The sequence below is a fragment of the Kogia breviceps genome, chromosome 9 (assembly GCF_026419965.1).
Source record: "Kogia breviceps isolate mKogBre1 chromosome 9, mKogBre1 haplotype 1, whole genome shotgun sequence".
Lineage (NCBI taxonomy): Eukaryota > Metazoa > Chordata > Mammalia > Artiodactyla > Physeteridae > Kogia > Kogia breviceps.
Genome location: NC_081318.1, coordinates 17,566,314 through 17,683,481, shown reverse-complemented (window position 1 = coordinate 17,683,481; position 117,168 = coordinate 17,566,314). Strand labels below are relative to the sequence as shown.

Genomic DNA, 117,168 nt, shown 5'->3' with positions numbered 1-117,168 from the left:
GTCCATTCATGTGCCACTTCCTTCATGTAATTTTCCCTAATTTTTATTTCCTGGACTCCAGATAACTGTCCTGGAAAGATATCTACATCCCCATGTTCACTGCAATCTTATTTACAATAGCCAAGGTATGGAGACAACGGCCAAAAAAAAAAAAGAAAAAGAATGAAATCTTGTCATTTGTGACAACACGGATGGACCTTGAGGGCATTATGCTAAGTGAAATAAGTCAGACAGACAAAGATAAGTACTATATGATCTCACTTATATGTGGAGTCTTAACAAAAACCAGCAAACAGGGAATTCATTCCCTAGCGGTCCGGTAGTTAAGACTCAGCTCTTTCATTGCCGGGAGCCCGGGGTTCAATCCCCAGTCTGGGAACTAAGATCCCGCAAGCCATGTGGTGCAGCCAAAAAATACACAATGAAAACAACCAAACGTCATAGATACAAAGAACAGATTGGTGGTTACCAGAGGCGGAAGTTGGGGGATAAGTGAAATGGGTGAAGGGAGTCAAAATATACAAACTTCCCAGTTATAAAATCAATAAGCCACTGGGATGGAATTACAGCATGGTGACTATAGTTAATAATACTGTATTGCACATTTAAAAGTTAAGACAGTAAATCTTAAGAGCTCTCATCACAAGAAAAAGGATTCTGTAACTGTGTATGGTGACCATGTTAACTAGACTTATATTGTGATCATTTTGCAGTACATACAAGTGTGGAGCCATTATGTTGTACACCTGAAACTAATATAATGTATGTAATTATACATCATTTTTTTTCAAAAAAGAAAAAAGAATTAACTGTTCTTATTTTAAGATTTCAAAGAATTTTGTGTATACAGTTAAAACAATTAATTGGAGCAATGAAGGAAGTTACAAACAATGGATCAATTAGACTAGGGCACAGTTCTACCCCTTACCCCAGATAAATCACAAATTGGTTAATTGCTATTACTTCCATGTTTGCAGTACACTCTTACAACTTGGTTAAACTCCTCCTAAGTAATTGACTGTACCTCCACTTAGCACTTATTTTGCCTTAGAAAAAGTTTATTTTTGTTTAAACAGCACTCACAGAGCACTAAATGTCAGGCACAGTCTAAGCACTTTATGAATAAGCCTCTTAACGACTCTACAGTGTAGGTACTAATATTATCACCTGCATTTCCAGATGAGAAAACTGAGCCACTAAGGAGGGTTTCACAGCTAATAAGTAAGGGACACAGAATTTGAATCCAGGAAGCCTAGCTTTAGGGTCTGTGCTCTTAGCCACAATTGCATACATATGGCCTTTCTCTCCACCAGTAGATCTTGGAAGCACCAAGGTCCGCAAATTGTTTTTTCCTGAATTGTGACTGTAAGCCAGGGATGTGGCAGCAGCAGAGAATACAAATGTAAAAAGACATAGCTGTTGCTCTCTGGGAGTAAATCAGTTGTTTATTGAACATAACAAACCACAAAACTGTGGTCTAAAACAGCAGCCTTTTACTTGCTCACAATTCCGAATTCTGGGCTGGACTCACCCATTTGCAGTCAAGTGATGGCTCAACTAGGACTAGAGCATCCGAGATGGCCTTACTCATGTCTAGCATCTCAGCTGGTTTAGCTGGAACAGCTGGATGCTGGCTAGGCTTCTCTCCTCCTGGTCTGTCATTCTCAAGGAGGCTGGCTGGGGTTTCCTTTCATGATATCTCAGGGCAGTAAAAAGAAAAAGTGGAAGCAGCAAGCCCTCTCAAATGCTAGGCTTGTAACTCACCCAACGTCACTTCCACGGTACTGTTTTGGCCCCAGCAAGTCAGAAAGCCCACCCAGATTCAGTGTGGCAGATGATTACATAATGGCTTGAATTCAGGGACGTGGGTGGTGGTAACTTGGTGGGTGGTTGACAGAGGGACATAGAAAGAAAGATAGGTATTCCAGGCGGATAGGAAAGCAGATGTACAAGTACACGTACCAGAAAGCATGTCATACCTGGGGAATAACAAATAGTTTAGAGTGATTAGAGTAAAGGGCACTTGAGGGAGAATAAGCATGAGGAGGTTGAAGGAGGAGGAGGAACCAGATCAGGAAGTGGCATGAGTGCCTTCCTAAGAAGTTTCAAATGTTACTCATAGGAACTAGGTAACTGAGAAATTTTTATTAGGGCACATACATGATATGATTTGTGTATTTGAATATCACTTTGGGAGACCATGAGAAGGGGTGAGATGGAAATCAGGAAGACCCTTGAGAAAGCTATTGCAAAATACCAGGTATAAGAAGATGAGACCTCTGGGCTTCCCTGGTGGCGCAGTGGTTGAGAGTCAGCCTGCCGATGCAGGGGACGCGGGTTCGTGCCCCGGTCCGGGAAGATCCCACATGCCGCGGAGCGGCTGGGCCCGTGAGCCATGGCCACTGAGCCTGCGCGTCCGGAGACCTGTGCTCTGCAACGGGAGAGGCCGCAACAGTGAGAGGCCTGCGTACCAAAAAAAAAAAAAAGATGAGACCTCAATGGAACAATGGCATAGGGAGCAGAGAAAAAGGACTCCAGAAATATTTATGAGGCAAGATGAATAAATATGGCAATTGAAGGAAGAATATGGAGTGAATCCCAAGTTCCCAACTTTGGCAACCGAGTAGATACAGGGGACTGAGTTTTATGAGAAAAGTGCTCATTTAAGCTTTGGATCAACGGATCTTGAGATGCCTATATGACAGTCAAAAGAAGTGTGGGGTAGACAAGTTGGATATACAAATCTGAATCCTAGGAGAGAGGACGGGGTTAAAGATACAAATACAAAATGCATTAACAAACAGGTGGTGGTAAGAAGCCATAGATCCCAGAAGCATGTAGAATGGTAGAATAGAGGCTGGGAATGACCAAAAGGGAAGAACAACATTAAATGATGAGAAGAGAAAGAGAAGGTGCTTCCCTGGTGCCACAGTGGTTAAGAATCCGCTTACCAATGCAGGGGACATGGGTTCGAGCCCTGGTCTGGGAAGATCCCACATGCTGCAGAGCAACTAAGCCCGCACACCACAACTAGTGAGCCTGTGCTCTAGAGCCCGTGAGCCACAACTACATGAGCCTGCATACCGCAACTACTGAAGCCCACGCGCCTAGAGCCGGTGCTCCACAACAAAAGAAGCCACTGCAATGAGAAGCCCGCGCACCGCAATGAAGAGTAGCCCCACTAGAGAAAGCCCGCACGCAGCAACGAAGACCCAAAACAGCCAAAAATAAATAGATAAAATAAATAAATTTATTTTAAAAAAAGAGAGAGAGAAAGAGGCCATATAGGAAACTTAAAAAGGAGAACTATAAAGACAGGAGGAAAACTAGGAGGTGTGGTGCCCCGTAAGTCAAGGGAGAAAAGAATTTCTAAGGTATTTGGAAAAGTGCTTGTGGGATTTGACAATCGATCACTGGTGACCATGCTGAGAGCAGTTTTAGAGGAGCTAATAACCCAATTGCTATGGATTGAGTAAACCTCAATCAAGTGAGAGCATGCCTGTACGTGAGATGATGGGTGAGGGGGAGTTGCAGGAAGTTAGATTTCCTTCATCGAAAGTGATCTACCAAGAGGGAAATGTGTGGGCTTAAAGAGTGTGTGAGGGGAAGGCTCATAATAGTTGTGCTGAGAAAGAAAATCTTCTTTGAATGCCACTTCCTGCCAAGTTTCTGCTCAGTATTTTTCTCACTTTCATGCTAAACTTCGGAAAAAATCCCTTTACCTTTTCATTCGCTCTTCCCCTTCACTCCTTAAGACCACTTTCACTGTAATCTGGCATTTGTCTCTATATAACAATGACTTTCAAAAAAATTACCTGTGACTTTTGTGTTCCACCTAATGTACATTGTGTCATTCAATATTATTTGTTCAGAAGAATGAATATGCTTGCTATTCTTAACAATGTACTCTGTGATTTTGTTTAAATTACTTAATTCTGATTTCCAGTAGTGAAATGAGACTATAAACTCTATTTTTTCCCAATCTCAGTGGAATGTTGCAGGAGTTCATAAAGTGAGGTTGTGAGGTACATAGAACATCTATGAAGTAAGCAGCTATAATTATATTTCCCTGGTAGAATTGTTTCAGGGATTAAATGAGATAATGTAACAACGACAACATTCTTAATAAATATCTGGTATATGATAGCAAATTCATTTTAAATTTATTTTTTATTGAAGTATAGTTGAGTTACAATGTTGTGTTAATTACTGCTGTACAACAAAGTGGCTCAGTTATACACATATATACATACATTCTTTTTCCTATTTTTTTCCATTATGGTTATCACAGGATATTGAATATAGTACCTTGTGCTATACCGTAGGGCCTTGTTGTTTGATAGCAAATTCTTAATAATTATCTGGCATATGATAGCAAATGGTAATGACTGTATTTTAGTTTGAAAATTAGCAAACTAAAATTTAGCAAGTGAAAAAAGAAGGTCCAGTTATTTGGGGGTGCTTAGGTAGAAAAATATTTGGTGTTTATGAAATGATATGTCTGCAAATTGCTTCAAAATAATCTCCTGTGTTGGGAGTAAGGAACAGGAACTGACCAGCTATTGAAGCTGGTCATTCATTATTCTAATTTTGTATACATCTGAAATTTTCATAATAAAAAGTTATAATTGTTTAACTGCATGCAACTATATTGACGCAATACACTGGTATATACAGTAGATGAAATGTAATGAACTTAGTTTGCAACCCATCAAATGGATTTTTGAGGTTTAGACACCTTACACCCCACTCCACTCCCCAAAGTAAGGGAGTAACGCAAGGAAGATTTAATTTGAAATGGAGATAATTATTTGGATTTACGGCTTTCATAATATCATAAGTGGGCGTCATTTCAATAAACAGTCTTTTTCTGTTCCAGCTAACCAACTTTAATCACTAGAAACAAACTACGAGTCCCAGGATGCACTGCACGATTAACGTCCACTCGAGGACCTTGGGTCTTGGACCTGGTTACGCTCGCCTGACTTGAATGGGAATTTTCGTCAATCCCGGCGAAAATTGACGTCTGTGAATTAGAGCAGATTTTGGAGTATTTGTATGCCTGTGTCGGTCGAGCGTGCATTTCGGAAGGGACAGCGTGGTACCTTTCTGATTAGGCGCGGCCCCGGGCAGCCTCACCCGCTTCTGGGGCTTCCATGCGGCGGGAGGGCTCCGTTAGTTCGCCTCCAAGATGGCGACTCTGTTGGCGGTAAATTCGGGTAAGTGCGGCCGGGCCAGAAAGCAAGCTGTGGGGCAGGGTGCTGGTCCGTTCTTCAGGCAGAGACGCGGGCAGTGAGGTTCCTCGGAGTCCAGGTCCGCACTTGTGCGTAGTTCCCTCTTCTCCCTAGCTCTGGGCCTAGAGTTCCGCCCCTCCCCAGTTTGAATGGCGCGCGTCGGCGCTGCGGCTCTAGCCCTAGAGTTGGGGCTTAAGGATCGAGGCACGGAGGCTTGGTCGCCTGGAACCGGGCGTGCAGTTCTCGCAGCCCAGGGCCGAGTCTGGTCCCTTCCATTCCCCACCCCATTATGTCTCTGCGGTCCGAATTCCTGCAGGATTTGCAGTTCTCCGGCAATGAGGCCGGGAGACCTGAGATATTTTTCAGCCACGAGCGTAGGCTGAAAACTCGCACCTCAAAATGGACACTGGGGCCCTTCTTGGAGGTTGGGTGGGTGGGGGGGTCCTACAGGAAGAGAGGTCCCTTGATTATGAAGCCTGCAATCCGGAAGGTGGCTCAGGAGGGCCGTGACTCCCAGCTTTGCGTGTGTGGCCCGCCCCTGGATGCTCCTGTACCTTTGGAGCAGTAGATCTTCGGGGAGGGGCAGAATCTAGAAGGGAGTAAAGAAACTCTGGAAGATTTGGATTGGGTTCTCTGGGCAATTCTCAATCAGGGGCGGAACCCCCCACTCCCATCGGGGCGTTTGAAAGAGTGGGTGCATTTTGACTGTCACAATTCTTGGGATGCACCGCTGGCTCCTAGTGGGCGGGCCAAGGATGCCAAAAGTGCTGCAGCGGCCGGAGCGGGCCTGAAAATGAAGAATTTCCTGCTCAGAATGGCTTGATTGAGCCGTACTAAACTTCATGGGCGGTTAAGAGCACGTCTGTTTGGTAAATGCTTGTAGAGGATCTCACTCAAGAGGAGTCTTTTCTGGGCGCCTTTTCTTTCCGTCCCTATCTATACAGTCTTTTTGTTACTGGTTTGTTCTTTTCACACGACTGATATTCTCGAAAACTTGTCTAAACCTGACTTTTGCAAATCAAACCATTTCGGAAACACTACGATAAATTGTTTTATAATAATGTATGATTATGTTTATCGAGTACCTCCTTTTTCGCAGGCACTGGACTAAGCGTTGTACTTTCGTCTTATTTAGTCCCTTTTATGCACCTCTGGGGTAGCTGCTATTAAACACCCCATTTTACAGGTTTGGAAATAGGAGTCTTAGAGTGGTTAAGTAACTTCTCCAAGGTTATACAACTAATGATTCGAAGCCAGTCTTTGATACTTAAACGTCTACATGCTCCTACTTGAGCAAAACCTAATTCATTTCATTACATAATATTTCCATATATCTGAATGTTAGTAGTGAAATTACTTCCTTAGTACTGCTGTCCTGCCCTTCCACACAGATGTAAACTTAAAACAAGGCTTGTGTGTTATATGTATGGTTATATACTTTTCTTTAGTATGGACTCGTCTTAAGTTACTATCATTAAACGTAAATCATTGAAGGAAAAGGAGTTGCCAACAGCTGCAAAGAGTATGCATTGTATAACAAGGCCTTGTGGCAGGAGTGTTTAATTGGCAACATAGAAAGGAAACATTTTTAAGAGCCCAGTCAGGAGAATATTTTTTTTTTAAAAAGTAAATGTCCAGCGAAGCAACCCAAATGCCCATTGACGAATGAATGGGTAAACAATGTGGTCTACAGATATATAATGGAACGTTATTTAGCTTTAAAAAGGAAATCCTGTCCTATGCTCAGCATGAATGAACCTTGAAGACATTCTGGTAAGTGAAGTAAGCTAGTAACAAAAAGACGAATACTGTATGATTCTACTTGTATGAGGGATTGAAAGTAATAGAAACAAAGAATGTTGGTTGCCAGAGGTTGGTGGGAGGGGGAAATGGGAGTTGTTTAAGGGTACAAAATTTCAATTTTGCAAGATGAAAGAGTTCTGGAGATCTGTTGTACAACAATGTGAAAGCCCTTAACGCTGCTGAACTGTACACTTCAAAATGTTTTTAAGATGGCAAATTCTATGTTATGTGCTTTTTACCGTAATTCAAAAAAAAAAAATTAAACATCTCAGAGTTGTAGAAGGGGAAAAAAGTAGAGGTAGAGTTTGAAGGCCTATGCCTGAGTTTCAGCGGCATGATTTACTAGTATTGTGACCTGTATCAGCCCGGCTGAGCAGACCTGCAGGCTTGTGAGTAAGCAACCATTAACACTGGCAGTCCTTGGATGGCTGTCTGGTCACCCCTGTCCTGTTCATAGCATTGTCTATTTCAGACCTTTTCCACACTCCTCAAATCTTTAAGCTCCAACTGATCCCTCAGTCTCCTAGTCACAGAGAAAATAGAAGCCAACAGGCATGAACTCTTTTTTTCACCCTTGAACCTACAAACCTAGATATATCTGCACTCTTTCGAGTCAGTTTCCCCGTGTATTCCTGTCTGAGGTAAATCCTGCCCTTTACACTCTTCTCCCCATTATTCCCTCCTTTCTCTTTTGTTCCTTTTCTTAACACTAATTGCCCCAGTCTTTATCTTGATCTCATGCCTCATTCCAGTTACTGTCCTCTTGCTCCTCTTCACAGTCAAACCTTTCAAAGATTCATCAGTGTTCAGACTCTGTTGCCATACCTTCTCCTCTACCCACTCTAGTCCGTTCCCATCCTCCTGAAGAGCTCTCAACATTTACATGCTTTTCTTTCTTTTTTTTTTTTTTATGCGGTACGCGGACTTCTCACTGCTGTGGCCTCTCCCGTTGCGGAGCACAGGCGCCGGACGCGCAGGCTCAGCGGCCACGGCTCACGGGCCCAGCCGCTCCGCGGCATGTGGGATCCTCCCGGACCGGGGCACGAACCCGTGTCCCCTGCATCGGCAGGCGGACTCTCAACCACCGCGCCACCAGGGAAGCCCTACATGCTTTTCTGTTTCACTAAGTCCACCAGACATTTGAAATCTATCTCACTTGATCGTTTAGGGTAACGACCCAAATCCTTAACATGGGCAGGTAAGCCCTGCATGGTATGGCAGTTGCCTCCCTTGCTGATCCCTTCTTGGTACTCTCACTTTCTTGGCATTTTCAGGGGTTTGAGAGTGCAGCATTTCCTCTTGCCTCGGGAACTCACAGGCTGCCCTCTTTTGCTGGAGTGTATGTCCACCACCTCCCACTCCTACTTTTATCCTTCACATTTCAGCCTAATTATCACTTTCTCAGTGAATCCTTCCCTTCCCTGATCTCCCTGGCTAGGTTACATTCGCCTATTATGTGATCATTGTCCTGGGTACTTCCCCTTCATAGCACATACCATAATGGATATTGTCCTTATGTATGACTATATGGTAAATGTGCTTCCTCACTACACTCTGAGCTTACCCATACCTAGTACATGATGAATGAGTGAATAAATGTGACTTGCTGGAGGTATTCCTAAAATTTAGGAAAATAAATATATTCCTCAAACAAGCAAATGACTTATGTTAAAAATACATATTTAGTAATTTGGAAAAATTATAGCCTCCTTTCATCTGTAATCAATAACAGGGAGACATTTACCAAAATTAGTCAAACCAAAGACAAAATGAATATAAATCTTTGTTGCAACTACCTTCTGTGATGTGTTGATGTTAATGATGGGCTCAGGAGGCTGGTATCTGTGGAGTTTTTTAGTGTAGATTTTTGATCTGTTATTGGATGCCTTCCCACAAATGGGGGGAAGTGGAATTCTCTAGAAATCACCGAGCTTATTCAAACTAAGTATGTATAGTGCAAAGAAGGTTATTCTTCAGGGGTTCTATTGAGTATTACTTTTATAGACAGTTTATTTTTGTTAGCTTTTTGTCAGGTTTTAAAAATACCTGTGGTAAGGCAAGTTTCACATTTGCCTACAAGTCATTTTTGATAACTTTCCTTTATCCCCTGTACCAATCAGTTACCAGTTCTGACTCTCCCAACAGACCTTGCCTTTCTATGTTACTGCCCTCATCCTGGTTAAGGTTCCATCACCTCATGAGTAGCTTACCTACCCAACATCCTTGGGTCCTGACACTTCATATTCTAGTTAGTCCATTGGTCACACCATTGTCCAATTGCATTTTGTCATCTACTACTTGAAACATTCCCATTTACTAACAGGAAAAATTCCATCTTGGCCAGGAATACAAGGCTCAAACCTGCTCTGTCCTTTGCAGCTGGAAAGAGCCAAGAAAATGATCTCTAGGGAAGTCAGTCACCATCCAACTAGCACCTCACAGGCAATCACCAGGATCCAGGGTCAGGTCGTCATTTTGGCAGGCCTGGAACTGTGATGTTTGTTAGTGTATCCAGAGGTGAGTAGATTCCAGTAATTGATGTTCTCTGATCACATTGGGAAAAGGCAGATATTTAAACCAGTATGTCAACTAATTGATCTTTAGTGGGAAGTACATCTGCATGGGTACTCATTTCATCAGCACATTTTTAATTCTAGAAATTTATATGATGAACTATATTTTTCATTAGAAGATTGGCAAGTTTAGGCTCAAAACAGGAGAAGCAAAGCAGGGAGTTGGATGGTTGCTCTCTATGTAAGGTCTAGACATGGTGATTCCCATTCCTCCACATCCCCACACCAAAGACCTGATACATAACTTCCTGCTCTACCCTTCAGATTAGGTTAGAGTCTTTTTTTTTTTTTTTTTTTTGGTATGTGGGCCTCTCACTGCTGTGGCCTCTCCCGTTGTGGAGCACAGGCTCCGGACGCGCAGGCCTAGCGGCCATGGCTCACAGGCCCAGTCGCTCCGCGGCATGTGGGATCTTCCCGGACCAGGGCACGAACCCGTGTCCCCTGCATCGGCAGGCGGATTCTCAACCACTGCGCCACCAGGGAAGCCCTAGAGTCTTCTTTTTATATGTTCTCATAGCACTCTGTACTTCTCCGTCAGACTGGTAGTTCGTTTTTTTTTTTTTTTTTTTTTTTTAATTTTTATTTTTGGCTGTGTTGGGTCTTCGTTGCTGTGCGTGGGGTTTCTCTAGTTGCGGCGAGTGGGGGCTACTCTTCGTTGCAGAGTGCAGACTTCTCATTGTGGTGGCTTCTCGTGCTGCGGAGCACGGGCTCTAGGCACGCGGGCTTCAGTAGTTGTGGCGCACGGGCTTCAGTAGTTGTGGCTTGTGGGGTCTAGAGTGCAGGTTCAGCAGTTGTGGCGCACAGGCTTAGTTGCTCCGTGGCATGTGGGATCTTCCTGGACCAGGGCTCGGACTCTTGTCCCCTGCATTGGCAGGTGGATTCTTAACCACTATGCCACCAGGGAAGCCCCGGTAGTTGTGTTTTGAATCCTGCATTTAATGCCTGTCTTTCTTGTCAATCTATAAGTTCTCTGAGGCCAGGGATCCTGTCTGTCTTGCTTGCTCTGTAGTCCCTGGCACATGCATGGGCCTCAGTAAATGTTTGTTGAGTGAATGGATGATCCAGCTTGACTGGTTTAGTCTGTCCTCTCCCTGCATATCCTTTTTTAAAAAAGTTTTTGCCCAGTAAATTGGCTTCTTCTGACAACATTGTTTATAAGATTGTAATGCATTTAGTTAGGTTATCTTGCATGTCATTCTGACTGTTCTGGTGACTTTAGTGGGATTTGTGTTTTCTCAGATGGCAGTTCAACATGTTTGCAGACCACCCTTTATGGTTTAAGCTGTAGTTAGTTCATCTGTTGAGTGAGTGAGTGGTTTTGATTAGTTTCTCTTTCAGAGTCTTTAAAAACACAGGGGTGCCATATCTGATTGCAAACAGAAACTTTGGGCTTCCAGGTCGTGTTTTTCAAACATGCTTAGTAGCAAAAGCTCTCTAAGTATTACTTATTATTATTACCTTTACAAAGCAAAATGTGATCCTTTTTATATGAGTTTACAAAAGAATTCCATATATCTGTGCTGTTTTTTAATAGCTAGTGTCCCAGCCAAAATAAAATACTTATTTTTTCAGCTTCCAAGTTTTACAGAATCTGATTTTTCCCCCCTATTCTTGCTTTTCCTCTGGATGATAGGGAGAGAAGGAACGGCAGTTACATTTATTGAGTGACTATGATATGCCAGACACTATATTATATATTTTACCTAGTTTATCTCATTTAATTCATTCAACCCTATGAAGCAGGTGATGTCTCTATTTTATATAAAAGGAAACTGAAGTTCAAAGAGGTTATTTTCTCACTCTATGTCACGTAACTAATATTAAGTGACAAAACCAGGTTCAGCTGATATTCCAATTTAAAGTCAGGATTTACTTTGTATTAAGTTAGGTAAAGTGACGTTTATATTATTGCTTGTAAATTCTAATATTCTTTTATATTAATGTTTGGTTTGTATATATAACTCCTTTTATTTATTTATTTTTAACATCTTTATTGGAGTATAATTGCTTTACAATGGTGTGTTACTTTCTGTTTTATAACAAAGTGAATCAGCTATACATACACCTATGTTCCCATATCTCTTCCCTCTTGCGTCTCCCTCCCTCCCACCCTCCCTGTCCCACCCCTCTAGGTGGTCTCCCTGTGCTATGCGGCTGCTTCCCACTAGCTATCTATTTCACGTTTGGTAGTGTATATATGTCCATGCCACTCTCTCACTTTGTCACAGCTTACCCTTCCCCCTCCCCATATCCTCAAGTCCATTGTCTAGTAGGTCTGTGTCTTTATTCCTGTCTTACACCTAGGTTCTTCATGACATTTTTTTTTCTTAGGTTCCATATATATGTGTTAGCATACAGTATTTGTCTTTCTCTTTCTGACTTACTTCACTCTTTATGACAGACTCTAGGTCCATCCACCTCACTACAAATAACTCAATTTCGTTTCTTTTTATGGCTGAGTAATATTCCATTGTATATATGTGCCACATCTTCATTATCCATTCATCCGATGATGGACCCTTAGGTTGCTTCCATCTCCTGGCTATTGTAAATAGAGCTGCAATGAACATTTTGGTACGTGACTCTTTTTGAATTATGGTTTTCTCAGGGTATATGCCCAGTAGTGGGATTGCTGGGTCATATGGTAGTTCTGTTTTTAGTTTTTTAAGGAACCTACATACTGTTCTCCATAGTGGCTGTACCAATTCACATTCCCACCAGCAGTGCAAGAGTGTTTGCTTTTCTCCACACCCTCTACAGCATTTATTGTTTCTAGAATTTTTGATGATGGCCATTCGGACCATTGTGAGATGATATCTCATTGTAGTTCTGATTTGCATTTCTCTAATGATTAATGATGTTGAGCATTCTTTCATGTGTTTGTTGGCAATCTGTATATCTTCTTTGGAGAAATGTCTATTTAGGTCTTCTGCCCATTTTTGGATTGGCTTTTTTGTTTTTTTGTTATTGAGCTGCATGTGCTGCTTGTAAATTTTGGAGATCAATCCTTTGTCAGTTGCTTCATTTGCAAATATTTTCTCCCATTCTGAGGGTTTTCTTTTGGTCTTGTTTATGGTATCCTTTGCTGTGCAAAAGCTTTTAAGTTTCATTAGGTCCCATTTGTTTATTTTTGTTTTTATTTCCATTTCTCTAGGAGGTGGGACAAAAAGGATCTTGCTGTGATGTATGTCATAGAGTGTTCTGCCTATGTTTTCCTCTAAGAGTTTAATAGTGTCTGGTCTTATTTTAGGTCTTTAATCCATTTGGAGTTTATTTTTGTGTATGGTGTTAGGGAGTGTTCTAATCTCATACTTTTACATGTAGCTGTCCAGTTTTCCCAGCACCACTTATTGAAGAGGCTGTCCTTTCTCCACTGTACATTCCTGCCTCCTTTATCAAAGATAAGGTGACCATATGTGAGTGGGTTTATCTCTGTATTTTCTTTCCTGTTCCATTGATCTATATTTCTGTTTTTGTGCCAGTACCATACTGTCTTGATTACTGTAGCTTTGTAGTATAGTCTGAAGTCAGGGAGCCTGATTCCTCCAGCTCCGTTTTTCGTTCTCAAGATTGCCTCGGCTATTCGAGGTCTTTTGTGTTTCCATACAAATTGTTAAATTTTTTTGTTCTGGTTCTGTGAAAAATGCCAGTGGTAGTTTGATAGGTATTGCATTGAATCTGTAGATTGCTTTGGGTAGTAGAGTCATTTTCACAATGTTGATTCTTCCAATCCAAGAACATGGTATATCTCTCCATCTCTTTGTATCATCTTTAATTTCTTTCATCAGTGTCTTATAATTTCCTGCATCCAGGTCTTTTGTCTCCTTAGGTAGGTTTATTCCTAGATATTTTATTCTTTTTGTTGCAATGGTAAATGGGAGTGTTTTCTTAATTTCACTTTCAGATTTTTCATCATTAGTATATAGGAATGCCAGAGATTTCTGTGCATTAATTTTGTAGCCTGCTACTTTACCAAATTCATTGATTAGCTTTAGTAGTTTTCTGGTAGCATCTTTAGGATTCTCTATGTATAGTATCATGTCATCTGCAAACAGTGACAGCTTTACTTCTTCTTTTCCGATTTGGATTCCTTTTATTTCCTTTTCTTCTCTGAAAACTAAAACTTCCAAAACTATGTTGAATAATAGTGGTGAGAGTGGGCAACCTTGTCTTGTTCCTGATCTTAGTGGAAATGGTTTCAGTTTTTCACCATTGAGGACGATGTTGACTGTGGGTTTGTCATATATGGCCTTTATTATGTCAAGGAAAGTTCCCTCTATGCCTGCTTTCTGCAGGGTTTTTATCATAAATGAATGTTGAGTTTTGTCGAAAGCTTTCTCTGCATCTATTGAGATGATCATATGGTTTTTCTCCTTCAGTTTGTTAATATGGTGTATCACGTTGATTTATTTGTGTATATTGAAGAATCCTTGCATTCCTGGAATAAACCCCACTTGATCATGGTGTATGATCCTTCTAAAGTGCTGTTGGATTCTGTTTGTTAGTATTTTGTTGAGCATTTTTGCATCTATGTTCATCAGTGATATTGGCCTGTAGTTTTCTTTCTTTGTGATGTCTTTGTCTGGTTTTGGTATCAGGGTGATGGTGGCCTCATAGAATGAGTTTGGGAGTGTTCCTCCCTCTGCTATATTTTGGAAGAGTTTGAGAAGGATTGGTGTTAGCTCTTCTCTAAATGTTTGATAGAATTCACCTGTGAAGCCATCTGGTCCTGGGCTTTTGTTTGTTGGAAGATTGTTAATCACAGTTTCAATTTCAGTGCTTGTGATTGGTCTGTTCATATTTTCTATTTCTTCCTGATTCAATGTTGGCATGTTGTGCATTTCTAAGAATTTGTCCATTTCTTCCAGGTTGTCCATTTTATTGGCATAGAGTTGCTGTAGTAATCTCTCATGATGTTTTGTATTTCTGCAGTGTCAGTTGTTACTTCTCCTTTTTCATTTCTAATTCTATTGATTTGAGTCTTCTCCCTTTTTCTCTTGATGAGTCTGGCTAATGGTTTATCAATTTTGTTTATCTTCTCAAAGAACCAGCTTTTAGTTTTATTGATTGTTGCTATCATTTCCTTCCTTTCTTTTTCATTTATTTCTGATCTGATCTTTATGATTTCTTTCCTTCTGCTAAATTTGGGTTTTTTTGTGTGTTCTTCTTTCTCTAATTGCTTTAGATGCAAGGTTAGGTTGTTTATTCAAGATGTTTCCTGTTTCTTAAGGTAGGATTGTATTGCTATAAAATTCCCTCTTAGAACTGCGTTTGCTGCATCCCACAGGTTTGGGGTCGTCGTGTCTCCATTGTCATTTGTTTCTAGGTATTTTTTGATTTCCTCTTTGATTTCTTCAGTGATCACGTCGTTATTAACTAGTGTATTTTTTTTTTTTTTTTTTTTTTTTTTTGCGGTACGCGGGCCTCTCACTGTTGTGGCCTCTCCTGTTGCAGAGGACGCGCAGGCCTAGCGGCCATGGCTCACGGGCATAGTTGCTCCGCGGCATGTGGGATCTTCCCGGACCAGGGCACGAACCCATGTCTCCTGCATTGGCAGGCGGATTCTCAACCACTGCGCCACCAGGGAAGCCCTAAGTAGTGTATTGTTGAGCCTCCATGTGTTTGTATTTTTTACAGAGCTTTTTCTGTAATTGATATCTAGTCTCATAGCATTGTGGTCGGAAAAGATACTTGATACAATTTCAGTTTTCTTAAGTTTACCAAGGCTTGATTTGTGACCCAAGCTATGATCTATCTTGGAGAATGTTCCATGAGCACTTGAGAAAAATATGTATTCTGTTGTTTTTGGATGGAATGTCCTATAAATATCAATTAAGTCCATCTTTTTTAATGTATCATTTAAAGCTTGTGTTTCCTTATTTTCATTTTGGATGATATGTCCATTGGTGAAAGTGGGGTGTTAAAGTCCCCTACTGTGATTGTGTTACTGTCGATTTCCCCTTTTATGGCTGTTAGTATTTGCCTTATGTATTGAGGTGCTCCTATTTTGGGTGCATAAATATTTATAATTGTTATATCTTCTTCTTGGATTGATCCCTTGATCATTGTGTAGTGTCCTTCTTTGTCTCTTGTAATAGTCTTTATTTTAAAGTCTATTTTGTCTGATATGAGAATTGCTACTCCAGCTTTCTTTTGATTTCCATTTGCATGGATTATCTTTTTCCATCCCCTCACTTTCAGTCTGTGTGTGTCCCTAGGTCTGAAGTGGGTCTCTTGTAGACAGCATATATATGGGTCTTGTTTTTGTATCCATTCAGCCAGTCTGTGTCTTTTGGTGGGAGCATTTAATTCATTTACATTTAAGGTAATTATCAATATGTATGTTCTTATTCCCATTTTCTTAATTGTTTTGGGTTTGTTATTGTAGGTCTTTTCCTTCTCGTGTGTTTCTTGCCTAGAGAAGTTCCTTTAGCATTTGTTGTAAAGCTGGTTTGGTGGTGCTGAACTCTCTCAGCTTTTCCTTGTCTGTAAAGGTTTTAATTTCTCCATCAAATCTGAATGAGATCCTTGCTGGGTAGAGTAATCTTGGTTGTAGGTTTTTTTCCTTCATCACTTTAAATATGTCCTGCCACTCCCTTCTGGCTTGCAGAGTTTCTGCTGAAAGATCAGCTGTTAACCTTATGGGGATTCCCTTGTGTGTTATTTGTTATTTTTCCTTTGCTGCTTTTACTATGTTTTCCTTGTATTTAATTTTTGATAGTTTGATTAATGTGTGTCTTGGCGTGTTTCCCCTTGGATTTATCCTGTATGGGACTCTCTGTGCTTCCTGGACTTGATTAACTATTTCCTTTCCCATATTAGGGAAGTTTTCAACTATAATCTCTTCAAATATTTTCTCAGTCCCTCTCTTTCTCTTCTTCTTCTGGGACCCCTATGATTCGAATGTTGGTGCATTTAATGTTGTCCCAGAGGTCTCTGAGACTGTCCTCAGTCCTTTTCATTCTTTCTTCTTTATTCTGCTCTGCAGTAGTTATTTCCACTATTTTATCTTCCAGGTCACTTATCCATTCTTCTGCATCAGTTATTCTGCTATTGATCCTTTCTAGAGTATTTTTAATTTCGTTTAAATTTTATTTATTTATTTATTTATTGGCCGCATTGGGTCTTTGTTGCTGTGTGCAGGCTTTCTCTAGTTGGGGTGAGCAGGGGCTACTCTTTTGCTGTGGCGCGCGGGCTTCTCATTGCTGTGGCTTCTCTTGCTGCGGAGCACGGGCTCTAGGAGCGTAGGCTTCAGTAGTTGTGGCACGCGGGCTCAGTAGTTGTGGCTTGCGGGCTCTAGAGCTCAGGCTCAGTAGTTGTGGCGCACGGGCTTAGTTGCTCTGCAGCATGTGGGATCTTCCCGGACCAGGGCTTGAACCTGTGTCCCTTGCATTGGCAGGCAGATTCTTAACCACTGTGCCACCAGGGAAGCCCTAATTTCATTTATTGTGTTGTTCATCATTGCTTGTTTCCTCTTTAGTTCTTTTAGGTCCTTGTTAAATGTTTCTTGCATTTATTCTATTTCCAAGATTTTGGATCATCTTTACTGTCATTATTCTGAATTCTTTTTCAGGTAGACTGCCTATTTCCTCTTCATTTGTTAGGTCTGGTGGGTTTTTATCTTGCTCTTTCATGTGCTGTGTGTTTTTATGTCTTCTCATTTTGCTTATCTTACTGTGTTTGGGGTCTCCTTTTTGCAGGCTGCAGGTTCATAGTTCCCATTGTTTTTGGTGTCTGTCCCTAGTGGCTAAAGTTGGTTCAGTGGGTTGTGTAGGCTTCCTGGTGGAGAGGACTAGTGCCTGTGTTCTGGTGGATGAGGCTGGATCTTGTCTTTCTGGTGGGCAGGTCCACGTCTGGTGGTGTGTTTTGGGGTGTTTATGGCCTTGTTATGATTTTAGGCAGCCTCTCTGCTAATGGGTGGGGTTGTGTTTCTGTCTTGTTAGTTGTTTGGTATAGGGTGTCCAACACTGTAGCTTGCTGGTCCTTGAGTGAAGCTGGGTGTTGGTATTGAGATGGAGATATCTGGGAGATTTTCGCTGTTTGATATTACGTGGAGCTGGGAGGTCTCTTGTGGACCAGTGTCCTGAAGTTGGCTCTCCCACGTCAGAGGCACAGCACTGAGCACAGCACTGACTCTTGGCTGCAGCACTAAGAGCCTTTCATCCACATGGCTCAGAATAAAAGGGAGAAAAAGTAGAAAGAAAGAAAGAGGAGAAAATAAAATAAAATAAAGTAAGATAAAATAAAAGTTATTAACATAAATAATTATTAAGAAAAAAAATTTAAAAAAATAAACCAAAAAATGGACGGACAGAACCCTAGGACAAATGGTGAAAGCAAAGCCATACAGACAAAATCTCACACAGAAGCATACACGTACACACTCACAAAAAGAGGAAAAGGGGAAAAAATAATATATCTTGCTCTCAAAGTCCACCTCCTCCATTTGGGATGATTCGTTGTCTATTCAGGCATTTCACATATGCTGGGTACATCAAGTTGATTGTGGAGCTTTAATCCGCTGCTCCTGAGGTTGCTGGGAGAGATTTCCTTTTCTCTTCTTTGTTCAAACAGCTCCCGGTGTTCAGCTTTGGATTTGGCCCCGCCTCTGCGCAGAGGGCATCTGTTCTTTGCCGAGACAGGACGGGGTTAAAGGAGCAGCTGATTCTGGAGCTCTGGCTCACTCAGGCCGTGGGGAAGGAGGGACACGGAGTGCGGGGGCTCGGTGGCAGAGGCCAGCATGACGTTGCACCAGCCTGAGGCGCTCCCTGCGTTCTCCCAGGGAAGTTGTCCCTGGGTCATGGGGCCCTGGCAGTGGCAGGCTGCACAGGCTTCCGAGAGGGGAGGTGTGGTAGTGACCTGTGCTCGCACACAGGCTTCTTGGTGGCGGCAGCAGCGGCCTTAGCATCTCATGCCCGTCTCTGGGGTCCGCGCTGGTAGCTGCGGCTCGCGCCCGTCTCTGGAGCTCCTTTAAGCGGCCCTCTTAATCCCCACTCCTGTCGTACCAGGAAACAAAGAGGCGAGAAAAAGTCTCTTGTCTCTTCGGCAGCTCCAGACTTTTTCACGGGGCTCCCTCCAGGCTAGGCTAGCCTTGGCGCACTAACCCCTTCAGGCTGTGTTCACGCCGCCAACCCCAGTCCTCTCCCTGCAATCTGACCTCCGAAGCCCGAGCCTCAGCTCTCAGCCCTCACCCACCCCAGCGGGTGAGCAGACAAGCCTCTCGGGCTGGGGAGTGCCAGTCGGCACCGATCCTCTGTGGCGGAATCTCTCCGCTTTGCCCTCCGCATCCCTGTCACTGCACTCTCCTCCGCGGCACTGGAGCTCCCCCCTCTGCCACCCGCAGTCTCCACCAGTGAAGGGGCTTCCTAGTGTGTGGAAACCTTTCCTCCTTTGCAGCTCCCTCCCACTGGTGCAGGTCCCGTCCCTATTCTTTTGTCTCTGTTTATTCTTTTTTCTTTTGCCCTACCCAGGTACATGGGGAGTTTCTTGCCTTTTGGGAGGTCTGAGGTCTTCTGCCCAGCGTTCGGTGGGTGTTCTGTAGGAGTTGTTCCGCGTGTAGATGTATTTCTGATGTATCTGTGGGGAGGAAGGTGATCTCCGTGTCTTACTCTTCTGCCATCTTCCCAGAAGACCTAACTCCTTATATTTAAAAGTAGCTGTGAGCATGACTGAAATGTATAGCTGATAGATAACCTTACCTTATTTTCCAAATATATGTTTTATTTGATGCTGATTTTAATTTTTTTTTCTTTAAGCTGCTAGTCTGTGGGGTCCTTACAAAGACATTTGGCAGACTGTGGGAAATGCTCTTTGGAGAAGACAACCTGAAGCTGTCCACCTTCTTGACATGAGTTTGAAGAAACACAAGCCTGACTTCATCTCATTGTTCAGAAACCCAGTAGGAAATTTTCTTTTTTTGCTTCTTGGATTTGCTTTTTCCTTTAAAGATTGAAGGAGCAAGTAAATTCTTAATGCATGTAAATGAAATGTTACTTGTTCTAGTCCATTGATTCAAGTTTTTTCTAAAAATGGAAGTTTCCTGGGAGCAGTTGTTATCTTTTTTATCTTCTCCATAGAAGTTAATATTGTATTTATCTCTAGCTAGGAGATATCTTAATAGTATTTGAATACAATTTAGAAAGTTCCGTATATTTCAGAAATATGAGCCTCCTTGGAATTTCTGACTTATAGTTAATCTGTCTAAGCTTAGTAAGATTGATTTATTTATTCCCAGGTACACTTCAACATTTTAACTCTTCATAATGTTATGTAAGTTGTGTTAGCAGTTAATTCTTACATATTGTTAATCACTGCATCTTGACGTACTTTTCAACCAGGGGTAGAGTACTTCAGTGGCAGGGATTCATATTTGGAAGCTCCTTTCCCTGCTGCTTGACAATTTTTTTTTATAGACCAGCAAGACCATCTAAGAACTATTTAAGAGCCCTAGCCTGGGAGCCAGTTGAGCTGAGTTCCAGTCTTGGCTCTACCACTAAAGAGTTGTATGACCACAGGCAAGTCACTTGACTTATCTGGGCATCAGTTTTTCCATTCTGTTAATAGAGAAGTTGAATTAAATGACTGTATGGCCTTTTTCAAGGTGTAAATACCGAAGATTTTATGATCTATCAAGGAATTCTATACCATATGTTATTTGTTAAATATTTGCACCAAGTAAGCCTTTTTGCAAGCAGACTACATTTTAAAATAACATACTAATAAGCTATCATTAGCCCTACTAATTAATTCTATAATTCTTTTCGATTTGCTATTTCCCACTTGAAGATTTATTGTTTTTATATTTATTAAAGATATAATTGGAAAGTTTCTTAGACGTTTGAAAAATAGTATGCTATTTTGTGTGATTTCTCAACATTTTGTAGTTCAGAGTTTAGCAGAAGCAGTTATTGAGAAGGTAATAACAGTATAAAAAGTTGAAAGTGATGTAAAATGTTACCTCATAAAGGTCTAACTATATCTGATAGTTAGACCTTTATCTGATAAGAAATGCTCCTGTTTGTCACTTTACCAGACGGCCTTGTGAATAAACTTCTCTAGGTAACAATTTACCTTGTCTCCATGTGCTATTGACATTACATGATCCTATTTATTTATTTTTATTGTTGTAGCCAAAAAATGTTCAACAACATGAGAAGGTTCAGAAAGCCAGTACAGAGGGAGTTGCTATCCAGGGTCAACAGGGAACCCGACTTCTTCCTGAACAGCTCATTAAAGAAGCCTTTATCCTTAGTGACCTTTTTGATATTGGAGAATTGGCAGCTGTTGAGCTTCTCCTTGCTGGTAGGTTGACATTTAACCGAACCTATGGTAAGGTAGTACATAAATGTAAAATTATTCACTTGTAATTTAAAATATTATATCATTTAGATTCCAAAATAGTTTCTAAAGATGTAGTTTATTTGATATTCACAGTGTTTCCTTTTGTTTATCTTTGACTAATGGGAAGGCTTTAGTTTAGTGATCAGAGCTGTTAAAGGAAATTTAACAGTTTTAAGATAGACTTTTTCATGGTAATTGACTAGCAAAGAATGACTGCATCTCAGAAGTTTTGAAGCACAAAGCATTTATTGTCATATAATGAGTAAGAAGGTAAGGTCCACTGCTTTGTTGGAGTTTCTTTGTGAGGGGGTGATTCAGATAATGAATAAAGAATAAGATAATTTTGATAATACTGAGTTCTAGGAAGAAAATAAAACAAGGCAGCAGGATATAAAGACATGGGGGGTGATAGGGGGTACCTGTAAGTAGGGTACTTAGGGAAGGCCTCTCTGAGATTGGGACATTTGATCTGCGACCTGCATGATGACAAGATACCAGAGTTGTTGGGGAAGGGTGTTCCAGGGAGAGTAGAAAGCTCAAGGTGCGAACAAAGGCCTGCTGAAGGATACAAAGACCACTGTGGCTGGAACATCAGGACCTAGGGAGAGTGAAGGAAGACGAGGACAGAGCAGGAGTCGGATCATAGTCTTGCAGGCCGTGAAGATTATTTGGATTTTATTCTAATTACAGTGGGAGGTTGTTGGCAGGGGCTTTAAGCAGGAATTGCAGAATCCAGAATAACTGAAATTATTTCTCTGGCTGCTGTAGAGAGAAAAGATTGAAATTTCCATAAAATAATCAGTTCATTTTAATTACAGCAAGGGAACCATGTGAAGAAGCCAGGTGGCCATTTTAATTGAAAGAAAGTCTAATATGTCTGAAGATAGTATGTGGCTGCCAGAATCCTTTTTGACCTAAGGCTGCATTAAAATAAATATGATATTGAGAATGACTAAGGTCATTTACCCATTCTGTGATGCAGATGTTAACTGGACATGCTTGAATTTTGAGTTTAACTCAAAACTTCATTTAACAATTATTTTTCCTGTGCATATTATGGGCTAGGCACTGTGTTAAGACTCCAGGGATATAAAGATGAATAAAACTTCAACTAGTGTAAAAGAGTTCATGGTCTAGTAATTGAGAAAGACATGGAAACCAATAACTATGCCACCGTTAAGTGCATTAATGCATGGTTTAGGGATGGTACAGAGGGGAGGCATTTAAATTGACCTCAGTTGTACAGGGAAGTCCACAAAGATAATGAGGCTTACGGTAGTTGTTGAAAAATGAGTAGTCATGTCAGGTGGAGTAGGTGTGCACTCAGGAAGACGGGGCATCTAGACAGAAGAAATCGCCTGTAAGAGGTGTGAGGCAGTGAGATGAATTTGGGGAACAGAAGGGAGTAGAGTGTAAGAGCGATTGGACCAAGGAGTGAAAAAAAACATAGGAAATGAAGCTGAAACTGTAGGCAAAGTAGTTCAGAAAAGACAAAGTAGAACTTACTCAAAGGAGAGCAGTTAAAAAGGGCGAGTAAAAGCTGAAACATAAGAAAATGTTATTTAATTTACTAGGGGAAGAAACATACAAATATTTGAAAGACTTTTTGTGAAAGAGATAAAACAATGGGTAGATGTTTGAAGTAGAGGACTCCTAAGACCCTTTAAACCCTATGGTTCTGTGATTTCTTTGAACTGAACATTGGTATAGTGATTTTTGTCTTAGCCTGAACACATATGTGTTTATTTACTAAATTATTTCTCAACTTCCTTTCCTAGGAGAGCACCAGCAGCCACATTTTCCTGGCCTCACCAGAGGCTTAGTAGCTGTTCTTTTATACTGGGATGGAAAGCGGTGCATTGCAAATTCCCTGAAAGCCTTGATACAGTCTCGACGAGGAAAGACATGGACCCTCGAACTCAGGTCTCTTTGCATGCTAGGATTTCAAGGGTTAATTAGAAATTGCTTGAAGAATTATAATTTTAGAAACAAAAATTCTCTTTATGTATAATTTAAGTGTATAACCTAAGTTGAGTAATAAATAACTCCCTTGTTCTGCCAAGAATGACACAACAGTTTAAACCTGCTTTATTTTGTTTACAGATGAAATGTAATGCAGTTATTTATGGTTAGAAGTTTATTGAAACACAGTGATCTAAAAAGAATGGCAAGAGCTAGGTTATAACTCATCCTGGTTGTTTCCAGTAAGCCAACATTATCATCAAAAGGGTGTTTCCTATATCCATGTGATGAGAAAGTATAAACATTACTGTTCATTATAACTTTATTGATTATTTTCATTACAGTCCAGAGCTGGTTTCCATGACAACACGGTTTACTGATGAGCTGATGGAGCAAGGATTGACTTACAAAGTTCTTACTCTTGTGTCACAGATTGATGTTAACAATGAGTTTGAGAAACTACAGCGTGAGAGAGGTTTGGGCAGTGAAAAACATCGAAAAGAGGCAAGGGTTCAATGGCATCAATTCATGGGTTGTCTGTGTCACATCTTGGAGGCAGAAAAGTCATGTCACTTTAGAACATTCTTCTAATACAGGCACAGGAAAATTAACAATGCCTAGGAAAGTGTGTAGGCAGTTGTGTCCATGAAATTGACTTGCACTTGTTTCAGCCTCTTTCTAGTCACTGTGTGCCATGCTAGCACTTTTTCTGGAATGAGCCCTTTAAGAAATTTTTTTTTTTTAATTTATTTTTGGCTGCATTGGGTCTTTATTGCTGCACGTGGGCTTCCTCTAGTTGCGGTGAGCAGGGGCTACTCTTTGTTGTGATGTGTGGGCTTCTCATTGCGGTGGCTTCTCTTGTTGCAGAGCATGGGCTCTAGGTGCATGGGCTTCAGTAGTTGTGGCATGTGGGCTCAGTAGTTATGGCTCGTGGGCTCTAGAGCACAGGCTCAATAGTTGTGACGCATGGGCTTAGTTGTGCCACGGCATGTGGGATCTTCCCGGACCAGGGCTTGAACCCGTGTCCCCTGCATTGGCAGGCTGATTCTTAACCACTGCACCACCAGGGAAGCTCCGAGGCTTTTAAGAAATTGATTGTCCTATAGAGGAAGTTGGGACTTAAGAATGAGGAATTAACAGTAGGGTTTGTTCAGAATTGCAGAGGTGAGATTTTAGGGTCACTTACGGATTCAAATACATTTATGTAGTTTGCCTTTATGATAGATAGTTTACATTTTGGAATAAGATCAGGCTTCAGTGTAATTTATTTATACCGATAATCATTCATCTTTATTTCTAGGTTTCTGATCTCATCAAGGAGTGCAGGCAGTCTCTGGCAGAAAGCCTTTTTGCCTGGGCTTGCCAATCACCTTTAGGCAAAGATGACACTCTGCTCCTTATTGGACATTTGGAAAGAGTGACTGTTGAGGCTAATGGCTCGTTGGATGCAGTGAATCTGGCTCTTCTTATGGCACTTCTGTACTGCTTTGATATCAGTTTTATAGAACAAAGCACAGAAGAACGTGATGGTATTGGATTTAGTACCTATTAATACATTTATTTCAAAAATCAGATTTAATTATGGAGATAACGTTTAAGAAGGGTGATTTTTTAACAACTAAGATAAAAATAGTATATTTTATTCCTTTGTGTATAATTCATCCATATTTGAATATTTAGATACAAGATCACATTTTTAAAGTAATTGCAGCCCCATTAGATATTTCTATTATCTTTTGAGGTTTTGGAATGGGAAAGTGCTAAAGGATTTGCAATATATGTTTGTTGAGTTAGGCATGCCTAATTTACTTGCTTTTTAAAAAAAAATTAATTAATTTATTTGATTGTGCCAGGTCTTAGTTGCGGCAGGTGGGCTCCTTAGTTGCGGCACGTGGACTCCTTAGTTGTGGCAGGTGGGCTGCTTAGTTGTGGCTCTCCCGTTCCTTAGTCGCGGCACGCAAACTCTTAGTTGCGGCATGCAGGTGGGATCTAGTTCTCTGGCCAAGGATCGAACCTGGGCCCCCCGCATTGGGAGTGCAGAGTCTTAACCATTGCGCAACGAGGGAGGTCCCCCTACTTGCTTGTTTCTTTACTATTCACATTTTAAACCTTTCATTCTAAGGGAGGATAACTATAATTTTTAGTAATATATTATCTTTGACTTTTTTTCTGTGAAGTAGATAAAATTTCTCTTGGTAACCTTGTAAACAGTTACTGCTTAGAACCGAGGATCTCAAAAATGATTCCCACAAAGGAAGCTTATTGCCATTTAATGTCATAAATATTTATAATTATTCCACCAGTTGTCCACTGTCCGCTTTTGATTGTATTATCCCCGTCTCCTTTTGTTAGGTATGTGAGGAGACCAGACATTTCCCACTCCTCTTTGTTGATCATCCTTAGCCATTACAAAAGGCTTATTTAAACTACAACTACCCCTTACCTCCAATCAAATTGTCACATAGTACATTGTGCGTCACATAACAAGCAGTACCTGTGCTTCTCATATAGGAATGCTGCCAGTTAATGCATTGGTCAGATTTCCTGTATTGAATGAAATGAATCACAGAATTAAGTAGATGTAGTCTGTTTTTGTGATAGTATACTTATTATTTCAAACATTAATTATAATTAGTCATAATTTTTTGATGGGTATACTCTGACTTTCTGATTCTTAGACATTATTCCTGTATATCAAAAGTGAAAATTTCTCTACTTTGGTATAGTTGTCTATTTTTGTTTCAGATATGATTCATCAACTTCCACTGTTGACAGAGAGACAGTACATTGCAACAATTCACTCTCGTCTTCAAGACTCACAGCCTTGGAAACTGCCAGGGCTGCAAGCCACTGTGAGACTTGCCTGGGCACTGGCATTGAGGGGGATATCTCAGCTCCCTGATGTGACAGGTAAACTGATTGTAGGTCATTTTGTTATGAGGAAATGACATATCAACATTTAACGGCATTTTGGAAAAGGTGTTATCTTTTTCTCTTTTATTTAGGCCGTGCCGTGTAAGGAAAAGGTGTTATCTTTGACATGTATAGGCATGAGCCTAGGAAGATACCTAGAGTTGTAGCAAATGGAATTTTGTATTGTGAAATATGGACCTTTTCCTTTTTTCTTGTCTCCCAAAAGAAATTATTTGAAACACTTTTTCCCTTTCTTGCAGCCAGTTGACAATTCTCTTTTAGCTTCTTTTTTTCCTTAAGAGTTTTAAATTTGAAATGACAGTATAACAATATTTTTTTTTACATTTTTCTTTTTGGTTTTGTTCACAGACAGACTAATTTTTCTCACATTGTGTCAGATTAAAAACTATTATTTTAAAATACAGTATATTAGGTGATATTTGGTTCAATCAATAATGGATGTGGAATCTGACTTCTAACAATCTGTTACCCACTATAGCATATCCTCTTCTGCTGTTTATGTTCATGTAATTATCATACTAATAGTGGTGTACTCTAACAGGATGAGAACTATGCTTTTGTTGTAAGTTGAAGCCCCCAATATTGTCACTTCTATAGGTTTTTACAGTAAATCTGGAAAGGTTTTATTAAAGTTTACAGTCCATGTCAATGTTTCCTAGTATTAGAGTGTCAGCAGATTCCAGTATCTTATCAATTGTATGATTCTAGAATATTTTGTTCTCGAGTCTCATGCTCTTCAAAAGTGGGCTGTGGAAAGTTTTTTTAATTTTTGAAATTTATTTTATTTATTTTTTCTGCAGCAGGTTCTTATTAGTTATCTATTTTATACATATTAGTGTATATATGTCAATCGATATCTCCCAATTCATCCCCCCTTCCCCCGCCACCAGTTTCCCCCTTTGGTGTCCATACGTTTGTTCTCTACATCTGTCTCTGTTTCTGCCCTGTAAACCGGTTCATCTGTACCATTTTTCTAGGTTCCACATATATGCGTTAATATACGATATTTGTTTTTCTCTTTCTGTCTTACCTCCCTTGTATGACAGTCTCTAGATCCATCCACATCTCTACAAATGACCCAGTTTTGTTCCTTTTTATGGCTGAGTAATATTCCATTGTATATATGTACCACACCTTCTTTATCCATTCGTCTGTCGATGGGCATTTAGGTTGCTTCCATGACCTGGCTATTGTAAAAAGTGCTGCAGTGAACATTGGGGTACATGTGTCTTTTTGAATTAGGGTTTTCTCTGAGTATATGCCCAGTAGTGGGATTGCTGGGTCATATGGTAATTCTATTCTTAGTTTTTTAAGGAACCTCCATACTGTTCTCCATAGTGGCTGTGTCAATTTACATTCCCACCAACAGTGCAAGAGGTTCCCTTTTCTCCACACCCTCTCCAGCATTTGTTGTTTGTAGATTTTCTGATAAGCCAATTCTAAATGGTGTGAGGTGGTACCTCATTGTAGCTTTGATTTGCATTTCTCTAATAATTAGTGATGTTGAGCAGCTTTTCATGTGCTTCTTGGCCATCTGTCTGTCTTTGGAGAAATGTCTGTTTAGGTCTTCTGCCCATTTTTGGATTGGGTTTGTTTTTTTTAATATTGAGCTGCTTGAGCTGTTTATATATTTTGGAGATGAATCCTTTGTCCGTTGATTCATTTGCAAATATTTTCTCCCATTCTGAGGGTTGTCTTTTCGTCTTGTTTGTAGCCTCCTTTGCTGTGCAAAAGCTTTTAAGTTTCATTAGGTCCCATTTATTTATTTATGTTTTTATTTCCATTTCTCTAGGAGGTGGGTCAAAAAGGATTTTGGTATGATTTATGTCATAGAGTGTTCTGCCTGTGTTTTCCTCTAAGAGTTTGATAATGTCTGGTCTTACATTTAGGTCTCTAATCCATTTTGAGTTTACTTTTGTGTATGGTATTAGGGAGTGTTCTAATTTCATTCTTTTACGTGTAGCTGTTTAGTTTTCCCAGCACCACTTATCGAAGAGACTGTTTTCTCCATTGTATATCTTTGTCTCCTTTGTCATAGATTAGTTGATCATAGGTGCATGGGTTTCTCTCTGGGCTTTCTATCCTATTCCATTGATTTATATTTCTGTTTTTGTTGCTGTACCATAGTGTCTTGATTACTGTAGCTTTGTAGTATAGTCTTTAAGTCAGGGAGTCTGATTCCTCCAGCTCTGTTTTTTTCCCTCAAGACTGCTTGTCGAAAGCTTTTTTTGTGTTACAAGTTTTTCTTTGGCCAAGTATTTTTTTCTTTTTTAATAAATAAATTTATTTCTTTATTTATTTTTGGCTGCATTGGGTTTTCGTTGCTGTGCATGGGCTTTCTGTAGTTTTGGCGAGTGGGAGCTACTCTTTGCTGTGGTGTGCAGGCCTCTCATTGCAGTGGCTTCTCTTGTGGAGCATGGGCTCTAGGTGCATGGGCTTCAGTAATTGTGGCATGTGGGCTCAGTAGTTGTGGTGCACAGGCTTAGTTGCTCTGCAGCATGTGGGATCTTCCTGGACCAGGGCTCAAACCCATGTCTTCTGCATTGGCAGGTGGATTCTTAACCACTGAGCCACCAGGGAAGTCCCTGGCCAAGTATTTTTTATATTAAAGCTGCTAGATGGCGAATTAGACATTTACAGTCATGTACAAATTCTGTTTCTCAACTACACCTCTTATTCATTTACAAGTCTTATTTCAGTACTTTTCTGGCATAAAATTACTGTATACTTTTTTTTTTTTTTTTACTGTATACTTTTAAGTAGCTATGTGATACTTAATCAAATTCACATTCTATAAATTACTGTACCATTGGCCTAATCTTGAGAGACACAGTAGAAAATACTATATACTTCACTAGAGAAGAATAGGAATCCAGACCTAGTTTCAAGTCCTAGATCTTTGGCTACTTAATCTCTTTAGTTTTACATGCTCATGCCCTTTTATAATCTTTAAAATTAGGGGTATTATAATGAATGTTTTTCTTTTTTTTTTTTTTTTTTTTTGGCTGTGCTGCATGGCTTGCGGTATATTAGTTCCCTGACCAGGGATTGAACCCAGGCCGTAGGCAGTGAAAGCTCATTCCTAACTACTGAACCACCAGAGAATTTGCTATAATGAACATTTTAAAGTATACATTTTTATCTGTTAATTTATATTTTAAAAATTACTAGAAAAGATGAATAGCTTATATTGCAGAAATGATCATTTCTTGAAATAATCCCAACGAGTTTTAACAAAGATGTGAATTTTGAAAAATTAGTTCCTACTGTTTTTGTAGACTCGGGACATTTTATAAAATATGTTTATTACATTATTTTATAAAAGTGTGTTTTGAATTTTACTAAACTGATTAAAATTTTTATATACTGTTTTGAGACAATAAAACTCAATTTACATTAAGATATTAGTGTGCTTTATTACCTAAGTAGTCTTCAAGAAATAGTTCTTAATTCTAGTATTTCTGAATTCAAGTGAAGGCTTGGAACTAGTTATTGTTATTAATATTTAATTAATATTAATAGTTAATAATGTTAGTAATCATTACTGTTAGTAGTAATAAAGAATTAAGAAACTATTTTGTTCTCAAGGAGTTTGTACGATATGGGTAGATATACAGGCTTGATTTCAAAACAAGACATAAATAAAAAAAGGAAAAAACCAACCAATCTCTTCTCCTCTGGTTGAGACTATCCTGGTTTATATCTATTCCTGACCCTTTTCAAGGCATTGAAAGTATACTTTAACAGAATGTATTTGGTTTCTATGACAGTGAAGCAGAAAAAGCTATTTAACATTTCTTTTTCATAGACAGATTATCACAAAATTACCTAGTAATTTTTTAAAAAAAATAAATTTATTTATTTATTCACTTTTGGCTGCGTTGGGCCTTCGTTGCTGTGCGCAGGCTTTCTTTAATTGTGGCGAGCAGGGGCTAGTCTTCATTGTGGTGCAGGGGCTTCTCATTGCGGTGGCTTCTCTTATTGTGGAGCATGGGCTTTAGGCACACAGGCTTCAGTAGCTGTGGCACACGGGCTCAGTAGTTGTGGCTTGCGGGCTCTAGGGCACAGGCTCAGTAGTTGTGGTGCACGGGCTTAGTCCATCCGCGGCATGTGGGATCTTCCCCGTCCAGGGTTCAAACCTGTGTTCCCTGCATTGGCAGGCAGATTCTTAACCACTGCGCCACCAGGAAAGTCCCTTAAGTAATTTTTTTATCACTGTTGATGTTATTGTGAAGAGTAGATGATTTTCTAATGTACTTCTTCTGTAGTTCTTTGGGGTTTGTGAGTCAATTACAGTTACACACTGTCTTATTTTGTGTACAGAACGTGTTAGAAGGTTGAGAAGAGATCTGAAATTTGAACCATCAGCAGAATATTTTGAGATATTATAATCTAGTTTAGTAATTTTTCCTCCATGTGCTGTTTTTCTAAATATGTTCCTAGCTCTGGCTGAATTCACAGAAGCAGATGAAGCAATGGCAGAGCTTGCAATTGCAGACAGTGTTTTCCTGTTCCTCACTGAATCCGTAGTGGTGTCAGAAAACTTCTATCAGGAGGAATTTTATATTCGTAGAATCCATAATCTCATTACAGATTTCCTGGCACTTATGCCAATGAAGGTAAGTGTAATAATGTAGGATGAGTAAAAAGTAGTAGAAGAATTTTATAAAATAATTTAAAATTGACTAATTAACCAACTTTGTTTTGGAAACTAATATAATCTTTTACTGTAGACTAATATTTGGCAGTAGTTGTTATGTTACAGCTTGTGAATTAGTTTGTGATTCATGAAAATGAAATAATGTAAGACCCATTAACTGAGAACAAGCTAAAAGGAAGAAATATTTGACATTGAGAATTGCTTGTAATGAGAAAGTAATAGGCAAATGAAAATGCTTCTGTGGGGAGAAAATTATTAACTTCATGCTACCCTGGAGAATCAGTGCTAAGGTTGTCTTATTTAATGCCATTATACATGATATGGAAGAAGTATAGTGGAGAATCTCCAGTTTTATAGTTTCATAGATAATTGTTTAGACTCTTAATTATAGTGTGTAAGTAGACCTCCACATAGATACGGGTAAAGTAATGGGTTTAAGACAGTAATGCAAAGGTTGCTTTTTTCTTTCTTTTTTTTCCCTTAATAACAGGGCCCAGGGGCCCTGCCCACCTTTAGTGAGGTTACATTTGAATAAAGTGCTCGAGCTGTAACTTTGATCCAAAAAGGAATTCTTAGAGCCATTTCAGACAGTTCCTACATAGCATATGTTCTGTGTACCATTTTGTGTCAAGGAAGGCATCAGAGTGGTGGCAGGAAGTAAAGGAGGGGGTAAAGTCCTATAAAACTGCCTTTTGTGTGCGTGTGCATAAAAAAAGCACCCAAAGGGTCTACACTTATAATACCGATGTGCAGTTCTGATATCATACCTACTGAAAAAAATAAGGCAAATGGAAACACTGCCCAGAATGGTAGCAAACAAGGAATGAAGTGCTTACTCATGATATAATGAATCAAGTGTTCATTGAGTTTCTCCTGTATTCCAGGTAACCATGCTAGGAATTGTGAAGAAAACAAATAAGTAGGAGACTGATTCCCTGCCAGCAAAGAATATATAGTCTAGTTCAGCGGTCCCCAACCTTTTTGGCACCAGGGACTGGTTTCATGGAATGTAATTTTTCCACGGAAGCGGGGGGAGGGGGTTGTGGGGGATGGTTCAGGCGGTAATGCGAGCGATGGGGAGCGATGGGGAGCGGCAGATGAAGCTTCTCTGATTGCCCACTGCTCATCTCCTGCTGTGCAGCCCGGTTCCTAACAGGCCACGGACCGCTACTGGTCCATGGCCAGGGGGTTGGGGACCCCTGGTATCTAGTTGGAGGAATGAGATATACACAGAAGAATACAGGTAGTAACAGTAAGTAAATGACAGATATAGACAGTAAATTACAGTGGATTTCTTAGGCTGAGGATAGCTCACTCAGGACTGGAATAGTCAAGGAGTGTTTAACAGGTATCTTGAGACCTCATCAGCCTTGAAGGATGTGATAGACGAACATCATAGAATTTTGGAATAGGAAGAAATCCTTTCATTTTACATTTGTGGAAATGAAGCCTTAGAAAAGGTTAAACTTTAACTTTTTCCTAGTTATTAGTCCAGAAAGGACTTTTACTATGGAAAGATAGTGGTCATCTGGAAAGATAAAAGGCTGAGAGGAGTTTGAATAAACAAAGTCATATATGGCTTGGATAGGGTAAACAATGAACTTATTCACACAATTTTGGGACACTAGAATTTTTTTTTTTTTTTTTTTTTTCTGAAGTACGCGGGCCTCTCACTGTTGTGGCCTCTCCCGTTGCGGAGCACAGGCTCCGGACACACAGGCTCAGCGGCCACGGCCCACGGGCCCAGCCGCTCCGAGGCACGTGGGATCTTCCCGGACCGGGGCACGAACCCGCGTCCCCTGCATCGGCAGGCGGACTCCCAACCACTGCGCCACCAGGGAAGCCCGACACTAGAATTTTGTTAATAGATATAGTACTATTTAGGTTATCTATATCTTCCTAAATGAGCTTTGAAGGTTTGTGTCTGTCAGTGAATTTGTTTCCTTCCAGTTATCAAATCGATTGGCATAAAGTTATTCCTAATATTCCTAATATCATACTTTTTATGTCTGTATGATCTGTAGTGATGTTTCTTCTTTCATCCCTAATATTGGTTAATTTGTGTCTTCTCCCTTTTTTCTTAACCCGGCTAGAGATTTATCAATCTCATTGATCTCCCCAATGAGCCAGCCTTTGGCTTTGTTGATTTTCTTATATTTTCTTTCACTATTATTGATTTCTGCTTTTATTATTTTTTTCCTCTCTGCTTGGGTTTTAATTTGCCCTAATCATTTCAGTTTTTTACCACAGAAGCTTAGATTATTGATTTGAAACCTTTATTTTTTTCTACTATGGGCATTTAATGTTATAAATTTATCTGTGATTTCTGACTGGATCACACAAAGTTTGATATGTTGTGTTTTCATTTTTATTCTATTTAATGTATTTTGTAATTTCCCTTGAGACTTCTTTGATTGCTGAGTTATTTATAAGTACTTTGTTTAATTAGCAAATGTTTGGGGAGCTAGTTTTGCTCATTACATGACTATAGTGGTGGTATTAGTAGTTAGCAGGTAGTACAAGGGATATTAACTGTCCTGTAATGTTTAGAATCATCCAACCTAGTGAAGAAGTATCTTACCCAAAATGTCAGTAATTAAGAAACACGTTAGTTAAAATTAACTTATCTGTAGTGGAAAATGCATTGAAGTTTTAAGATATTATAAATTATGGTTAATAATATTGCAGTAAAATTCCTAGCATATTTCTTCACATTATTAAAGTGGAATAGATATTTAAACAATATTTTTCTTTTATGTAATCACTTTTAGACAGTTGCCTGATTTTCTGATTTCATTATTATTAACACATATAATAAATTTACATATAAACTATAATAAATTTAATAGGTGAAGCAATTGAGGAATCGGGCAGATGAAGATGCTCGAATGATTCACATGAGTATGCAGATGGGCAATGAACCCCCCATTTCACTTAGAAGGGATCTGGAACAATTAATGCTCTTGGTAAGTTGTTATATTGGATGGACTATCATCTCCCTCTCCATTATTTTTTCCCTACCTTTGGAAAATTTCAGATCTAATATCTTAAATATACAAGTGAATTCAATAAAAATGTAAATTTTTATTTAAAAGTAATTTTTGAGTTACAGGCATTTTCCCACAGTCTTTGTTTACTGTTTGCAGATTGGTGAGCTATATAAAAAGAATCCTTTTAATTTGGAGCTTGCACTAGAATACTGGTGTCCCTCAGAGCCTCTTCAGACTTCCACTATCCTGGGTTCTTACCTTGGGGTGGCTCATCAGCGACCCCCTCAGCGCCAGGTGAACTCCTAGTTTTTCTACTTTTGTACTCTGGGATGGTAACTGGAAATCTTAAAAACATGAAAAATGGTATTTCCTGCTGTTATTGCTGTTCGTGCAAATGAACACTATTGTAAACTTTAGACATTTATACTTTTTCCTTTTATTTAAGGAAATTGAAACTCTTAAATTGGTCATTTTGGAGTTTATATAGTCAGCCTTTTATTAGATACTAGCTATGCAACGAAGCATTAGACACAGAAAAGTGTCTAGTTTCTTTATGAGTCACTTACTTGAATTAATTAGTATTTATTAACTTACTCTGTCCTCTATAGGCATGACAAAGAATATACATCATTCTTAGCAAGTTGAGGAAGATAGGCGAGGTAAAAATACTACAGGAAAAAGGCTTAGAAGTTATAATTAATGACAGAATGCCCATGAGTCAGTAGATAATGTAGGAAAAAGTCCATTTTCTATCCTATAGTAACTAAAGGATGCTGTGCAGCAGCAAATCAGATGGATTGCTATATCTGTCTTCATCTCTGGGATTTTCTGTTCTAGATGTTTTCATGCCATTTTCATTGATGCTAGAGTCTAAGATCAGGACCCCCTCTTTTTTTACCTGTATTTCTTACATTTATTGTTTCACTTTTTTCCATTTAAAAAGTTTTGGAGAGGGTTTATTAAAACTTTTTAAATATTAAAAAAATTTCCATTATGAAAATTTTCAAACATATGGAAGAGAATAATTATAATAAACACCCAACATCTTAATTTATTTTTATTATTTTTTACAGCAAATGCCCCTTTCCATTTAATCATTTATTTATTGACTGCATTGCGGTATGTGGGATCTTAGTTCCCAGGGATAGAACCTGTGCCCCCTGCAGTAGAAGGGTGGAGTCCTAACCACTGGACTGCCAGGGAGTTTCCCCAGAAGAATTACTATATATATATATATATATATATATATTTTTTTTTTTTTTTTTTTTTTGCCTTGTGACTTGTGGTCCCTTAGTTCCCCAACCAGGGATTGAACCTGGGCCCTCAGCAGTGAGAGCATGGAGTCTTAACCACTGGACCACCAGGGAATTCCCCAACATCTTAATTTAATAGCTGTTAACATCTTGCCATGTTCACTTCCACTCTTGTTGTTTCTACTGCTTTTATTTTGCTGGGTTATTTTAAAGTAAATTATAGGCAGCATGACCTTTCACCTCTCATTGGTTAAGTTAGTATCTCTTAAAAATAAGGATATTTTTCTGTATAATCATAAAATTGTTTTACCTAACAGATTTAACAATAATTTCCAGAGATCTGTAACATATTTGGTTCTGAGTTCCAACTAATTAGTCTGAATAATATGTTTAGTTGTTGATAATAGATTTAAGGCATAAGCAAGAGAAAAGAGAAATCTAAGAAGTGGACTTAGAGAACAGGAGTGTAGGAACATGTATTGGCCAGAACACAGAACAGAATATGTTTAGGTTATTATAAAAAGTTCTTTTAGGTTCCTAGATCTTCATACTAAATTTGACTGGGATTTAGGAACTCTGGGTTCTAAGTGTACCTTTGAATTTGCTAGTTAATTTTAAATGGGTAAATTTCTTCAATTGTTTTACATATTTAGAATGTGAGTAGTCTTATGTTTTGTGACATTAAGATTTTTTTAAAATGTACTTTATGTTCACAGAGATATTCTATAATTGCATTAAATTGCTAATGACAAACTTGAAAATGCAATTTTTCATAAATAAAATACCAGATTATTTTGTCTTGTGTGGGGAGTTAAGTGAGAGTACTTAATTGATTTTAGTTCATATGTAGTCTTTATTAGCTAGTCCATCTTGGCTTAAAGTTAAGATATGCTTTATGTAAACTGTTGGTTTTTCCCTATTTCAGGTTGTCTTGTCAAAGTTTGTTAGGCAAATGGGTGACCTGTTGCCTCCAACTATTTATATTCCTTATTTGAAAATGCTCCAGGGATTGGCCAGTGGGCCCCAGTGTGCCCACTACTGTTTTAGTCTACTCAAAGTCAATGGTAGCAGTCACGGTAAGAAAAATCTAGTTGTTGTCTAAGTTTGTTGTGACATTCAGTATCCTTCTACCTATTAAAGCATATTGGTTTTATGTGCTAGGTTCTACTGGGCATATACGTTATTTTTATAACAGAGAGAAGCCCACTGCTGGCTTTATGTATGGCGATGCTTTGATTATGGTCTCACAGGCTGGAGAGTTACCATTTGCTTTATAAATTATAGTTCAGTTTAAGAAATGAGAATTAATATACATTTTTAAGAACACATCTGGTGCTCAAAGCAAAATATACACCTTTGCTACATAAGTTTGATTTCTTCATCTTCATAAGTCCTTATTTTCTAAATTTCTATTCTTACAGTTTTTCTCTCAACCCTCTCCCAATTCCCTCACTTAATTTTCAGACTTGAGTCTGGTTACACCAAAAATAGTGCAAAAGGGAAGAGAAAGAAATATTTATTAAACACCTCTGTCAGGTAGATATTATTACTTTCGTTTTTACATGTGAGGAAACTGAGGTTTAGCAAAGTTAAGTAATTTACTGAAGGTCACGAGTCACAGGGAAGCCATGATTGGAACTGAGATCTGCCTGGCTCCAAGTCCTGTGTTTTGACTATTCTGTCAAGCCTTCCTTGTCTTATCTGCTAGGCTTTTGCTCTCAGTGCTTGGTATGTAATAGAGTACTGTAATTTGCAAATCTAGATTGTAGTTCTCTCTCTCTTTGGGAATTTAATTTAAGCTCAACATTTGGGAACTACTCACGGGAAAAGCAGCCCTGTATAGTTACATGGCAACACAGAGTACTGTCCTGGATTCGAAGTAGGTAACTGACATCCAAAGTAATTTACCTTTGCATTACATGGGCACCACCCAGTTTTAGTCCCAGGGATAAATTGATCCAGAGTTTAGTTTACAGAGGGTTTCTAACCCATTTTCAACACACAGCTTATCTAGGACAAAGGCAAACAAAGTTTATTGTTTTAAACTTATTTTCTTCCTCCATTTCCAAGCAAATGCTTAGACAAGTTTGAAAGGAAATTCTATGCTGTGTTTCTTTACAGTTGAAAATATTCAGGGGGCAGGCGGCAGTCCTGTTTCCTGGGAACATTTCTTTCACTCCTTGATGCTTTACCATGAACACCTCCGGAAGGATCTTCCGAGTGCAGATAGTGTCCAGTACCGTCACCTTCCTTCACGTGGCATCACCCAGAAGGAGCAGGACGGGTTGATTGCTTTTTTGCAGCTCACATCTACCATCATTACTTGGGTAGGTAACCCACCCACAGCATGTGAGAATGTAACTTTATTTGTGTTCTAACACAGTGGCATTGTAAGGAGCCCCCAAGTTTCCTTATAATGCTTAAAGTTTATGAGTGATAAATTTAGCATATATATTTGGCGTTCTGTTCCTTTTTTTTTTTTTGTGGTTAGTATTTTATGCTATTCTGTTCTTAAGTTCTTTGTTTCTTCACTTTTAGAGGGTATAGTTCTGGAAGCCCCTGCTTACTGCCATAAGTGTGTATGAAAATAATAGCCTAAGCCTGAAAGAAAATAATCAGAAGGGCAAATAAGAATGAGCTGTTGGATACACATCCTTCTAGAAGGTTTCCTAGCATAGGTATAGATATATAGGTTCTTGTGTATATACATATATATATATACAAAGAGTATTTTTAATTAAAAAGAAAATTTATATACTGAATATATTTTCTCTCTCATATATATATCATATCTTCTTAATCCATTTATCTTTTGATGGACAGTTAGGTTGCTTCCATATCTTGGCAATTGTAAGTAATGCTGCTATGAACATTGGGGTGCTTGTATCTTTTCAAATTAGTGTTTTTGTTTTTTTCGGGTATATACCCAGGAGTAGAATTGTGGGGTCATATAGTAGTTTGTTTTTAGTTTATTGAGAACCCTCCATACCATTTTCCATGGTGGCTGCACAATTTACATTCCCACCAACAGTGTAGGAGAGTTGGCTTTTCTCCATATTCTCGCCTTTGTGTTCTTTTTGATGATAGTCATTCTGACAGGTGTGAGGTGGTATCTCACTGTGGTTTTGATTTGCATTTCCCTGATGCTTAGGGACGTTGAGCGTCTTTTCATGTGCTTGTTGGCCATCTGCATGTCATTTTTTGAGAAGTGTCTTTTTTTTTTTTTTTTTTTTTTTACGGTACACGGGCCTCTCACTGTTGTGGCCTCTCCCGTTGCGGAGCACAGGCGCCGGACACGCAGGCTCAGCGGCCATGGCTCACGGGCCCAGCCGCTCCGCGGCATGTGGGATCTTCCCGGACCGGGGCACGACCCCGTGTCCCCTGCGTCGGCAGGCGGACTCTCAACCACTGCGCCACCAGGGAAGCCCTGGAGAAGTGTCTTTTCAGGACTTCTGCCCATTTTTAGTCGTGTTGTTTGTTTTTGTGATGCTAAGTTGTGTGAGCTGTTTATATATTTTGGATATTAACCCCTTATTGGTCATATCATTTACAAATATTTTCTCCCATTCAGTAGGTAGTCTTCGTTTTGTCGAGGGTTTCCTTTACTGTGCAAAAGCTTTTAAGTTTAATTAGGCCCCATTTGCACTTCTAGTTGTTTCTTTTGTTCACTAGAGCAAAGCTAAGTTCCTTAGTCTGACATTCTCTCTGAAGGATAGGAAGAGTGTCTTCTAACTTACTGATTTTTCCAGTAATGCTAAATAGTATTAAAGGTCAAAACATAAAGTTTGTAATTATTTCTTGCTGAATTAAAATGGAGTGATACTTGATACCTTGTGTGTGGGAGTGTGTGTGTGCGTTTATGTGTATTTCTATTTTTTCTCAGAAAACGACAAGGTATTTTATTCATTCATATCTAACATTGTTCCAGAAAAGATGTAAAATGCCTATGTAAGATTTATGTGACCCTGGAAGACTTTTTCTGTTTGTATGTATTATTTTCCATTCTTAGAGCTGTCAAAGTAATTCTATGAAGGCTATCTTTTCTCCATTTTTTACACTGACTGAGCTAGTGATCTGATTTGATCTACTGGTAGAGTGCAAGCATTTGCCTTAGGCTTATCTTTGTTTTAGTATGTATTAAGCCTATGAATACTCAGTGTAAGTGTTAGCAATTTAGATGATTACTGGTCATTTTTCTTAGCTTTTGAAAATGGAAAGTCTCTCTTGTTCTTTTTGTATTCAATACTCAGAGTGAAAATGCTCGTTTGGCACTCTGTGAACATCCTCAGTGGACCCCCGTGGTGGTGATTCTGGGACTCCTGCAATGCAGTATCCCTCCTGTATTAAAGGCCGAACTACTGAAGGCACTTGCAGCGTTTGGAAAATCTCCTGAAATTGCTGCTTCTCTCTGGCAGTCATTGGAATACACTCAGGTAGTATTATGAGTTCTCTTATTTACATTATTACAGTTTGGAAGTGAGATTTGATAATATTGTACAAGCAAGTGCATCCAGTTGAAACATATAGTATACCACGAACTTCACAGATAGAAAGTTATGATTTTGGTACTAAGCATAGCATCAGAAACTAACAGGCTTGGGTTTTTCTCTTGGATCAGCTGACAGCTTCACTGGGTTACTGGAGACTGGTTCTTCTCTTTGTTTTTCAGTGTTTGTAAGATTAATAAATTCCTCAACTCTGTCTTTGATACTAGGCTGATACAAGCCTTCAGAAGTCATCTGTACTCATTAAATGTGGGAGACGCCTATTTTTTTTGCTGCTTCCTTCTGTGCCCTTCCTGTCTTACAGCAGACGAGTGAAGTGTCTTTATCAACTCTTATTTCTTTAGTTATAAGCCCTATGGGAATTTTTATGTCGAGATAGAGTTATTCTATATGTGGTAAAGTAAAAAAAGGAAAATAAGAATGTGTCCTATAGAGATATTTCTAGTAAAATGGTTAGGAGGAATATATGTTTGTCTTAGAAATAATACCACATAAGGGAGCCTATGATTCTGACACATTGGTAAAGCTACTGTTTTGAAGCAGTATTCTAGTTGTTTTGTGACATACGTGTCCTGAAGATGTTAATGATACTTTATAAAAACAAAAATTAAGGGAGTTGGTGTGTGCTGGAGGCTTGGCCACTTTTAGTTTTGTGTTGATAATTCATTTTTTCATTCATGAGCGTGTCAGTACTTAATCATTGTCGTAAGTGCTTCTTTATACCTAAGATGAAGTGTGTTTGGGTGAGATTGCATCTCATAAATCCTTTTAAGGTTCATTCATGGAATATCTGAGAGGAAAGTTGCTGAAAACACATCTGTGTGCACTTAGAAATTACCAGTTTTCTGAAGCCCAGGTAATTGGAAGTTCTTCCTGAACCTGGACACAATTGCTAATGAAAGTTCATCAGAGACTTCTCAGTTGTCATTTCTGATCAACATTGTAAGATGTAGAATGTGGTGGGTGTTGTATATGACTATTATTGCAAAGCTGCTTCTTTTTAAATGAGTGCTTCTAACATCTAATTCTTATTTTAAGGTACTGCAAACCGTAAGAGTTCCAAGCCAGAGGCAAGCTATTGGTATTGAGGTAAAGCTTTCCTTTTAGTTTAAATGCTATATTCATACATTCACATGATAAAAAGACTAAGAAAAAATATTCTTACCCTATTAGGCTTCTGTAATTTTCAACTTTAATGTATTTTCATTTGAGGATTTTTTGTGTTGAAATGGAGATGAAACTTTTTATGAAAGAAATCAAAATACTTTTGGTTTCAGAGCTGGAAAGGCATGTTAGATGGCAGCCATCCAAACTGAAAGTTTGGTTTGAACTCAGTTTAATTAGGCTACTTGGGTCAACCCTAAAGTGAGAATTTACTTGTTTTACTTTATTTTCTTCTCTCTATGCTCCCTTCCTCTTTTTTAAAGAAACATTTAAGGTTTCCATTTTTAACTTTTGTGTCTTTACCTCTAAATAAAAAATGATAATATCTGTGTGGGTCTTTGGGTGTGATGTTATACTGATATTAATGAGTTAATGTCTGAAAAATGCTTTGCACTTTATAGCTGATGGTTTTGTTACTGAATTTCCTTTATTTTTCTTTGGAAGGTGGAACTAAATGAGATAGAATCCCGATGTGAAGAATACCCATTAACTCGTGCCTTTTGCCAGCTAATTAGTACCCTGGTGGAGAGCTCCTTTCCTTCTAATTTGGGCGCTGGACTGCGGCCTCCCGGCTTTGACCCTTATTTGCAGTTCCTTAGAGATTCTGTGTTTCTCCGATTCCGTACAAGAGCTTACCGGAGAGCAGCTGAAAAGGTTATGTTCAGAGAAAAACTTTTGTCTCCTTACTCATTTATTGCTGCTTTTTCTTTTATTAGAGGTACAAGATGCTATAAGCTCATTTTAGCTTTTGAAAGTTAGTAAAATTCATAGTTTTATACTGACATATCCATGGTCTGATTGGTTTATATGCATTAAAAAATAAATTAAGGCATTAAAACCAAAGCAGTGACTTTTTAGTGATTAGTAATATAATTGATATGAAGTCATAGTCATTTAGATCCTTAATTGAACAAATTTTGACCAAAATTGAACCAAAAGTGTTATACCTTTGGCAGTTGGAAACACACTATCCTTTATTGGGATGATTTTGGTTAGGGATTGAAATAAGTTTAAACTTGCACACTAATTTCTAATGATTAGTAGCACTTCTGGGTTGTGGAGTCTGGTTTAGTGGGAAGGCATATTGTGATTCATTAGGTATGTTTGCCATGGATAGCGGCTGAGGGAGCACTGACATTTATGTACGTATTTGCTCTGGTTGCAATACACTTACAACTGAGCTAAATGTATATATCAGCTTATGTAATTCTAATATTACTGCGAGGCAGGTACTATTAATATTCCCATTTTACAGATGGAGGCTTAGCAAAGTTAAGGAACTTGCTTAAGGTCCAGGACCAGGATTTGAACCTAGGACTCTGATTCCAGATCCAAGCTCATAACCACTAAGCTATGTAAGAAACCCTTCCAGGTTCTGATGTAATTCACTTTAGTCTATAATACTGTTTATTGGTTCACAGACTACCCTTGGATATATCTTATAGGGACATTTCTGTTTTATTTTTATAGTTTGCTGTTTTTGAACCTGTTGGGTTTATTTGTTGTATTAATGATTATAAAACAATATAGTTCATGCTAATTTGGGAAATTAGGAACATATAGAAAAATATATGAAGAAATTATATCACCCATAATCCTGTTGCCAAGGGAAGGTTAACTATTATTCTTTTTCTTATGCATATCTACTTAAACTGAGATAATGAGCTGAATCAGCTTGTATCCCTTTTTGTCCACTAAACATAGTATTATGAGGATTTTTTTCATGCTATTAAAGATTCTTTGAAAACAGTCTTTTTAATGACTGCAGAATCATTACTTGTATCTAGCATAGTTTATTTTTCATTGCCCTATCATTGGACATAGTTTGTTTCTAATATTTAGTCCCAAATAACTGAAGTTTAATTTTCATCAGTTGCTTTAGAAGTTTTGCTTCTCATGTGGTAGAAAGAAACAGAGAGGGGTGTACATTTTATTGAAGCCCTAGAATTACCTTATTAACATATGTTTCCTTATTGGATGAAAGCTATAACAGCAGCCATCCCTCATTAATAAAAATCATTTCAGATGGATAATGGATGCTGATAATTGCAATCTCTTCAACAAAATGTTCTGATACTTTTTGGCATTTCTTTTAAATGTCTTATTTGCCTTTTTTTAAAAAGGTCATTATGACCTAAGGGTTTAGAGCTTTAGTCAGCAACTTTCTGTCTGTGTTTATTATTTTTCACCCATGCATTTCTATATTTCTAGCACTGCTGCTCTTCCCAGCTACCATTTACTTCCCCACATATTACCCTAAGAAATTTTCCCTCAATTTTGTTTATTTCACTAGGAAGTCTTCTTAAGGTTTAACTTACATCTTTGTATTTCAGAACACTAGCTTCTCAAAAACAGTGCTTTGGATTGAGATAAACATCTATAAACAGAGTGTTAGAGGCAGTGTGTATATTTATTAATCCTAAAATCCATTATTATGTGGTGATAAGCATTTTTTATTTAAACAAACTATCTTGAAAAATTTGGAAAATAGAGAAAAGTAAATAATCTTTAAAAAATAATTTAAAAATGATTGTCCCAATTCTCAAAATCAGCTGTGATAAAATAATGTACAGTGGAAATAATGACTAAAGTAATATTTAAAAATTCACCATGTACAGTTACCAAACTCAGCCTTATTAAAATTCTATGCAGTGGATTTTTTAAACAGTTTAATTTATTGTCTGTATAGTTATATATATTTTCCCTTTGGCATAAATATTTTTCCTTGTTGTTACATAGCTTTTAAAAACATTTTAAAACAAAGAGGTGGTAATGAGGTCATTTGGGGGAAGCCTACCAGTGATTCTTAACTTTTTTTTTTTTTTGATTCTTAACTTTGGCTAGAGCCATGAACACTGGTCTGGGAGTTAGAAGTGCAGGGCTGGACCTCCAGCACGTTTGTTTCCAAGCTTTATGGTCTTGGGGATATCATTCACTGCTCTGAACTTCACTTGCTTCACCTGTAAAATAAGTGTTGATTAAATGAGATGATTTCTCCAGTCCTGTCCAGCTGAGATTCTTAGAGACACTGAAATATTTGACACTTTGGACAGGTGTTCAAATCTGGTGTTGTTTAATTATAAATTGACTATGGCTAGATACTGAGTGCTTTAGATTTATTAACAAAGCCCAAATATCTGCTATAGAAATGTTTCTTTTAGACTAATGCTTTTACAAATGTTTTACCTTGAAAAATTAGCCAATCCATTGTCCTTTAGCAAAACAAAGCAAAATGAACTGGGATTTCTATATTGCTTAGCATAAATAAAGTAGAAAGGGGATTTCACTCATTTTCTAGAGAAAAGTGGGAGGAATGAAAAACTTAGCGAGGTTATCACCTTGAACTGTTACTGTTATTGAAATATTTATGTTTTTCTATAGTGGGAAGTCGCTGAGGTTGTTTTGGCGGTGTTTTATAAATTGCTCAGAGATTATGAACCTCAACTTGAAGATTTTGTAGACCAGTTTGTGGAACTACAAGGTAATTTAATTCTGTCAGTTTCAAACAAGGTGTTAGATATTTATAAACCTATTTATAATTTATAAGTTATTATACATAAGCTATAAATTGTTTCTGGTTTTAAGTTAAATTATAATTTTATGTTTTTCTGTGCATTGTTTAAGTCATTTGGATTGTTCTGAGCAAGGTAAAATAAAGTAAAATTTCACTGAATGGAGGAGTAAGAACATTGCCTTACAGATTCTTTAGTGAGTTAACATATAATATGTGAACTAACTGCTATGTGAAGATCAGCTCTTTTGGAAATTACCACTTTATATAGTTGGTGTCACTGTCTAAATTGAAACCTGCCTTCATCTGTTTAGATACCATTTAATTTACAAGTCTCACATATTTCATAGAAATCAAGGGTGTGACAAAAATACGAATTCACCATCTTTTGCACTATGTTATGTTCTATTTAGGAGAAGAAATCATAGCCTATAAGCCACCAGGATTTAGTCTGATGTATCATCTTCTGAATGAGTCACCAATGTTGGAGCTTGCTCTTAGTTTACTGGAGGAAGGCGTTAAGCAGCTTGATACCTATGCTCCTTTCCCTGGTATGTGCCTGAATGTCTTCATATATTGAAAACAGTTTTGCTGGTTTTGTCTTTTGTAAACTGAAGGTTTGAAGTAGATGACCTCTGAACTTCCTTTCCACTGTAAGATTCTCTGTATCTACAGTGTTGTTTTAGTGAGTCACACAATGAAAGTATATTAAAAGTGAAAGCAGACCAAAGTACAGAGACACTCATTATAACTGTCTTATTGCAGGTTTTTTGGTAGGTAATCATAATTATCTCATCACTTTAACATCTTTAACATGTCTAACTTTAAATTTTTTAATTTAATTAATTTAATTAAATTTAAATCTTTGTTTTGTTTTGTTTTCTTCACAGTATTTGTAAAAGCCCTTACTATAGAGTGTGGTACATAGTGTTCAATAAATTTCATTTACTATTACTAGTAGTTATTATCATTTATTGAGTGCTTACTATGCATTTGGCAATTTTAAAAGCATGTTACATGTATTAATACATTTAACCTGTACAAAAGCCCTGTGTGGTAGATGATATTATTTCCATGTAATGAATAAGGAAATTGATGCATAAAGAGGTTTCACATCTTTCTCCAGGGTCAGGGCTGTGATTTGAACTTAGGCAGTTTGGCTCCAGAGCACATGTATTATAAATTTGAATGGTGAGATTATAGGTGACTCGTGTTTTTATTTTCCGCTTCTTTATTTTCCACATTTTCCACAATGGTTATGTATTATTTTTAAATCAGTTTCTTGGCCTCAGCACCATTGGCACCTTTGGCAGAATAATTCTTTAATGTAGAGGCTGTCCTGTTATCCTCTACCCACTAGATGCTTGCAGCACATCACTTGTTGTGACGACCTAAAGTGTCTTCAGATATTGCTATATGTCCTCTGGGGCCAAGCTCACTCCCATCCGAGAACCGTTACTCTAAATAATCAGGGAAGGGATACAGGAAAAATTACTGAGAAGCCATTGCATTAAAGTAATCTGAGTCATAAAAGTTACCATGACTTGTCCGGGTGAGGAGTTTTGTACAGTTACTGCTGAAGGTTTGAAAACTTGAGGTCTTTTTGAATCTGGAACTTGTCCTTTATCTTGTTTTCCTAAGAATTGATTATGAGTTTCTAAGATTCATGTAGAACTTTCTGACTTTGATTTTGCTCTATAGGGAAGAAACACCTGGAGAAAGCAGTGCAACATTGCCTTGCACTTCTCAATCTCACTCTGCAAAAGGAAAACCTCTTTATGGATCTTCTAAGAGAGAGTCAGCTGGCTCTAATAGTCTGTCCTTTAGAACAGCTATTGCAGGGAATCAATCCCAGAACTAAGAAGGCTGATAATGTGGTGAACATTGCCAGGTAAGTTCCATTTGTAGGTAGAGAAATGATGAAATGAATGAGATGGCATTCTAGCTTTGATTTCCAAATCTGGTCAGATCCCTAATGCATCACTTAAAATTTTTTTTGGTCTCATTTTATTATTATCTTCTTTTGCTTCTCTGATTTTAATTACTCTGAACCTTATAATTTCTTTTTCTTTTTAACTTACTCTTTTTTTTTTAAAGTGAAATTATTTATTTTATTTATTTGGTTCACTGGGTCTTAGTTGCAGCAGGCATGCTCCTTAGTTGCAGCTCGTGGGCTCCTTAGTTGTGGCATGCGAAGTCTTAGTTGCAGCATGCATGTGGGATCTAGTTCCTTGACCAGGGATCGAACCCAGGGCCCCTGCATTGGGAGCATGGAGTCTTAACCACTGTGTCACCAGGGAAGTCCCTTTCTAACTTACTTTATGTCCTAAAAATTTCTAAGTACAAAATGACATAATCTTAATATTGTTTGTCTCCTCTTGGGAAATTGGATATTTGGAGGATATGACTGGGGAGCAAACTTTTCATTGTATAATCTGAACTTCTGGTGGTTTGCTGGCAGTGCTTGGTGTTCCATGACTTGTGGAAGCATCTCCCAATCTCTGCCTTCACCTTTACACGGCATTCTCCGTGTGTGTGTGTCTGTGTCCACATTTCCCTTTTTTATAAGGATATCAGTCATTGGATTAGGATTCTCCTTGATGACCTCATCTTAGCTTGGTTAATTATATCTTCAAAGACTCTATTTCCAGATAAGGTCGTTCTGGGTTTGGCTATCAACATATGAATTTTGGGAAAACATGATTCAACCTGTAACAGGTTACATCTAGTTAGAAGGGGAAACCTTTGTCTAATTTACCCAGAAGTGCTGTATGGGTAGGGGAAGCCCTGATCCTAAATGTTCTGTATCGAGAATAGTAAGAAGCAAAAATTTCATCACATAGTTCCTCAAATGTTCTCTTGTTTTTAAAGATACCTATATCATGGCAATACTAATCCAGAATTGGCTTTTGAAAGTGCAAAGATCCTCTGCTGTATCTCTTGCAATTCCAATATTCAGATAAAATTGGTTGGAGATTTCACACATGACCAGGTAACTGATTTTGTTGTTGTTATTTTTTGATATTTCCTGAGTACATCTTATCCTTGTATGTGGAAAAATTCTGAGAGTAAGTATATTTGTATATGATGGATGAAAGCCTACCCATGTGCGGGGCTGTGATTTGTGTTTGACGATAATACCATTCCCAGTGATACTACATATACTGTCGTATGTGATTATACTCTATATTCTGGTATGTGACTGTATGGCCTAATGAGACTGTTGCTACTCCAGGCACATTAAAGTGATTATTAGGTTTGTAAGTGCAACTTCTGTTTGTTTTTCGCATCCTTTGTTTCACCCTTCCTCAGTTGCCTCTGTGGTGGGTGAGCCTCTGCAAGTCTGATTTCACTGTTGTGAGTTGTCTACTTCTATGGCTTTTTGGTGACCCACATTTGTGTCACTTCATTTGATACACTGGAGAACGTTTGTAGATGTTTTCCTCTTTTAGTCCAATTTATAATAGTTCTCTTTCTATTCATTGAATAGCTATAATTGGGGAATCTGCTATTTTTCCTTCTCTTTATAGACATTTGTCCTTTTGTATTTTATGCTGGTAATCACTGCTCTTGCTAGTTGAAGAAAATTATTGTCTTTCTGTGTTTTGAAAAAGGGACTCTTCTGGCATTCTGGGTGGGACAGATCTTCATTTTATGTGTAACTGTCCCTCAAATTGCAGGACTCTTAGCATCCCTCGTTCCCTGCAACTGTCAGTAGTAATCTCTAGTTTTGATGACTCAAAATGCCCCCACATATTTCTAAGTGCCTTCTGGAGTGACAGTACTGCCAAGGTTGAGAACCATTATTTATAGTACAATATAGATGTCTAATCCGGTTTTTGGATGAAGTTCATGAAACCACATAATTAATTAGAGGATGTTGAATGAAAATTTTCATTTTGCTGGCATTCATTTGAGTATGAATTGTTATTACCAATTTTAGCATCCTTCTAGAGTTCTTGTTTTTTATTTGTTTGTTTTTAAGAGTATTTATTTATTTTTGGCTGCTTTGGGTCTTAGTTGTGTCGCGCAGGCTCTTCGTTTCGGCACGCGGGCTTCTCTCTAGTTGTGGCGTGCAGGTTTTCCCTCTCTAGTTGTGGTGCACGGGCTCCAGAGCGTGTGGGCTCTGTAGTCTGCAGCATGCAGGCTCTTTAGTTGAGGAGCGTGGGCTTAGTTTCCCTGCAGCATGTGGGATCTTAGTTCCCCGACCAGGGAACAAACCCGCGTCCCCTGCATTGGAAGATGGCTTCTTTACCACTGGACCACCAGGGAAGTCCCCATAGCATCCTGCTAGAGTTCTTAAAGGAGGTAAAGTAGTATCTAGTCTCTCAGCCCAGAAATATAAAACTGGTGTACGTGTACATTTCTAAAGAGAGAAGATGAGAATTTTATTTTATATTTTAGTTAAGATCTGATAGCATTGAGTATATAATGAAGAAGTTATGAAATAGCAATTTAATGTTATTTTTTAAAAAAACTAGTTTGATTCTTTGGGAAAGAAAATTAGTGAAGCAAGTTTTAAAACCAATAAACTTTTAAAGTTTGTGTTTCTTTATTTCTATAGCAAGCTAAATGGCATTCAGTTAAGGAACTCAGTTTTATATTAATTAAAAATGTAACTAAAACCTAAATACTTTCCTTGGAGCAGATTTGCCTTTTTTCTTTATAGAAAAATGTTTATAAATATATATCATATTTATCATAGTTTCTCTAATATTTAGTCATTTTAAAATCTTTGTATGAATTCAGAGTGTAAGTCAGAAGCTGATGGCTGGATTTGTGGAGTGTTTGGATAGTGAAGATACAGAAGAATTTGTACGTCTAGAAGAGGGTATGTCTTAGATTAACACGTATATTTTTTATTTTATGTAAATGCTTACTATAAAGAAAACTGTTGAATGTCTAGTGGTGATGTAAGAGAAATTTGAGAATTTGCTAGCATAAAAGTATATAAGGCTTTTGGGAAACCTCTTAAATCTGAACTTAATGTAATGGCTAATCAAGTAAACTAAAACTAAAGAAAACATGGAGGTTTGGGATACAAGTTTTATATTTTCCCATTTGATTTATGTTAACTTTTTATTGTTTTGTGATTTCCACATTAAGGATCAGAACTTGAAAAGAAATTAGCTGGAATCCGTCATGAAACAAGAATCCACATTTTGAATCTTCTCATCACCTCTCTGGAACGCAATCCACCAAATCTTGCTCTCTACCTATTGGGCTTTGAATTGAAGAAACCTGTCAGTACCACAAACCTACAAGACCCAGGTATAGCCATAAGACACATAGGCATTTATTTCTTTTCATATTTATGTTGCTAAATGGTCATTTATTGAATTCCAGGCTCATGGGATAACTCACTGAAAGAAATAATGTATGAAAGGTAATGTGATGGGCCAATCTTTAGGACTTATATCAAGTGTGGACAAACTAACCCTTGAAAAGTTAGTATTTAATAAATTTTCTGTATCACTATTTGAAAGGATGTTTATGGTAGGGTATTTGTGTATGGAATTTAAGTTTTATAAAGGTATTTTAAGGTTTTTAATGCAGAAATTTGAAAAGAGAATCTGAATTTCCTTATGGTTTTATGCAGGAGTGTTAGGTTGCCCTCGGACTTGCCTTCATGCCATCTTAAACATCTTGGAGAAGGGAACTGAAGGGAGAACAGGCCCGGTGGCAGTGAGAGAATCTCCTCAACTTGCTGAGCTGTGTTACCAGGTATACAGAGGGCTGCACTTTGTAGCACTTAGGAGAAGAAGCTTAATTAGATGTTTGATTCCATCACAGATATGAAAGTATAACAGTATGACTGAATTGAAATGAGTTTCATTTAGCGGTTTGACCAGTCTTTCATTTATGGATAAAAATCCCGTAGATCTACATGATACTATATGTTGATCACTTGAAAAATAAGGGAAGTTGGATGCATTTAGACCAGATAATGTGGGAACTTTTCAAGGATGCTATGTTTCAAGTTGTTTCTTTTTGGTGACGAGAGTAGTAGATTTGAGTCAGAAGACCTCTGGTTCCTATCTCTGCCCCTTAACTAGCTATGTCACCTTGGGCATGCCATGAAACTTCTCTGAGTTTTTAAATCTGTGAAATGGGCTGTTGTGAGACTTACATGAGAATGCAAGAATGTAAGTGAAGGTACTTTTTAAGAACCATGTAAATTATGCAGCCCTATAGCTATATGTGAGGTGGTAGACAGTGAAATTAATGTAAGTTTAAACTGTAACGAGAACTGTTGTCTTACTTGTGTTTTATTCTTTTGTTTATTTCTTGTTTTATTCATTTTATAAGTATTTTAAGAACTAGGCTTTATAAGATATGACTAATTTCTCAATTTAAGTGACACCCTGATTCTCATTTTCATAAGAAATGCGTTATTAATTTCTAGTAACATGGAGATTTTTCTTTGTTATTTTCCTGTTTTGTTTTTCTTTTTGTAATTCTGTACTGTTTTCCTCTATCCTCTAGCTATCCAAACAACCTTTCACTTCTAAGTACTACAGCTAGGTCTTCCTGTGAATCCCTTAATTTGGGAACAAACTTGATGTATATTTTAGCACAGTGTTACAGATTTTGACATATTTAGGTAGAAGCAATTGATAAGGTTAATCATCTGGGCTAAAGGAATTAGGCAGGTGAAGTAAGTGAATGAAACCAGATTTAAGACAAATAGATGGGGAGGGGAGGGAGAGGAGAATCTGGCCGACTGGAGAGCACATGCCCTGCTGCTCAGCCCCTGCTCATTTTTACCCTGTTGGGATGCAGGCCCTGGTTTGCCAGATCCTCTGCTTTCTGAAACACTGTACTGACCAAACAAAACATGTCTAAACCAGCAGTCCGCCAGTTTATTACACGTGCTCTATGACTTTGCTACTCAAAATGTGGACCAGCATCATCAGCATCACCTCTTGGGAGCTTGTTAGTGTAGAATCTCAGGCCCCACGCCAGACCTGCTGAGTCAGAATCTGCATTTTAACAAGAAGCACTGCTCCATTTTTAATGAAAGAGGCTTCCCTTACCTCTAGGTTTATTTATTTATTTGTTTGTTTGCTTGTTTATTTATTTAGGCTATGTTGGGTCTTCGTTGCTGCGAGCAGACTTTCTCTAGTTGTGGCGAGTGGGAGCTACTCTTTCTTGTGCATGGGCTTCTCATCGCGGTGGCTTCTCTTGTTGTGGAACATGGGTTCTAGGTGCGTGGGCTTCAGTAGTTGTGGCTCGCAGGCTCTAGAGCACAGGATCAGCAGCTGTGGCGCACGGGCTTAGTTGCTCCACGGCATGTGGGATCTTCCCGGACCAGGGCTCGAACCTGTGTCCCCAGCTTTGGCAGGCAGATTCTTAACCATGGCGCCACCAGGGAAGTTCCAACCTCTAGGTTTATACTTCACTATGCTTCAGGAAAAAATTAAACCTCTAAGAAGAGCTTGTTAGTTTAAAAAAAATTTGATCATATGGAAGGGAAATAATTTGGGCCTTATTGATACTTTCATCATCCAGCAGTATGAAGTCTTCTGGTTGAAGAGTTGACACAATCTTGTGCCTTTGCTCTCTTCACTTTAGCAATGGAGATTTTTCCTACCTGGTTTTGGGAACTAGGAAGTGTATCACGCAAACCCTTGTAAAGTGGCTCTTCGTGCTTTTGGAACTCACTATTGTGTCCTTCTCCCTCTAATAGTATTACCTCTCCCATATCTGAGCATATTTGAGCATCTGTTCTTGAATCTTCTTAACTTACCATCTCATATGAATAACTTGGTTTTGTTTTGAGAAGTTCAGTATTTATAGAGTGTCAAAAATAATATCAAAGCTGTTTGAAAGACAAGCATACATCTGCAAGTACTTAAAGCTTTACCTTGTGTTCCCTTCTTATCTTTTCCTTGGGTATACATGTTATTTATTTAGGTATGTTCAGTAGACATACAGTTTTGTGCCTACCCCCATAAACTTTCTAATGCTGCTACAATATAAATTACACTTAGGTTGTTTCTAGTCTTTTTACTCTGCTTTACTCAACATCTTTAGTTACCTTTTGTTATTTTATGTTTTTCTTAAGACTGTATTTCTAGACACAAATTGAATTTACAGTCCGTTGTCGTTACTAGTTGTATAGTCACAGCAAACACTGAAATGGTGAACACTGAATCATTGCTCTTTGGAAACACATAAGGTTAGATACCTGCAAGGGATTCTCTGATCCCAACATTTTTATCAACTGATTAATACATAACCTTGGTTTTTAGAAGTTACTTCTGAGTAATTTGCTACTAATAATAGTTAAAATACTAAAACTTGTTAATTAATTACATGTATATATATTGGAGTTGGCCAAAAATGTCGTTCGGGTTTTTCGTAACATCTTACGGAAAAACCCGAACAAACTTTTTGGCCAACTCAATAGTAATATATTTAGGGTGATTTCAAGATTAGTCCTATAATACTGTTGTCAGCATTCTCCAGTTGTATTCCAGTATATTTTGAGTTAGTGTGCCAAGAACTGCTTGTAACTCTGAGCTTTTATTTTATATGTACATGCGTTTATCCATTTTGCTTTAGTTGCTAATGGGTCTTAGTTTCCACTTAGTAGATTTAAGTTCGCCTTTTATCTTAAAATGTATAATATAAAAAGCTGATTTGGGAGTTTTCTTATTTTACTGTAATTCTTTAGGTGATATATCAGTTATGTGCATGCTCTGATACATCTGGTCCTACTATGAGATACTTGAGAACCAGCCAGGACTTCTTATTTTCTCAGTTGCAACATTTACCATTTTCTAACAAAGGTAGGACATTATTTTCCCTTATTATTAAAACAAATCTGTAAAGTATGTGTTGAGTGATTTTAATTTCATAACAGTTGGGGGTAGCAGTTTTAGAATTTGTGGAATTCTTTTCTCATTTTATTACTTTGCTTCTGTGTTCCTTTGGGTTGCTTTTTAATTTGTGCTTGAGAAACCTGATGTTTTAACTGCCAGCATAAAATTATTTAAAAATAGCCTGTTAAGGATGGAATTTGATCCTTTAACTAACAAATACAATTTTAAAATTGTGTTGAAGGGATAAGAAAATATTTAAGAAGATTTTGGAAATTTAGATTTTTTGAGCGAAATTGTTTCATAAAAATCTGTTTTACTTTTGTTTCTTGTGTATATATTGAAACCAATTCAGGTCTTGAAATGAAAAATAGAAAACTAATTACAATGGAAACTATTTATAACTTTAGTTTATTGGCCTGATCAACACAGTTATCCCAGGCTACCTATGTTTTATAGGATTCTATTTTATATAATTTTCTTTTTGATCAAGTTATAAGTTTTCTGAGTTCATATTATATCCAGTAGTGGTTTTATTGAGTTTTTTTAAAGTTTATTTTGCATCATCTTTATGTTTTAGGAAATTTAGGCTCACAAATTTCATAATAAATTTCCATTACGAGTAATTATCAGCTTCTATTTACTTTTTAGAGTATGGTGTGAGAGACTGTTGGGAATTACCTAGTGGCAGAAAATTTTCACTTCATTTTTGTAATAAGTGTATTTTATTTTTAGCCCTAAGATTTTGTTTATAAGAAGGTTTTTAAGAAACCCTTTTTAATTCCTAATTAAAAAAAACAGTTAATATCTTGCCTATTATGCTTTCTACTTTTAAAAAATTGATCTAGCTTTGCTTGTAATCATTATTACTAGCAGTAGTAGTAGTGTTCGGTGAATTTTATATTTATAAAACTGTCATAATTTAGGACTTCAAAGCCAGGCATATTGAAATAATATTGGATTCAAAAACTTATATTGTATAAGAGATTCCCAGTCCTAATTATATATTAGACCAAATGTCCTTCATAATCTCAAGACATCATAAAATTATGCAATTTAGATTTATTTTAGTTTTAAAAAATGTATTTGTTTTCTGAAATAAGAATCAAATTTTATGATAGTGGTTTTTTTTAACAAGTTAAATATTTGAGAATTACTTGGGTTTTTATTTTCATGATTCAAGGATTTATTAAGTCATACATGCAAAACATACTGCTAATCGCATTAGCAAAAGATCAATGTAAAAACACTCCACCATTCTGCAACTGTCAGCTTAAACAGTTTTGTTCTAGTGGTTGAAAGGTCCAAGCTCATATTCTTGCCAGTGGGTAAGTTGTGCAGAACTTCGTTAGCATGAGCACAGGGTTGACAGAAGCTCACAGACCCCAAGGAACATCGTTGGCGCAAGGACAAGGAAGCGTGTGTGCACTCAGTGAGGCAGGCGGTGGGGGGTCAGTGTTATTAGTCCAGGTGCAGTGTCGGTGATCTGGCAAGGTTTACAGTTTAAGAATATCTAAAGTATTTTAAAAACTGAAAAGCTGCCACACATGATTTTTATACCTAGTTACTAGAAGACCAAGGAAAGCACTTACTGGCTTTGAATAAAGTAACATGAAAACAGGAATGCACTTTTACTAATCTACAAAAAAAATTTTTTCTAATGCATATTCAGAAAGATTTTATCATACAAGGAGGCATATTGCTCATTAAGAAGGGATTCTAGGGGCTTCCCTGGTGGTGCAGTAGTTAAGAGTCCACCTGCCAATGCAGGGGACACGGGTTCAAGCCCTGGTCTGGGAAGATCCCACGTGCCACAGAGCAACTAAGCCTGTGCTCCACGACTACTGAGCCTGCACTCTAGAGCCCATAAGCCACAACTCTGGGCCCGCGTGCCTACAGCCCATGCTCCGCAATGGGAGAAGCCACTGCAATGAGAAGCCCACGCACCGCAACAAAGAGTAGCTCCCACTCGCCGCAACTATAGAAAGCCCGCGAGTAGCAATGAAGACCCAGTGCAGCCAAAAATAAATAAATAAAATAAATAAATTTGTAAAAAAAAAAAGGCCGGAGGGGGGAGTTCTATAAGAAAAGCACTTACTAAGTTTGCAACTATGAGCATGACCAGGTCAAAGATGCATTAAATGCCCAATTTCAGGAGGGGTAGGCAGGTTTAAGGAAAAGGAAAAGCTTAAGAAAACACTTACTGATAATACTGACCTTTCTTCATCATCTACTGCATTTGACAGAAATTAACCTTTTAAAACTTTTACCTGTGACACTTTTAATAGTTTAATTATTACGTACACAATGTAGTGTAAATTTCCATATTTTGTTAAAATACTGTCTTCATCCTCTGATCACAAGTGTTCCACCCACCTCACCCAGTGCACCCACGGCCAGAGCAGAATGCTTCATCGGAGGCAGCACGGTAGTAAGAGCTCTGTTCAAAATCTCACAAAAGCTAATACGCTAATTTGTTCTAAAAATCTCACTATTAAAAAGATTGATCCAAAGAGCTGAGCTGTTACATTCATTCATTATGATGTAAAGTACAATGTTAGGTAGTGAACACAGGCTGGTAAATCAGGATGCATTAAATGACAACATTTCAGGAAGGAGGCTGTACTGCTCTTCACGTCTGAAACTCATTAGCGAGCGTCTGCATCTCCTGCTTCAGAAGCTACAGTCTCTTCCAAACAACGGTCTTTAAACAGTAGTGGTTAGTGTTCTTAGACCAGCAGTGCAACTTAGTTCACAAGGTATTTTGGCAACTCTTAATCTGAGCAAGAATAGGGGCTTTGAAAAATAAGGCTTTAAAGAAGCTTGTCATTTTAGGGCTAAACTTTAATAGAATGTGAAAGTTTGAACTCTTACACTTTAAACAGACAAAACCTGGAAATTACTGATTGGTTCAAAATGGTTTTATGGAAAAACTAATCTGTAACAAAAACTTGGCATTGAGTGCAAAGTCTCCACCGTTTGAGCAAAGTGTGCAAAGGGTCCTGGGGGACGGGACAGGCAGGAGGGGCCCAGACATTCACAACAGCAGGCATTTTCTCTTTCTCTGCTTGACGGGAGGTGGGCAGAGAACTGCCCAGATAGCTTCATCAAAAACTGTCTTGAGGCCTCGCCGCGTGAGCGCCGAGCACTCTCAGCATTTGATGGCACCGATCTCCTTGGCCGTGGCCAAGGCCTGTGGGTAGGTGATGGGTGTCAGCTTCTTCTCCTTCAGTTTCTCAATCGTGTCTTTATCATCCTTCAGATCAAGTTTTGTCCCCACTAGGATGATAGGAGTGTTGGGACAGTGGTGTCACACTTCAGGGTACCACTTTGCATGAACATTTTCAAACGATGCAGGACTCACAAGAGAAAAACAAATTAAGAATCCATCTGTTTGCGGATAGGATAGGGGACGTAATAGGTCATAATCATCTTGTCCACCTGTATCCCACAAGCCCAAATTCACCAGTTTTCCATCCGCCATAACATTGGCAGAATAGTTGTCAAAGACAGTGGGGTATACTCTCCAGGAAAGGCGTTGGTCGTGTAACTGATGAGGAGGCAAGCTTTACCTACAGCGCCGTCTCCCGCCACCACACACTTGATGGCCTGCATATGGTATGGTAGACTCAGAATCCTCTATGTCTGTGTGAAATTGTTCTGCTGACAGAAACTTGATTCTCTTGTCCTTCAGTTGCTTTTGCTCACCTTTCATACACATATACTAGTTTATTTTTCTCCCTTGGCCTCTGTTTTTTTTCTTTTTTAATTTTCTAGAGTGATAAATTATTATGGTGCCAATTTTCATAAAATATTGACTATGTTACATGGGAAAATATCTGGTGAGTTACGGGTTTTAGGTCTGTTCTGATCTTGTGTTATTATACTGGGAAACTAAACATTCATGTTTCAATTCCAGAATATGAAATATCTATGCTGAACCAAATGTCATGGCTGATGAAGACTGCCTCGATAGAACTAAGGGTGACTTCTCTGAATCGCCAACGGTCACACACCCAGAGGCTCCTTCACCTCCTACTGGATGACATGCCAGTGAAACCATACTCAGGTGAACATGTGTTGGCATTTATATTATTATGCTGCTGACTGGTCTGTGTGAATGCAAGCACAAATCTGAATCTTACGGTTAGTATGTGATTGTAGGCCAAACAAGTTCTTTCTGCCTTTAGAATTCTTTCCTTAAAACACAAAATCACCCATAATTGCAATTTTATTGTTGTTTGGAGCATTCATATTTTGCTCTATTCGTAGATACAGATACACAGTGGAGTTTGTCACACTGAGCCAGCATGACCCAAGATATTCTAATACGTATTTTACATGCAAATTAAGCATAAGCTTTTCTAATCATCTCACTGGCATGATTGGGTCCTGCCTCTTTTGAAGTTCTGATTATGCTCTCTACAATTGTGAAGTGGATCTCATAGAGACGGAAAGAATTAGATGAATGTTGTTGATAAGTCCTCATCATCTTTGCATTTTAATTATCCATTTGCAAGGGGCTCTTTGACCTAGAAACAGTGACATAGAAATAAAATACCTTGTGTTTGTTATTTCCAAATAAATTTTATGAGTGTGTTGTTCTTTTTCTGATATGTTATTATTGATGCTCCAACAGATGGGGAAGGAGGAATAGAAGATGAAAACAGGTCTGTGTCTGGGTTCCTGCACTTTGATACTGCTACAAAAGGTAAAGCCCTTTGAATTTGTAATAAATTTGTATATACATATATATTTAATTGCATAAAATTTCAAGAGGTAATTAATGCCTGTATCTGCAAATTCTGAACTGATGTAGAAAAGCTCTATAAAGGATTGTTTGTCATCAAAAAAATTTTTTTTATAACTAAGATGATAGGATGGGAAAACAATATTTTTGCAAATGAATGTACTAGAAATAAAATCCATTTTAGATTTCAACACAGTCTTCAATTTCCAGACTGATGTCCTTTCTGAACATTGCACTGTCTTTGAGGGTGAGCTGAGTGTGGTGGTTAGCTCTTCTCTTCAGTGTTCCAAGTGAAATAGAACTACGTTTTATTATTTCTAGTACGTCGAAAAATCCTCAGTATTCTCGACTCCATTGACTTCAGTCAGGAGATCCCTGAGCCTTTGCAATTGGACTTCTTTGATCGGGCCCAGATTGAACAAGTTATTGCTAACTGTGAACACAAGAATTTACGGGGACAGACAGTCTGCAATGTCAAGGTGAGCGTTGCTTTAGAGCATGTGCAGTATCAAGTAGTTCAGACTTTGAGTCGTTAAGGAAAAAATAACTTTTTATTTTCTAATAGAGATATTGGTTTATTGGACTGGTTTTCACTTTTCAAACAGGCAGGAAAGAAAACTGAATAGGCCACACTAATTTTGCCTCCATAAAAGGTTCCCTATCACCTTCCTCTTAGTAGTCATGCTACCCAGCTATAACAATGGAGTGGTTTTACCCATTTAACTCTCTACCAGGTAAATGGTAATCACCTCACTAGTAGGAAGAAGCTATCCCGTGCAGTTCCACTAACTTTCCTGCCACAGACGCTCTTTGGTATCACTGTCCGACATGTGAGGGATATACTGTTTTTTTTTTTTTTTTTTTTTTTTTTTTTTTTTTTTTTTTTTGCGGTATGCGGGCCTCTCACTGTTGTGGCCTCTCCCGTTGCGGAGCACAGGCTCCGGACGCACAGGCCCAGCGGCCATGGCTCACGGGCTCAGTTGCGCCGCGGCATGTGGGATCTTCCCGGACCAGGGCACGAACCCGTGTCTCCTGCATCGGCAGGCGGATTCTCAACCACTGCGCCACCAGGGAAGCCCGGATATACTGTTTTTGACAGAAACTTGGACAGTGCCACTATTAGATTATATGTAAAGGTATCTGAAACTTTTCCGTCTAGGGCAGTTTAGAGTAATTGCTAGGTTATTGTTCTACCAGTGTCTGAAATGGTCTTATTTTTCTCTCATTTCTCAATTATATAGCTTCTTCATAGAGTTCTTGTAGCCGAAGTAAATGCCCTTCAGGGTATGGCAGCCATAGGACAGAGACCTCTACTGATGGAGGTAAGCCCTGTTGAGTATATGTTAGTTTTAACCTTTTAACTACTTAACTACTTAAATTGCCAGTTAGAAGACAAAACAGTGAATTGACTTCTAGTTCATTATTAGTAAACTATTTAAAAGTTAAATTTTAATGGTATCTTCCACTTTTGACTTGTGACTGAAGTTAGTGTCTGGATGCCAGAACAAATAACATCTTTTCTGCTAAGCTAGTTGAGGATTTTATAACCTTTTCATATTGTGTAATAGAGTTCAGTTGCTCCCTACCAGCAAGGAAGGAGTCATTTATCACCACAAATGGGGAGATACGGATAAGAGAGCAGGTGGGAAGAACCACATTCATGGAAACACAGTTGGTGAGGTCAAAGCAAGAGGGAAAGAAATAAAAGACACATCAAGGAAACATGCCATTGAATTTGGGTTTTAGGGAACTCTAGTGTTCTGGAGTAAGTATAACTAGACAGTTGCAAGAAAAAAGAAGATGGCATTAAAAACTCATTTCCACCCACATCACCTCTGCCCTCTGCCTTACACACACATGCGCGTGTGCGTGCACACACACACAGCCTTATTTGTTATTTTTCATAGCTCTGGCTACCAGTATAATGTGAAAAGTTATCTGCTGACTTGAAAGCATGTGGAAGGTTTCCGGAGTATTCTATAAATGTTTTTAGATTAACTGACAGTGTTAAAAATAGGAACCTGTTGGTTAAAAGACATTATTTGCCTATGTGTTAACCTTGCAATTCAATTTCTGCGGCTGTAGGAAATCAGCACTATACTTCAGTACGTGGTTGGAAGAAACAAATTGTTGCAGTGTCTTCATGCAAAACGGCATGCTCTGGAGTCATGGAGGCAGCTGGTAGAAATTATACTGACAGCTTGCCCTCAGGACCTCATTCAGGCAGAGGATCGACAACTGATTATTCGTGATATTTTACAAGATGTGCATGATAAGGTGACATGCTTCATAAGTTCCTTTATACTGCCAAACGAATATTTATATCATTTAAACATACAGTTTGCCACTCCTTTTTTCCCATTTTCCATTTGGTGTAAATAGAGTTGTGCAGTGCCAGTGTTAAGACTTTCCTTGAGAAAGGTATTAACTCTGTACAGTAATGATTCTCAACCAGAGTGTGTATCAGAATTTTCTAGGAAGCTTTTTAAAAACCTACATGACACATCTTACCCTAGACCTGCTGAATGGGAGACTCTAGTGGTGAGGCCATTACGTTAATTTCCATGAAAAACCTCTAGGGAATTCTGATAGGGCTCCCTTCTGGTTAAGAACACATTACCCAGCATTCTATTTTAATTGCTTTTTGTGTATTAGCTTTTACTGTCTTTGAACGATACAATTCCATTCCCATATTCTTACGGTAATTGAAAAGCTAAATGTGTAAGACATGTTAATGGCTGTAGCTGAAAGCAGGGTGCTCACTCTGATTTGTCTTTCTGCTTCAAGATACTGGATGACGAAGCAGCACAGGAGTTAATGCCAGTGGTAGCAGGTGCTGTGTTCACCCTGACTGCTCACCTAAGCCAAGCCGTTCGCACAGAACAGAAGCAACCAGTAGTCTTGGGACCCGGAGAGGCTCATTATGCTTTTGTGCTTGATAACTCTTTCACCTCACCTCCGCCTGCAGAGAATGCAGTGGTGGGGTTTGCTTCTATTGGAGATTCTTCGCTTCATATCATATTGAAGAAACTGTTAGACTTCATCTTGAAGACAGGTTTTTTCATCTAAATTTTCTATAACTTACAACTTCTGTATTTGTTTTAACTTAATTTGAAAAAAGGTTTTTACGCTACTATATTTTCCTAGGTGGCGGATTCCAGCGAGTGAGGACACACCTGTATGGCTCTCTGCTTTATTACTTACAGATTGCCCAGAGACCAGATGAACCAGACACCTTACAAGCAGGTAGAATTAGATTTCTGTCTTTTCTGTTTTTAGAAATTGGTTACTTTAAATTTAACCAAAAAAAATCACCTTTTCATCTTTTGGCTCAGCAAAGCTATAATAAATGAGTCTTTATGGAATCAAAGTGCTTGCTCCAAAGTCAAGGAAGAATGTTTAGTTTTCTAAAATTGTGACAATAGTACAAAAGTAATGTAAACACAGACCCTCAAATACTACTTTAGCTTATATATTTTTGTAACTCTGCTCACCTCTGGTCCCATTGAACAAAGCATACAGTACATATCTTTTAAAATAGCTCTGTTATTCCATAGTATAGAAGTACCATTTGTTTAACCATTTGCCTTATTCATAAGTGTTTAAATTGTGTCTAATTTTTTACTCTCACAAAAAAGCTGCATCAAATATTCTTTTATATGCCTGTATATTTCTCAAGAAGGATACTTCATGGTGGAATTTCCATGTGAAAGAGGGTGCACATTTTCATTTTAATAGATTCTACCAAATGGCCTTCTACCAGTTTAAATTCTCATCAGTAGCTTACATGTCTTTTTGTACTAATGTGAAGTTTTTCTTGGATAAATTCCAAGGAGTAGAATTTCATGGTCAAAAGATCTGTGTATTTAAAACAATGATAAATCAACTTTGTAAACTATAGTTATCTTTTTTTTTTTTTTGGCTGTGCTGCTCAGCTTGTGGGATCTTAGTTCCCCAAGCAGGGACTGAACCCAGGGCATCGGCAGGGAGAGCGCAGAGTCCTAACCACTGGACTGAGAAAGAATTCCCATATAGTTAGTATTTTTAAATAAGAGTTAATAATATGGATTCTTTCATCGCCAAATATGGAAAATATTTTTAACTATTCAGGAGACCAGCATATAATACTCTTTGCCAGAATTACTCTGCTATTTAAGAACTTGTCATAAGTACCTTCTCCTAATGGGCTCCTTGTGCTTTCTGAGAACCTTAATGAGTATTTGTTATTTTGTACACAGATTCTTTTTTTTTTTTTTTTTTTTTTTTTTAATAAATTTATCTGTTTTTGGCTGCGTTGGGTCTTTGTTGCTGCGCGTGGGCTTTCTCTAGTTGCGGCAAGTGGGGGCTACTCTTTTTCGCGGTGTGCGGGCTTCTCATTGTGATGGCTTCTCTCGTTGCGGAGCATGGGCTCTAGGCACGCGGGCTTCAGTACTTGTGGCATGCGGGCTCTAGAGCGCAGGCTCAGTAGTTGTGGTTCACAGGTTTAGTTGTTCCGCGGCATGTGGTATCTTCCCGGACAAGGGCTCGAACCCATGTCCCCTGCATTGGCAGGCGGAGTCTTAACCATTACACCACCAGGGAAGTACTGAACACAGATTCTTAAAAACCACTCTGTGTGTAAGACGTAGATTATCTCATATTATTCATTACTGGCTATATATTTTTGTGTAATATCTCCCTTAGAATGGAATAACAGCCAAATGACATATTTATAGGAATTTCCTACCAGCATAAATAATGCACAAAAATATTTTTAAGGTCGTTAAAAATAATAGTTCAGAGAAACTTTTTAAACAAATAGGAGCTTTTTTTTTTTTTTTTTTTTTTTTTTTTCCCTTTTGTGGTACGCGGGCCTCTCACTGCTGTGGCCTCTCCCGTTGCAGAGCACAGGCTCCGGACGCGCAGGCCCAGCGGCCATGGCTCACGGGCCCAGCCACTCCGCGACATGTGGGATCTTCCCGGACTGGGGCACAAACCCGTGTCCCCTGCATCGGCGGGCGGGCTCTCAACCACTGCGCCACCAGGGAACCCCAATAGGGGCTTTTTTTAAGAGAGATAATCCGCCAACACACCTCCCCCATTTTCCTCTTCACTAAAAAATTTTTTTAACGTTGTAGTTGAATTGGCAAAATCACCACTTAACCACTAGGTGGCGCTCTACAACGTGCTTTATAAGAAGTCATTATCAAGATGTGGTAAAAGCAGTGTGACCATAAAAGAAGATTCTACTTTTTTAAAATAAAAAATCTGTTTTCTTTTTATTATTATTATTAATTTTTATTATTTTCGTTGTTCTGGGTCTTAGTTGTAGCTCGCTGGCTCCTTAGTTGTGGCATGCATGTGAGATCTTCCCAGACCAGGGCACGAACCCGTGTCCCCTGCATCGGCAGGCGGATTCTCAACCACTGCGCCACCAGGGAAGCCTTTCAGCATATTTTTAATCAGTTAATGTTTTCAATAAAGTTTATAAAGCCAACCTATAAAGTTATGCTAACACCTCAGTGTAGAGGATATAGTGCATCCTCCTTAATTTTATTTCTGTGAGATTAGCCCTGTTTGAATATTTTGTTGTAATTTCAGTAAAGTGGATTATATTGCTTTTAAAACAGACTCATTTTTAACTTTCCATTTTCTAGGAGCTTATCATTCAACTTTAATTTATAGTTAATTGATATAGCTGTATGGAAGATGTCAGTTTGAATTCTTAATTTTAAAATTGTTTAAATTGTAATTTTAAGCACTTTTATTATAAGTTTTTCTCATATGTTCTATTTTCTTCTAAACTGGCTTTTCTTTTTAAGTTTGACAAGTTAATGGTATTTGGTAGTATCTTTTATTTATAAATAAGAATTAGGAATTATAATAAGAATGAGGAACTTTCTGCTCTGCTCATAATTCTTCTGGGCTATTGCAACTTTTGATCAAGAATATTCCTGTTGTTCTTTGTTTATGAAACCATAATATCCAATCATATTTTAAAAAGAGATTAGAAACTATCATGACATTTTGGTTAAAGCCAGCCATCTTTTTTTATTGATTTAAATCTTCCCTTTTCTCTCTAGTATTTTATCAGCTTTTCCTGCCTCATTAAGTAACATTTTAAATACCTGTATGGATTTTGCCACTTATGGATATACCATATTTATTTAGCCTACCCATTTTTGGACATTTAGATTATTTCCCCTTTTTACAGTATAAACAAAAATCAGTAATCATTTGGTGGTTGATTATTTTTAGTTGTTCCAGGAAACAGGAAACATTAATTGGGTTCTTGCTTTAATAAAATCTTTTATTCTAGTAAAAATGGCAATATATGTGTTTATAAAACAATAAGCCTTAAATTGGATGATATAGACCAGATGCCAGTAAGCTTTTTCTGTACAGGGCCAGATAATAACTAATTCAGGCTTTGCAAGCCATATGTTCTCTGTTGCAACTACTCAACTCTGCCATTATTGTGTAAAAGAAGCCAGAGACGTATGCTATGTCGCATTAAAATTTTATTTACAAAAACAAGTGGGAGATCACATTTTGCCCACGAGCCTTAGTTTGCCAACCCCCAGTATAAATTACAAGTTTTATGAGTTAAGAAGAGAAAGGAAATCAAGAGTTTTGCTGGACTTTTCTGGTGGGGTTGCATTTATTTATTTATTTTTATTTTTTTGTGGTACGCGGACCTCTCACTGTTGTGGCCTCTCCCGTTGTGGAGCACAGGCTCCGGACAAGCAGGCTCAGCAGCCATGGATCACGGGCCCAGCCGCTCCGCGGCATGTGAGATCTTCCCGGACCTGGGCACGACCCCGTGTCCCCTGCAAAGGCAGGCGGACTCTCAACCACTGTGCCACCAGGGAAGCCCCGTGGGGTTGCATTTACATAAGAATGTTTGAACTAAGAACTTCATGGCTAAAAAATGTTAAACCTGTAAAGTAGTGGCTTTCAGACTTTTGTCCAAAGCCTTTATTCAGATAATTTTGTGGCAATCCTATGCGTAAAACTGAAGAGGAGATGCCATAGCTCCTCAGGCTGGGTTCCTGAAAACCCACCCACCGTGGTTCCGCACCCTGAGAGCATCTGGTGGCATCCCTGGAGCAAAGTTTCTAAACTTGCCTTTAAGCTGTCAATCAATCAGTAATTAATATTTGAGCTTCTACTATGTGCTAGACACTGTGCTAAATTCTGGAGAAACAGTGGTAGACAAGACAGAATCCCGTTGTTAATAAGCTTATATTTGATGTGAGGAGACAGAGGTACAAGCATGGAAACTAAAAAATAACATAATTTGAGTAAATCTGATGAATAAGTACTGTGGAGAAGATAAAATAGTACTGTGATATATTGTGTGGGGGGTGGGAGGAGGAGGGAAGCTGGATGTAGTTGAGGAAGTGATATTTGATAGAGGCTGGAATGATGAGGAGGAGGCAGTCATGCTAAGATCTGGGGAAGAATATAAAGAACAGCTAGTGCGAAGATCCTGAGACTGAAGGAGGTGCTGAATTTGAGGGCTAGTGTGGCGGCAGCATTGGGGTGGAGGTGGAGAGTGGAGGCAGGTGAAATAGAAGTAGATGGGACCAGGTGACCGAAGGAAGTGACACGGTTGAGAAAATTAATAATCTCATACCCTGCTTTGACACTATTGGAAATTAAATATGACAAATAAAATCAAAGTAGTGGTAAAGATATTTTAGGGGAAAAATATCATTAAAACTCTGAAGGTTTGGGACTTCCCTGGTGGTGGTCCAGTGGCTAAGGTCCCATGCTCCCAATGCAGGGGGCCTGGGTTCAATCCCTGGTCAAGGCACTAGATCCCACATGTCGCAACTGAAGATCCTGCATGTCACAACTAAGACCCGGCATAGCCAAATAAATTAAAAAAAAAAACACAACTCTGAAGGTTTGACTGCTGCAAACTTTATAGTGGAATATAGGCCACATTGTGTGTTACTTTTATTTTTCATGGTTAAACTTGCTTTGTTTTGTCCTCCATTCTGATCACCCTGTCTTGAGAATCTTTCCTCAGTTTAAAAACTGCTACCATTGACATATATACACTACCGAATGTAAAATAGTTAGCTAGTGGGAAGCAGCTGCATAGCACAGAGAGATCAGCTCGGTGCTTTGTGACCACCTAGAGGGGTGGGATAAGGAGGGTGGGAGGGAGACGCAAGAGGGAGGGGATATGGGGATATATGTATATGTATAGCTGATTCACTTTGTTATAAAGCAGAAACCAACACACCATTTGTAAAGCAATTATATTCTAATAAAGATGTTAAAAAAAACAAACTGCTTCCATGTACTAGTTGGGGAAAAGTCATAAGGTTAGTTTCAAATACAGATTATTGCTTTATGTAGTGTATTTATGAAACTTTTCTAAAAGGTTTACAGGAATCTATGTAAAGCATATGATCCTATCTTTAATTATCAGTGTTCCTTGAATTAAATTAAATTTAATTAATTGAAATTATCTTCATAATGAGTATACCTTTTCTTTTCAGTAAATATTTCTTTATTTTTTATTTTTTTTAACATGTTTATTGGAGTGTAATTGCTTTACAATGGTGTGTTAGTTTCTGCTTTACAACAAAGTGAATCAGCTATACGTATACATATACATATATCCCCCTGTCTCCTCCCTCTTGCGTCTCCCTCCCACCCTGCCTATCCCACCCCTCTAGGTGGTCACAAACCACCTAGCTGATCTCCCTGTGCCATGCGGCTGCTTCCCACTAGCTATCCACCCTACGTTTGGTAGTGTATATATGTCCATGAAATAAATATTTCAATTAAAAAATATAAAAGATCTGTTTGTTGGAAGCAGATCTTTGTCTACTTTGTACCTGCTCCTTTGTAGCCAAACTCTCATAGATCTCAATAAAAGATAAAACCATATTGATTAGTGGAGTAAATACAGGAATGTTTCTCCTGGGGTTTCATAATTCATTTTGATTTCTTTAAGGATAGTTCATCCTTTTCCAAATACCATTGTTATCTCAGTGTACATGCATGGAATAGTGCATTGTGTTCTTAAAGTTTACCTGCCTAGACTCATTGGTTGATGGGTCTTTGTGTGCAGGCAATAATGGAAGGATTTTTCTGTTGTCGTCATGTATGAAGTGTAATTACTCAGTTACCAAACTGCTTTTTGCTGGAGTGTTTTATATATCTTCTATTGTAACCCTTTAGCCAAGAAAACCATGTGGGAAAGGCTGACCGCCCCCGAAGATGTGTTTAGTAAATTACAGCGAGAAAACATAGCCATCATTGAGAGCTATGGTGCTGCCCTTATGGAAGTGGTCTGTCGAGATGCTTGTGATGGTCATGAGATTGGAAGGGTACAGTAACTCCTGCTTAGTATTATAATTGGATAGATATTTTGACTTATTAAGGCATAAACTGGATCAGCTTTTCAAATGTATGTTATATATTGGGAATTATTTTCTATAATATATTTTAGTGAATTTTCTTATTGACTATAATTTGGAATTTCTGTTTTGTTCATTCGTATGTTTTGTTTACCTACGTTCAGAATCCTTTATTAGTTCAGACTGTACCCTCAGAATAATCTTTTTTGCTAATTTTGAGATTTGCCTTACATTGGTAGAAATTAACCAGCAGAGATGCTGGCTAATCAAGATCTTGGCATAAGAGAATGCTGGATACATAGCTTTTATACTGAATGTATCTTTCTCTGCTTTTTCAAGGAGTATTTGCATTTATATATCTTTAAAATATTATGTCATACTGGTGATAATATAGTGAGAAGATAATTCCCTGCTGGTGGAAAATTACATAGAATCTGCATCATGTAGTATGCTCTCAATTATGTTAAAAAATATTTGGGAAGACATAGAACAAAGTAATCTGTGTTTATCAGATAATGTATTTTCTGTATAGTTTTCTGTTTTCTACAAGGAATATGTGAAACTTTACAATTAGTGGGGGGAAAAGCTATTTTTAAAAATCCCTTTCCTCCAGCAAGTAATGTTTAGATTTTGCTAAAATATATTTAATGCCATTATTTTAATGTGTTAGGTTTTGTTTCAGAAATATAACTTTACCCTGAAATTTTTTCTTTTATTAATAAATCAAGATTCTGGATACATAACATACATTTTTCTCAAAAAAAAAAAGAGAGAGAGAATTGTATTGTAGGCAACCATTCTCCTTGTAAGAAAACTTTTAAACATTTCCAGATAAAGGGAGTTACTGTTGTTGATTTTGGTAGCCATCTCCACATTTTGGATTTTGATCTGTTCTTCCATCAGATGCTGGCACTGGCTCTACTTGATCGGATTGTCTCTGTAGATAAGCAGCAGCAGTGGCTTCTGTATCTTTCTAACAGTGGCTATTTGAAGGTGCTTGTGGACAGCTTGGTAGAAGATGACTGTACTTTGCAGAGCTTACTCACTCCACAGCCTCCCCTTTTAAAAGCCCTTTATACTTATGAATCCAAAATGGTAAGGCTTTATATTCACTTGAAGTTAGATCAACAGGTCATTTCCTCTTGGGGTTAAGGATATATTAAAGAAAATTAACGTGGCCTACATTTTGCATGTTTCTATCAAACAAACTGTAATCATTTCTAAGGAGTTTTAAATTGGGGAACATGTGCTAGAACTGTATCTTCTGACCATGCCAAAGTTGAGTTGAAATGATCCTAAGAGGGTTAGTTGGGTACTGAGACTGCTGCTTACTCACTTTGATTGCTGGTGGTGGCAAAGCGACATGACACCCAGTGGTCTATGAGGAGAAGAGTGGGAAAAAATATCCTTCCGCAATGAAAATCAGACTGTTAGTTGCTTGTTGAAATTCCAATGTAGATGTGCTAGTTCTACTTTAAACACAGGATTTTTCAATACAGTATATATAATTCATTTCCTTTCCTCCAAATCTGTTTTAATTTCTGTTTCCTCCTGCTTAAAAATACCACAAATGTCACAATAAGAGAAGCACTATAGTCTTAGATTCTTCATTAATTCTGTTTTCCCTCCCTTCATTTATTCAACAAGTATTTATTAAATATCTGTTACATGCCAGGTATGGCACTAGGTAGTAGAGATACAGCTGTGAGCAAAACAATCTTCCCTGCCCTCCATAAGCCCACATGATGATTTAGTGAATGCTTAATCCATGCAAGGCGTATGTAGCACTTCAGATATGCTGTGCCATTTAGTCCTCATAAAAATCCTATGGTTAATGTGGTATAATATGCCCCTTCCTAGCTAGCTCAGAATTTCTCTTCACCAATGATTACAGATCAGAAATGTGCTATGAGAAAGTCTCATTTTAATCTGAGACCCTTGGCTATGATCTCTGTACTGATGACTTTTGTTTCATAACTTCTTAGGCATTTCTCACAAGAGTGGCCAAGATACAACAGGGCGCTTTAGAGCTGCTGAGGTCTGGGGTGATTGTGAGGCTGGCACAATGCCAAGTCTATGACATGCGCCCAGAAATGGACCCACAGGGGTAAGCATCCATATCAATTTCTTTTTTTTTTTTATGGTTTTTAAAAATTTTTTTTAAATTTTATTTTATGTATTTTTTTATACAGCAGGTTCTTATTAGTCATCTATTTTATACACATCATTATATACATGTCAATCCCAATCGCCCAATTCATCACACCACCATCCCCACCCCCCCACCGCTTTTTTAAAAGTTACCAGTAAAGGATTATTAAGGAAAAAGAAATTTCAGGAGTTGCCCTGGTGGCGCAATGGTTGAGAGTCCGCCTGCCAATGCAGGGGACATGGGTTCGTGTCCCGGTCTGGGAAGATCCCACATGCCGCAGAGCAGCTGGGCCCGTGAGCCATGGCCGCTGGGCCTGTGCGTCTGGAGCCTGTGCTCCGCAAAAGGAGACGCCACAACAGGGAGAGGCCCGCGTACTGCAAAAAAAAAAGAAAATTTCAAACATAATTTTGCCGTTTATAATTCTGTTGGAGCAGTACTCTCATCTTGATGGTTTTGTTTGGTCATATACCCCTGCCATTAACTAATAAATGAAAGTTGCTAATAAGGGCAAAAGTGGGTAGGGACCTAATGCTTTCCATTTTAGAGCAGTAACGTAAGAGGGAAGTGGGAGAGCATTTTGTTAGACGTTTTTCTTCCCAACGTTATTGTTCTGTTTAGTAGAAGTACATGTTTTCAGTTATACTGGTCTTTTTTTTTTTTTTTTTTTTTTTTTTTGCGGTATTCGGGCCTCTCACTGTTGTGGCCTCTCCCATTGCGGAGCACAGGCTCCGGACGCGCAGGCGCAGCGGCCATGGCCCACGAGCCCAGTTGCTCCGCGGCACGTGGGATCCTCCCGGACCGGGGCACGAACCCGCGTCCCCCGCATCGGCAGGCGGACTCCCAACCACTGCGCCACCAGGGAAGCCCTATACTGGTCTTTTAAAGTATTGTCATGGGGCTTCCCTGGTGGCGCAGTGGTTGAGAATCCGCCTGCCGATGCAGGAGACACGGGTTCGTGCCCCGGTCCGGGAAGATCCCACATGCTGCGGAGCGGCTGGGCCCGTGAGCCATGGCCGCTGAGCCTGCGCGTCCGGAGCCTGTGCTCCGCAACGGGAGAGGCCACAACAGTGAGAGGCCCGCATACCGGAAAAAAAAAAAAAAAATAAAAAAAAAAAAAATAAAATAAAGTATTGTCATGAAATTATAATTTGTTGTGGATTTTCTTTTCTTGATGACTTGAATAGTATTTTATATTTTTCTCTTTTTAACATTTTACCAACTGCTTGCTAATTTGAAAGCTTCAAGTGAAATTCTTTTTTAAGTTTCAAACTTTCTAGCAGATTTCTCAGTTGAGTTTGAATATGAATTTTTTCTTTTTTTGTCTGCATGACTGCAGCATTGTTAGGGCCTATAGCATACCCTCCTACTGTTAAATAACATTTAGGTCAGTTTGAGTAATTTTCCTCAAAAGATCCATTGCCAAATTGTATGTTTGAGTTTTTCAGGCAGAACTATAGAAATATTTTACTTCTAGAAAAGAAATTTTTTAAAATATAACTTTCTAAGGTTTTAAACACGAGTTATTACTTTCACTTTAGGTGAAGAGGATTGAGTAAATTGTATTCCTCAGTTCATGCACATTATTATTGCCTGTCTTTGGAAAGCCTTTCTGTTATTTCTTTTTTTTTTTTTTTTTTTTTTTTTTGCGGTACGCGGGCCTCACACTGCTGTGGCCTCTCCCGTTGCGGAGCACAGGCTCCGGACGCGCAGGCTCAGCGGCCATGGCTCACGGGCCCAGCGGCTCCGTGGCATGTGGGATCTTCCCGGACCGGGACACGAACCCGTGTCCTCTGCATCGGCAGGCGGACTCTCAACCACTGCGCCACCAGGGAAGCCCTCTGTTATTTCTTTTTATTTCCATATTCTGCTTTCATTCTCTTCTCTTCAACAGGCAACCATTTTTTTGGTTCAAAAATTTAAGGGCTTCCCTGGTGGCGCAGTGGTTGAGAATCCGCCTGCCGATGCAGGAGACACGGGTTCGTGCCCTGGTCCGGGAAGATCCCACATGCCGCGGAGCAACTAAGCCCGTGAGCCATGGCCGCTAGGCCTGCGCATCCGGAGCCTGTGCTCCGCAACGGGAGAGGCCACAACAGTGAGACGCCCGCGTACCGCAAAAAAAAAAAAAAAAAAAAAAAAAAAAAAAAAAAAAAAAAAATTTAAATAGAAATATTCACAATAAATAATAGTTTATTAATACAATGTTCTGAGACCTAATCTTAAAGGTTAAGTGATTTTACAATCTCATTTTAATTTTTAAAATCTTGTTTTATTTTATATAATGGACAATGTAGATTCATTTTTGGCTTTGGGTGTACAAGAGGGAAATTTGGGTAGAGTAACTTTTGTTTCTGTCTGTTTCTCACACATAGTCTCTGTGGCCCAAAGGAACATTTAGAGTAGAATAAGTATGTTTGGGGAATTTTAGCACTGTCTTTTCAAATTTATGCAATTATTCTTTACGAAGATTTTAAAAAATTCAGGTAACTGTTCTCACTAACTGTACCTCTGGGATACAGAGTCCTCACATCTTAATTAGCCACCCGTGGTTGTTTGCTGTGGTCGGGGACTGTTTTAACTGTTGGACTGTTGCTCTCTCCTTGTTCACTGGATGCAAATCAAGCATGTTTGGCCTGAGAGATGCCCCAGTGTTCATCCCTACTCCAGTGGACCGGTACCGCCAGATTCTGCTTCCAGCCCTCCGCTTGTGCCAGGTCATCCTCACGTCCAGTATGGCCCAGCACTTGCAGGCAGCAGGGCAGGTAAGAGGAATCCTTAGTGTAGAAATCAGCAAGTGCAAAATCTTTATTTTACAAATGCAGAAGCCCTAGGCATAGAATGCTTAATGTGAATTTACCTTAATTGTTCTGTTTGTGGCAGAGCTGGGTATTGAAAATAGACCCTTTGCACTTTTCTCTGAACTTTATTGCTCTGTTTTTGTACTCTTGTTTGAATGAAACACCACAGCTAATTAATAGAATAGTGAGATAGAAGGCAAGAGATCTAAATTTGTTGTTCTGCAAAAGGAAGCAGTTATTGTGATAGAAACAAGCTGGCTTCTAAAATGTAATTTAACCAGGTATTTATTAGAGAATGCTGTTCCTTTATTAGACCTTGCAGAAAATACAAAAGATAGATGATGATGCCATATTTAGTTGTGATATTTAAAGATGAGTAATTTAAATAAGTGAGTTTCTAATAAAATATTTTTCCTTCAAACACCATAAATTAGTTTTATTTTCATTGCTTTTCAGTGAAATCTTCAAAAATATGTTTGTTTCTTAGACTAATAATGCAATATACAATTTAACCTTTCACTGATTAATTAGGCTTATCACTAAGAATCTGCAGTTTTTTATTGTGTTGCTCTATTATTATGATACCCTCAGGAATTAGGACACATCCTAATAATTTATGGTGATTTTATCTGCTTTCCCTGCCGTCAGTCTTCAGGCATACCTTCCCAAGATAGAATGCTGCTGTTTCTAGTGTGGTACCTGATTTTATATTGCATTAGTCTAAGTGACATTCTACCCCTTTCATATGCGGCCTTTGAGTCAGTTCTTTAACACTCAAAAACTTTTTCTTCTACTTTCTCGAGATTAAGGTTTTTTAGTAGAAGTGGGACATTGTGATACAAGGCCAGTCTTATACTGAGCATAGCAGAATTACCTGAGTAGCTTCTTTAAAAAATACAGATAACTGAGTTTCATGTCCAACAATGATGGGCTGAGGCCAGGAATCTGTATTAAAAACTAAAAGGGGCACAGTTCCTGAGAGATTCAAATGTTCAGCCAGTTGTGGTATAGTCCCTGCCTTCAGGGCATCTATAATCTAGTTAAGAAGATGTTTGAATGTGAAAATGAGTAGAGTCTTCTATGATGGTACACTGTAAAATGCTAAGCTGAAAGGGCAGAGTTTAGAGGTCAAGATTTGTATCTCATTTATTTTCACCATATCAAAAGGAGAGTTAGACAAAAGCTTTTATGTGATTGTCCCCATGTCACACTAGTCAGGCTTTCACAGAGCAAACTTGAATTCAGTAAGTCATTTTTAAAAAATAAGTTTTATTTATTTATTTATTTTTGGCTGCGTAGGGTCTTCGTTGCTGCGGGCGGGCTTTCTCTAGTTGTGGCGAGCGGGGGCTACTCATTGTTTTTGCGGTGTGTGGGTTTCTCATTGCAGTGGCTTCTTGTTGCAGAGCACGGGCTCTAGGCGCATGGGCTTCAGCAGTTGTGGCACGTGGGCTCAGTAGTTGTGGCTTGTGGGCTCTAGAGCGCAGGCTCAGTAGTTGTGGCGCACGGGCTTCAGCGCTCTGTGGCATGTGGAATCTTCCCGGACCAGGGCTCGAACCCGTGTCCCCTGCATTGGCAGGCAGATTCTTAACTACTGAGTCACCAGGGAAGTCCCAGTAAGTTATTTTTGTACACACTCATTTTAAATTCATATTCTAGTTCCATTTAGACAAAAATTAAAAAAAATAGGGGTCAAATAATAGTTTTCATACAGTAGTTCCAAGTTATATTATACTCTTCTATAGTAGCTTCTAAGTGTATGAATCTCTAAACTTTGAAATAATCCTTATCTTTAGCTTTCTTATGAAATTTAGTTAGATGTTTGCTTCTTGAAGAAATAAACTACGTAAATGCCAAAGACAACTGCTTATCTAATATTCTTCATTACATTAAATTACTTGCTTCAATGTTATTAAACAGATGGATATAAATTTATAATACAATTTTCTACTCTTCCACCTCTGTTTTTCCATTTCCTCTCCATTTCTTCGTCTTAGGTGTTGCAGTTTCTCATTTCTCATTCTGATACCATACAAGCAATCCTGCGCTGTCAGGATGTTAGTGCTGGGTCTTTGCAGGAATTGGCTCTGCTGACAGGAATTATAAGTAAAGCAGCACTTCCTGGTGAGTTGATTATGTTGAATGGATTTTTACCAGTGCCTTACAGACTGACATACACTTAATAGAATGAGGTTATTATTACTTTGCAGCTATATATGACTTACTTGAGATTGGAACTTACAGAGTTAACTGCCTTTAAAAAAAATTTATTTAGTTATTTTATTTTTGGCTGCGTTGGGTCTTAGTCGCGGCACACGGGATCTTTGTTGCGGTATGTGGGATCCTCTGCTGCGGCACGCGGGCTTAGTTGCCCCGCGGCATGTGGGATCTTAGTTCCCTGACCAGGGACTGAAGCTGCGTCCCTTGCATCGGAAGGCGGATTTTTAACCACTGGACCACTAGGGGAAGTCCCCTTAACTGCCTTTATTTGAAGTAATATGTTTATTAAAGTGATATATGGTCAGTATAAAAAATTCACAAAGTTCAAGAAAATAATTAACACTCAAATCCCACTATCTAGAAATTATCAAGTGTTAACATTGATAAGTAGCTTTTCAAACACTGCTCTATGTATATGTATGTATTGGTGGGGGGGGAGGGGTGGTGGAGAGAAACAGACATACAGAGGTAATTTATGAGAATGGGATACCTTTTACATTCAGTTTTAGAAAACAACTATTTAATTTTATGTGAACTTTATAGATTAAAAACTAATTGAAGAGAAACTAAAGACATTGATGAATTCCAGACAAATGTTTCTTTACTACAAGTGTACAAGGGCTATTAGTTGTTAAAAGATCACTATGATTGAGAAGAAAAAAAGATTATGATAAATTACTAAGATATTTTGGTCATTAAAAAAATTTTTTTTACTACATATAAATTTTAGACAGAATCAACTAACTCCTGATGTGAAAGATGAAGTAATGAGTTATTTTACACTTCTTCCACGGACTTCATGTTGTTTGCTTGTATTTTTTACTTTGTCAAGTAAATATCATTTATATTCAGTCCTGCAACCATAATAACTTCAGCTATTTAGTTTTACATGTATATTTACATGGATTCATAGAAAAACACCAGTTTTTTTTTTCCTCCTATAGCTTCACCATTTCTCAGTTCTTTCTTTTGATTTATCTCTTGGTGTTTTTAATTCATATTGAAGTCCCCTCCCCTAAGAAAAATTATATAATCTTCCCTGAACTCTCTAATGTTTACAAACATCTAAAGGTTGCCTTTATTCTTGAATGACAGCATGGCCTACTATTAATAATAATGTCATATTTTTTACAAATGAGGAAACCGAGGCACAGAGAGGTTAACTTGTCCAAAGTCACACAAATAATACTGTAGGGTTTTTCATGCAGTGTGGCTTCTGAGTCTGTGTGCTTAGCTATTAGCCTATACTACCTCCATCTTTATTTATATTGCTGTGGAGAAGTCTGAGGCCAACTTCTGATTCTGCCCCAACACCCGCAATATTTTTTCCTCTCTGGCATGCCTCAGTGCCAGAGCCCTTTGTGTTGGGAGAAGGAGAGAGTTTGGCAGGGTGGAGTGCAGTGCATATTAAGGTACTTAGAGCCTGTGCTCATTCTGAGGACATCCCAGGGTCAACTCCACCCAGCCTTGGAGTGTCTTAGTCCTCTGTGCTTATTATGTTCATTTCCCCACTTCATTCCCATGTCCTGAGATGATACCAAGACAGGCCACCCTTCTTGCCTTTACTAAGGTCCCATAGTGCTATGTAGTGGTTCTTCTCCAAATGGTTTTTACCTTGATTTCTCCTAATTACTAGTTCTACTAATTACTTAATTTACTTAATCACCCGAATGTGCTTCTTCGCAAATTTCGGGGTCTCCATGAGAATTTGCAAGGGTTTGTTGGCTTATCTTCTTTTCTCTGTACTGCTTCTGAGGGGTGGGATGAGGGTCATGAGTTGAATTACGCTACTTACTCCCCTGGAATTTTCTTCATCTCCCCTTTTTGTTTTTTCCTTAACCACCACCATGCTTTAGTATTTATGGCATAAGTTGGCCCCCTTCCCTTTTTGGTGAATTTCATTTATTTGTAGGTTGATTATAGAAGGGACATTCTATCATACTACTTCATTCTGCCATCTTAATCCAGAAGTCCTGAGTTAGTACAGAGAGAATTTACCTTTTATCACATCCTCTGGCAAGGTGATTTTATTGATGAATTTTCCTTTCGTTACCTTTTTTTTTTTTTTGCGGCACGCGGGCCTCTCATTGTTGTGACCTCTCCCGTTGCGGAGCACAGGCTCCGGACGCGCAGGCTCAGCGGCCATGGCTCACGGGTCCAGCCACTCCGCAGCATATGGGATCTTCCCGGACCGGGGCACGAACTCACGTCCCCCGTATCGGCAGGCGGACTATCAACCATTGCGCCACCAGGGAACCCCTCCTTTCGTTACTTTTTAAAAATACTTGAAATATTCTGTATTTTGCTAATAGCAGCATTTAACCCTGTCACTGTATTAAAGTTATCTTCAGAAAGGCACAGTTTATTTTAACATGCTCATGATATATTCAAACAAAATAAAAGAATAAAACACCCTGACCAGCAATTCCTGCTCCCTAAAAGGAACCAATTATCAATTTATACTTTGTTTTTCTAGCAGTTTCTCTGCACGTGGTGTAAAAATTTTTTCCTCCCTACACAAATGAAATACCATACACACTGCTCTGTAATTTTTTCCCCACGTTATGTCTTGGGGATTTTTTCTCATCAGCGTGTATAGTTCCTACCTCACTCTTTAATTGGTGGAATAGTTTTCCAATTGTGAGGTGGCTACCCAGACCCCTATGATACGTTGACTGTTTCCGATCTTTTTAAAAATGTCAGACAGTGTGGCATTTAATAACTTTGTGTGTGTGTGTTTGTATATGTATACATACACATTTTTGTATATTTGAGCTGTAGGCTTGGTAAGTTCCTGGCAGTGCTTGGTCAGATATAAATATACTTACATATATATATATTTATACATATATATCATTACATACATGTGTGTATATATATACACACACACACACTTTAAAATAATTTTAAAAGATAATGCCAAATACCCTCCTAATTTTTAAAAATAACTTTAAAAAATAATTTATACTCCTCTTAACCCTACTCTGCCCAGTTCAGCCCTTGATTACATATGGTTTTGTATTATCCTATAATTTTACTCTATGGTTTTGTCTTAAATGCTTAGCCCAGTACCAGATATGTTGTACCTCCTCAACTACTTATCATCAGGTTAATTTTTTATCTGTGACCCACAGATATTCTGTAAAGTGTTTTGGAGTTGAGGATGATATATATGGTCCACAGCACTCAGGTGGCATGTAGTGGAAAGGTCTTAAGAATCTGAGAATTGGACTTCCTTGGCGGCCCAGTGGTTAAGACTGTGCTTCCACTGCAGGGGACACGGGTTCGATCCCTGGTTCGGGGAAGCTCCGCATGCCACTCGGTGCTGCCAGAAGAAAAAAGAATCTGAGAATTGCTAGTTTTTAAAAATAGAGGCAGCAGTTGGTGTGCAGGAGGAATGAAAGAATTGGGGAACAGCAACACAGGTTGCAGTGATCAGAAAGGTTAAGGACATACAGGAAAAAGCCAAAGTTCCATGATCGTGTTAAGTGTAAACTCCAGCTTTCAAGGGGTTAGGATGGAAGAGGAGGGCATAAGAATCACAAGCAACAAATGGAGAAAAAAATATTTCAAGAATTTGATATTAACCAGGTTTTTACTTGGTTTTGTTTTGTTTTGGAGTACAAGGGAGACCTGAACACATTTTTAGATAGTGCAGAAAAATCTGCTGCAGTAGGGTAAATTTTAGGAAGTAATTAAATAAAGTGATTCTGGGAGCCTACTCCCTGTGGAGGTGGAGGTGAGAAAGGGAAAGGAGCTAGTGGAGCAATGAGGCGCAGGTGACGTAACAAGCCAGCATGTGCCAAGTGATATGAGTATTTTCTGTAGGTTTGTGTAGAGGTTGATGGGCTGAGAAATCTAAAAGGAGGAAGGCTTGTCATTATAAGGAGCAAAGGATAAGGTTCCGGGCTATGTGCTATGGCGTGTATGCTTGGAAGTGAGAAATGGATTAAAGGGATTGTGAAAACACATGGATAGTTAGGGTGGCTAGGACAGGATCAGCTGGGTTCTCCTCATGGCTACAGTCATGGAACAAAGAAATAAACCAGTGGAGAGAATGACCCATAGGTTTGCTTGGAGGGCTTAATAGAAATAAAGGGAGTCCATGGTACTATAAAAGGTTGATCAGCTTTAGGGATTTCGTAATGGGTCTAAACTGAGAAATTGAATGGCAGCTTTTTTGTGTATGTGAAAACTGTACTTTGCCTAACGGAAAAGAAAAAAAATCAAATGGTACAATGCATAGAAGAGATAAAAGAAAAAAATGCATTTCATTCTTACTGTTCTATATTCTGAACTGTTGCATGAGAAAGTAATTTACTGCTGAGTTTAGAAAATTTTAACTTTTATGTTTATAAATAAAAAGTAGATTTTTCTCTAAAACTTTGAAGTGCCTTTTTGAATTACTGATTCAGTCTAGATTTAGCTTGCATATGACTGAATATGTGGTGTGGTACACTTACATATTGTGTGGTGGTACACAATCTTTGTAAAGTCGTATTTCTCAAACCTCCTTCGTGGCAGAGTCTGTGTCTATTTATGCATATATATATAAATATATATATATTTATACACATATAAATATAAAATAATAAAACTACCATTCCTGGTTTTTTAATGTTTTTATTTTTTTGATTATAAAACTACATTTAAAAGCATTCCACATTTTGTAGGTATACTAACTGAACTTGATGTTGATGTAAATGAAGGATCTTTAATGGAGCTACAGGGACATATTGGAAGATTCCAGGTAACTGATTCTTTCTTACTTCATTTTTATTTTTATTTTTTAAATTAAAAAATTTTTTTTTACTTCTTTAAAGAGCAGCTGTAAGACTTGTAGCAAAATACAGCAGTCCTCTCACTGATCCTCCCCATTCTGCTCCCTGAATTTGGGTAAACCTAGCAACGGTCTTAATTGATTCTTTCATATCTCTAAATAATATGCTTATGTTACTACTACTTGATTTTCCAATTTTAAGAGTCATCTATTGACCTTCCATCGAGAAGGATGAGAATTTAGATCTCTTTACTCCTGTTCTTCCGTCATACAATATGTACCTCTCTCGTAACGTGTCCTCACCCCCAACTCTAATTGTGTCATAATTTCGATTAGATTAATATTTAGTGTTATATTATTATTACTGTGAAATGTCATTTATGAATAAGCCATGGATGGACCATATGTTACTTTTCTATACAACATGTTTTTCCTAGAGTAAGTGTTTCTTTTTTTTATTTGCTTGGTTTTATGTACTTATTTCTAATTTATTCCCAAACTCTCTTCCAGTTATATAATCTCTTTTCAATATATTCAAACAGAGTAGATAGCTTATCAATTAGATATTTTATCACAGTCTTTCTGGGACCCTCCTGGCCTGCTTTGATTTGAGCACTTTCACTTTATTTTGGTTGCAGAAGAATTATATTTATATAGTAGAATTTATATTCCATTGTTTTTGATACAGTAATTTTCTTAACCAGTCCTCTTTTCATGAGCTGTTTTTCAAGTTTCCAAAAGAAAAATGCTGCCATCAGCATAATTGTTATCCCTGGGTGCATGGGTATATAAGCAGTACATTTTGAGTCATTGTCAAATAGCACTCCAGAAAGGCTTGTACTCTCTCTAAGCAAGCCAAAATACTCTGTTTTGTTTTGCTTTGTTTTGTTTTGTTTTTTAAGCCTTCTAACTTTTTTCATTGGTGGGGAGAAAAAAATATTTTTTTTTTTTTTTTTTTTTTTTTTTTTTTTTTTTTTTGCGGTATGCGGGCCTCTCACTGTTGTGGCCTCTCCCCTTGCGGAGCACAGGCTCCGGACGCACAGGCCCAGCGGCCATGGCTCACGGGCTTAGTTGCTCCGCGGCATGTGGGATCTTCCCGGACCAGGGCACGAACCCGTGTCTCCTGCATCGGCAGGCGGATTCTCAACCACTGCGCCACCAGGGAAGCCCTGAAAAAAATATTTTTGATGCATCTTTCATAAGGTAGCCTCTGGAAATGTGTTAGTGCATCTGTTTTTGTCTGTAAGAATAGCAAACAGCCAGTTTTAAGTTTTAAAAAGAGTATTTTGACAAATTAAGTTTATATTATAATCTCCTTAGTATGTTTTGCCTTATCCATACTTATTATTTAAACTGACATCAGTTTAAGTTAGATATTTTATATATATATATATATATATATATATATATATATATGGATTTATATATGTAGGGGTGTGTGTATATGTAATACCAATGTTTTAAATGTGTTTTTATTGTGCACTTACTATGTGCAGAACACTGTACTAAGCACTTTAAATACAATTCAATGTCTCAGGTAATCCTAACAATAATCTTATAAGGTAGGAATTGCTATTATCACTCTAGAAATATGAACACAGAGGCTTGAGGAAGTTAAGTAACTTGTCCCAGGACATATAGCAAAAAAGTCATGTACCTGTAATTGGAACCCACATCTCTGATTCTGGACATACTGCCAATTTTGCAAAGTTTGTCCTTTCCCACTGAGAACCTTAGGAACAATTAGTACCAACATTTCAAACAAATGAGCTTTGCAATTTATCTGCGAAGGTTACTTCTGTGTTCCCAACTCCTTTTTGAAGTCCCCAGAAGCAGCCACAGGAGTAAGAGCCTTTAAATATGAGCCTTAGTAGACAAAATTATCACGAATCTGCTTCTGTTTGCCATCTCATTTTGCTTCTCATTGTTTATTGATTAGTATTTATTTAACGGGAATCTACTAAGGAATTATTTGGTGTGATACAAAAAATCTTTGGCAAGCACTTAGATTTTAGTGGGGGTTAACTGCTAAAAGAATTAATATTCTTTTAATGAGTTGTCTGCCAAGTAAATACATTTGCAGAAAGGTAAATTTTAATATTGCTAACTTTAGTTGCGTCAGTTGGAAGTAAGAAATTAGATGCTTTAAAGAGTGATTTCACTCCACACTGAGTTTTTCTTTTTTATCTCCCTCAAGAAAGATAGGTCGCTAACTTTAAACATATACAACTAGATATGAACAAGAAAGTATCTTTTCTTTCTTTAGCGCCAGTGCTTAGGACTACTAAGTCGCTTTGGTGGCTCCGACAGACTGCGTCAGTTCAAATTTCAAGATGATAATGTGGAGGGGGATAGAGTGAGCAAGAAAGATGAGATCGAACTGGCTATGCAGCAGGTAAGAGGAGTGAGAGTTGCGTAACTATTCTTTAAGCTTTTTATGTTTTTGGAGATATTTGAGAAAAATAATAGATGTGGGTAATTTTACAATTTGATTTGTAACTTTGTTGTAATTTTACAAACTGATCTATAACTTTGTTCTCCTTCAAATCTGGATTTCCATGATATGAGGCATTTGGGGAGCTAATACTTTTGTTACTGCTTGTTCTTCCTTTGTAGATTTGTGCCAATGTCATGGAATATTGCCAATCACTCATGTTACAGAGTTCCCCTACCTTTCAGCATGCTGTGTGTCTCTTCACCCCTAGCCTGTCAGAAACCATTAATAGAGATGGGCCCCGGCAAGGTGAGCTAGCTAGTTCTTTCTTTCTGTATTTGAGGAATTAAGTTGCCAGAATTATGACAAGCTCTAGTTGGCCCCAGTAAAATGCAATTATTTATTTATTTATTTTTTACCACCAGTAATGAATGGGAAATTTTTAAAACGACTTCTTTAAGAAGGAGTGATGAGGAGGTACTGTTGTCAAACATGTGGATACAGCTGGAGAACTGGAAAGAATAGAGAAATTTAAGATTTTCTGAGGGTGAATCTGGAAGAGCCATGTGGGGAGAGTGTAGTTTTATGTGGCGTGTGAGACCCTAAAGGCTCTAGGATTGGAGAGTAAACTAGCCAGGTGAAAAGTATGAAAATAGACAGTTTGTATGTTAAATCATGTTAAGCTGAATTTAGTGTCTCAGTTGGGTTTTGTATTTAGCTCCAAATTTCTGTAACATAGCAAAGTAAAATTTCGATACTTAGTGAGCTGATGTAGCCTGTGATTCCCTAGTGACCCAGTAGGGAAGATTAGGAATATGAGGCCAGATTATGGATTGGTTAAAGCTTTTGTCCCATGGGACATTCAAAAGCCAAAGCCCGTTTGGATCTTGGTGGTTTTATTGTGATGGACTGGTGGTGATCTCAAGGAACCTTTTGTTTGAGATTTCTGTGAATCATTTTGTCACATTTTCATCATCTTCAGGATCTTATTTTCTTTGAAAATTGCTTAATCACATAAAATATCTATTTAATAGAATAATATTATGAAAAAATATGTTATGCTAAGAACTCTTGTTTGTCTAACTCCATTATAAAATATCCTAGCAAGTGGGATTAAGAAGAATATTTTTATTGAGGTTTTTTATTTACATACAACAGAATTCATCCATTTTAGGCGTACAGTTTGAGTACTTTTTGTAATTTTATGCAGTGTGTAACCACTACCACAACCAAAATATAGAATAATTCCCTCATCCTTAAAAGTTTCTTCTTGTCCCTTTGCATGTGATTGTTTCCTTTGACCCCTGGTCAAGGTGTCTATTATTTTGCCTTTTCCAGAATTTTATATAAATGGAATCGTACAACATGTAGTCTTTTTTGTGTTTCGACTTCTTTCATTTAGCTCAGTGTTTTTGAAATCCATCTGTGTGTGTATTACTATTTTGTTCCTTTTAATTTCTGGCTGGTATTCCATATTAAAAATATACCATAATATATCTCTTCACTAGTTGATAGACATTTGGATTATTTCCAGATTTTTAGCTATTGTGAATAATGCTACTATGAATATTTGGAAATAAATCTTTATGTGGACATAATGTTTTCATATCTTTTGATTAGATGCCTAAGAATGCAGTTGCTGGCTTCTGTGATATGTTTAACTAAATAAGATACTGCCATTCTGTTTTTACAAAGTACAATCATTTTGCATTCCTACCAGCCATGTATAAGTTCTAGCTGATCCACATCCTTGCTATTGCTTGGTTTGTCAGCCATTCTAGTGGTTGTGTTGTGATATCTCACTGTGCTTTTAATTTGCATTTCCTTGATGACTAGTGATGAGCCTATGTCCAGTTTTAGTACCATTTGTTCAAAAGATTATCTTTTTCTGTTTGGATTACTTTGATACCTTTTATCAAAAATCAATTGACCACATAAATTTGGGTTTATTTTTGGGCTCTCAATTCTGTTCCATTAATCTGTATGTCTGTTCTTTCTGTTAATACCACAATGTCTTTATATACTTTATACACACTGTCTTTATATACTTATTCTTCAATAGCTTTATATCAACAGTAAGTCTTGAAATCAGGTGGTTTAAATCCTCTAGCTTTGTTCTTCTTTTTCAAAGTATCTTATGCTTATGGTTTACATGGTTTATTTCTTTCTGTCCATTTATTTTCATCCTCCCCATGTTTTTAATGTTTAAAGTGCATCTCTTGTACACAGCAGAGAGTTGACTCTTTTTTTTCTTTAATCCATTTTGACTATCTGCTTTTAGTGGTGTGTTTAGTCCTTTAATATTTAGTGTAATTATTGATATGATTGGATTTGGGTCTATCATTTAATTGTTTTCTACTTATTATTTGCTTTCTACCTCCTTTCTCTGTTTTTTTTTTTCCCTACCTGCTTAAAAAGAAATCTGTTTTATAGAATTTGATTTTAATTTTACCATCGGGTTTTTACCTATACTTCTTTGTATTATTTTTTTTTAGGAGTTGCCATAGTTTTTCACAGCCTATTTATTGTTAATATAGTACCACTTCATTCAAAATTTACAACTCTTACAACTGTATAGGCCCACATTCCCCCCTTCTTTTATGTTGTAATTGTTACATGTATTACATTTACATACACTATAAATTCCCTTAGACAGTAATTTTTATTTGAAACAATTTAATGCTTTATAAGTAAAGAACAAAAGGGTAAAAAAGAAAAAAATAATCTTTTGCATTTATTTAGATATTAAACACATTTGATGCTCTTTATTCTTTCTCAATGATCAGAGTTTCCATGTGGTGTCATTTCCCTTCAGGCTGAAAAATTTCTTACATAAGTACAGGTCCATTAATGATGAATTCTCTTAATTTTCTTTTATTGAAAATGTCTTGATTTTGCCTTCATTCTTGTAGGATAATTCTGCTGGATATAGAATTCTGAGCTGGTAGTTTTGTGCTTTCTGTACTTTAAAGATATGGTTTCACTTTCTTTTGTCTTCCATGATTTCTAATGAGAAGTCAGTCATTGATGGGAATATTGTTCCTCTATATGTAAAGTGTTGTTTTTCTGTTGCTGCTCTTGAGATGTGCTCTTCCTCTTTAAACATTTTGACTGTTAACGTGCCTTGGTGTGGGCATCTTTGTTTTTTTTCCGTCTAGTGTTGTTGAGAATTTTTTATCTATACATTTCTTTGTTTTATCAATTTTGGGGATATTTTGACCTTTTTCTTCAAATATTTTCAGCCCTATTGTCTTCAAACATATATTAGATGGTTTGATACTATGTTTTTTTTTTTGTAATGCTCTTTATTTATAAGAAATAGGATGAGAACATTTGCTATACTTTTTTATTATTTGATTTACTATCTCATGTAAAGTTGCATTACAGTTTATCTATGTTAGCATGATTTCAGGGCCCTGAAGGTAAATATAATGGGCAGATCATTTATTTTTTGCAACCATTCCTCCTTGTAATTTTTTGTTTATATCTTGGTATCATATGAATATGTAGATTTTACGTTAGCAACTATATTTACAGATAATTGAAGACGAATTTTTTTCTTCCAGTTTTATTGAGATAAAATTGACATACAGCACTGTATAAGTTTAAGGTGTACAGCATAATGATCTGACTTATATATATATCATGAAATGGTTATCACAGTAAGTTTAGTGAACATCCATCATCTCATATAGATACAAAATAAAAGGGGAAAAATTTTTTTCCTTGTGATGAGGACCCTTAGGATTTACTCTCCTAACAACTTTTATGCATGACATAGAACAGTGTGAATTATATTTATTGCATGGTACATTACATCCCTAGTGCTTATTTATCTTAAAACTGGAAGTTTGTGCCTTTTGACCACTTCAGTTGCTTTATCTTCAAGTTCACTTATTCTTTCCTCAATAAGCTCTATTTGGCAAAATATATCCAGTGAATTTTTTTAGTTTCAGAAATTGTATTTTTCAGTTTTAGAATTTTTGTTTGATTCTCTTATCTCATTTCTATTTTCTCTACTGAGATTAACTATGTTTTCATTGTTTGTTTTCCCTCAATTAGGATAGTTATAATAGCTACTTTAAAATGCTCATTCATTAGTTACCAACATCTGACTTATCAGGGATTAGACTTGCTTGGTTTTCTTGTCTCTTGAGAATGTGTTCCATTTTCTTAGTTGTTTATTATGTTGGGTATTTAAAATTGTATACTGGACATTACAAAGGTTTGAAGGTTCTAGATTCCATTATTTTTTCCCTGTATGGTGTTTTTCTTTTGTTTTGGCTTAATTTGGCTATTTTGACCTGTGAACACTGATTCTTGGGTGACGGGTGCTGCGTCAGTTTATGTCTTTTGCCTTTAGCTGAGATGTTTTGAGTGTGTTACGTGCATGGTTCAGGGGTCAGTTAGTGATGTGGGTATAGCTATAGGGATCCCCTCTCTACTCTTCTGGGATACCCCTAAAACTTTCTTCACTGGTCATGGTTTCTGGGCTTCTCAGCTGCTCTTTTTTTGGTTTGTCAGGCATGAATGACTGTGCTTTTTCCATCAGCACTCGTGCTTCTGCATTGTGTTGCTTGTGCTAGTGCTGGGTGTACTTAGCCCCAGGCCAAAGGCCATGAGCTGGGAGCTTAGAGTTGTACAGGTTCCATCTGCCCTCTTTCCAGTGCGCCTGCACTCCCTACCAGCGTGTGTCTGCTTCTGTTTACTTTGGTAACTTTAGGTAGTTATTTTGTGTGTTATGTCTAGGTTTTTTATTTTCTGCCATGAGCAGGGAGTGGGCTGTTGTCTGGTATGGTCTTAGTTTGACATATTTGGAAACAGAAGTTCTTAAAACTTAATAAGATACCTTTACTTAAAAATACCTGTCATTCAGTGATTCATTTGGAGTAGGCGTGGGTGAAAGTATGTCTTTAAAAAATTGAGGAAGTAACTATAAAGATTTATAGTAATATTTTATGGAGTAAAGTGCTTAAATCATTCAAACTGGATACATAAAACAATTTCTTTGACTTAGTTAAGCAAATTAATTCTACATAGTTCTAGCTTTCTCCTATATTCAGAAAGTTTGCTGCTAGGAAGATCACTAGACTACAAAGGTGTAGCCTCACCGGCATGAGGGAAAAGTGCTAGTTCAGGTGGCTCAGCAAATAGGAAAAAGGAGGTCTTCTTCACTTGGAGGGGCATGGAATGATTGGGAATCCTACTCAAAGACCCCTTTTCATTCAGAAGAGTGATTTTCCTACCACGTAGCAGTGACATTTAACCTGCTGTGTCCCCTTTCTGTCTGGGAGTTTGTAAATGAGCATGAATCTGTGTACTAATCCCTGTAGGTCTATAGCTTGATGTAGACCTCTAACTGTGCCTCAAGAGGGCAATCCTTTTCTTCCCCTTTGAATCTAACTTTTTAAAACAAATTTAACCTGAGCATAAGATTTTTCAAACAAAATTGTAATTTTGTCATTTATTCTTCAAAACATTAATATCACTAATAATTATTAAAATTTCATTAGTTTCTTATCATTTTGAGCCAGTCTTTTGCATACCATATCATTTTTTGATCTTTAATACTTAAAGATGAACTTTATGAAACCTTATAAATTGGTCTTTATTTTTCTTCAGACGTTTTTAAGGGTTAATAAGCATATTCTTCTCTTCCAATTCTAGACATATGAATGAGTAGGTATCTGGTAGGTTCTAGAATGTTTAGTTATAGAGAGATAGTTTATCCGAGTAGTTAAGAGCACAGACTGATGAGGAACTGCCTGGACTTAAATCCCAGTGCTACAAGTGACTTAAGAAAAATGACTTATCTCTTTGTGCCTCAGTTTCGTCTATAAAGTGGAAGTAATAACAAGTTCTCTCGGATGAATTATTGTAAGGATTAAATGTGTTAATATGTGTAAAGTGCTTTAGAACAGTGCCTGGTGCTTGGCATGACATCAGTGTTAGCTATTATTATTCTTATTATTGCTCTTGTACTATTGTTATCCTCTAGTATATTTACTATTACTTGTGATCAAGGAACCCTTTTCTGTAGCACTTCCACTTCTTTGACTTCATGGTCTTTTCTGCAGAATCTGTTTCTGTAGTTAGATATTTCATGGGCCATCCTCATCTGATGTCTAAGTCTGGTGCCTCTGAATGCTCTGATATTTTCTAGGCTTAAGCAAGTTAGTATATAAGAACTCCTGAAGTGATTTGGAATACTCTCAGCATTAGACCATCATATTTATGGATAGCTTCCTACCAAGTTGAGGTCACACAAATGTTGTCTGGGGACCAGCATACCTAATTTCACTAGAAGAAGGCTCTCTGTGATGAGATGTATCATAAAGATTGTCATATCTTCACTGAGACTGGTGAAGGAGAATTGGCAAACCAGATGAGTATAGGATATTTTTTTGGTGGCAGAATCCACTGACAGGGACTCTTTTCTCTTTTCCCCTCCACATGAAGGTCTATGAGATTGGACTTCGGAGCAAAGTTCAAGGGGGTGGCAGTGAAGGAAGCAAATGTAGATCTCTCCTTCAGTGTTCATGGCAGTTGGGGCCATTAAACAAGATTTTCTCCAAATTAAACCTGAAATTACCAAGGTGTTTCTCAAAGAAATCCCTTAGTCACAAGAGAAAATTGCTTTACTTGCACCACACAAACCGTCTCTATCAATCGAATAGGAACATTATTGCTCGCCTTGTTTTTCTTCCCTCTACAAACAGCTTATCCAACATCACATTTTTCTTTTATACCTTCATCAGAAAGTCGCAAGTAAAAGGTAGATCATTTTGTTTTGCTATCCAAATGGAGTTATTGTGGTAGAAGACTTATTAAACTTTAAATTTAATTATCTATTTTTTAACTTGTTAGTGTTCTCCTTGTCTCTTTGGAAGAATAACTTTGATCTAGGAACTGAGCAACCAGAAAGATGCAGACTGGAAATGAGTCAATATAAGTAGAGCCACAGGGCGAGGCAGGAGTTATTCACCTGGGGTCAGGAAACTAGAAACTGTGTTTGTGTGCATGGGGTGGGGGGTGGTGGAGAGATGGTGTAAAGGTTTATAACTTCCATAGAGTTCTCAAAGAGGTCTTCACCCAGTAAAGGGTAAGCTGTCTCAGTGTCCATCAGCCAGATTTCCTTATTGTCTCAAGGCTGCAGCCTTATGTACCTACCTCATTACAGTAGCTCCGAACCACTCCTTTGAAGTGTCAGTGGTATTTAAAAGTAGTCTTAGATTGGTTTTAATAATAGTTTACATGCCCTTAAATTCCTGGGCTTTCCTTTTTTAAAAAAAACAGGTCATTTGAGATTCATATAAAATGGCTATAAGTAGAACATTGTTTTTTATCAACTCTATTAGATACCCAAGCTCCAGTGGTTCCATACTGGCGCCTACCTGGTTTGGGCATTATTGTCTACCTGCTGAGACAGAGCGCTAATGATTTCTTCAGCTATTACGACAGTCATCGACGGAGTGTCAACAAGCTACAGAACGTGGAGCAGCTTCCCCCAGATGAGATAAAAGAGGTATAAATCTTATAATGAGCAGTAGATACTTTTATTTTTTTAAGATTTATTTTATTATTTATTTATTTAATTTATTTTTGGCCGCGTCGGGTCTTAGTTGTGGCACTCGGGCTCTTTGCTGTGGTGTGCGGGCCTCTCTCATTGTGGCGTGCAGGCCTTCTCTCTCTAATTGTGGCCCGTGGGCTCCAGAGCGTCTGGGCTCTGCAGTTTGCAGCATGCAGGCTCTCCAGTTGAGGCACACGAGCTCAGCAGTTGTGACGTGTGGGCTCAGCTGACCCGCGGTGTGTGGGATCCTAGTTCCCTGACCAGGGATGGAACCTGTGCCCTCTGCATTGTAAGGCAGATTCTTTACCACTGGACCACCAGGGAAGGCCCAAGCGATGGAGACTTTTCAGAAGCCATTGTTTTTACTGATAAGGACCAGGGGTCTGGTGTCAGACTTGTAGGTAAAGATGATGCATGCAGTGAGATGAAAGGAATTACAGTGACTCAGAGCTTTGTGTGGCTTGAAGAAGAGTTCCTCACCTAAGCAACACACCTCATGAGCATAGAAACTCTTGACTTAGTGATAGGAAGTTGTACCTGTTCAAGAAAACCACCTGCTAATTCAGTAGAAATTTTGGCAGCTGGTCTTTGAATAAAGAGTTTGGTAATTTATACTCTAAAAATCTGTGCTGAGAAACTTAGATGCAGATGCTTTCTCAGTTAGAAGTGATTCCTTAGGTAAGATGTCTCTGTTCCTTCAGCATTTTCAGTATCTGTTATGTGAATTTTTCAGACAAGTGAGATGGCGTATCAGACTTGACTGCCTTCTCTCAGTGATCCAGAATCATACCCTGGCACTTACTGTAACCAAAGATGCTGAGTTACGGGCCTGCTCTCTAAGGAGCCTGCCTTTCTTTCCGTTTGGCACAGCTGAGCTGTAAGGCTTCCCTTGGCCAGTGCTGAAGCTTCGTGGTGTCTTCTGTGGCAGCCTGCATGTTGAGCCATTTTGCCATTCCTGGTTCACACCAGGTTTTCTGAAAAACACCATGTCACTCTTAAGAGTAGTCAGAGCCTACTCCCTTTTACCATTCTTATAATTCTAGGGGACATTTATTGAGAGTTTATGATGTGCCAAGCCATGAGCTACATATTCTACCTGAATACCTTAGGCAGATATTGTTGTGTCTCCCATTTCTCAGATGAGGAAGCTGAGGCACTGAAAGATTGACTAACTTACCCAAAGCCACACAGCTAGCAAGTACAGGTTGAGGCAGGTGTTATTGACTGGGTTCAGGTAATCCCTGAAATTGTGTGGTTTACACCTGGCAGTCCTTCCCCTTGTGCCCAGCTTATGGGTGATGCTAGTACGCGCAGGCGGAGCTGCAGCATCACAGTAAAGCCTGTGGCACTCCACTAGTCCGACTGCAGAACACCTGCTGCCAAACCCAGTGTCTGCACGTTAAATTGACCCATTGTGCTTGCAAGTATGCCAGATGGAGAAGGGATCAGGGGGGAGGTTCTGGTTGATGATCATATATTTATTATGCTCTACAAGTCTAATTCACATTTCCTTCAGAAGATACCTGACAGATGTTATAGAAATCCTCCACACGGCATTGTGACACTTACTGCTTGGAAATCCCACTGTTTTTTTTTTTTGTTTTAATTTGACAAGAAATTCAGGATTGGTTCGCCCATCAGCATATTGGAAATGTCTGTTTCAGGGACTGGACTTTCAAAAAGCAGAAGATGAATATTCATTTGTGAATTCAACTGCTTCTCTGGCTCTCGTTTTTTAAAATTACTAGCTTCCTAATTAGATAATCAACTCTTGTCTGCAAGGATGTTTAAATTTATTTGAATGTTTTTCACAGTAGTATCACAGTGACATAGTATATAGATTTTCATTAAATTTTTGTTACAATATATGTCATTCTTAATACTGTGTTTGTTTTTTTTTCTTAGTTGTGTCAGTCTGTGATGCCTGCTGGTGTTGATAAAATCTCCACTACCCAGAAATATGTTCTAGCAAGACTTTGTTTGGTGAAACTGATCAACAATCGAGCTAAACTGCTCTCCCTTTGTTCTTGTATCCTTAATGGAATCATAGTGGGGCTTGAAGGGTGACCTTTAAGAGAATTTTCAAATGTGGGAACTGTTTACTTATTTTCACATTATATGGGTATCAAAATCATATGGAAAGGGACATAATTACTGTTAGTTTTTTTCTAGTTAAATGTGTGATATATTTCTAAATTGAAACTATTTTTCTTACCTTTTAGAGTAACTAGTAATCCTCATAATATACACAGACACTTTCTGTCTGGACAGGAGACAAGGACACTGAAGGCTATGCTGGCACAGCATCCTGCCGTTTCCACCTCCTAACTCTCAGCACATCTTGCTGCTTTCTGGAGAGACCTTACGTCCAGTTTATTAGACTGAGGCTGTGGTACATCACTGAATGGTGCAGTCTCTTCTTGTCCCTCCTGCTCAGAAACTGTTTTGCAAAGTCATGTGATGAGATTGTTTTCCTTTAATCTGAGCTCTCCTCTATAGTTATCATAGAGACCTGCCTGTTTATTCTCTGGCGCCATCTGGAGTACTACTTGTTACATTGCACACCCACTGATTCTCAAGATTCCTTATTTGCCTCCAGGACTTTATTTAAAAGCAGAAGACTACAAGGTAAACTTTATTCTGAAAATTAGTGAACCATAAATGCCTATAGATGTTAGCAACTTAAAAAACTAGTTAGGGCTTTCCTGGTGGCGCAGTGGTTGAGAGTCCGCCTACCGATGCAGGGGACACGGGTTCGTGCCCCGGTCCGGGAGGATCCCGCGTGCCGCGGAGCGGCTGCGCCCATGAGCCATGGCCGCTGAGCCTGCGCGTCCGGAGCCTGCGCTCCGCAACGGGAGAGGCCACAACAGTGAGAGGCCCACGTACCGCAAAAAAACCCACAAAAAACCTAGTTACGTTTAATCTGCTTTTTACTGTCCAGGTTACTAAGGGTTTTATATTTCCCCTTCTGTCCCTGGGAAACTGTGGAGCACAGAGCATTGTGGAGGCTGCCTTCAGCTGCTCCTCAGCTTCTTGCAGTTAATGGCTGACCCAGGTCCAGAGTCCTCTGGTCACAAATAAGTTTCCAGAAGAATGGAAATGGGTCAGCCGAGGCCATGATTCTTTTTGCTCGAGGGACCTTCTGTGACTGATGAGCGTGTATTGGATCCCTTAGGTGGCAAGAAACAGAAGGAAAGCTTGAGAACCCTGGCTTAGAACAGTGAAGTGCTTCCTAGGGGCTTCCATTTACCGAAAGCTGAAATAGAATTCTCAGTCTTGACCCATGCTTTTCACGGTACTGGGTTCATCGTCATCAGGTTCTTCCATCGTGTAGTAGACACATGCCTGCGAAGCTGGTTTGACTGTGTCTTTATCTCTAGATTCCTTCGCTTCAGAAAGCAATCTGGATTTTAGAAGTGGGCTGACTATAGTGAGCCAACATGATATAGATCAGGTAAGGTTCTATTCTCATACTCTTCTTTTGAAAGTAAAAAGGGAAAGCCTGGTATATTAGTAAGAGAATAGTTTTCAAGTTTGCCTACAAAGACCGGGTTTGAATTCTAGCATAGCCACCTATTAGCTACATGACTCAGAACAATTTACTTAGCTTCTGAGCCTCCATTTCCTCAGCTCAGAAATGGGAATGATAATTCAACCTCTAAGCATTTTGTCTGAATTAAATGAGGCTTCATGTGTGAGACTCGTAGGGTAGTGCCTAGAACATAGTAAGAGTTCAGTAAGGGTAGGCATCATGATCTGGAAACTCCGTATATCAACAGTTATTGCTATTTAAAGCAAATTTTAAGTCTTACACATTCATACAACAAGGGAAAGAACGAAAAACATTAGTATCATACCAGTAAATTCTAGGGTGGAAAATGTGAATGTTGAGTTAATTTGGCACATGGGAAAGGACCACATTATAAAAATTCAAAGGTATTTTAAATAGGAAGACATAGAATAAAAGAAATATTTGAGACAACTTAATAATGAAATGTCATCTGCATTACCTGTAGCTTCAGGCTGATGCCATCAGTGCTTTTGGAGAATCACTACAAAAGAAACTTCTGGACATTGAAGGATTGTATTCAAAAGTTCGATCTCGCTATAGTTTCATACAAGCTCTTGTCAGACGTATCCGAGGCTTGCTGAGGATATCACGGAACTGAGAGCCTGTGCTTATGCTCTTCTGAGGAAGAGAGGAATTGGGGAAAACTGTCTCCTTTTTATAGTTTCTTTCTAAATTATGACCAAAAGATATTTTGCTATTTCTTTCTTTATATATGGACTTCTTTTCTGTAAACTTCTTTGCCTGGTTTCGTCCTCACTAGTAAAAAATAAATAAATACTTTTTAAAAAAACAAATATGTGGTCAGTCTCTTGAAATTTTATCTAGAATATGGTCAATATTATCAGGAATTCAACAAGTAATCCTTCCACAGTGATGGTTTTCCCGCAGGGGTATTATTCGGAATGCTAAATTAAAGCCATGGTCTGAAAATTCTAATTTTTTCTCTCTTTGTAGCTACATTACACTTTTTATGATAATGTTCTTTAAAGTCAAGCCATCTCTTTACTAAAATTATTTTTTCTTTTCTTCATGTAAATGACAAAATAATCACTTGCATTTGTTCCTTAAAATATTTGTGAAACTTTTCAAATAAATCGTCTGCCTGTATTTCTCATATAGTTAATAGGATGGCTGCAGTTAGAGAAAAAGAATTTAACCAATCACCACTCTGTTTCTTGCCCGATAGTATTTATGTGCATGTGACTACCTCATCTGAAAGTCCATTTTCCCGTTTCCAGCCAAAAATTATTTCAGCCTGATATATAGAAGACTTCCGCTGAGAGGGGAAAGAGTCTTGACTCTCAGGTAGTGGCAGAAAATTAACACTTAGTTCTATGGTGGTGTGGGGTTTTTCCCCTCAATCTTATAATAAAATTTCCATGGCTTTTAAAGCATTTATAAAAGGCTTTGTCATTGTTATTGTATTTTGAAATTAATCTACTGCCTCCTGTTAATAAATAGCATTCTTAGAGGGATGTGAGTGAATAATGAACTGGTCCAAGATATAGTAATACTGACTGTTGTTCCACCGGTGAGGCATATGGTAAACTTTATCATGTGGAACCACAGGCATGAACGCAGAAATAATCAAAAAGAGCCTGGGGCACAGATTCAAAGCATCTTATAAACCTCTGAAGTGTGAAGCCATCTGCAGGACAGAGATATCAGCTAATTTGGAATTAGTTAAGATTTGGGATTTACTAAGCTTTATTTTGTTTTCCCATCATTTCTTCCAAAATTACAGCAGACTGGGGGTCAAAAGTTAGGGCAGTGGAGAAGTGTGTGGGAGGGAGAAGAAAGAAGGATTGCAGCTGCACGTATGCTACTTAAAAGACTGACCAGAAATGCTGTTTGTGTAATAAATACAAAGGGGAGAGGCTAGCACTCAAGGCACATGCCGCCTGACTCAGCACTGTTCCCTGGCGCATGGAGAGAGGCTATTGGATGCACCACGTGCTCTTCGCAAAGCAAAGGAGATTGAAAGAGATTCAGATGGCTTGTTTAAAAAAGTTTTAGCATTTAAAGGTAGATTCATCTATTCCTCAACAATACTAAATAAATATAGGATCTTAATATGTTGTTTTTACTGTTAATTAGTTTGGTGGAATTAGAAAATCGAAAAGAGGTGAGTACCTTCTTCCTAGTTTTTAGTGTTTTAGTTTTGATAAATTAGTGATGTTTAAATATAGCTGTCTCAGCTTTAGCTGAGCTATTTATAAAAGCAGTCATACACAATCTAGCCTTTTCTAAGTATTTGTCTATTTTTTTCCCAGCTTATTTTGACAAACTTTGTATCTTCATACGAGTTGAAAGAAAAGTAATGAACCCATGTACCTTTCACCTAGCTTCATCAGCTATCGACATTATGCACATTTGCTTTATCTCTTTTTTTTAATATGTATATATACTGGTTTGCTTCCTTAACTATTTGAAAGTAGGTCGTAGACATCATGACACTTTATCACTAAATATTTCAGCAGGTAAGAACAAGGGTATTTCCTTTCTAACCACAATACAATTATCACACTTAAAGACGTTTACCTTTTTATATTTTTTTGGCTGTATCTCACAGCTTGTGGGATCTTAGTTCCCCGACCAGGGGTTGAACCTGGGCCTTTGGCAGTGAGAGCGAGGAGTCCTAACCACTGGATCGCCAGGGAATTCCCAACAATATTTTCTAATGTTTAGTCCATATTCACATTTTCTCAGTTGCCCCGAAAATGTACTTTTAGAACTTGTTTTTAAACCCAGGATTTAATTATCACACATTACATTTAATTATCTCTTGAGCTTCCTTCATTCTGAAACAGTTCCTCTGTCTTTTGGGGGAGGAGAGGGTCTTTTGCAACATTGACTTTTTTTAGCTGTTTTGAAAAGGGTATTTGGTTTTTCCTTATTAGATTCAGGTTAAACATTTTTTGCAAGAATACTGCAATTATTCAGGTGATATGCCTTGGCGTGTCATATCAGGAGGTACGTATCAGTTTGTCACATTATATTGTTTGATCATTTGGTTATGGTAGTATTTGACAAACCATCCCTATTGTAAAAGTTCTCTGTTTCCCATTGCAATGAGTAATCTGTGGCTTGATACGTTGAGACCATGAATATCTTATTTCTAAAAAATCTTTCAACCATAGCTTTTATCATTCATTCCAATTAAATATTTTTATTAAATTGCATACCGTTTCAATCATACAAATAGTCAAGGTAATAAACGCCCATCTGGGTGTTCTGTTCACTCTGTCATTTTATACAGCTAATTTTATCAAATCTTAAAATTAATTATATTTGCTGTAGGTCTTTCTAAAGAAAGAAATACGGGGAATGTAAATTGGTGCAGCTACTATGGAAAACTGGAATTTCCTTAAAAAACTAAAAATAGAACTATCATATGATCCAGCAGTTCCACTCCTGGGTATATATCCAGAAAAAATGAAAACACTAATTCAAAAAGGTACATGCACCCCAATGGTCATAGAAGCACCATTTATAGTAGCCAAGACATGGATGCAACCCAAGTGCCCATCAACAGACAATTGGATTAAGAAGATGTGGTATATATACAGTGGAATATTAACCATAGAAAAGAATGAAATAGTGCCACTTGCAGCTACATAGGTGGACTTAGAGAATATTATGCTTAGTGAAATGTCAGACAGTGAAAGACAAATATTCTATGCTATCATTTATACGTGGAATCTAAAAAATAATACAAATGAATGTATATGTGAGACAGACTCAGATACAGAAAACAAACCTGTGATTACCAAAGGGGAGAGAGAAGGGGGAGGGACACATCAGGGGTATGGGATTAACAGATATTGTACAAACTACTGTATATAAAATAGGTAAGCAACAAGGATATACGGTTTAGCACAAAATCATACCCATTATCTTATAATGACCTATAATGGAATGTAATCTGCAAAACTAATGAACCACATCACTCTGCTGTACACCTGAAACTAAGACAGTATTGTAAGTCAGCTATACTTCAATTAAAAAAATATATAGATACAGTTGAGGCTTCTGTGAATTCTCTGATCCCATCCCCCTCCCTCCTTCTCAGAGATCAACATTATCAAGAATTCGTTGTTGTTCTTTCCCATTTATGCTTTATACTTCCACTACATATGTGTATTCATAGGCATTACAAAGTATTGTTTTACAGGTTGTTAATTTATATATGTGTATCATCAGGTTATTATTATTTTTTTTTTCTTTTCTTTGGCTGCACTGCATGTGGGATCTTAGTTCCCTGACCAGGGATGGAACCCGTGCCCCCTGCATTGGAAGCGTGGAGTCTTGACAACTGGACCGTCTGTGTCATCATAGTATGTCATCATATTATGAAGCAATTTGCAGGTTTTTTTTTTATTTGTTTTGTTTAACATGGTGTTTTTGATAATCCCTCATGCTCATTTATTATACTTATGGAATTATAGTATTGCATTTTACAAATACCCTAATTTATTCATTCTACTATTGGTGAGCTGGTAGACATTTAAGTTCCCAATATTTTGCTATTACCAGCAGTGCTGCAATAACGATTATCATACATAAAAGAGGGCTTCTCTGGATTATGCAACTAGAAATGGAAATCCTGAGTTGGAGATTAAATGCTTCAGTTTCACTAGACATTGCAATATTTTTCTTAGGGATTGTACCAATTTTCTCCTACCCATCGGGTGAGAGCTCCTGTTCGTCCACATCATTGATAACACTTCCAATTGTTATACTTTTTTTAAGAGCAATTTTTGTTTTACAACAAAATTAAGAGGAAGATACAGAGATTTCCCAAATACTCCCTATAGCTACACCTGCATAGTCTCCCCTGTTATCAACATCACTCACCAGGTACATTTTTACCAAGGATGTTCCTTCATACTACACTGACACATCATAATCAGCTGAAGTCCATGGTTCTTATCTTAGGGTTCACTCTTGGTGTTGTACATTCTATGGGTTTGGACAAATGTATAATGACATATGTCCTTCATTGTAACATTGTACATCGTATTTTCACTGCTCTAAAAATCCTCTGTGATTTGCGTATGCCTAATCATTTCTCCACCAGCCCTGGCAACCAACGACCTTTTTATTGTCTCCATAACGTCATATAGTTACCTTTCGCAGAATGTCATCTAGTTGGAATCATAGTAAGTAGCCTTTTCATATTAGTTTCTTTCACTTAGTAATGTGCATTTAAGCTTCCTCCATGTCTTTTCGTGGCTTGATAGCTCTTTTTTTTTTCTTTTAAGCACTGAATAGTATTCCGTTATCTGGATATACCAGTTTACTTATTCATTCACCTACTGAAGGACATCCTGGTTGTTTCCAAGTTTTGGTAATTATGATCCAAGCTGCTGTAAACATCCATGTGCAGGTTTTTGTGTGGACATAAGTTTTCAACTCCTTTGGGTAAATAGCAAGGAGCACGATTGCTGGATCATATGGTAAGAGTATGTTTAGTTTTGTAAGAAACCACTAAGCTGTTCCAAAGTGGCTGTACCATTTTGCATTCCCACAAACAGTGTATGAGAGTGCCTATTGTTCCACATCCTCTCTAGCATTTGGTGCTGCTATCAGTGATCTGGATTTTGGCCATTCTAATTGATGTGTAGTTGTATCTCACTGTTGTTTTAATTTGCATTTCCCTGATGACATATGATGTGAAGCATCTTTTCATATGTTTATTGCCATCTGTATATCTTCTTTGGTGAGGTGTCTGTAAAGGTCTTTGGTCCATTTTAAAATCAGGTTGTTTGTTTTCTTATTGTTGAGTTTTAAAGTTCTTTGTGTATTTTGGATAACAGTCCTGTATCAGATTCATCTTTTGCAAATGTTTTCTCCCAGTTGATGGCTTGTCTTCTATCTCTGTTGATAATGTCTTTTGCAGAGCAGAAGTTTCTAATTTTATTAAAATCTAGCTTATCGATTTCGTTCATGGATTGTGTGTTTGGTGTTGTATCGAAAAAGGCACCACTGTACCCAAGGTTATCTAGGTTTTCTCCTATGTTATCTTCCAGGAGTTTTATAGTTTTGTGTTACGTATTTAGGTCTATGATCCATTTTGATTAATTTTGGTGAAGGGTCTGTGTCTAGATTCATTTTTTTGCATGTGGATGTCCATGATCTAGTTTTACTTTACTTACTTTTTTCCCATGTGGATAGTCAGTTTTCTTTTTATGATTCATTGAATAGCCCATGCTTTCTCACCGATCGGTAATATTGCCTCTGTCATATGCCTCAGATATGTAGGAGTTCTTTATATAAAGGAATTAGTCCCTTGTCATAGGTACAAATGATGTTTTTCTTTCTTTCTTCTTTTTCTATTTGCCATACCAACACTTTGCTTTTTTCCACTTATACTGAAGATCTTTCTATATCAACACATATAAAACCTCTCCCTTTCTTTCTGTCTCTCTCACAAACACACATATACACACTGTATTTCAATGTATGTATATAGCATGATTTACTCAGTTACTTATTAACATTTCTGGTTTTTTTTTTTTTTTTTTTTGCCACAATGAATGTTTTTGAATATACACAAGTTCATGCGATTGCTGAGATAAGGGATATGCTCGTTTACACTTCTGATAGTTTTGGCCAAATTGTCCTCCACAGAAGTTTTTAACAATTTGTTTCCAGACTTTCCTGGTGCTTCGACTGTTAAGAATCCGCCTACAATGAAGGGGACACAGGTTCAAGCCCTCGTCCTGGAAGATCCCACATGTTGTGGGACAGCTAAGCCCGTGCACCACAACTACTGAGCCTGTGCTCTGGAGCCTGCGAGCCACAACTACTGAAGCCCATGCACCTAGAGCCCGTGCTCTGCAACAAGAGAAGCCACCGTAATGAGAAGCCCACACACCGCAACGAAGAGTAGCCCCCGCTCGCCGCGACTAGAGAAAGCTCACGCGCAGCAACAAAGACCCAACGCAGCCATAAAAAAACCACCAACAAAAATTTGTATCCCCATTAATACTGTATAGCTATGCCTGTTTCTCTGCTTTTTCCAATACAGTGTATAATCAAGCTTTTTGAATTTTGCTAATCAGGAGAAAAATGACACCTCATTATGGTAGTAATTTACATTTCTCTTAGTGTGAATGTCACTGAGTATCTTTTCATATGTTTGAGCCATTTTTATTTCCTTTTCTATGAGCTGTTCATATCCTTTGACCACATGTTATTGGATTGTTGGTCTCAATGAATTGTGGGAGCTCTTTACATAAAGATAATTAGGCCTTGTCACTTATTTTACAAATAATGTTTTTCTTTCTTTCTCTTTCTCTCTTCCTTTCTCCCATACAGAAAATTTTTTATTTGTATGTAGTTGATTTTATCAGTCTTTTCTTTTATGGGTTCTGGGTTTTGTACCATGTGGGTCACATGAAAAACCTTCAAATTTGGAAATTATAAAAGAATTTCTCCCTTTTTAGTGATTTTAATATTTCTTTTTGTTTTGCTTTGTTTAGGTTGTTATTTATCTGTAACTTATTTTTGTATAAAGTGTGAAGTAGGAACCCAACATTATTTTTTCCAGGCAGAAAAATAACAGTGAACCTTATTAGATCAATATCATTTGTTGAATGATCCATGTTATATGCATTTGATGCTCAGAATCACTGGTATGGAACTGAAAAAGGCAGACTGATCAAGAATTAACATTTTGAAAGGCAAGTGTCACAGAATGGCAATGGATATGAAATTTGATGTTAATGGTCCTTGATTGAAGTTCTGATCTCTTGGGGGTTTAGACCAGATAGAAAAGGGTGAAGCCAGGAGGCAGCTCATAGCTTGTGAGAATATGGAACAGCTGAGAGACTGGGCATCTGGCTAAGGTCAAAGAGTTGATAGGATAGAAGGTAGGATTTTGGAATGTAATACTTCAGAGGTGGAGCAGGTCCAGGAGGTGACAAAGTGTGGGTTATGAACATGATGGTGGATTGCTGAAGTGGTGTGAGGATCCAAGTCATTAGAGGTAAGGATTCTTTGAACATACAAGTGTTCATGGCTTTTGAAGTCACCCATGATGATGATAGCTTGGGACTGAATGCAAGGCTGTTAGATGCCAAACCTTCAGTGAATGAGGGGACTGCCTAGGAAGTCAGTAAGTTAAGGCATTGTGAAGGGGTAGAGGGAAGACATGAATTTTAAAGGAGGATTTTAAAATATGAGAACATTTAAGTATAACCTGAAAGTAGTCAAAGAATCCTGCCTTTTCCATGCCTCGTGGTTATTTGGGGTTATGGAGAGAGAGCCTTTGAAAAGGCCTTAGGGGAAAAGCCAGACTTCATTTAAGGCTTTATCTGTAAGGAGGAGACAAGGTTTTATACAAGGAATTTCAATAAATATTTGTTCACTTTCTAGGCACTAGGGATGGAGTTGTGAACCAAATAAAGTCCTCACCCTCATGTAGCTTATAGTCTGGTGGCTTGTAACTCAAAGCATTGTTCACAGACCACTAGTAGCAGCATCTCTTAGGAGCTTAGTAGAAATACCGACTCTCAGGACCCAACTCAGATATATTGAATTAGAATCTGCAGTTTAACAAGATCTCTAGGTTATCTGAATGTACATTAATTTTGAGAAGCCCTGGTCAAGACTTGACTGACTCAAGTCTTAACCTAGACATATTGGAAAGTAGAGTGTGTTACAGCCATCTACCAGCATCTCCTTCTTCTTGGCAGCCACTTTAGTTCAAAGAGACCCTGTCCCTTCTAGTTACAATTGATTGGAAAGCAACTGACACCAATCATCGTTCCTTTCCCAGGTATTTGAAAATAGTAATGAAAGAGTGATCCAGTCTTTCTATTGGATGGACCATTTAATGAGTAAATTTAAGTAACAGTGGCCATATTCTGGAAAGCAGAAAAAAACATAAAGCAAAGAGAGAGAACAATGAGACAGATGTATGGAGAAGGGCAGAAATGGAGAGAAAATGCTGCTTAATTCCTAATAGCTTTCCTATTCCTCCTTGTTGTCTACTGTATAATACACTGTCATTTGGTTTAAGCTAATATGATTTTGTTTTTATTATTTGAAACCAGAGTTCTGCTTAATATAGCAGATAAGGGTGAGTTCAAAAGGCTGAGAGCAGGCTTCCCTGGTGGCGCAGTGGTTGAGAATCCGCCTGCCGATGCAGGAGACACGGGTTCGTGCCCTGGTCCGGGAAGATCCCACATGCCGCGGAGCGGCTGGGCCCGTGAGCCATGGCCGCTGAGCCTGTGCGTCCGGAGCCTGTGCTCCGCAACGGGAGAGGCCACAACAGTGAGAGGCCCGCATACCGCAAAAAAAAAAAAAAAAAAAAAAAAAAAAGGCTGAGAGCAAAGAGAAGATGGTGGTCTTACTTTGTAAGTGTGTGTGTTGATGGAGGTTGTAGAGGGATTCGAAGCCAGGAGTAGGAGGTGGCAGCTGGGTGTGCAGAGAGGCCAGGAAGAGGTCTTCCAGAGCTCACTGGCCACACCCAACACATGACAAGCATTTATGGATCCCTTACCTTGTCTCATTTGATCCCCCTACAATTCAGCAAGGGAGCTGGTGCTAGCCCTATTTACACTGAAGAAAAGCAAACTTCAGGGAGTTTAAGTAACTCGTTTCTGGCTGCCCCAGGAAGTCATGAATTGCACCCAGCTATGCCAGACTCTAAAGGCCTCCATCTTACTACTTAACCTCTATCACAGATCCTCAACGCAGGTTACACAGCATATCTATGGAGCTTTTGAAAAATACAACTCTGCGTGGGGGCCCAGTGGAGTATATCGCAAAAGCTCCACAGGTGATTCGCTTTGCACATGGGTATGGGAACCACCGCCTCCTGTGATCCTTCTAGGTCAGGGAGTTCTAAGACTGGCTGTGCATCATAAGTGTGGCAATGCTGGTTAGTAATATAGATTCCTGGGCCCCGACCCAGCTTTACAGAAGCGGGATTTGAGGACTGGGCCCTGGAATCCGAATGTTCAAAGCTTGGGGCTTGGGACTTGCTCCTAGCCGGCCCCGCACGCTCGCGCCGGGCGGTCAGTTCAGGAAGTGATCCCGAGGAGCTCCGCCAGGGGGCGCCAGGAGCCGCTTCCGTGTGAGGCGAGGTGAGGTGGGAGGTGCTAGGGGGGCGGAGCGGGGCGTGAACCGGAAGTCGGCCGCGGGCTCCGCCCATCGCGCCGGGGGAGGCGCTCTCGGACGGCCCGCGGAGCTGAAGCTGACCTACGAGTCCTCCTTGCCGACACTATGCTCCAGTTCCTGGTGAGTGGAGCTGCCGAGGAGCGAGCTGGGGGCCCTGGGCGTGGGTCCCTCGGGTGCTAGTCGCCTGTCGGGGTGGGCTGCGGGGTTTTGTTTCTGCCTCACCCAAATCCTTTGGCCGGTATTTTTCTGCCGCCCTTCAAGTCCGTAAAACTTTGAGGGGTCAGAGCGTGCGTTTTCAAAGCTCCTCTGTGACGTGCCCGCTTGCTTTGTGTATTCCTCGAGTTAAGGCTCCCGGGGCCCTTAATGACTTTTTCTGCCCTGCCACCCCCTGACGTAGACACATACCCCGTCCCCGACTTAGAGCCCTGCTGGTTGGCGTCTTTGAAAACGTAAGAGGGCCAGGAATAAACTCTAAAGGAGTAAACCGCCAGAGGAGTAAACCGCCAGAGTTAGAGGCCTGGGGAGCCCTCCTCAGACCTTTTATAGCTTCCAGACGGAGGATGGCTGGTTGCTGGCCTGAGTCAGGCCCTGGTGTACAAATAATTTTTCCAAAATGCTCACTCTAGGGTAAAACGACTGTTACCATGAGTAAACAAATTATTTTTCATGGGTCTTTATTTCAGTTAAAAGCGGGTTTTCTGGCAAAGCCCCAGTGTGTTTCAAAGATTGCCTGGTTGAAGGTTTCAGGAGGACTTGCCAAACTTCCAGGTGAAAGTCTTTCTTCCAGGTTTTCGTGCCTTCAAAAGTGGATGTTTAAATTCTGATTCTGATAAGAGGCAGGTATTCTAATACCTTCCAGGTGGCCGATGGAAATTGAGTGCTCTTGGGATGAGATACTTTCCCAAATGTTACGTTCTTTATGAAAGAGATTAAAGAAGAAAACGTGCCCCTCTGTCCTTTTTGAGATGGTAATTAATTTTTCAATCTCTAGGCCGAAAGAGAGTATCCTTGACGTAAACTGCCTAAACAAGACATGGCTACACCTCTGCTTCTGGAAGTTTCTCCAGTGTCCTAACTGGGTATTAGCTTAGGAGTCAATAGAAATAATTATTGCCATATGGTTGTAGGAAACACTCAGGTTAAAAAGAGTGTCAGCCCCAAAGTGTGAGATGATGTAATTGAGTCTCGTGTACAGCCGTAGCTCATTGATAACTGGGAGGAAGGACATGGATTCATTTACACTTAACTTTCTAAGTACCTTTGCAGAGTGACTTTATTTGGTTTTGAAATAAACTTTTGCTGTGTATGAATATGGATGTGACTGATATGCACATTCAGAGTTCTCAGCATTTAAGGAGAGATGCCGAAGCCATTCATTAAATTCCTAGCTCAGAAGCAACACGGATGTTCTCCCACCTCCTCATTGCATTTGTTGAAAGAAGTGATAGCATTACTTTACCTCTAACTCTGTCAAATGATTCACTAGCTCGTTTGAACTTGGGCGAATCTTTCTCCTTGCTTTCAGCCATTTCATCTATAAAACAATGGGGTTGATGTAGATGATCCCTAAAATCTCCTCGATCTTTTAACCTGTGACCAGCCATCATGTCCTAGCGCTTAAGAGGTCAGATTCCAGCATCAGATGGTCCTGCCTTTGAATCATCATTTTTAAGCAGTGGGAACTTGGGCAAGTTATTTAAATTCTTTATGCTTCAGTTTCCACATCTGAAAATGGGAGCCTACTTCATGGTTTTATTATGAGGATTAAAAATGGGTTAATACATTAAAGTACTTGAAACAATGACAGTAAGGACTCAGATATTGTTCAGTTTCTCTTCGGTAAGGTATCAGTTGTACTGAGTTTCTTCTCAGGAATGGGGATCAGTTTTCCTCAGAAGGGTAGTGATGGAACAGGTTTCGAAAGTGATGGGATAGTCACAAGTTAAATATCTTGGAGGGTGCTCTGTCATCACCCATTTGGGAACCCTACAAGATATTTTCTATAGTTGTCATTTCCTGGAACAGTATTTGAAAACCACTGCGCCTGATTGTGTTACTTGTATCTTCTTTTCATTGTTCATTTCTCCTTGGATTAAAATATTTGCCCATCATCCCTATATCGAAACTTGCTCCTGTGGTCCTGCTGCCTCTTTCCCCTTGCCTTTACTGCAGTAGCTTCCTTAATTGCAGCATGGTTTAGCCAGTTTGGTGTAAGGAAACTTTTGAAGCTTTTAAAGGGAAACCTGATATGATGGGCACTGCTCGTGGCTTGTGTACACTGCCTGTTGTACTGTACTGGGGTAATGCATTGCTTTTCTTATCTCTCAGAGCAGCAGCACCTGGTACTCTTAATCACCTCTTTAATCCCTCCTCCCTCGACTTTTGGATACTGCATCTCAGTGCTGTCCAATATTCTTACACATTGTAACGCACGTGGACTTTAAAAAAAAAATAAATTTATAATTTTATTTTTGGCTTTGCTGGGTCTTTGTTGCTATGTGCGGGCTTTCTCTAGTTGCGACGAGTGGGGGCTGCTCTTCATTGTGGTGCATGGGCTTCTCATTGCAGTGGCTTCTCTTGTTGTGGAGCACGGGCTCTAGGCATGTGGACTTCAGTAGTTGTGGCACGTGGGCTCAGTAGTTGTGGCACGTGGGCTCAGTAGTTGTGGCTCACAGGCTTTAGAGCACAGGCTCAGTAGTTGTGGTGCACGGGCTTAGTTGCTCTGTGGCATGTGGGATCTTCCCAGACCAAGGCTCGAACCTGTGTCCCCTGTACTGGCAGGCAGATTCTCAACCACTGCAACACCAGGGGAGCCCTGGAAGTCCCAGATCTTACTGTTTATTTTTTTAAATAGTTTTGAGATACAGTTAATTCACATATCATACAATTCACCCATTTAAAGTGTAGGATTTAGTGGTTTTTTAATATGTTCACAGCATTGTGCAAGCATCACCACTATCTAATTTTTATATCTAATATTTTATTGTCCCCCACAAAGAAACTCCATACCATTAGCATTCATTTCTCATTCCCCTCACACCTAACCCTGGACAACCACTAATTTATTTTGTGTCTCTCTGGATTTGCCTATTCTGGACATTTCCTTTAAGTTAAAACATACAATACGTGGTCTTTTCTGACTGCCTCTCACTTGGAGTAATGCTTTCAAGGTTTAATCCATGTTGTAGCATGGATAATAATAACCTTTTTATGGCTGATTATTATTACATTGTGTGAATGTGCCACATTTTGTTAATTCATTCACCAGTTGATGGACATTTGGGTTGTTTCCACCTTTTGGCTATTTATGAATAATCTTGCTATGAACATTCATGTAGTTTTTCTCTAGGTACATGTTTCAGTTTTCTTGGTTATACCCTAAAGTGGAATTGCTGTGTCAGATGGTAATTCTGTGCTCAGCTTTTTGAGGATTTTTAAGACTTTTCCAAAGTGGCTACATCATTTTACATTCCCACCAGCAATGTACGAAGGTTCTCCATATCCTTGCCAACACTTATACATCATTTGGATTTAAGTCGTCCTAGTGGGTGCGATGAGACACCTCATTGTGGTTTTGATCTGCATTTCCTTAATGACTAATGATGTTTTCATGTGTTTGTTGGCCATTTATTTGTATATCTTCTTTGGAGAAGTGTCTATTCAAATCCTTTGCTTGTTTTAAAATTGGGTTGTCTTTTTATCATTCAGTCATAAGAATTCCTTATGTATTCTGGGTACAAGTCCCTTATCAGATATATGATTTGCACATATTTATTTCATTCTGTGGGTTCTCTTCACTTTCTTGTTGGTATTCTTTGAAACACAAATGTTTTAAATTTTGATCAAATTTATCTATTTTTTTCTTTTGTTACTTGTGCTTTTGGCGTCACATCTAAGAAACCATCACCTACCCCAAGATCATGAAGATTTACTCGTATGTTTTCTCCTAAGAGATTTACAGTTTTAAGTCTTACATTTTAGGTCTTTGATCCATTTTGAGTTAAGTTTTGTTTATGATGTAAAGTAGGGGTCCAACTTCATTCTTTTGCATGTGGATATCCAGTTGTCCCAGCATTCTTTCCCCATTGGATGTCTTAGCACCCTTGTTGAAAATCACATGACCATAAATTTAAGGGTTTATTCCTGGACCCTTTATTCTATTCCATTGATCTTCATTGATTTTAAAGAAGGAAAACAATTCATTCGTGTTTGCTTGCCATCCCGTGTGCCTTCTCTAATCTGTATTTTTTCAGCCTTTTTTGGGAACAGCTCTCAGGTGAGTGCTTACAAAGCAGTGCTTTCATCCTGTTGCTGCTGGTAAAGAGCAGTTAGTGGCTCCCCACCATTGTGTAAATGAACTAAACTCCATTGCTTGTTTTTTGAAGTCCATCAGCTAGCCCTACCCAGCTCTCTGTACTAGTATTTCTCTCCATTTTTTAGTTCAAATCTACTTTTTTAATTGGGCCTATTTCTTTTATTCAGGTCATCACATTGTCATTCCTATCTTGTACCTTGATTCTCCACAGTCCCATCCCTTTCCAGTTTAAATTTTAACACTTCCTCAGCATCTTTAGAGCCTTTAATAACAAGTTGAGGTACACCAATCTCTTTCAGGTATGGTTTCTTAAAAAAATCACTCATTTTGTTACTTAAGGCGTGACTCAGTTCTGGTTTTTCATGCATCTGTTACATTCAAGGTCCTGTGCTGGGAGCTGCTTTATGTTGTTATATAACTATTTTACTTATATGTAGCTTTTCTTTCTGTACATCATATAAATTCTTTAAGATAGAGACCATTTTATAATCTTTTCACAGGGCTGGATATGAAATTGATTTTCAGGATATAAGGGACTGTAATCCTTTAATCAAAACCTTTGGAGGCCAGATGTGTTTGGGAGGATATTTTTCATATTTCTTCTCACGTGTTTGTCCTCTACATTACTTCACTCATGTCACTCCTCAGTCCCCAAACTTCTGGTGTTCTACCATTTATTGTCCCCAGTATGTTTGTGAGAAGAAGCTACGTATTCCTACAGTCTCAAAATGATGGCAGAGAGGACAGAATAGTGATGTGTTTAGTGTTGAGCTTGGGAAGAAGGCATTTCCCTTCCTTCTGTACTATCTTCTCTGCAGGGAGTACTATGGGGGGACCATGTGATGTGGAAAAAGACCATGGTGATAGCATCCAGCCATCTGGATGGACCACTGAGGAGGCTTCCAAGTCTTGGCCTCGAGGAGGTTAAGCATTCTTGGCCTGCAGAGAGGCTTCAGACTCATTCGAGATGTTTTGTACTCTGGCTCCAGTCTAACTTCTCAGACTAATGAGTCCCTGTTCCTCAGATTTAGATTTTATTTTTTGAGATCCGTTATTTATTCAGGTTAAAATGTTTTACCTGTCTAAACTTGTCTATTGAGTATCCCATGAACAACATATAAATGCTTTTCTGGTGTCATGCATTTTCCTCACATTTCTCTTCATGTGCCCATTTCTCTCATGTTGTTATGTAATTTTACAGTATCCCATTGGTAGACCTAGCAATATTCTGAAACTGGAATTGGATATGACTTTTCTAGAGACCCATGGTTTTTGTTTTGTGTTTTAAAATAACTGCTATTTTAGGGCTTCCCTGGTGGCACAGTGGTTGAGAGTCCGCCTGCCGACTCAGGGGACACAGGTTCGTGCCCCAGTCCGGGAAGATCCCACATGCCGCGGAGCGGCTGGACCCATGAGCCATGGCCGCTGAACCTGCGGGTCCGGAGCCTGTGCTCCGCAACGGAAGAGACCACAAAAGTGAGAGGCTCGCATACCGCAAAAAAAACACACAAAAAACCAAAAAAAACCCCAAACTGCTATTTTTTTTCATGTGCCCTGATGCCTCGTGAAATTGCCAAAATGAAGACACATTAGATATGCCATATTTATTTTGAGACACACGTGGTAAGAACCAAGAATCCTAGAATGTTGGAGCTAGAAGGAGCATTGTTAGTATAATGTTTTATAAATCAGGAAACTCAGATCGGCAAAGCGCCAAGGAGGTTAAGTGTCATGCCTAAAGGTACACAGCTAGACAGTGGTAGAACCAGAACTCTAATTTATTTTTCTTGAAATTTTTCAACCCTCTGTTCTTTTTGTTTGGTGTTAGAGCTAACATTCTTAGATGATTTTTCTCCCCTCTAATTTTAAGCAAATTTAATACTCTTTCTGGATTTGGAAAACCTCTGACTGCCTGGTTTTAACCCATAGGAGTGAAAAAAATCATTTTGCTTCTTGGTGCACATTGGTAAAAATATTCACAAGATATGTTTGATTAATCAAATTATCAGAAAATGGTCTATGATTAGACTTGATAGCCTCTTTTATGCTTCTTAACTTAAAACAAACCTATTTAAATTATGCTTTTGGTGTTTAAAGCTTAGTAAGTTTAAAACTTTAAGGATCCAGCTGTGTTCTGAAGTTCTCCAACTTGTTCTCTGTTCTCCAACTTGAAGACAATTCGACCACACCACGTATGACCATTAGTGTTAAGTGCTGCGCTTTGTTTTTCTCTGTTAACCTCTGCTGTGTATTGAATAGGAGCGACACTGATTAAAGAAAATGATAAGAAAACCAGATGCCAGTTCAAATTTATAAAATTAGAAGTTAGGTGTTTAGTTGGAGATTTTTAATTATTGGGGGAAAAGACCCAGGAAATTATAGATCATCATTAAAACTACAACCTTAAGGAACTTTGAAACTCTTTTGGTGTAAAGGGAGTGCTTTAAATTTTTATGAAACATTTTTTGTTCAGGAAAAGTCATGCAGTGGGATAAACACTTACAGTTCTCTAAAAATCGTGCCCGTCTCTCTTGTCACTGATTAAGAGATGGTTAGGGGACCTGTGTTCTCTGCAGGTCTTAAGTGCCCTGCCCATTAGACTCCACCCGAGGCAGAGTGCTAAACCATGTGCTGTCTCAGTTGCATGTCAGCTTCCTGCTTTATGTCACTGTATATTTTAGTGTTTGAGTGTGAATCTAATTTAGGTTGTCCTGTGCTCCTGTTATGAATGGCCCTGTCCTAGGCCTCAGGTGCCTCTTGAAATATGCAGAGATTGAACTGTGAAGGTCCCTTCATTTTCTAAGATCCTACGATTTAGCCGAATACTTTAAAAAATTGAATACTTTTTACTTAATGTAGCAAGAAATAACAAATCTCAAAACCAAAAAAATAAAAATAAATAAACTGCCTTTTAACAACAAAAATTGGAATTTTGGCTTGAGTTTCATAAGGTTGATGTGTTCAGTGCTACCGTATATTCTTTCCGTATACTTTTTAACCTTTTGGGAGGATATTTCTGTGTTTATTTCATAGAAGAAAGATGTGAATTTCATGCTATGCACGTCCCTAGCCTGGACACGGGGGTCTTATAACTGTCCTGCGCTCCTTAGGAGAATATTATCCATGTAGTCTGGTGTGGTATCAGATGGCACAGAGCTCCGTCTCCAGCGTGACTCTTCCTGTTCTATCCTTACAGCTTGGATTTACTCTTGGCAACGTGGTGGGAATGTATCTGGCTCAGAACTATGACGTAAGTGACCATACTCATGTCTTCCTTGATTTCACGTAACTAATACATAGTGACTTGTGTTTGCTGAAGAAAGGTATGCCTTCCAGCAAACAAGGTCCATAGGTCTGAGGAAAAAGTCCTGAATTTTGTAGAAATATTTTCCATTGTTTGAAAAAATAACAGAAGCACCTGTCACCATAGGAGTGCAAAATCCCATCAGCTTAGGTGGTCTCATGGTGATCCTGAGCTGGGTTTGTTAGCATAGAGTAACACTGTTAGATTATTACAGTTCTATGGAAAATCATGTGAAGTGATACTTTATTTTTTTTTATTTATTTTTTAAAAATTATTTATTTATTTATGGCTGTGTTGGGTCTTCGTTGCTGTGCGCAGGCTTCCTCTACTTGTGGTAAGCGGGGGCCACTCTTCATCGTGGTGCGCGGGCCTCTCACTGTCGCGACCTCTCTTGTTGCAGAGCACAGGCTTCAGACGCGCAGGCTCAGTAATTGTGGCTCACGGTCCCAGTTGCTCCGCGGCATGTGGGATCTTCCCAGACCAGGGCTCGAACCCGTGTCCCCTGCATGACAGGCGGATTCTCAACCACTGTGCCACCAGGGAAGCCCCTGAAGTGATACTTTAATTGGATAATCTTTTCAGCACCCTACCCAGTAGTAGAGATGACAGTAATTTGGAGGTGGATTCATGTAGTGCAACACATTTAAGGAGAACAGCATTCATTTTGTGAAGTTGGGAGTTGTATTAGCTTCACTTTACAGATGGGGAAGTTGAAAATCAGGTGACCCAAATACCCATGAATGGGGATCCTAAAAGGTAATGCTTATTTTAGAGAGATAAGGAAGGGAAACATGATATTAACTTTTGATTTGTTTTATAGTGAAGCTTTTAGTGTGATAAAGGGAATTCTCTTTGTCAACCTTTACTTGAGTCATGTGGTTTTCTAGGCAGGTGCTTGTTAATTTATGTCACATTTATTGTTTATATGTACAACTTTTACTTGGCATTGGATTGAGGGGCTAAGTGGGTATATAAAAGTAGAAGTCAGGTTCTGGCTTTTGGGGAGGGAGCCGACTTTAACTTATATCTTTTGGTATCCTCTTAGGCAGTTATTAGGCGAAGAAAGACTACTGTGGAGCAGGTTTCTTTTAGAGGAAAAGTAAAAAAACCATTTATCTTTAGAGGAAGAGAAATTTAAAAATACTGATTAGGTAGATGCAAAATGATAATAATCTCTTTTCTCTTTAAAGATACCAAACCTGGCTAAAAAACTTGAAGAAATTAAAAAGGATGTGGACGCCAAGAAGAAACCCCCTAGTTCATGAGGCCGACTCCAGCACTGCCTCCTGGATAAACTGATTCTACTGTACTTGAGGGCCTCCTTTACCATCTGAACCCAAAGCTTTTGTTTTCATCTCCAGCCTCAGCAGTTTTCTTCTTTGCTACACCCTGCATTGCCTTACAGCAAAATTGGGGCCACAAGTTAAGAACAGCCCTTACTTTTCCAACATCCTCACTTCTTCCCTTCCTCCTTCCAGCCACTTGCGAGGTCCTGAGAATGGAATTATGGTGCTAGATTAGTAAACATGACCTTTAATTAGTAGTCTCTCCCTTATTCTTTGGGATTTCTACTACCATTTTCAAAAGAAAAATTGATGAGTTTTGTATAGCTGATGAGATATAAATAATGCTCATTTCACAGTCTAGCAATTATATTGGGTGTTTATACCTTTGGTACTAAATTATGTTGTTTCAAAGTAGTAATTAAAATGAAAATCTAGAAGCCAGTTTCTGGTGAATTATCCACTAATTTTATGTTGTTGTCAGGAAGCTCCATAGTTGCTAATTTAACCAATAAATAAATTTGCTATTCATTAACCAAGGAACTCTGTTCTGAGAACCCTATCAGGAACTGGGCAATTGAAAAGTATTTAAAGTAATGGCTTTTGTCCTCAGTAGAATTCATAGTCTAGTATGCATGTTTTTTCCTAATGATGCATTTGATCTGGCTCTGTTCTCTCATAAGAATCATACTTATTTTATGGGATTACAGGCATATTTGACATTACGTGGTAGATAAATGAGAAGTTGTCTATAAAGGAAATTTTATGCCTTTTTACATTAAAAAAATGTATTTAAATTATAACTTTATAGTGATTCTCATAAGAAGACTTTTTGTGTTTTTCTTTCTGCAACCATAAATTACTCTTGTAATTTTTCAAGTGTATAATCAGCCCATAATTTTTTAATTGAAAAAAAAGTTTAAATACCTAACTTTTCCCTGTGTCAGTACAAAGTGATCTGCATTGTCCCCCAGCTCCTAGGTCCTCTCCCTGGAGTCAGGCACTCACTAGTTTCCTGTATCCTTTTGAGAAAGATTTTGTGCCTGAACAAACGCATGTACATGGGTTGTTGTTGTTTTGTTGTTTTTTTTTTTTTTTGCGGTATGCGGGCCTCTCACTGCTGTGGCCTCTCCCGTTGCGGAGCACAGGCTCCGGACGCGCAGGCTCAGCGGCCGTGGCTCACGGGCCGTAGGATCTTCCCGGACCGGGGCACGAACCCGTGTTCCCTGCGTCAGCAGGCGGACTCTCAACCACTGCGCCACCAGGGAAGCCCCATGGGGGTTTTTATACAAATGATAACAAACTATATACAGTGTTTTCCCCAGTGGAGGTCATTCCATATCAGTAGGTAAGGAACAAAGAACCTCTTTCCTTTTTTTGGCTACATAAGGTTCTACTGAATGAATATACCATAATTTATTTAATCTGCTCTTGAGGAACATTTAGGTTGTTTCCTGTCTGTTGCTATTACACTGATAACCTTGAACCTAATGTTATTATACATATCTGTGCAGAGGGATAACTCCAAGCTAAAGTCCTGGAAGTATATTTTGCACTAAATATAAATAAAGGCCCATTTCACGGGGTGTTTTGTTCCAGAGGGCTTGTTGGGCAGCTTCACTAATGACACCATTTCTGAAGACATTTTAGCAGAATTAGTAAACTGGAAGAATGGTTTAGAGACTTTTTTTTCAGACAGTGATGCCACTGATACTAAATGTGATTATAAAATGAAGTGATTCTACTGCTCTTTGGAAACATGGATCTTTCATACATGGAGATACGTTTTGTCCCTGCAGGTTGTACTGGTGCGTGAGACAGGTTAGGATCATATTCTGGTTGGCTTCTCCCTTGCAGTGTGATCGGGGCAAGCAGCTTATTTTTCTGAAAACTGTTGTGTTCTCTGTAAGATGTGGGTACAATACCTACCTCATAGGGCTTCCATGAGAAACAGTAGAAATAATGTATGTGATGTGTAGCACAGTGCTTTGCAAATTGTCCAATAAATAGTAGATATTAGTTTAAACATGTTGCTTTTGGTCAGAATACTTTTGTTTTTCTGCACTCACTTTTGGAGCCAGTTTATGAACTGTGCAAAATTTGTCATTATTCTATGGTCACTCTCTTCGTTGATGAAAATCTATAGTATGCACCTTGATCATACCACCTGGCTTACAAGGTTTAATCTTGAATGACCGAATCCTCGAAGGCTAGAGGTTTACCATCCTTGAGGGTATTCAAAATGCCACAAGCTTGGAAAACTGTTTCCAAAGAGGGATCCCTTGTTATCAGCCATGGAGCATTATTATTTGTGCGTGTGTTCTCCCAGAGTGGCTTCTTTGAGGGTCACTGGACTTTGGAAAATTAGGTCTCTATAATTATATATTGTAAACAAAGCTCGTTTGGACTTGGAGCTTCCCTCAGGAGTGACACTTACCTCGAGGACGGGATCATTTCTGCCAGTGGGAGCCACCCAGCAAATAACGTTCACCGTGTAAACTGCTACACAGTGAACGCAGGCTGACTTCCTGGTCACCATTCAGAGCCCCTCTCCTAGTTTTAAGTTCTTGCAGGAGTGAAAAGGAGCTCGGAGTTCTCAGGCAGGATTATCTTCACTGAGATATATCATTGGAGGAACCCAGAACCATCATGGATTTTTCAAGGGGTGTGGTGATTGTGATTGTGGCACTGAAAGGTACATTCCCTGGGTGTTTTGTAGAGGCCCTTGCCTTACAAAGCAGCAGAGGGATGGGAAGAACCACTGCAAGACATACGTGTGTGTGTGTGTGTGTGTGTGTGTGTGTGTGTGTGGTACGCGGGGTGTGTGTGTGTGTGTGTGTGTGTGTGTGTGTGTGTGTGTGTGTGTGTGTGTGTGTGTGTGTGTGTGTGTGTGTGTGTGTGTGTGTGTGTGTGTGTGTGTGTGTGGTACGCGGGCCTCTCACTGTTGTGGCCTCTCCCGTTGCGGAGCACAGGCTCTGGACGCGCAAGCTCAGCGGCCATGGCTCACGAGACCAGCCGCTCCGCGGCATGTGTGATCTTCCCTGACCGGGGCACGAACCCGCGTTCCCTGCATCGGCAGGCGGATTCTCAACCACTGCGCCACCAGGGAAGCCCCCTTTTTTTTTCTTTTAAAAATGTTTGAAAACTACTGCTGATGTGACATAAGGAAACTTTTTGCTACACCTGACCTTAAGAGGGTTACATAAAATTCTACTGCAGGTTACTCACGTGTGAAAAATAAGACTTCAGCGTTTATGTTGGGAATCTAAAAAATACATTGAACTGGAAAGCTTATTCTTAAACTGTAACCCTCCCAAATGAAAAAAAAAAAAAAAACCAAAGGGAGAGAAAAAAAACAAAAGAACCTTACTTAAAATTGTTAAAAGGTGCTGTATTTTATGAGTTGAAGTTACCAGTTGATGTCTTTAGATGTCTTTTCTGATTTAGTGTTTTATACAATTAAGCAGTTTTGATTTAAAGGGATAATTTTATTTCCTTCTTTCTAACTCATAGTGAACTTAAAAAAAATTAATTTATGGCTGCATTGGGTCTTCATTGCTGTGTGGGCTTTCTCTAGTTGGCGGCGAGCGGGGGCTAACCTTCCTTGCAGTGCGTGGGCTTCTCATTGCAGTGGCTACTCTTGTTGCGGAGCACGGACTCTAGGGTGCATGGGCTTCAGTAGTTGTGCACGCGGGCTCAGTAGTTGTGGCTTATGGGCTCCGTAGTTGTGGTACACGGGCTTAGTGTGCTCCATGGCATGTGAAATCTTCCCGGACTAGGGCTCGAACCTGTGTCCCCTGCATTGGCAGGTGGATTCTTAACCACTGTGCCACCAGGGAAGCCCCTTCTTTCTAACTCATTTACTCAATTTTCATTTGTGTGACTCTAGAGAAAAGTTAGGATGTGTGGGTTTTCCAGTCGTCTGTACTTAATGGGTTCATGGAGCATATAACATGCATCATGTTTTCACTTCCACTGGGCAGTTCACTCCCTAGGTACTATGCTGATGTTTGTTTTTCTGTGGAGCTCTCTCACATTTTAAATGCTTTTTCTGTTGCTCACTATATACCGTACTGGAGCTTATGAGGCTTTTCTTCAGCTTCCCGGTTCGGACTTTGCACATAGCATTTCAGTGCCTTATACAGATGAATGAGTTCTTCTTTCCCTACTGACTGTTAGGGCCTTGCCTTATGGAAAGGAACAGGGCGGTGAAGAGGAAATATTTTGAGACCTTGCCTGGTCTTAATAGGGAGTCTGTGAGACTTGGATTTTCCAGTGTTCAGTTTATACCTTTCCTAAATCTGGATGCAACGTAGTCAAGTACTGAAGACCTAGCAGATGGCATGTTCTGAGGCACTGGGAGAGAAACAACCCAACGGTGAAGTTTTGTGGAAAGTGCATGGGGCAGGGTGGGACATTGCAAAATCTGAGTCCTGCGCCTGCTTAGGAAAAATGCAGTGAGGTTGCCTGGTTCTTATCTGTACAGCTGTACAGGATTGGGCCAAGCAGAAGGTGCCCTGTACATAGTGCGGGCAGCGTGCTCAGCATTCATTCTGTGAGCACAGCCCCAGGACGGCTCCCCGTGCCCTCGGCTGCTGTCACTGCCCTTTGTCTTTTAACGGTTTGGATATCTCGCTAGTGCAGGAAGGTGATTCTAGTGTTCAGACGTACTTTTCAAACAGGATCCTAAAGCTACCTACTTTACTTGGGTTCAGCTAAATAACAGGGATCTATTTTGACAATGGAGGCAAAACTAGTTATATTTTACTTCCAAAGATGGCATGTGAGTCTTTTTCATGTAAATACTAACATAAAAGATAGTATACCCTGTACTTCATGGGTGACTTAAAGGAATCTGAGAGACAACTTTAAGCAAATTTGATGTATAATCGAGAATAAGATGCAACTCAGTGTTTCTCAGTTTCATCATCTATAAAATGAGCTGGTATAAGATGATCATTCATAGTTTCTCTGCGCATGTAGAGTTGTGATTCGAGAAGATAAAATCAAATTTAATATATTTGCAAGAGACAAGACTAGTAAGTACAGCTATTATTGTAGTTCCTGTCCAACAGCAGAGTGATTTTAGAAGACAAAGAATTGTTAGTCATAGCTGACCATTTGTTAGTCATATCTGGAGTGAGCAATCTTCTTTGGCCTGAATCTCTGGTCTGGGGAGAGAACAGTGCTGTTCAGTCTACTGACCAGACCAAAATAAACACCCTTTCTGAACTGGCTGCTTAGCTGACTGGTGGACCTGGCAGCAGCTGCAGGGGGGCTCCACTGCTTTCCCTTTCAGAGTGAGTCAGGCTCTCAAATAGCTGAACAGGGGCCAATCATTCTAAGTCAACTTTTCTTTCTCCTTTTACTTATTTATACTCCCAGAATCATCTTCTCTGTGCCTTTGTCTTATTGTATGACTTAAAGGCTTGGTGTTTAAGTTCTGTAATAGGTCAGACATTCGAGGATTTGGCTACCCTGACATTAGGAGTGACATTCTGACTCTTCTGAACATTTTAAAGCAACGTGACTGTAGTGATCTGGCTTCGTCAAACCAGACGTAGTGTACCTAATACTGGTATTTCATATGGGCTCATTCACTTTTATAAGTGGCCAGATAATTTGGCTTAAGCTAATTGGCAGAAGCAGTAATATTCCTGATTAAACCTGGTGCAAGTTTGGCACAAAAGAATTAACTCACAGATACTTGATAAACTAAGGGAGTGACTGATTGGTTAATAATTGTGGGA

General features: G+C 38.6%; 2 protein-coding genes and 1 pseudogene across 4 annotated transcripts; 2 read left to right on the top strand and 1 right to left on the bottom strand.

The window, feature by feature from the left end:
- Positions 1-4,983: 4,983 nt before the first annotated feature.
- NUP205 (nucleoporin 205) lies at positions 4,984-93,179 on the top strand. 3 transcript variants are annotated; one of them, XM_059073821.2, is made up of 43 exons: positions 4,984-5,219; positions 19,366-19,508; positions 20,740-20,911; positions 22,729-22,873; positions 23,257-23,416; positions 24,213-24,441; positions 25,658-25,822; positions 30,290-30,465; positions 33,356-33,472; positions 33,653-33,790; positions 35,675-35,825; positions 36,871-37,076; positions 39,000-39,182; positions 40,293-40,343; positions 40,863-41,072; positions 43,800-43,899; positions 44,343-44,480; positions 45,631-45,820; positions 46,801-46,921; positions 48,679-48,760; positions 49,036-49,200; positions 49,529-49,653; positions 52,610-52,724; positions 56,674-56,823; positions 57,394-57,465; positions 57,826-57,983; positions 58,746-58,826; positions 59,590-59,781; positions 60,292-60,559; positions 60,652-60,750; positions 66,688-66,836; positions 67,770-67,961; positions 68,852-68,973; positions 71,639-71,777; positions 73,808-73,934; positions 78,704-78,780; positions 81,077-81,205; positions 81,427-81,553; positions 88,603-88,769; positions 90,720-90,843; positions 91,314-91,442; positions 92,195-92,268; positions 92,831-93,179. In XM_059073821.2, the coding sequence occupies exons 1-43, from the start codon at positions 5,192-5,194 to the stop codon at positions 92,981-92,983; spliced, it is 6,039 nt and encodes a 2,012-aa protein (XP_058929804.1). In that variant the 5' UTR covers positions 4,984-5,191; the 3' UTR covers positions 92,984-93,179. The 3 variants fall into 3 exon arrangements, with proteins under 3 accessions (XP_058929804.1, XP_066898176.1, XP_066898175.1); XM_067042074.1 differs by lacking the exon at positions 4,984-5,219 and adding an exon at positions 19,124-19,136; XM_067042075.1 differs by lacking the exons at positions 81,427-81,553; positions 90,720-90,843; positions 91,314-91,442; positions 92,195-92,268; positions 92,831-93,179 and having other exon boundaries at positions 88,603-88,756.
- LOC131762326 (ras-related C3 botulinum toxin substrate 1 pseudogene) lies at positions 55,792-56,369 on the bottom strand (annotated as a pseudogene).
- A 9,350-nt stretch (positions 93,180-102,529) lies between the features above and the next one.
- STMP1 (short transmembrane mitochondrial protein 1) lies at positions 102,530-113,444 on the top strand. The gene is made up of 3 exons (XM_059073857.2): positions 102,530-102,636; positions 110,028-110,081; positions 111,326-113,444. The coding sequence occupies exons 1-3, from the start codon at positions 102,622-102,624 to the stop codon at positions 111,398-111,400; spliced, it is 144 nt and encodes a 47-aa protein (XP_058929840.1). The 5' UTR covers positions 102,530-102,621; the 3' UTR covers positions 111,401-113,444.
- The last annotated feature ends 3,724 nt before the right edge of the window (positions 113,445-117,168 follow it).

Coding starts and splice junctions, on each gene's coding strand:
- NUP205 (XM_059073821.2), top strand. CDS start 5,192: ATGGCGACTCTGTTGGCGGTAAATTCGG. Junction 33,473..33,652: donor TGGAACAATTAATGCTCTTG/GTAAGTTGTTAT, acceptor TACTGTTTGCAG/ATTGGTGAGCTATATAAAAA. Junction 33,791..35,674: donor AGCGACCCCCTCAGCGCCAG/GTGAACTCCTAG, acceptor TCCCTATTTCAG/GTTGTCTTGTCAAAGTTTGT.
- STMP1 (XM_059073857.2), top strand. Junction 110,082..111,325: donor ATCTGGCTCAGAACTATGAC/GTAAGTGACCAT, acceptor TTCTCTTTAAAG/ATACCAAACCTGGCTAAAAA.